The 144,179-nt window shown below is 37.5% G+C and overlaps 4 protein-coding genes across 10 annotated transcripts; all 4 read left to right on the forward strand.

The window, feature by feature from the left end:
* The first annotated feature begins 1,314 nt into the window (after window positions 1-1,314).
* On the forward strand, window positions 1,315-57,593 carry LOC121656750. Of its 4 annotated transcripts, XM_042011849.1 has the most exons (37): window positions 1,315-1,501; window positions 2,746-3,018; window positions 3,204-3,494; window positions 4,110-4,394; window positions 5,312-5,425; window positions 7,569-7,607; window positions 7,701-7,733; window positions 8,222-8,254; window positions 8,622-8,654; window positions 17,342-17,374; window positions 17,836-18,108; window positions 18,608-18,895; window positions 19,540-19,824; window positions 23,664-23,702; window positions 23,789-23,830; window positions 24,255-24,287; window positions 24,638-24,670; window positions 25,456-25,488; window positions 25,849-25,881; window positions 26,343-26,615; window positions 27,109-27,393; window positions 28,042-28,326; window positions 32,182-32,220; window positions 32,307-32,348; window positions 32,773-32,805; window positions 33,180-33,212; window positions 34,000-34,032; window positions 34,408-34,440; window positions 46,670-46,702; window positions 47,172-47,444; window positions 48,061-48,348; window positions 49,241-49,525; window positions 50,262-50,366; window positions 55,367-55,408; window positions 55,863-55,892; window positions 56,523-56,561; window positions 57,172-57,593. In XM_042011849.1, the coding sequence occupies exons 1-37, from the start codon at window positions 1,447-1,449 to the stop codon at window positions 57,213-57,215; spliced, it is 4,443 nt and encodes a 1,480-aa protein (XP_041867783.1). In that variant the 5' UTR covers window positions 1,315-1,446; the 3' UTR covers window positions 57,216-57,593. The 4 variants fall into 4 exon arrangements, with proteins under 4 accessions (XP_041867783.1, XP_041867780.1, XP_041867781.1 ...); XM_042011846.1 differs by lacking the exons at window positions 26,343-26,615; window positions 27,109-27,393; window positions 28,042-28,326; window positions 32,182-32,220; window positions 32,307-32,348 and having other exon boundaries at window positions 1,316-1,501; XM_042011847.1 differs by lacking the exons at window positions 26,343-26,615; window positions 27,109-27,393; window positions 28,042-28,326; ... (1 more) ...; window positions 32,307-32,348; window positions 55,863-55,892 and having other exon boundaries at window positions 1,316-1,501.
* Window positions 57,594-60,363: 2,770 nt separating this feature from the next.
* Window positions 60,364-66,028, forward strand: LOC121656754 (H-2 class I histocompatibility antigen, L-D alpha chain-like). The gene is made up of 7 exons (XM_042011854.1): window positions 60,364-60,762; window positions 61,296-61,565; window positions 61,764-62,045; window positions 62,868-63,152; window positions 64,249-64,371; window positions 65,108-65,146; window positions 65,334-66,028. Exons 1-7 carry the CDS (start codon window positions 60,708-60,710, stop codon window positions 65,393-65,395), a joined length of 1,116 nt encoding a protein of 371 aa, XP_041867788.1. The 5' UTR covers window positions 60,364-60,707; the 3' UTR covers window positions 65,396-66,028.
* Window positions 66,029-66,454: 426 nt separating this feature from the next.
* LOC121656749 (ATPase family AAA domain-containing protein 2-like) lies at window positions 66,455-84,690 on the forward strand. Of its 3 annotated transcripts, none has more exons than XM_042011842.1 (29): window positions 66,455-66,611; window positions 66,692-66,874; window positions 68,697-68,785; window positions 69,101-69,129; window positions 69,804-69,897; window positions 70,291-70,348; window positions 72,666-72,738; window positions 72,825-72,941; window positions 73,187-73,253; window positions 73,829-73,903; window positions 74,544-74,652; window positions 74,853-74,968; window positions 75,204-75,378; window positions 75,844-75,932; window positions 76,437-76,596; window positions 76,811-76,901; window positions 76,985-77,299; window positions 77,440-77,554; window positions 77,714-77,900; window positions 79,011-79,196; window positions 79,406-79,541; window positions 79,649-79,845; window positions 80,747-80,906; window positions 81,276-81,398; window positions 81,548-81,631; window positions 82,863-83,318; window positions 83,868-84,001; window positions 84,186-84,314; window positions 84,624-84,690. In XM_042011842.1, exons 2-29 carry the CDS (start codon window positions 66,710-66,712, stop codon window positions 84,654-84,656), a joined length of 3,762 nt encoding a protein of 1,253 aa, XP_041867776.1. In that variant the 5' UTR covers window positions 66,455-66,611; window positions 66,692-66,709; the 3' UTR covers window positions 84,657-84,690. The 3 variants fall into 3 exon arrangements, with proteins under 3 accessions (XP_041867776.1, XP_041867778.1, XP_041867779.1); XM_042011844.1 differs by having other exon boundaries at window positions 69,804-69,858; XM_042011845.1 differs by lacking the exon at window positions 82,863-83,318.
* Window positions 84,691-86,312: 1,622 nt separating this feature from the next.
* Window positions 86,313-101,002, forward strand: LOC121657144 (zinc fingers and homeoboxes protein 1-like). Of its 2 annotated transcripts, none has more exons than XM_042012531.1 (8): window positions 86,313-86,649; window positions 87,814-88,290; window positions 88,562-89,170; window positions 90,069-90,195; window positions 93,105-94,319; window positions 94,415-94,546; window positions 96,774-97,186; window positions 98,630-101,002. In XM_042012531.1, the coding sequence occupies exons 2-7, from the start codon at window positions 87,926-87,928 to the stop codon at window positions 97,176-97,178; spliced, it is 2,853 nt and encodes a 950-aa protein (XP_041868465.1). In that variant the 5' UTR covers window positions 86,313-86,649; window positions 87,814-87,925; the 3' UTR covers window positions 97,179-97,186; window positions 98,630-101,002. The 2 variants fall into 2 exon arrangements, with proteins under 2 accessions (XP_041868465.1, XP_041868466.1); XM_042012532.1 differs by having other exon boundaries at window positions 86,313-86,626.
* Window positions 101,003-144,179: the final 43,177 nt, after the last annotated feature.

Below are 144,179 nucleotides of genomic sequence, written 5' to 3' on the forward strand. Positions count from 1 at the left end.
GGTCCTGCTTCAGAAGCACAGCTGGATGTGAGTCTTTTGTTTCTCCACCACATCCTGTAGCCATACTACTCATGTCTTTTGTTTACAAGAGAACAGCTAGTGCAGGGCTCTCATTTCCCCCCAAGTTCATCTTTAAAATAACATTGTTCAAAGTTGTGAGCGAATACGACGCTCATCGGTGTGTCTCAGTTTAAAATTGATGTCAAAACTGTTAATATGGCACAATTTCAGTAAACAAAACAAATATTCCAGCTCAACCTACTGCAGCCTAGCCTGAACCTCCTGCTTCAAAACTACCTACGTATAATCTGCATAGCAACCGCAAACTAATTATTTGATTGGCTGCTTGCTGGTCTGTCTTTTTTTTTCTACAGAGCAATTTTTAGACGCGAGAGATCGCCTTGCATGGGAATATGAATATACTAACGGTGTGGTTATTTTTGTTTTTGCCTATAATGTGGGCGAATTTAGATCCGACAAGAGCTTTTAAGTTTGAGTTAGTAGATCAAATGTGCCATGTCAAATCTTGGACAAAAGACACTTCAGACACACTGAAGCAGCGACTGTAAATACTAAAATAGTTTCAAAATTGGCAGCTATTTAATTCTTTAGACTAACCTAAAACACAAAGTGGAGAATATTATTAAAAAATAAATAAAGAAAAAAATTAGAGGACTTCCGCCACTGCTTTCCTCCGATCTGTTCGCAACTTCCGCCCATATTTTAAGTAATTTCATTATATTTAATGTGTTTCTGCTAATGTAACCATTGAGATCATTATTTGCTTTGTTCATTAAGTGATTATTCACCCTTCAGAAAACGGATCAGCTGCCACTAGTTAGTACGTGCAAACAACTGTAGCCATAACCAGAATTAGAAAACTGCTGTGGCGCGTTCAAGATCCTCGTACATTTTAATTTCGTAAGTGGTTAAGTTTCAGGATGATGATGCACCTTATCACAGACCGAAGAGTTAAATCTCATTTTAAGTAACAACACATCAATTTAATGATATTGACAGCAAACAGTCCTGATTTTAGTCTGGTAAAAAAAAAAGGATTGTTTTTAGCATAGAAACGGAATCTTTTTTGTGTGCAATCGCTTAGATCCAGACCCACTTTCGAGGCGTAGTTAATCAGTTCAAAAATCATATTTTAGTCCTTTTAAAAAACCAATCAATCAGTCTACTTTAAGATTGGAATATTTGTAGAATATTTGATCTTTTAGTGGCAGAGGTATAAAAAGGCTTTGTAAGTGGCTGCGAAATAAACCTCTCATGTACGAGCAGCCGTTAATGCATCTACAGATGAAAACAGGAAGCAGAAAGTCTGGTTCCAGTAGATCGACACTAGGGACAAGGAGACATTACGAGGCCCAGCAGTCGGATAACACTCCATTTTAAAAAGGAGAGCGGAGAGCCGAGAGCCAGGCTTCATTGAGGTTCAAAATGTTCTTCGTCGCAGTTTTTGTCCTTTTAGGGACAGTACTGACGGCAAACGGAGGTAAGTTAATGTGTTTTTTACATATGAACGTGGTCAGGGTGAATTCGAAAGTAAAGCAACTACAGTGACGTCATTGACATTTATATAATTAAAAATTTTTGGACTATTTTCTTACTTGTATGATCAGTATGTCCAGTTTAAGTAAGAAGCACAAATTCTTTAATCGTTTAGTACACAAAATCGCGAAATACCTAATGATAATGCGTAATATTTTAAATAGGCAAGCATTAGAGTTGTCTCCTATGCTATTTTTGTTTAGTTGAAATAATTAACTTGAAGAAAATAATATAAAGATGATGATATTAATTATGATTTATATATTTTTTTAGAATGTGATAATAGTATAAATAATATACACTACTGTTCAAAAGTTTGGGGTCACTTTGCCATGGGATTCAATAGGGAAGTGACCCCAAACTTTTGAACGGTAGTGTACTTTTTAAAAAAATATATAATAATAAAATGTTAGTGTGACACATGGCAGTATTAAGTTTTTTTTTTTTTTTTTTTTTTTTTCTTTTTGGTGTCCTAAAAATGTTAAAACGGTTTCCAGTTAATTTAATGGCCAATAAGTTCAGTTGTAAATAACATCAGTATACAGATTAACTGAGGATAAATTAAAATAATACATAGAAAAGTCTGGTAAACAGGCTAATATAGCAGGTATATTATTTCTAAAACTTAGAAAAAACGGAATATATTCCAAATGTTAAGTTAAAATCAGTTATTTAATTACATAAACTATTTAGCAAGTTTTATACTGAGTCTTTGGGTAAAGGTGGAGCTGCCGGTCACATGTAGTCTAACAGCATTGTTAAGATACCTCTGACAAGTTTCCTCGTGAACAAAGTACAACTATGAACCCTGTTGTTTTCCTCATAATTTAGACTGCTTACAGATACGTACACATAGTTTAAATATAAAAAAGAAACAACTTTTTTGTTTTAATCCTTATGTGTTTTTCGGTTCACATGAACAACTGGAAAATGTCCAGTTTTTTGTTTTAACATAGAGAAATTTTAATGAATATAGGATGTATGTGATCATTGGATTTTATAGCAACATACTGGCCCAACTGAGGGGAAAAATATGAATGTACAAGTTTCTCATGAAAGAGGTCAGGTGTGATGGCTTTGAGTTAAGTTATTTTCTCTACAGCATCAAAGATGACTGAACCTTTTCGACTGGCACTTCTCAGTCTTTTCCAATGAATATCCATCTGTGTGTTTTTGTATGTCTTTTAGAAACACACTCCCTGTCATACATCTACACGGCCTTTTCCAAACCTGTGGGACTCTCAGGCATTCATGAGTTCACTGCCATGGGCCTGCTGGACGGCAGGATGATTGATTACTACGACAGTAAGGAAGAGAAAAAAATTCCAAAACAAGTCTGGATGGAAGAGCATCTTGATGCCGAATATTGGACGAAAGGCACGCAGTCCAGACGGAGCAAACAGCAGTGGTTTAAGGTCAACATCGACATCCTGATGAAGCGAATGAGACAGAATGACACTGGTAAGATAAAATGAATATTAATAATAACAATAGTAAGAAGAATAATGTGGGTATATAGATATTTAATTTACCTTTTCGTAGATAAATGCCCATCTGAAAATGATTTCCCTTACTTCAGAAAGAATATATTTCAATTCATTTGCTCAAGTCTTCATCAGGATGTCCAAATCTTATTTTCCCTTTAGATACCCATGTTCTTCAGTGGATGCATGGCTGTGAAGGTGAAGTTAATCCTGACAATACGCTGAAGTTTGTCCGTGGCGTGGACATGTACAATTATGATGGAAATGACTTCTTGTCCTTTGACGATTCAAACCAAGTTTGGGTCGCTCCCGTCGATGCTGCACTTGAGACTAAGAGGAAGTGGGATGACGTTCCGGTCCTTAAAGAATATACCAAAGGCTACCTGGAGAATGAGTGTTTGGAATGGCTGGGAAAGTTTAGGACTTATGGACAAAAGCAGCTAACGAACGCATGTATGTATGATTATATGAGTATTAACACATTCTCAATGTAGAGTTAGTGGTAAATGGAAGACCAGGCACCTTTTTGATCACTCAAGTTTATCACAATAGTGGATGAAAGCCTGATCTTTAACACTAATCTGGACATCACCAGATCCACAAGTAGCCCCATTTTACAACAAATAGTTAAATAAAATTATTTTGAAATCCATTTTTATGCTATATTAAGAATTGAAACAATTTTATATGAATTTTAATGCCTGTACAATCATATTTAGGATCATTCGTTATAAAGAGGATCAGGTTTGGAAATGTATACAGCATTTAAAAACTGTATGAACACAGGAGGCCTTACAGCCTGAAATCTGTAGGAATTTCTTCACACTACAGGACCTGATTAATGAAACACTAAATGTGTTTTATATCACATGTAGCAGATTTAACTTTAGAGAATATTTAGACCTGCAATCTAACAGTATATTTCATAAACCATAACTGTTCTTTATTAAACTTAAAGCTCTGAAAAACAGAAGCCAATTGAAATAATAAACAAAACTCTACTTGTTTACTCAGTAATGTCTAATGAAACTTTTAAATCCTGAAGCATTTTAAATTTTCTCTTCACAGCTGCACCTGATGTTTTCCTGTTTGCAAAGAAAGCCAAAGAGGAAGCGAATATAGTTTTGACGTGCCTGGCCACAGGTTTCTATCCTAAAGACATCGTCCTGCAGATCAGAAGGAATGGTCGTGTCCTCATTAAAGAGGACGGAGTGAAGACCACTGGAGTTCGTCCAAATGAAGACGACACCTTTCAGAGAAAAGACAGTGTGGAGATTCTGAAGTCTGACATGTCTGATTACACCTGTGAAGTCATTCATAAAGCCTCCAATCTGAGTGTTGAGAGGAAGTGGGGTATGACATTTTTATTTTTTTGCCTTTTGTCCCAACTTTATTTTAACCCATAAAGCCCGACCCATGAAAAACTGGTACCAAAAGTCCAATTTGTTTAATATGAGGTCTTTTTTTCGCCCCTTTAACAAAATCTAACAAAAAAATTAACATTTCTTTGGCAGAAATATCTACCATGTATTACCATGTGATAGTTTAAAAATATTAAAATGTGGTTTTCTCCTTCTGGGTATCTATAAGGGGACAGAAGACCAGTATCACATTGTGTTCAACAGGATTTTAAGCAAAGTTTATACCATAAATTGAAGCAAAATGTCTCAGAAACTGTATGTGACAAATATGTCACGTTGGGCTCTTACGGGTTAAATTTGACCACCAGATATCTGCTTTACTAGATGATGGTATGAATTTAGGAAAATTACTTTAACTTGTTGTGGAGGCTTTTCTTTAGATCCAGTTTATGTATTTGTTTTTTAACCTGTTGTTTATGTCATTATTTGGTTTCCTATAAAAAAAATGTTACATTATTGAATCGTTATCAATGACTTGTCCCAGAATAATGAATAAACTTTTAGAAAAAGATTTTAGGATTCATTTCCTCAAAATGTACAAACTCACCCCAAGATGCATTAATGTGATCATTAACTGTATTTGGGCCTTGCAGTGAATGACATGAGAAATTCGTTTAGAATTTAAATTAAATTATCATAAAGAAAATTTAACCGGCTGTATTCTAAAATACAAGCAATAATTTTACTACCAAAAACAACAAGCCGCCACTGATGAAGAGGGAAAAAGGTCATAGGTTTTATTGTATTAAATGAATGTAGTGAGTTCAGTAATGTTCTGGACGGCACACAGATGTTGTTCTGAGAGTAAACTGAACATAAAATTAATGTGAACGTTTTCTGTGTTTTTAGATCACGTTGTTGAAGGCAGTGGTGGAATGGGAGCCATTATTGGTGCTGTAGGTGTAGTTGTGCTGCTTGTGATTGCTGCTGTTGTGGGACTGGTGGTTTTCTTAAAGAAACGAGGTAAGTGTAGCGTTCTGTAAAAATCCAATATAAAAGTTACTGTAAAGCAAAATTCATAGTAATATACTTACAACATGATGACAAAGAAGCTCCTGAGTCCTAAAGTTTTATTAAAGATTATGCGGAAAAAGTCTGTTTTATTTTATCATGGATTTCATGAGGTGCTCAAAGTAAATTATAAATTATAAAACTAATTCATGACATGACCAAGCAGTTTTTTTAATATTTATTGATGAAACTGAAAGTTAACTGAAGTTACGCTCTTGGATCAAAACTGTTGCTCACACAAATTTTACAAGAAATTGCTTTAAATGTCATATTTCGTTTAAATAACTGGAATAAGTACTGACAAAAAATAATGTTTAATTGAAGAGTAAAGATTATTTATTCCATGACTTTGGAAATAATTGGAGTCTAATTTTGCCTCTGGAATATAAAAAAGTTTAAACTTTGGTGTCCTAACGTGACGACAATCGATCTTAAGACCAAATCAAGCTCAGCTATTACACAGATTTAGATCTTACTGGGCCAGTTCAAAAAGTTTTATCCGGATAAAAGCTATCTGGATTTGGGAATCCCGTTTTTCTGGACAGCTCGTAATGCAGCTTACTTTTACCCCGGTTGTTCAAAGGAAAATAGGACTGAATCACCCTGATCCAGAATCCCGTTTTTCAAGATCACAAAATCTGGTAAATCAATGTGCGCTGCCGGCTATGTGAAGAACAACCGGTAGGAGACGGTTTGCATGCCTTAACTACTTGCGAGTGGAACCACAGGGAGCATGTAACATAATACGTGCATGTATTGTCCTGCATAACATTGCGACCAGGCGGAATCTCCCTCTCTGTGTTACTGACGCACCTGAGCCCCGTGTTGAGGTAACGGCCCAAAATCTGTCATTCTGTCAGAATGAGGGACGGACAGGACGTGTAGTGAGGGATGCAGTCGTTAGACATAATTTTTACAGGTTCTTTTCTGATTATTCAGTGATGAATAAGAGCAAAATTAAATATTTCTGTGTGTTATTGAATTTGGTTGGGGGTTTATTTCATGGGAACATGATAATGTTGTGTTTTTATTCTTGCTTTACTATGCTGAAAGGCTTAATAGTAGGCCTAATAGTAGATAAAGTAGGCCTATGCCTACTTTATCTATTCTATCCATGTTAAACAAGTCAGGTGCAGCATTTAAATATTAGCATATGCACTGAGAAAAAGGCAGTTTGTCCAAATCTGAGGTTTTACCCCAGTTTCCTCCTGAAATCCACCTTGTTGGGATAATCCTGTTTTTTTTTTTTTTATCAAAGCTAAAGTGGAGCCAATGAAGGCAAAAATAAAACTATTTACTTCTTTCAATTTAATGAAGTTTGTTATTCAAAGGTTTACATGTGTGCAACACTGACTTAAAGCCGTGTGAGAGCCAGAAATGATAAATCAAATTCAGTCTGTAACACCGCAGGTTGTGTTGGAAACCTTGAGCTCAAAGTGCAGCTTAAAGCCGACTATTCATGAGCACTCGCATGCACACTTGCAAAGATGTGCAAGCAAACTCAAAGTTGAAAGAGAAGTTTCATGATTTGAACAAACCACATTTAAACAGTGCTTTAAATAATGTCTGAAGTATTTAATGAATAATTGTTTAGTTAAAAAGAAAATGGCATAAATTGGTCAGTAGTTTATAGTAATTTCTTCCAGACTAGGACGAATTCTTCTTTTACCTGAGCAGGAGTATAAAACCAAAGCACACTTGTCCAGTTTAGATCTCTAAAAGATCCCCATATTAGAGAAGTTTGAAACATCAAATGTTTAGTTTCTTTCACTAAAAGACTCTAAATATGTTAGTTTAAAAATTAAAGTCCTGACATTGGTCCCACGTTAGTTGTAAATCATGTAGTAATAACATTAATAATAATGATAAATGATGTTTTAAAAAACATTTTCTTGCACATATGTTGTCAGTGGACCCAAAGTCAGCACAAAAAATGTTTTACAAGTGAAATAAATTAGTGTGTGCATGTTGTAAGCCTGATATGGTAAAATCAATTCTCATCAATGTTTAGTATTGACCACCCTTAAATGATATTAATAGATGAACAAGTTGGAGCAGATTGAAACAGTTCCTGTGTGTGTTCTTGTGTGTGCAGGTTCTAGCACTGCCAAAGGGTCCAAACCTGCCAGCAATGGTAAGTGTTTCCCACTTATCAGATGTGTGTAAATGTAAATTATAAAACAGATAGTTTGACATGAGCTGTAATATTTCCTTTGTGTCTGTTCAGGTAATGCTAACGGTGTAGCTCAACCTCTCCTCGGTGAGTTTTCCTTTGTTTAGATTTCAGTCTAATAAAGTTTAATGATGTTAAATAATGTCAGTCCAATGAAGTTAGTTGTTCAGTGGTTTGCATGTGTGCAGCATTGATTTAAAACTTTACTAAGATATTTTTAAGAGCCAGCAATGAAAGCAGCTGTTTTATAAATCAGATTCAGTCTGTAACATTGCAGGTTGTTTTGGAAATTTGTCCTTTTTATGTCGGTCAAAACAAACAACAGCTTCAACTTAAAAGCGGGACATTTAGCATATTAAGGATACTAAATTAAGTGATTTTCCACAGAGTGTGTGTGTGTGTTAATGTTCCACCCTGCTGCTCATGTCTACAGAATATTGTAACTTAAACTGAACAATAAAGTACATTCAGTGTCAGCAGTAATGTTCAGACTATGGTTTTGTAATAAGCTTTTCTGATGTGTCTGAAAACATTATTCATGTTATTGTACGTTCTAACTCACTCTTTATTAACAGCTGGAACTCCTTCACCACCTTCTTCTCTCCTGAGTGAGTACTCGAGTACATTTTTCTATGTATTTTGTAATGTTTGTGGTTTTTGCTTTTCATTTTGCTTTGGTCATTTTCACGCCACTATTTGATAAATATCGCATACAATTTTATTTTATTAAACTTTGAGCTCACAGAGCAGCTTAAAACCAACTAATCATGTGCACACACATACAAAATAAAAGTTCAAAGAAAAGTTTCATGATTTGATCAAACCACATGTATGTAGTGTTTAAAATGTCTGAACAATAAAGTACATTCAGTGTCAGCATTGATGTTCAGACTATGGTTTTGTAATAAGCTTTTCTGATGCTATCTGAAAAATTATTCATGTTATTTTACGTTCTAATTTACTCTTTATTAACAGCTGTAACTCCTTCACCACCTTCTTCTGTCTTGAGTGAGTACTTGAGTACATTTTTCTATGTATTTTGTAATGTTTGTGGTTTTTGGTTTTCATTTTGCTTTGGTCATTTTACGTCAGCATTTGATAAATATCACATGAAATTTTACTATTTAACCTTGAAGTCACAGAGCAGCTTAAAACCAGCTATTCATGTGCACACACATACAAAATAAAAGTTCAAAGAAAAGTTTCATGATTTGATCAAACCACATGTATGTAGTGCTTAAAATGTCTGAACAAATAAAGTACATTCAGTGTCAGCATTGATGTTCAGACTATGGTTTTGTAATCTTTTCTAATGCTATCTGGAAAAATATGTTATTATAAATTCTAATTTACTCTTTATTAACAGCTGGAGCACCTTCATCGTCATCGTCTTCAGTTTCAAGTAAGCACTTTTTTCTATGTATTTTGTAATGTTTGTGGTTTTTGTTTTTCATTTTGATTTGGTCATTTTCATGTCACCATTTGATAAATATCACATAAAATTTTACTATTAAACCATGAGGTCTTACAGACAGAGCAACTTAAAACCAACTATTGACGTGTGCAAACTTTCAAAGATGTGCAAGCACACTGAAAGTTAAAATTTTCATGATTTGACCAAAGCGTTTTTACATAGTGCTTTAAATAATGTCTGAAGAATTTATTCAATAATTGTTCAATAAAACAGAAAATGCCATAAATTATTCAATTGTTTATAGTAGTTTCTTCCAGACCAGAATTAATTCTTCTTTTACCTGAGCCACAGTATAAAACCAAAGGATACTTGTCCAGTTTAGGATCTTCTGCTTCAAATAAAAGATCCTCATATTTGAGAAGTTGAAACATCAAATGCGTTTCTTTCATTAGAAATTATGTTTTTAATGAGCTTCTGATATTGAAGCTCTAAATATGTTAGTTTAAAAATGAAAAAAGTCATGACATTGCTCCCACGTTGGTTGAATATGATATAACGTGGCGCACACACACCTGGTGTAAATTGGGAGTAAGTGTTTCCCACTTATCAGATGTGTGTAAATGTAAATTATAAAACAGACAGTTTGACATGAGCTGTAATATTTCCTTTTTGTCTCTTTAGGCGGTAACTCTACCAATCAGTTTAGGATCTTTAGATTCAAATAAAAGATCCTCATATTTGAGAAGTTTCACTAAAAGAACATAGAAGTGAATTTTTTAGTAAGCTTCTGATACTGCAGCTCTAAATATGTTAGTTTAAAAATAAAAAAAGTCATGAAATTGGTCCCACGTTGGTTGCATATCATGTAGCGATGATGATGATGATAGTAAGATGGTGATTTCAGTTGTTTTAAAATGTTTTCTTTCACAAATGGTGTCAGTAGATCTAAAATCAGCAGAAAAATGTTTTACATGTTTAAAAAAAAAAAGTGTGTGCATGTTGTAAGCCTGATATAGTTAAAACACCTCACCAATGGTTAGTATTTATCACACTTAAATGATATTAATAGATGAACAGGTTGGAGCAGATTGTAACAGTTCCTGTGTGTGTTCTTGTGTGTGCAGGTTCTAGCTCTGCCAACGGGACCCCACCTGCCAGCAATGGTAACAGTTCATTTCCACTGTGTGTGTGTTTGTGTGTTCTTGTGCGTGCTGCGGTTTTGTTCCGACCTCCATGTCGGGTCAGTCCACACCGGAAGTGCGTCAGGTGTGGAGCACCTGCGAGTGCAGTCCGTCTAGCTGGATCCGCAAGATCATTAATACACAGGAGAAGTGGAGAATCTCGTGATTCTCAACTTCCAGGATAAACGTCTCGTTGTCCACAATTTAAAAAAAAACAAAAAAAACTGACAAAACCCTGATGGGTTAATGGCGTAATGTTTACGTGGTTCAGCAGCACAAATCTGCACGGGGGCTTTTATTTTGAAAATTACCAGAAGCTTTTATGCTGGTCCCATGTCTAATTTCCAGACTGCTCCTTTCTGACCTGCTGAGTTCAGACATGTGCTCAATCAAAAATAGACTCAGCGCGTATGTTTAGTGGAGAGCTGCAACAAGGTGCTTCTGAGACGCTTCTGACGCGCTCTGCGGCGCGTCTGGTGTGAACCAAACCATTTACCAAAACAGCTGCGAATAGCTGCAGAGGCTGCAGCGCAGCTATAACGTGGCGCACACACACCTGGTGTAAATTGGGAGTAAGTGTTTCCCACTTATCAGATGTGTGTAAATGTAAATTATAAAACAGACAGTTTGACATGAGCTGTAATATTTCCTTTTTGTCTCTTTAGGCGGTAACTCTACCAATCAGTTTAGGATCTTTAGATTCAAATAAAAGATCCTCATATTTGAGAAGTTTAACTAAAAGAACATAGAAGTGAATTTTTTAGTAAGCATCTGATACTGCAGCTCTAAATATGTTAGTTTAAAAATTAAAAAAGTCATGACATTGTCCCACGTTGGTTGCATATCATGTAGCGATGATGATGATGATGATGATAGTAAGATGGTGATTTCAGTTGTTATAAAAATGTTTTCTTTCACAAATGGTGTCAGTAGATCTAAAATCAGCAGAAAAATGTTTTACATGTTAAAAAAATAAAATAAAGTGTGTGCATGTTGTAAGCCTGATATAGTTAAAACACCTCACCAATGGTTAGTATTTATCACATTTAAATGATATTAATAGATGAACAGGTTGGAGCAGATTGTAACAGTTCCTGTGTGTGTTCTTGTGTGTGCAGGTTCTAGCTCTGCCAACGGGACCCCACCTGCCAGCAATGGTAACAGTTCATTTCCACTGTGTGTGTTTGTGTGTTCTTGTGCGTGCTGCGGTTTTGTTCCGACCTCCATGTCGGGTCAGTCCACACCGGAAGTGTGTCAGGTGTGGAGCACCTGCAAGTCTAGCTGGATCCATCCGTCTAGCTGGATCCGCGAGATCATTAATACACAAGAGAAGTGGAGAATCTTGTGATTCTCCACTTCCAAGATAAACGTCTCGTTGTCCACAATTTAAAAAAAACAAAACAAAAAAAAAAACACTGAGAAACCCTGATGGGTTAATGGTGTAATGTTTACGTGGTTCAGCAGCACAAATCTGCACGGGGGCTTTTATTTTGAAAATTACCAGAAGCTTTTATGCTGGTCCCATGTCTAATTTCCAGACTGCTCCTTTCTGACCTGCTGAGTTCAGACATGTGCTCAATCAAAAATAGACTCAGCGCGTATGTTTAGCGGAGAGCTGCAACAAGGTGCTTCTGACGCGCACTGCAGCGCGTCTGGTGTGAACCAAACCATTGACTAAAACAGCTGCAAATAGCTGCAGAGGCTGCGGCGCAGCTATAACGTGGCTCACACACACCTGGTGTAAATTGGGAGTAAGTGTTTCCCCATGTATCAGATGTGTGTAAATGTAAGTTATTAAACTGTTTGACATGAGCTGTAATATTTCCTTTTTGTCTCTTTAGGTGGTAGCTCCACCAATCCAGGCGCTAATGATGTGGCTTAGTGTTCTTTTTCTGCAGACAGACTCGGATTGTTGAAACACTTTGGTTCCTGGTGTTTTTGTAGTAAATAAAAGAAGCCAGAAACTTTGTGTAATTGTGTTTATACACAACTTTTACATAAACCTTAAACTTCCAAAGGGTCAGATGAGACTATCAGCAAAGACTCTGGTGTCTCTAGTATTGTTTACTTCTTTAACAATATTGTACAAGTTGTTGTTTTAGTAACTGAAAGCCAAAAATAATTTAATAGTAAAATGAGGATATAGAATATGCTTTATATTGTTATTGTAATCTGTTAAAAGCGAAGAACAAGCATGAAAGGGCTTTTTTTTTTTTTTCTCTTTTCAAACATAGGATAAAAAAAATGTTATTTCTTAACAGGCAACTCTGACGGCGGCAGCTAGAATTTCACATCAAATACTTCTAAAGCCCAGCAGGACTAGGAACAACGGACGTCTCTCCAACCAGAAGTCTGAGTTCCCTGGAAATACATTTACTAATCCGGCAAATATATTCATGACAAGGGGGGCAAGGAAAAGGAGGAATCCATTAACTAAAAATTCTAATCAGGTGTGTTTCCTGATTGCTGCCCTACAAGAAATTAAATAAATGTTAATCAGAAAATGTGCTGTTCATCTTACAACAGTTATGTTGCCAGGTCGATTTTAATATTGAGGTGTGTGTTAAAAAAACAAGAATTGTGAAGAACTTAGTCAACAAACTGTTTCACTTTCATACAAAATTGTAATAACAAATCTGATATTACACATTAAAAGGCCTGAAGGTAAAAAAAAAAAAAGTATGTTGGAGGTGAAAAACAGGTGTGCACGAATGAAGCATTTATCTGGAAGACATTGGTTGAAATGGGTTTTTTTTTTTTTTTTAATAAATGTATATTTTCTTCTTTTTAAAGATAAAAAAAGATAAAATTGACTTCATGTCAGAAGCTTAAAAAGCTCTAAAAGTTTTTAGCTTTTAAGATTATTTTACTTCATTGTGCTTTTAAAGCCATTATTCATTATGAAATGTGTAATTGCCACATAGAAAGCTTTTGTTCTAGATATATATTTTATACTTTTATTTGGGGGTTTTAGGTTTTGCTCTTTGGTTGGTGAGTTTTTACTTACTTGCACTCCTGTAATCTTTGAAAAAGAAAATTATTCTGTCAAAGTCTTCATGCCTTGTCAGTGGCGACAGTTCAGGAGAAATGTTGAATATTTGCAGCTTCTTTCTAAAATGTTGTAAATTCTGTATCACTTACATCTGATATGGATGTTTGTATTGTAGCACCTTATCACAGCACATACTTATGCTCTTTTTTGAATGATTTAAAATTGTAAAGTAATTCTACTTTTTAAAAAACTGGGTGATTTTTTTTCTTCAATAAAAAAATGTTTTCATTAAAACTATGGTGAACTTTAAATTGCTTCTCTCGTTTTCTATGTAAAATCATGGTCCAGTGTCCTTGTGTTTAAGTAAGTTTGAAAAAATACAGTTTTATTTAGTTTTTTTTTTCCTGTGAGGAGATACATAACAGTGCTGCAGCATCTTAGTGTGTTAGTGTGTGTTACTGAGCAGGCAGCACAAAGTCACAAACTAATCTGAGTATAGGGGATTTCTGTACTGCAGGAGGTTCCTGTTTTAGAACCACAGTTATTATTATTTTGTAACCCACAGAAAACTAAGCATTCAGCAAATCTAGCATGTTTCAAAAATATTTCACCTTTGTGTAAATGTACCTGTTGTTTTATGTTCACGTAAAACCTTGCAAACATTTTTTGGTTTTTGGATTGTACATTCACTTTACACATGAATCGGGTTTCTTTTGTTTTACATGTCTTCTTTTGTGACATCCCTCTTTTTTTTCCAGACATGACCTGAGAAAATAGAAATTAAATATATTTGCATCAAACTTAAGCTGAAGAGGGCACGTTTGGGAACGTTAGGGAAGTGAAAGCACGTTTGTGTGGATCATGTGACATCCTGGAGGAAGATCTAAATTATTATTTTGTTTTATTTGTTGTTTTGGGCCACACTGACAGACTTTCACACAACACACACATGGAAAAGGAAAAGTAATAATAATAATAAAAGAGGGGGGTGGGATGTTCTGCATTAAAATAATTGTGTTTGTTCAATGTGATAAGTTTTTGTTTAAATGCTTTTTGCCTTTGTATGTTGTCTTTTTACCCTATGGACTCCCAGCTTTTTTGTTTAGCTCGATCAAGTGTGGTCACGGTCTAATAATATTTATTTCAGTGTATTATTCAAGCACATTGTTATTCATAGATTTGTAGAATTTGATGTTCAATATGACTTAAGTTAGTGGGAATGTATTTTCAGTCTCTTCTCATTTTGCTGGTTGTGTTCAGCCCGGTGTTCAGAGATGACATTTCAGGGTCCTGTGTTGTATCTTAAGTTGAAGTTTTTTCATGTACTGGGGATTTTAATGTGTAGTAGCAGGGAAAGCTCAGGAGTTTGTAATGTTTTTCATGAATTCTGTACTAGGCTTTGATTACTGATTCTTAATTATTAACAACACCTGTTAGCCATGAGACCATTTTGAAGACTACCATTTTTGACATGACACTGACAGGTAGGCATAGGTTTTATTGTTGTAGGCTATATCCCTTTTTATATTATTTTTTTTTACTTTGTTTTATTGATGATCTTCTAATCTTTTTGCCTGTTAGCTATATAATCTGTGGTTGGCCAGATGGCAACATGGTAAGCATAATATACAGAGCAACCACTGTTCACCCCTTTAGTTGTAATTGTTGATTTAAATGTTTGTTTTTTTTGTTTTTTTTTTCAGTGGAAATACATAAAATCGATTCTTTGTTGTTTTAAGAGTATTATCCAATCTGTTATAACTTTCTTTTGATTATTATTTAAGAGATTTGTGTCATTTTCCACAATTATTATTAATACTGTCATGAGTTGTAAACATTTTTCTTAGTCATTACTAATGATGTTATTAAGGCCTCTGATGACAATATGTGTTCAGTTTTGTCATAATAAAGCGCTGCAAGATGTGTCGTCCTTGCTGGGCTTTTCCTCCTCCTTGGCGCTGGACGATGCTGGAAGATGCTGGAAGATGGTTAGAACGGCATCAGGTCTCAGCTTTAGTCCACCTCTCCGTGTGCAACTGAACTGGTTTTCATCAAAGTGTTCCTGTAAAGAAGCTAATCGATTTGATACAAAGCACTTGGAACTGTTAACAACTAATTGTTCTATCACCTCTGTAGACATAACGTACCTTACACAGTTTCTTATTGTTGCTTATATGTGTCGCTATATTAGAATCCTTCCTGCCGACCATTACAAGCCATCTCTTCCTCCGTTCTGGGTCCATCGGGAATCCATACAACGGAAAGTGCCTCTCAGACCAGTTGGAGCATCCAAATGCTGGACAGTTCACCATGACTGACTGTTTTCTTGTCTGTAAAATGTTATATATAACCATTACATATAATAGAAAATCACAGAGTGGGTGGCCTGTTAGGTAATTATTCAGAGCCTACTGCCTTTTCTCCATTAAAGTTTTATTTAATCTGTTTAAATATTTATTCAAACTGCCTTGTCCGCTTTTGCTTTCCATTTTCCACCAATAACTGAGTTGCAATCACCTAAATTTGATTCCTAATTAACTTATATGTCACCAGTTCCCTCTGCATCTCTATTCACTCACTATCACTGTTTTATCTTTATTCTTGCATTACTTTTTCACACATACTTGTTCACTTATTTGGTAACACTCATTGATATGAGCTCATTTTACAGTTGTTCTACATTTATGTTCTGTAGCTAATTTAGCCATTACTGTCATTTTAAAAACATTCTTTATTCAGGAGCAGCAGGCAGGAACACTGACATCCATCAGTTTGTCATTTTTCCTTACCCAAGGTTTATTTTATCATTTCATCATGCACATTGAAACTGATTTATTTACTTTTTTGCCTTGCCCTGTTGTCTTATGTCATTAAAAAGTTTGGTTTTTTAAAGGTTTCATTTGTTTTCTTGTGCTGTCGGTGCCAGTCCCACCAGTAGGTCAAGTGGGTTTTTAGTTAAACCAAGTTGTTACTCAGTGAGACGTTTCCTTTTACATTCAAAGCAAGGCAACTTAATTTGTACAGCACAATTCAACAACATGGGGATTCAAAGTGCTTTTCAAAGACATTAAAAACATAAGAATATATAAAGCATAAAAAACAAGACAAAAGGGAAGAACATAAACATGCTGGGACATTACATATGGCTGGCTTTAATAGATTAAAGTAGGCCGTAACAACCTAATCATTTAACCTTAAAGTGAATTGTGAGGACGGTTAGCAGTAAGAAAAATAGAGGCTAATGAGGACCATCACCTCTGATCTTTAATAAGTGCTAGCTCATTGGTTTGTATAAATATTTCCCTCTAAAACTGTATGACACACTTATTTAATCCTTTGCCAAACATGACTTGATCATCACTTAAATCAACATTAACATAATAATGCATTCAGTGACAAACGTGTATGTGCAGCAATAACATGTTTATTTAGTTTTCACCCTCAGTAATCCGAATAATCTGCTGTCTGTTTCGTGGTAGAGTAGCAGCGCGGGGTTTGTTTGGAACTATTGGAGGCTCCATGACCCACGTGACCGCTCTTATCATGAAGTCAACAGATGTCGCAACTCTGCTCTTCATGGAACAGCCAGTCAGGTGGAGCAGCTCGTTACAAGCGACCGTGGAAAGAAGTGCCTGATAAAGCTTGATTTTAAATGAAGAGCTGTGTTTAATATAGGACCGCAATGTTCTTGGTCACTGTTTTTGTCTTTTTAGGGACAAGACTGATGGTAAACAGCGGTAAGTCTCCGTTTACTGACGTTATGGGTCGGATTGAACTTAAAAACGTATCTCCAATTAACATTTCTCTTAAAGATTTCTGTGCTATCACTCTAATGTAATTTTGACTTTTTTTTAAAATTTTTTTTATTGTAAACCACTTTAATTAGAATGGAATAATGCTGATGAGGGATAGTTGTTCTCGAATAATATGATTTTCTGGCTTCCTTGAACCTCTAAAGACACTTTGGGTTTACTGATCACTCTGATTTAGAATATGTATATATATATATATATATATATATATATATACATATATGTAATAAACTTTTCTGATGCTATCTGAAAAATATTCATGTTATTGTAGGTTCTAATTTACTCTTTATTAACAGCTGGAACTCCTTCACCTCCTTCTTCTGTCTCGAGTGAGTACTTGAGTACATTTTTTATGTGTTTTGTAGTGTTTGTGGTTTTTACTTTCTGTGATTTCTGTGCTATCACTCTAATGTAAGTTTGACCTTTTTACTTTTAGCCACTTCAGTTAGAATGTAATAACGCTGATGATGGATGGTTAGGTTGTTCTCGAATATGCATGATTCTAAGGCTTCCTTGCTCCTCCAAAGACATGTTAGTGTTATTGGTCACTCTAAATTCTCTCTAGGAGTGAGTATGAGTGGTTGTTTGTCTGTCTGTGTTGGTCCTGCAATAGTCTGGCGATCTGTTCAGGGTGTACACTAAAGGTGAACACTGATTTAGAACATCTTAAAATATATAAATATAACAGATATCCAGAGACAGTAACCATTTTCTATGTATAAATATACATAAAATATCAGTATTTGTGAAACCAACCAGTTGTCAAGAAAACTGCTTTTTTCATTTTTAGAAACACATTCCCTGATTTACATCTACACGGCCTTCTCCAAACCTGTGGGACTTCCAGGCATCCATGAGTTCACTGCCATGGGCCTGCTGGACGGCAGGATGATTGACTATTATGACAATGATGAAGAGAAGAAAATTCCCAAACAGGACTGGATGAGAGAGCGACTTGATCCTTATTATTGGGAAAAAGGCACGCAGTCCAGACGGAGCAAACAGCAGTGGTTCAAGGTCAACTTCGACATCCTGATGAAAAGAATGAATCAGAATGAGTCGGGTAAAGAATATGAATGACTAATAATCAATAATAATGACTGGTATGGATGATGTTTTTACAATTATTTCTTTTTTTCTTTACCTCAGAAAGAATGTGTATCTGGTCATTATGACTAGTCTTAAAATGAAAGAGTTTATGTTTGACTTTTTATGCTCTATTTTACTTGTAATTTGCCTTGAATACTTATTTATTGCCATTTTATTACAGATTTTTATTAATATTTTCATATTAAACACAACATGTTTTTCTGATCTTGTTTTCTGTTCAGTTCAGTTTATTTGCCATTTGAAGAAAAGAAACCACATTGGAAAACAGTTGCAAAGAACTGAAAGTGCACTGTTAACATTTAACAGACAAAAAAAAAAAAAACGAAACACAAGCCTAAAAATACAACACATGGACACATCCTAAAACGCATAATACTAAGAAACAATCAAAACACTATACAGATAAATAGTTGTAAAAGAAGTAACTAAATCAGTTTTGTTTTTCCCTTCAGACATCCATGTTTTCCAGTGGATGCATGGCTGTGAAGGTGAAGTTCAGTCTGACGGTTCGCTGAAGTTTGTCCGTGGCATTAACAAGTACAATTATGATGGAAATGACTTCTTGTCCTTCGACGATGCAAACCAAGTTTGGGTCGCTCACGTAGATGCAGCAATAGAAACTAAGAGGAAGTGGGATCAAGTTCCGGTCCTTCAAGAATATATCAAAGGCTACCTGGAGTTTGAGTGTATAGAATGGCTGGGAAAGTTCATGGAATATGGAAAAAAGCATTACGAAGCACGTATGTATGATATAAAATGTGTTCTCCCTTATGAGTATTAACACATTCTCAATGTAGAGTTAGTGGTAAATGGAAGACCAGGCACCTTTTTGATCACTCAAATCAACTAAATGTATTACTTACAATACTGGATAAAAACCTGATCATTAACACTAATCCTGACATCACCAGATCCACAAGTAGCCCCATTTTACAACAAACAATTAAATAAAATTGTCTTCAGATCCATTTTTATGCTATATTAAGAATTGAAACAATTTTATATGAATGTTAATGCCTGTACAATCATATTTAGGATCATTCATTATAAAGAGGATCAGGTTTGGAAATGTATACAGCATTTAAAAACTGTATGAACACAGGAGGCCTTACAGCCTGAAATCTGTAGGAATTTCTTCACACTATAGGACCTGATTAATGATACACTAAATGTGTTTTATATCACATGTAGCAGATTTAACTTTAGAGAATATTTAGACCTGCAATCTAACAGTATATTTCACAAACCATAACTGTTCTTTATTAAACTTAAAGCTCTGAAAAACAGAAGCCAATTGAAGTAATAAACAAAACTCTACTTGTTTACTCAGTAATGTGTAATGAAACTTTTAAATCCTGAAGTGTTTTAAATTTTCTCTTCACAGTTCCACCTGATGTTTTCCTGTTTACAAAGGAAGCCAAAGAGGAAGCACATATAGTTTTGGAGTGCATGGCCACAGGTTTCTATCCTAAAGACATCGTCCTGCAGATTAGAAGGAATGGTCGTGTCCTCACTAATGAGGACGAATTGCAGACCACTGGAGTTCGTCCAAATGAAGACCACACCTTTCAGAGAAAAGACAGTGTGGAGGTTCTGAAGTCTGACATGTCTGATTACACCTGTGAAGTCATTCATAAAGCCTCTGGAGTGCGTGTGGAGAGGAAGTGGGGTATGACATTTTGATTTTTTTGCCATTTGAACAAACTTTCTCTTAAATTTGACCACCAGATATTTGCTTTACTAGGTGATAGTGTAAGTTTAGGAAAATTACTTTAACTTGTTGTGGAGGGTCTTCTTTAGATCCAGTTTATGCATTTGTTCTTTTTATGTGTTATTTATGCCATTATTTGGTTTTGTATGACAAAATGTTACACTATTAAATATTTATCAATGGCTTGTCCCAGAATAATTAATAAAAATTTAGAAAAAGTTTTTAGGATTCATTCCCTCCAAATGTACAAACTCACCCCAAGATGCATTAATGTGATCATTAACTGTATTTTGAGCTGGTTTGGGTTGAACTTTAAAGCATTATCAGCTGTAAAGTGAGAAAAATTTGATTTGGTTTAGAAAGTGAAAGAAAGAAACAGAACTTATTTATGGAAAACAGACATTTTTAACTTTAACTTTATACAAATTTGTTTTGGGCCTCGCAGTGAATGACATGAGAAATACGTTCAGAATTTAAATAAAATGATCATAAAGAAACTTTAACCAGCTGGATGCTAAATACAAGCAATAATTTTACATCAAAAAACAACCAGCTGCCACTGATGAAGAGGAAAAAAGGTCATAGGTTTCATTGTATTAAATGAATATAGTGAGTTCAGTAACGTTCTGGACGGCACACAGATGTTGTTCTGAGAGTAAACTGAACTAAATCCAAGATAAAAGTTTCTATAATACAAAATTTAAAGTAATATACTTACAGCATGATGACAAAGAAGCTCCTGAGTGCTTCAGTTTTATTAAAGATTAGGCAAAAATCATCTTTACTCATTGGTAAAAAAATGTATTACTGTGTAGTCTGTATTTAACATGGATTTCATGAGGTGCTCAGAGTTCAGATTAAATTATAAATTAAATTATAAAACTAAATCATGACCAGACATTTTTGTAATAATAATTCATCAAACCAAAACGTTAACTGAGCTCTTGGATCAAAAACTGTTGCTCACACAATTTTACATGACTTTGCTGTACATGTCATATTTGTAAACTGATGGAATAAATACTGACTAAAGAATAGTGTTTATTTGAAGAGTAAAGATTATTTATTCCATTCAAGCAAAGTATATTTTTTTGATTTCCTCTTAAGAATTTGGCCGTAGAGGATCAGGAAACAATATGACTCAGGAAATAATTGGAATCTAATTTTGCCTCTTGAATATAAAAAATTTAAACCTTCGTTTCCTAACATGACGACTATCGATCTTAAGACCAGATCTTTAGCTCATCAAGCTCAGCTACTACACAGATTTACATCTTACTATGATCACAGACACAGTCTGTTTTTTTCAGGAGGTGTTAGCTAAAGTGGAGCCAGTGAAGGCCAAAAAGACAATTTACTTCTTGAGATTTACGTCTTTAAATTTAATGAAGTTTGTTGTTCAAAGGTTTACATGTGTGCAGCACTGATTTAAAGCATTAAACTAAGATGTTTGGTAGCCAGGAATGAATGCAGCTGTTTTTATAAATCACATTCAGTCTGTAACATTGCAGGCTGTTTGGGAAACCTTGAGCTCACAGAGCAGCTTAAACCAACTATTCAACAGTCAGTAGACCCAAAATCAACACCAAAATGTTTTACAAGTAAAAACATTAGTGTGTGCATGTTGCCTGATAAGGCAAAAACACCTCTCATCAATGGTTAGTATTTATCACACTTAAATGATATTAATAAATAAACAAGTTGGATCGGATTGTAACAGTTCATGTGTGTGTGGAAAAATAAACTTCAAATTCACTATGAGCTGTACAAACAAAGCCTGTGTAACTATAACAAGGCCAGAGAGCTGCATTTATCTGAAATGATTAACAGGAATGTCAACAATTCTCGCACTCTGTTCGCTATGATTGAAAAACTTACAAATCCTCCTATACAGATAAGCCCAGAGCTCCTTTCCACTGAGAAATGCAACCAATTTGCCAACTGTTTTAGCCAAAAAATTAAAACAATTAGGCAAAATATTAATTCCACACAGTCACACAAGAAAACTAGTCTGTGTCTAAAACCTGGAAATAATTCTGATGTTATGTTGCAATTTAAAATGGTCGATTTAAAAATCCTACAAGAAACAGTTTGGCATTTGAAATCAACAACATGCACTCTGCACATGATACCATCCGACATTTAAAAAACAGTTTTTACCTCAGTAGAAAGTGATCTCCTACTGATAGTTAACAGCTCACTGGTATCAGGCTTTTTTCCCAAGTCACTAAAGATAGCTGCTATTAAGCCACTCCTAAAGAAAAGGACTCTTGACGCCTCTATAATGAACAACTATAGACCTGTCTCTAACCTCTCTTGTATTTCCAAGATTATTGAGAAAGTTGTATTTCACCAGCTAAATGACTTTTTAAATGAAAGTGGAAATCTTGATAAATTTCAGTCCGGCTTCCGACCTCATCACAGCACTGAAACAGCTCTGGTCAAAGTGTTAAATGACATTAGGTTGAATACTGATTCTGGTCGAGTATCAGTCCTGGTTCTGTTGGATCTCAGTGCTGCGTTTGATACTGTAGATCATAGAATCCTGTTGCACAGGCTGGAAAACTGGGTTGGACTTTCTGGAGCGGTCCTTAACTGGTTCAGGTCCTATTTAGAAGGCCAGAGTTATTTTGTTACGATCGGCAGCTATGAATCTGAGCGAGTGGCCATAACTTGTGGAGTCCCCCTGGGGTCAGTCCTTGGACCTCTTCTGTTAAACTTGTATATGCCCCCTTTGGGTCAAATATTACAGAACTATAGCATTAATTATCAAAGTTATGCAGATGATACCCAACTTTATGTGTCTCTGTCACCAGATGACTGCAGCCCAATAGACTTATTGTGTCAGTGTCTGGAGCAAATAAACACCTGGATGAAGGAGAATTTTCTACAATTAAATGAAGATAAAACTGAGATTATCCTGTTTGGTAGCAAGGAGAAGAGGGTCAGCATTGGCAAACATCTGGAGACTCGGGCTCTTAAAATCACTGACCAAGTTCGTAACCTTGGAGTGTTGATAGACTCAGACCTGACTTTCAGCAGCCACATCAAAACTGTCACTAAGACAGCTTTTTACCAACTCAGAAACATCAACAGAATTAAAAGTTTAGTCTCCCTGAAAGACCAAGAGAAACTCATCCATGCATTCATCTCCAGTAGGCTGGATTACTGTAATGGTCTTTTAACAGGACATCCTAAAAAGAGCATCAAACATCTGCAGCTCATCAAAAATGCTGCTGCTAGAGTTTTAACTAGGACTAAGAGATCTGAACACATCACACCAGTTTTGAAATCTTTACACTGGCTTCCAGTCAGTCACAGAATAGATTTTAAAACCCTTCTGATCGTTTACAAATCCCAGAATGGTTTAGACCATGAATACATCTGTGATATGTTCAGAGAATATAAACCTAGCAGAGCTCTTAGATCCAAAGACTCTGGTCAACTAGTTCAGACCAGAGTCCAGACTAAACATGGAGAAGCAGCATGTAGCTGTTATGCTGCAAACAAGTGGAACAAACTGCCAGTGGAGATTAAGCTTTCACCAAATGTAGACATTTTTAAATCCAGGTTAAAAACATTTCTTTTCTCATGCGCCTATGCATGAAATCTGCATGTTAACTTTTTAACTTATCTTGCTTTTAATCATTTTAATGTAATTTATTATTTTATTGTGATTATGTGTTGATGCCTTTTACTATTTCTAAATATCTGTAATGCCTTTGTTTTATGTAAAGCACTTTGAAATGTCCTGTACATGAAATGTGCTTTACAAATAAACTGCCTTGTGTGTGCAGGTTCTAGCTCTGACAACGGGACCGAACCTGTCAGAAATGGTCAGTGTTTGTCAGATGTGTGTAAATGTCATTTATAAAACAAATACTTTGACATAAGCTGTAATATTTCCTTTGTGTCTGTTCAGGTAATGCTAATGGTGTGGGCCAACCTCTGCTCGATCCAAACAGTGAGTTTTTCTCTGTTCAGATTTCAGTCTAATAAAGTTTGTTGTTCAAAGGTTTACATGTGTGCAGCACTGATTTAAGATGTGTGAGAGCCAGGAATGAATGCAGCTGTTTTTATGAAACAGATTCAGTCTGTAACATTGCAGGTTGTGTTAGAAATTAGACTTTTTTATGTTAATCAAAATTAACAAAAGCTACACTAAAAAACCTAGAAATTTTTTATTTGCAGGATACTAAATTAAGTATTGTCCACAGATTGTGTGTGTGTGTGTGCTTGTTAATGCTCCACCCTGCTGTGCAGTGTCTTTATAAAGTACATTCAGTGTCAGCATTGATGTGCAGACTGTGGTTTTGTAATAAACTTTTCTGATGCTATCTGAAAAATATTCATGTTATTGTAGGTTCTAATTTACTCTTTATTAACAGCTGGAACTCCTTCACCTCCTTCTTCTGTCTCGAGTGAGTACTTGAGTACATTTTTTATGTGTTTTGTAGTGTTGGTGGTTTTTAATTTCTGTGATTTCTGTGCTATCACTCTAATGTAATTTTGACTTTTTTAAAAAATTTTTATTGTAAACCACTTTAATTAGAATGGAATAATGCTGATGAGGGATAGTTGTTGTCGAATAATATGATTTTCTGGCTTCCTTGAACCTCCAAAGACACGTTAGGTTTACTGATCACTCTGATTTAGAATATGTACATATATATATATATATATATATATATACATATATGTAATAAACTTTTCTGATGCTATCTGAAAAATATTCATGTTATTGTAGTTCTAATTTACTCTTTATTAACAGCTGGAACTCCTTCACCTCCTTCTTCTGTCTCGAGTGAGTACATGAGTACATTTTTTATGTGTTTTGTAGTGTTGGTGGTTTTTACTTTCTGTGATTTCTGTGCTATCACTCTAATGTAATTTTGACTTTTTAAAATTTTTTTTATTGTAAACCACTTTAATTAGAATGGAATAATGCTGATGAGGGATAGTTGTTCTCGAATAATATGATTTTCTGTCAGAGTCAGGGCTAGGACCCAAGGAAGAGAGCGCACGAGAAGCTTCAGTGAGTGATTTATTATGAAATGATGATAGGTCGTTGAGTCCGGTGAGGGTCAAGGCGAGGAGCAGGCTGGCAGGCGCGGCGAGTAGCGGGCAGACAGGATCTCGAGGAGGAGGTAAATCTCCAGGACAGGGAGCTTGGAAGAAACGACAACAGATTAGAATGCTGTTTAGACTACTCAGAGTTCAGACATGTGCACGGCTGGTTACCACAAGAAGTAGTACGATCCAGCGAAGACTAGAAAAGATCCTGGAGTCTTTATACCGTTTTCTGATGAGCCTGATGCACCTCAGCTGTGCGGTCCTGATGGGAGAAGCCGCCCTTCTTCCAAATAAGGAAGAAGGCAGAAGCCGCACCGGCAGGTGCAGACCATGACATTTTCTGGCTTCCTTGAACCTCCAAAGACACGTTAGGTTTACTGATCACTCTGATTTAGAATATTTATATATATATATATATATATATATATATATATATATATATATGTAATAAACTTTTCTGATGCTATCTGAAAAATATTCATGTTATTGTAGTTCTAATTTACTCTTTATTAACAGCTGGAACTCCTTCACCTCCTTCTTCTGTCTCGAGTGAGTACTTGAGTACATTTTTTATGTGTTTTGTAGTGTTGGTGGTTTTTACTTTCTGTGATTTCTGTGCTATCACTCTAATGTATTTTGACCTTTTAAAATTTTTTTTATTGTAAACCACTTTAATTAGAATGGAATAATGCTGATGAGGGTTAGTTGTTCTCGAATAATATGATTTTCTGGCTTCCTTGAACCTCCAAAGACACGTTAGGTTTACTGATCACTCTGATTTAGAATATGTATATATATATATATATATATATATATATATATATATATACATAAATGTAATAAACTTTTCTGATGCTATCTGAAAAATATTCATGTTATTGTATGTTCTAATTTACTCTTTATTAACAGCTGGAACTCCTTCACCTCCTTCTTCTGTCTCGAGTGAGTACTTGAGTACATTTTTTATGTGTTTTGTAGTGTTGGTGGTTTTTACTTTCTGTGATTTCTGTGCTATCACTCTAATGTAATTTTGACCTTTTTACTTTTAGCCACTTCAGTTAGAATGTAATAACGCTGATGATGGATGGTTAGGTTGTTCTTGAATATGCATGATTCTCTGGTTTCCTTGCTCCTCCAAAGACATGTTAGTGTTATTGGTCACTCTAAATTCTCTCTAGGAGTGAGTATGAGTGGTTGTTTGTCTGTCTGTGTTGGTCCTGCAATAGTCTGGCGACCTGTTCAGGGTGTACACTAAAGGTGAACACTGATTTAGAACATCTTAAAATATATAAATATAACAGATATCCAGAGACAGTAACCATTTTCTATGTATAAATATACATAAAATATCAGCATTTGTGAAACCAACCAGTTGTCAAGAAAACTGCTTTTTTCATTTTTAGAAACACATTCCCTGATTTACATCTACACGGCCTTCTCCAAACCTGTGGGACTTCCAGGCATCCATGAGTTCACTGCCATGGGCCTGCTGGACGGCAGGATGATTGACTATTATGACAATGATGAAGAGAAGAAAATTCCCAAACAGGACTGGATGAGAGAGCGACTTGATCCTTATTATTGGGAGAAAGGCACGCAGTCCAGACGGAGCAAACAGCAGTGGTTCAAGGTCAACTTCGACATCCTGATGAAAAGAATGAATCAGAATGAGTCGGGTAAAGAATATGAATGACTAATAATCAATAATAATGACTGGTATGGATGATGTTTTTACAATTATTTCTTTTTTCTTTACCTCAGAAAGAATGTGTATCTGGTCATTATGACTAGTCTTAAAATTAAAGAGTTTATGTTTGACTTTTTATGCTCTGTTTTACTTGTAATTTGCCTTGAATACTTATTTATTGCCATTTTATTACAGATTTTATTAATATTTTCATATTAAACAAAACATGTTTTTCTGATCTTGTTTTCTGTTCAGTTCAGTTTATTTGCCATTTGAAGAAAAGAAACCACATTGGAAAACAGTTGCAAAGAACTGAAAGTGCACTGTTAACATTTAACAGACAAAGAAAAAACGAAACAGAAGCCTAAAAATACAACACATGGACACATCCTAAAACGCATAATACTAAGAAACAATCAAAACACTATACAGATAAATAGTTGTAAAAGAAGTAACTAAATCAGTTTTGTTTTTCCCTTCAGACATCCATGTTTTCCAGTGGATGCATGGCTGTGAAGGTGAAGTTCAGTCTGACGGTTCGCTGAAGTTTGTCCGTGGCATTAACAAGTACAATTATGATGGAAATGACTTCTTGTCCTTCGACGATGCAAACCAAGTTTGGGTCGCTCACGTAGATGCAGCAATAGAAACTAAGAGGAAGTGGGATCAAGTTCCGGTCCTTCAAGAATATATCAAAGGCTACCTGGAGTTTGAGTGTATAGAATGGCTGGGAAAGTTCATGGAATATGGAAAAAAAGCATTACGAAGCACGTATGTATGATATAAAATGTGTTCTCCCTCATGAGTATTAACACATTCTCAATGTAGAGTTAGTGGTAAATGGAAGACCAGGCACCTTTTTGATCACTCAAATCAACTAAATGTATTACTTACAATACTGGATAAAAACCTGATCTTTAACACTAATCCTGACATCACCAGATCCACAAGTAGCCCAATTTTACAACAAACAATTAAATAAAATTGTCTTCAGATCCATTTTTATGCTATATTAAGAATTGAAACAATTTTATATGAATGTTAATGCCTGTACAATCATATTTAGGATCATTCATTATAAAGAGGATCAGGTTTGGAAATGTATACAGCATTTAAAAACTGTATGAACACAGGAGGCCTTACAGCCTGAAATCTGTAGGAATTTCTTCACACTATAGGACCTGATTAATGAAACACTAAATGTGTTTTATATCACATGTAGCAGATTTAACTTTAGAGAATATTTAGACCTGCAATCTAACAGTATATTTCACAAACCATAACTGTTCTTTATTAAACTTAAAGCTCTGAAAAACAGAAGCCAATTGAAGTAATAAACAAAACTCTACTTGTTTACTCAGTAATGTGTAATGAAACTTTTAAATCCTGAAGTGTTTTAAATTTTCTCTTCACAGTTCCACCTGATGTTTTCCTGTTTACAAAGGAAGCCAAAGAGGAAGCACATATAGTTTTGGAGTGCATGGCCACAGGTTTCTATCCTAAAGACATCGTCCTGCAGATTAGAAGGAATGGTCGTGTCCTCACTAATGAGGACGAATTGCAGACCACTGGAGTTCGTCCAAATGAAGACCACACCTTTCAGAGAAAAGACAGTGTGGAGGTTCTGAAGTCTGACATGTCTGATTACACCTGTGAAGTCATTCATAAAGCCTCTGGAGTGCGTGTGGAGAGGAAGTGGGGTATGACATTTTTATTTTTTTGCCATTTGAACAAACTTTCTCTTAAATTTGACCACCAGATATTTGCTTTACTAGGTGATAGTATAAGTTTAGGAAAATTACTTTAACTTGTTGTGGAGGCTCTTCTTTAGATCCAGTTTATGCATTTGTTCTTTTTATATGTTATTTATGATATTATTTGGTTTTGTATGACAAAATGTTACACTATTAAATATTTATCAATGACTTGTCCCAGAATAATTAATAAAAATTTAGAAAAAGTTTTTAGGATTCATTCCCTCCAAATGTACAAACTCACCCCAAGATGCATTAATGTGATCATTAACTGTATTTTGAGCTGGTTTGGGTTGAACTTTAAAGCATTATCAGCTGTAAAGTGAGAAAAATTTGATTTGGTTTAGAAAGTGAAAGAAAGAAACAGAACTTATTTATGGAAAACAGACATTTTTAACTTTAACTTTATACAAATTTGTTTTGGGCCTCGCAGTGAATGACATGAGAAATACGTTCAGAATTTAAATAAAATGATCATAAAGAAACTTTAACCAGCTGGATGCTAAATACAAGCAATAATTTTACATCAAAAAACAACCAGCTGCCACTGATGAAGAGGAAAAAAGGTCATAGGTTTCATTGTATTAAATGAATATAGTGAGTTCAGTAACGTTCTGGACGGCACACAGATGTTGTTCTGAGAGTAAACTGAACTAAATCCAAGATAAAAGTTTCTATAATACAAAATTTAAAGTAATATACTTACAGCATGATGACAAAGAAGCTCCTGAGTGCTTCAGTTTTATTAAAGATTAGGCAAAAATCATCTTTACTCATTGGTAAAAAAATGTATTACTGTGTAGTCTGTATTTAACATGGATTTCATGAGGTGCTCAGAGTTCAGATTAAATTATAAATTAAATTATAAAACTAAATCATGACCAGACATTTTTGTAATAATAATTCATCAAACCAAAACGTTAACTGAGCTCTTGGATCAAAACTGTTGCTCACACAATTTTACATGACTTTGCTGTACATGTCATATTTGTAAACTGATGGAATAAATACTGACTAAAGAATAGTGTTTATTTGAAGAGTAAAGATTATTTATTCCATTCAAGCAAAGTATATTTTTTTGATTTCCTCTTAAGAATTTGGCCGTAGAGGATCAGGAAACAATATGACTCAGGAAATAATTGGAATCTAATTTTGCCTCTTGAATATAAAAAATTTAAACCTTCGTTTCCTAACATGACGACTATCGATCTTAAGACCAGATCTTTAGCTCATCAAGCTCAGCTACTACACAGATTTACATCTTACTATGATCACAGACACAGTCTGTTTTTTTCAGGAGGTGTTAGCTAAAGTGGAGCCAGTGAAGGCCAAAATAACAGTTTACTTCTTGAAATTTACATCTTTAAATTTAATGAAGTTTGTTGTTCAAAGGTTTACATGTGTGCAGCACTGATTTAAAGCATTAAACTAAGATGTTTGGTAGCCAGGAATGAATGCAGCTGTTTTTATAAATCACATTCAGTCTGTAACATTGCAGGCTGTTTGGGAAACCTTGAGCTCACAGAGCAGCTTAAACCAACTATTCAACAGTCAGTAGACCCAAAATCAACACCAAAACGTTTTACAAGTAAAAACATTAGTGTGTGCATGTTGCCTGATAAGACAAAAACACCTCTCATCAATGGTTAGTATTTATCACACTTAAATGATATTAATAAATAAACAAGTTGGAACGGATTGTAACAGTTAATGTGTGTGTTCTTGCGTGGAAATGGCGGAAAAATAAACTTCAAATTCACTATGAGCTGTACAAACAAAGCCTGCGTAACTATAACAAGGCCAGAGAGCTGCATTTATCTGAAATGATTAACAGGAATGTCAACAATTCTCGCACTCTGTTCGCTATGATTGAAAAACTTACAAATCCTCCTATACAGATAAGCCCAGAGCTCCTTTCCACTGAGAAATGCAACCAATTTGCCAACTGTTTTAGCCAAAAAATTAAAACAATTAGGCAAAATATTAATTCCACACAGTCACACAAGAAAACTAGTCTGTGTCTAAAACCTGGAAATAATTCTGATGTTATGTTGCAATTTAAAATGGTCGATTTAAAAATCCTACAAGAAACAGTTTGGCATTTGAAATCAACAACATGCACTCTGCACATGATACCATCCGACATTTAAAAAACAGTTTTTACCTCAGTAGAAAGTGATCTCCTACTGATAGTTAACAGCTCACTGGTATCAGGCTTTTTTCCCAAGTCACTAAAGATAGCTGCTATTAAGCCACTCCTAAAGAAAAGGACTCTTGACGCCTCTATAATGAACAACTATAGACCTGTCTCTAACCTCTCTTTTATTTCCAAGATTATTGAGAAAGTTGTATTTCACCAGCTAAATGCCTTTTTAAATGAAAGTGGAAATCTTGATAAATTTCAGTCCGGCTTCCGACCTCATCACAGCACTGAAACAGCTCTGGTCAAAGTGCTAAATGACATTAGGTTGAATACTGATTCTGGTCGAGTATCAGTCCTGGTTCTGTTGGATCTCAGTGCTGCGTTTGATACTGTAGATCACAGAATCCTGTTGCACAGGCTGGAAAACTGGGTTGGACTTTCTGGAGCGGTCCTTAACTGGTTCAGGTCCTATTTAGAAAGCCGGAGTTATTTTGTTACGATCGGCAGCTATGAATCTGAGCGAGTGGCCATAACTTGTGGAGTCCCCCTGGGGTCAGTCCTTGGACCTCTTCTGTTAAACTTGTATATGCCCCCTTTGGGTCAAATATTACAGAACTATAGCATTAATTATCAAAGTTATGCAGATGATACCCAACTTTATGTATCTCTGTCACCAGATGACTGCAGCCCAGTAGACTTATTGTGTCAGTGTCTGGAGCAAATAAACACCTGGATGAAGGAGAATTTTCTACAATTAAATGAAGATAGAACTGAGATTATCCTGTTTGGTAGCAAAGAGAAGAGGGTCAGAATTGGCAAACATCTGGAGACTCGGGCTCTTAAAATCACTGACCAAGTTCGTAACCTTGGAGTGTTGATAGACTCAGACCTGACTTTCAGCAGCCACATCAAAGCTGTCACTAAGACAGTTTTTTACCAACTCAGAAACATCAACAGAATTAAAAGTTTAGTCTCCCTGAAAGACCAAGAGAAACTCATCCATGCATTCATCTCCAGTAGGCTGGATTACTGTAATGGTCTTTTAACAGGACATCCTAAAAAGAGCATTAAACATCTGCAGCTCATCCAAAATGCTGCTGCTAGAGTTTTAACCAGGACTAAGAGATCTGAACACATCACACCAGTTTTGAAATCTTTACACTGGCTTCCAGTCAGTCACAGAATAGATTTTAAAACCCTTCTGATTGTTTACAAATCCCAGAATGGTTTAGACCATGAATACATCTGTGATATGTTCAGAGAATATAAACCTAGCAGAGCTCTTAGATCCAAAGACTCTGGTCAACTAGTTCAGACCAGAGTCCAGACTAAACATGGAGAAGCAGCATTTAGCTGTTATGATGCAAACAAGTGGAACAAACTGCCAGTGGAGATTAAGCTTTCAGCAAATGTAGACATTTTTAAATCCAGGTTAAAAACTTTTCTTTTCTCATGCGCCTATGCATGAAATCTGCATGTTAACTTTTTAACTTATCTTGCTTTTAATCATTTTAATGTAATTTATTATTTTATTGTGATTATGTGTTGATGCCTTTTACTATTTCTAAATATCTGTAATGCCTTTGTTTTATGTAAAGCACTTTGAAATGTCCTGTACATGAAATGTGCTATACAAATAAACTGCCTTGTGTGTGCAGGTTCTAGCTCTGACAACGGGACCGAACCTGTCAGAAATGGTCAGTGTTTGTCAGATGTGTGTAAATGTCATTTATAAAACAAATACTTTGACATAAGCTGTAATATTTCCTTTGTGTCTGTTCAGGTAATGCTAATGGTGTGGGCCAACCTCTGCTCGATCCAAACAGTGAGTTTTTCTCTGTTCAGATTTCAGTCTAATAAAGTTTGTTGTTCAAAGGTTTACATGTGTGCAGCACTGATTTAAGATGTGTGAGAGCCAGGAATGAATGCAGCTGTTTTTATGAAACAGATTCAGTCTGTAACATTGCAGGTTGTGTTAGAAATTAGACTTTTTTATGTTAATCAAAATTAACAAAAGCTACACTAAAAAACCTAGAAATTTTTTATTTGCAGGATACTAAATTAAGTATTGACCACAGATTGTGTGTGTGTGTGTGCTTGTTAATGCTCCACCCCGCTGTGCAGTGTCTTTATAAAGTACATTCAGTGTCAGCATTGATGTGCAGACTGTGGTTTTGTAATAAACTTTTCTGATGCTATCTGAAAAATATTCATGTTATTGTAGGTTCTAATTTACTCTTTATTAACAGCTGGAACTCCTTCACCTCCTTCTTCTGTCTCGAGTGAGTACTTGAGTACATTTTTTATGTGTTTTGTAGTGTTGGTGGTTTTTAATTTCTGTGATTTCTGTGCTATCACTCTAATGTAATTTTGACTTTTTTAAAAATTTTTTATTGTAAACCACTTTAATTAGAATGGAATAATGCTGATGAGGGATAGTTGTTGTCGAATAATATGATTTTCTGGCTTCCTTGAACCTCCAAAGACACGTTAGGTTTACTGATCACTCTGATTTAGAATATGTACATATATATATATATATATATATATATATATATATATATATGTATATATATACATATATGTAATAAACTTTTCTGATGCTATCTGAAAAATATTCATGTTATTGTAGTTCTAATTTACTCTTTATTAACAGCTGGAACTCCTTCACCTCCTTCTTCTGTCTCGAGTGAGTACTTGAGTACATTTTTTATGTGTTTTGTAGTGTTGGTGGTTTTTACTTTCTGTGATTTCTGTGCTATCACTCTAATGTAATTTTGACTTTTAAATTTTTTTTTTATTGTAAACCACTTTAATTAGAATGGAATAATGCTGATGAGGGATAGTTGTTCTCGAATAATATGATTTTCTGTCAGAGTCAGGGCTAGGACCCAAGGAAGAGAGCGCACGAGAAGCTTCAGTGAGTGATTTATTATGAAATGATGATAGGTCGTTGAGTCCGGTGAGGGTCAGGGCGAGGAGCAGGCTGGCAGGCGCGGCGAGTAGCGGGCAGACAGGATCTCGAGGGGGAGGTAAATCTCCAGGACAGGGAGCTTGGAAGAAACGACAACAGATTAGAATGCTGTTTAGACTACTCAGAGTTCAGACATGTGCACGGCTGGTTACCACAAGAAGTAGTACGATCCAGCGAAGACTAGAAAAGATCCTGGAGTCTTTATACCGTTTTCTGATGAGCCTGATGCACCTCAGCTGTGCGGTCCTGATGGGAGAAGCCGCCCTTCTTCCAAATAAGGAAGAAGGCAGAAGCCGCACCGGCAGGTGCAGACCATGACATTTTCTGGCTTCCTTGAACCTCCAAAGACACGTTAGGTTTACTGATCACTCTGATTTAGAATATTTATATATATATATATATATATATATATATATATATATATATATATGTAATAAACTTTTCTGATGCTATCTGAAAAATATTCATGTTATTGTAGTTCTAATTTACTCTTTATTAACAGCTGGAACTCCTTCACCTCCTTCTTCTGTCTCGAGTGAGTACTTGAGTACATTTTTTATGTGTTTTGTAGTGTTGGTGGTTTTTACTTTCTGTGATTTCTGTGCTATCACTCTAATGTAATTTTGACTTTTTTAAATTTTTTTTATTGTAAACCACTTTAATTAGAATGGAATAATGCTGATGAGGGATAGTTGTTCTCGAATAATATGATTTTCTGGCTTCCTTGAACCTCCAAAGACACGTTAGGTTTACTGATCACTCTGATTTAGAATATGTATATATATATATATATATATATATATATATATATATATATATATATATATATACATAAATGTAATAAACTTTTCTGATGCTATCTGAAAAATATTCATGTTATTGTAGGTTCTAATTTACTCTTTATTAACAGCTGGAACTCCTTCACCTCCTTCTTCTGTCTCGAGTGAGTACTTGAGTACATTTTTTATGTGTTTTGTAGTGTTTGTGGTTTTTACTTTCTGTGATTTCTGTGCTATCACTCTAATGTAATTTTGACCTTTTTACTTTTAGCCACTTCAGTTAGAATGTAATAACGCTGATGATGGATGGTTAGGTTGTTCTCGAATATGCATGATTCTCTGGTTTCCTTGCTCCTCCAAAGACATGTTAGTGTTATTGGTCACTCTAAATTCTCTCTAGGAGTGAGTATGAGTGGTTGTTTGTCTGTCTGTGTTGGTCCTGCAATAGTCTGGCGATCTGTTCAGGGTGTACACTAAAGGTGAACACTGATTTAGAACATTTTAAAATATATAAATATAACAGATATCCAGAGACAGTAACCATTTTCTATGTATAAATATACATAAAATATCAGCATTTGTGAAACCAACCAGTTGTCAAGAAAACTGCTTTTTTCATTTTTAGAAACACATTCCCTGATTTACATCTACACGGCCTTCTCCAAACCTGTGGGACTTCCAGGCATCCATGAGTTCACTGCCATGGGCCTGCTGGACGGCAGGATGATTGACTATTATGACAATGATGAAGAGAAGAAAATTCCCAAACAGGACTGGATGAGAGAGCGACTTGTTGCTGAATATTGGGAAAAAGGCACGCAGTCCAGACGGAGCAAACAGCAGTGGTTCAAGGTCAACTTCGACATCCTGATGAAAAGAATGAATCAGAATGAGTCGGGTAAAGAATATGAATGACTAATAATCAATAATAATGACTGGTATGGATGATGTTTTTACAATTATTTCTTTTTTTCTTTACCTCAGAAAGAATGTGTATCTGGTCATTATGACTAGTCTTAAAATTAAAGAGTTTATGTTTGACTTTTTATGCTCTATTTTACTTGTAATTTGCCTTGAATACTTATTTATTGCCATTTTATTACAGATTTTATTAATATTTTCATATTAAACAAAACATGTTTTTCTAATCTTGTTTTCTGTTCAGTTCAGTTTATTTGCCATTTGCAGAAAAGAAACCACATTGGAAAACAGTTGCAAAGAACTGAAAGTGCACTGTTAACATTTAACAGACAAAAAAAAAAAAACGAAACAGAAGCCTAAAAATACAACACATGGACACATCCTAAAACGCATAATACTAAGAAACAATCAAAACACTATACAGATAAATAGTTGTAAAAGAAGTAACTAAATCAGTTTTGTTTTTCCCTTCAGACATCCATGTTTTCCAGTGGATGCATGGCTGTGAAGGTGAAGTTCAGTCTGACGGTTCGCTGAAGTTTGTCCGTGGCATTAACAAGTACAATTATGATGGAAATGACTTCTTGTCCTTCGACGATGCAAACCAAGTTTGGGTCGCTCACGTAGATGCAGCAATAGAAACTAAGAGGAAGTGGGATCAAGTTCCGGTCCTTCAAGAATATATCAAAGGCTACCTGGAGTTTGAGTGTATAGAATGGCTGGGAAAGTTCATGGAATATGGAAAAAAGCATTACGAAGCACGTATGTATGATATAAAATGTGTTCTCCCTTATGAGTATTAACACATCCTCAATGTAGAGCTAGTGGTAAATGGAAGACCAGGCACCTTTTTGATCACTCAAATCAACTAAATGTATTACTTACAATACAGGATAAAAACCTGATCATTAACACTAATCCTGACATCACCAGATCCACAAGTAGCCCCATTTTACAACAAACAATTAAATAAAATTGTCTTCAGATCCATTTTTTTATACTATATTAAGAACTGAAACAATTTTTATATGAATGTTAATGCCTGTACAATCATATTTAGGATAATTCATTATAAAGAGGATCATGTTTGGAAATGTATACAGCATTTAAAAACTGTATGAACACAGGAGGCCTTACAGCCTGAAATCTGTAGGAATTTCTTCACACTATAGGACCTGATTAATGATACACTAAATGTGTTTTATATCACATGTAGCAGATTTAACTTTAGAGAATATTTAGACCTGCAATCTAACAGTATATTTCACAAACCGTAACTGTTCTTTATTAAACTTAAAGCTCTGAAAAACAGAAGCCAATTGAAGTAATAAACAAAACTCTACTTGTTTACTCAGTAATGTCTAATGAAACTTTTAAATCCTGAAGTGTTTTAAATTTTCTCTTCACAGTTCCACCTGATGTTTTCCTGTTTACAAAGGAAGCCAAAGAGGAAGCACATATAGTTTTGGAGTGCATGGCCACAGGTTTCTATCCTAAAGACATCGTCCTGCAGATGAGAAGGAATGGTCGTGTCCTCAATAATGAGGACGAATTGCAGACCACTGGAGTTCGTCCAAATGAAGACCACACCTTTCAGAGAAAAGACAGTGTGGAGGTTCTGAAGTCTGACATGTCTGATTACACCTGTGAAGTCATTCATAAAGCCTCTGGAGTGCATGTGGAGAGGAAGTGGGGTATGACATTTTTATTTTTTTTGCCATTTGAACAAACTTTCTCTTAAATTTGACCACCAGATATCTGCTTTACTAGGTGATAGTATAAGTTTAGGAAAATTACTTTAACTTGTTGTGGAGGGTCTTCTTTAGATCCAGTTTATGCATTTGTTCTTTGTATGTGTTATTTATGATATTATTTGGTTTTGTATGACAAAATGTTACACTATTAAATATTTATCAATGGCTTGTCCCAGAATAATTAATAAAAATTTAGAAAAAGTTTTTAGGATTCATTCCCTCCAAATGTACAAACTCACCCCAAGATGCATTAATGTGATCATTAACTGTATTTTGGGCTGGTTTGGGTTGAACTTTAAAGCATTATCAGCTGTAAAGTGAGAGAAATTTGATTTGGTTTAGAAAGTGAAAGAAACAGAACTTATTTATGGAAAACAGACATTTTTAACTTTAACTTTATACAAATTTGTTTTGGGCCTCGCAGTGAATGACATGAGAAATACGTTCAGAATTTAAATTAAATGATCATAAAGAAACTTTAACCAGCTGGATGCTAAATACAAGCAATAATTTTACATCAAAAAACAGCCAGCCGCCACTGATGAAGAGGAAAAAAGGTCATAGGTTTTATTGTATTAAATGAATATAGTGAGTTCAGTAACGTTCTGGACGGCACACAGATGTTGTTCTGAGAGTAAACTGAACTAAATCCAAGATAAAAGTTTCTATAATACAAAATTTAAAGTAATATACTTACAGCATGATGACAAAGAAGCTCCTGAGTGCTTCAGTTTTATTAAAGATTAGGCAAAAATCATCTTTACTCATTGGTAAAAAAATGTATTACTGTGTAGTCTGTATTTAACATGGATTTCATGAGGTACTCAGAGTTCAGATTAAATTATAAATTTCATGACATGACCGATCAGTTTTGTAATATTTATTCATCAAACTGAAAGTTAAGGGATAATGCCCTACGAGGTGCCCATTATCATAAATTAATGGACAACGTGGAGGCGTGAACCGTCCAACGCAAAGTGGACGCTTCGCATTGGCCATGGAGGATCAAGAAATATGACTCAGGAAATAATTGGAATCTAATTTTGCCTCTTGAATATAAAAAATTTAAACCTTCGTTTCCTAATATGAAGACAATTGATCTTAAGACCAGATATTTAGCTAATCAAGCTCAGCTACTACACAGATTTACATCTTACTATGATCACAGACACAGTCTGTGTTTTCAGGAGGTGTTAGCTAAAGTGGAGCCAGTGAAGGCCAAAATAACAATTTACTTCTTGAAATTTAAGTTTGTTGTTGTCATGGTGCAGGGAAGGAATCGGACCCAGGAAGCAGACAGAACCACCGTACTGCAAATTAACACAGATTTATTGATAGACCAGCTGGCAAGATGGAGGGAACAGAGGAGGGAGTCTTCACTGCGCGATGGGGGTTCTGTCAGAAAAGGAGAGTCAAGGTTAAATGGAGCCCACAATTTCCTAGGAGGGAAGACAGAACTTGAAATGATGATACTACTGAACCAGTCCTACTTAGTCCCCCAGGATCCAAGGCAGGGAGGTGGTCCACCAGCCGCTGGTCAAAAAAACAGTAGATTTTCCTCCAGGAATTGGCTGCAGGCAGAAGCAGGCATAGACTGATGCGATCCGGCAGACAAGGTGGACAAAGGGCAGGCAGAAACAGGCATAGACTGAAGAGATCAGGCAGACAAGGTGGAAGTTTCTCTAGGGGCAGTCTCAGGCCAAGCAGGCAAACTGACAATCTGGTATGGTACTGTTGTAGCCAGCGGCTAGATATACTCTGCCTTCTAATGCCTGATGCGTGTCAGGAGTGTAGTAGGTAATCCAAATGAGCTCGTTCTCCACCTGTTGCTGAAAGCAATTAAGTTGAACTGTCAATTTAGACCCAGTCCTGGCTGTGTCAACCACCCCATGACAGTTGTTCAAAGGTTTGCATGTGTGCAGCACTGATTTAAAGTCTTAAACTAAGACGTTTGGTAGCCAGGAATGAATACAGCTGTTTTTATAAATCAGATTCGGTCTGTAACATTGCAGGCTGTTTGGGAAACCTTGAGCTCACAGAGCAGCTTAAAACCAACTATTCATGTGCACACTCATGCACACTCAAAGTTACAAGAAAAGTTTCATCATTTGATCAAACCACATTTACACAGTGCTTTAAATAATGTCTGAAGTATTTATTGAATAATTGTTCAATCAAAAAGAAAATGCCATAAATTAGTCAGTATAAAAAAAAAAGGATACTCGTCCAGTTAAGGATTTTCAGCTTTAAATAAAAGATCCTCATATTTGGGAAGTTTGAAACATCAGATGTTTTGTTTCTTTAACAAAAATAATATAAAAGTGATTTTTTTTTAAATAAGCATGTGATACTCCAGCTCTAAGTATGTTAGCATGAAAATAAAAGTCCTGACATTGGTCGCAATATTTCTTTAAAATAATGTACAAGTTCCTGGTGTATTTGTAGTAAATAAAGAAGCTAGAAACTGTGTATGTCTGTGTTTTTTCACAGAAGCTAAACTTTAACATAAACCTGAATCTTCCAAAGGACTATCAGCAAAGACTCTGGTGTCTCTATTGTTTACTTCTTTAACAATATTGTACAAGTTGTTGTTTTAGTAACTGAAAGCCAAGAAGAATAAAATCTGGATATAGAATATGCTTTATATTATTATTGTAACATGTTAAAAGCAAAAGGATGCATGAAAAGGCTTCTTTTTAAACATAAGAAATGACATTGTTTATCCCAACAGGCAATGGCTCTGACAACAGCCAGAATCCTACAGTCGGGTAGGACCAGGAATAACTTTGAAGTCTCGCTAACCAGGAGTCTGAGGTCTCTGGAACTACGTTTACTAATCAGGCAAATATATTCATGACAAGGGGGAGGGCTTGGAAATGGAGGAATCCAAAATCTGCATGCAAACAGATTGATTTTAAGGGACTATATAATGTGGCGTACTGATCAGCAGTGAACTGTGGTTCTAAAAATGTCCTTTCATGCTGTTTTAAACTGAGCCTCAAATTCAGAGAAATTATTTCTAAAGAGATCACAAATCAGGTGTTTTTCCTGATTGCTGGCCTACAAGAAATTAAATAAATTTTAATCAGAAAATGTGCTGTTCATCTTAAACAATTATGTTGCCAGGTCTTCATTTTGAAATTGATGTTTGTGTTAAAAAAAAGCTAGAATTGTGAAGAAGTTGGTCAACAAACTGTCTGATTTTCATACAAAATTGTAATAACAAATCCTACATTACACATTAAAAGGTCTAAAGAAAAAAACTATGTTGAAGCTGAAAAACTGGTTTTTGCTCAGCAGTCGTTCATGTTCAGGCTGTTTCCAGTTCAGCTCGATGGTTTTTACAGCTATAAAGAAGAAGAAAGTTTAAGATTAATTGTGGTACATGAATTCAGAAAATGGAAGACATCAGTTAAAATGTTTTTGTTTTTTTTTTGTTTTTTTTATTGTTTTTTTTTTAAGAAAAAGTCAATAAACTGAGATTTTCTTCTTTTTAAAGATTAAGATTAATTTACTTCACTGTGCTTTTACAACCATTATTCATTATGAATTGTGTAATTAACACATAGAAAGCTTCTGATCTACATATATATATATATATATATATATATATATATATATATATATATATATGTATATATATATATATACTTTTATTTTTGGGTTTTAGGTTTTTCTGTTGCTCTTTGGTTGATGAGTTTTTACTTAAAAGTGATGATTGTCGAAGTCTTCATGTCTTGTCAGGAGAAATGTTGAATATTTGCAGCTTCTTTCTAAAATGTTGTAAATTCTGTGTCACTTACATCTGATATGGATGTTTGTATTGTAGCACCTTATAACAGCACATACTTGTTCTCTTCTTTGACTTAAAATTGTAAAGTAATTCTACTTTTTAAAGAACTGAGTGATTTTATTTTTTCAATAAAAAAAAAATGTTTTAATTAAAACTATGGTGAACTTTTAATTGCTTCTCTCATTTTCTACATAAAATCATGGTCCAGTGTCCTCATGTTTAAGTAAGTTTGAAGAAATACAGTTTTATTTTGTTTTTTCCTGTGAGGAGATACATAACAGCGCTGCAGCATCTTAGTGTGTTAGTGTGTGTTACTGAGCAGGAAGCACAAAGTCCAGTGCTGCAACTAATCTGAGTATAGGGGATTTCTGTACTGCAAGAGGATCCTGTTTTAGATCCACAGTTATTATTATTTTGTAACCCACAGAAAACTAAGCATTCAGCAAATGTAGCATGTTCCAAAAATATTTCACTTTCTCTTTGTGTATATGTACCTATTGTTTTATGTTCTTGTAGAATTTTGCAAACATTTTTTGGTTTTTGGATTGTACATTCACCTGTACATGTGGATCATGTTTCTTTTGCTTTACATGTCTTCTTTTGTGACGTCCCTTCTTTTTCTGTATTTTGTTTTTCTGCACACCCTCAGAAAAATAAACTATATTTGCATCAAGCTCAAGATTGCATAAATGTATGTAATGATTTAAAAAAAAAACTCCATGCATAAAATATATAAATAGTGTAAAAAGTATTGTCAAACATACTATATCAGGGCTACTCAATTCGGTCCTACGAGGGCCGCAATCCAGCAGGTTTTCCATGTATTCCTGTACCAACACACCTGAGTCAAATTAATGAGTCATTGTGTAGAACCTGTGTAATGTGTGATTTTAGAGGTTCGTGGTGGTCAGCGGATGAAACACACAAAGTCAGAGTGCTAGAATAAGTGTGTCAGGTTTATTCCCCGCAGCTCATGACACTCATCATTACATCTCAATGGGTTCAGCCTTATAAGCATAGCATAGCTTGCCCTACCTTTGACACGGACTGGAGAGCCAACAATCCCAGTAGAGTGGCTTAGAAAACCCCGGCTGGGCGTTCGTATACGTAACCCGCAGCAGACTCTACCGAGATGTGGGATTTCCCCGTCTTTATACTTATTTAGAAAAACACAACATCGCATGAGAGAGAGGATGGCCGGTCCTTTCCCACAGGCGAGGATGAGTCCTGAGATCCTGTCTTGTAAACATCTTTACAAGACACCCTTTTCTCACCCTTCCAAAGATAGGCAGTTACACAGGCACCAAAACAAGCAGAATAATATAACAAAAACAGTATACAGGTGGTCACTTGGGACAAAACAAGCAGTTATATAACACCAATAGTATACAGATGGTCATTTTAGGACACAAATTAGATATTCCCATATCAACCTGATTGGCTGTTAGAGTCACCTAATTTGACTCAGGTGTGTTGGTGCAGGGATACATGGAAAACCTGCTGGATTGCGGCCCTCGTAGGACCGAACTGAGTAGCCCTGTACTATATTCATATTACTTTCTCTGTAACAGTGATACATGGTGATAAAATGTCAATATTTTTACCAAAGAAATGCATGCAAAGTAAATTTATGCACTAGTTTTTTTATTGTTGTTGTTTTTACATGTAAAACAGATTTGATGTGTTTGTGGATCACTTCCCGTCAGAAGATTGCAGGCCATGTGACTTCCCTCCTTTATTTTTGTATAATTTTGTTTAACTGGAACTGAACATATCAGCAGGGGAAATTCACAACTTACCATGGTTTGCGTATCCATCAGGAGGATTGAATGTGGTAGACAGAAGCAGTCCCAACCTAGGACAGCAGAAATTGTTAAAAAATAATAAACAAGAAAAAAAGAAGCCATCACAGTCAGGTTGTGCACCACAGTGCTCATGCACTATTGTGGCCAGCAGGGGAAAGGAAAGCTTCTGCAGCCCACCTTACAGGAACATCCGGACATCTACACAGTAGGAAACACATAATGCAACAAAGGCGCCGCCTATAGGAAAAGATCCAGAAATGTCACCAGGAAATCCAGGATGAAGTCTTTAGAGGCCAGCAACAGGGTAGCATGGACAAGTTTTGTACTGAAAAGAGTTCTTTAGAAGGTCTACACTGTCTGGGGTTCTTAAAACTCTAGACATCCTTTTTTTCCCTGTTGATCAGATTGTGGAAAGGTCCCACCATCGACGTGACAACTGCAAAGATGGAAAATCTTGTGGCATTTATCTTTGTCATTGTGGATGCGATTGATGCTATGGAGATACCCATTTTTCTTCAGGATGATGTAATTATGCAACTAATTACTTCAGTAATGGTTCAATGTTGCTGCTTAACTGTGGGTATAAGTAGTCTAACCTTTTTAGTTACTAATCAATGTGGGCAAATAAGAATAATAATAATAACAAAAAAACTTTAGTCCCTCAGTGGAAAATTGCTTTGTTGCAATAGTACAAGCGTAGTAATCAGAAGCACACAGGTGATATTGTAGTGTGGGTGGTGATTGAATGCAACCAGTGGTGATGAGAGGGGATAAATCGAAGTGAGGGAAGAAGGAGGTGGCTGGAAGCGAATGGACCAGAGAAGTGTGCTGATTGGAAACTGGAGCTGGAGAAGTAGTAGTGGCTCTTCTTGGGGTGGGAGTGAATCCCCTGATTTGCAGTTTACTGCTGGCAGAAAGCCTTGTGTGCTGTGCCTCTTTGAGGATGTGTGACCTGCTGTCTTTTGTGTGCAGACTTGGTGTATGGGATGGCGAAGCAGCTGCCCAGCCCGCTGAAGTGTCCCTGCTGATCCGCTGGCCCGGACGGCTTACATTAGAAATTGACTTATTAATTCTAAATAAACTTTTGTATTCGGTTACTTTAAACGGCTTGTAGTGGGTACTCTTTGGCCTCTGAAACCAGACCAGACCGGATAAACAAAGGTGGTGGCAGCGGAAACATCTAATATCAGAGACAATTATTACAATATCAAACAAGAACACGCACTCACAACAAAGTCACACACACACACACACACACACACACAATAATATAGTATAATCTGAGTTTTTCCTTGTCCTTGTCGCTCCGGTGTGGATCTTATAAACAGACTGTTCAGAGTATTGAGTGCAGCATTGTTGCTGCTAATTAGATGGACTTATTAGAAGCGTCTTTCTTGATAGAATGTTATTTGCCTGGCAAAATCAGTAATCTGGAAAATTTTCACTCTCAAATAAACATAACTTTAATGTTTTGCCTTGTCAACATTTATATGGTCATGTGGTAGTTTACAGTGGTCACATTTTTCGATGCAGTCCATTCGCAGTCTGAAGTCGGCACAAATGTCTACCCGCATAGAGAAGGAGCGAGCAGGAGGTACGACGCAGGAAGCCAAGAGAACAGCCGCCAGGTGAAGCAGGTCTTCACAAGCAACTGTGGAAATGCCGGTTAAAACTTGGTTTAAAACGAAGAGTTGTGTGTGATGTAGGATCGCAATGTTCTTGCCCATACTTTCTGTCCTTTTAGGGAGAGGGCTGATGGTAAACAGCGGTAAGTCTCCGTTTATTGACATTATGGGTCGGGTTGAAATCGAAACTAAAAACGTTTTGCTCTGCTATTGCAACGTCGTTAAAATTTAAATTTCACTTAAAGATTTCTGTGCTATCACTCTAACGTAATTTTTACTTAAATTAAAATACTTTATTCGAAATAGAATGGAATAAAGCTTCTGATAGATGGTTAGTGGTTGTTCCCGAGTATGCATGGGTTCTATGGCCTCCTTGCACCTCCAAAGACATACGTTAGGTTTATTGGTCACTCTAAATTCTCCCTAGGCGTGAGTATAAGTGGTTAATTGTCTGTCTGTGTTGGTCCTGCAATAGTCTAGTGAGCACTTTGATTAGAACAAACACATATATAAAGCAACAGTAACCATTTTCTGTGTATACCATAGACTGTATATAAAAGATTGACGGAGCCTCCGTGACGTCACCCTGAGGTTTCTGAAGAGCAAAAGTGAAGCTCGTTGGCAAAAAGAAAAAAAAAAAAAGTGAAGCTCGTTGGTTGGCGTTCTCACCGCCGCCATCTTGGTAGCGTCACGCGTGTCGTTAGTTCCGGAAAATCCAAAAGTGGGCAAAGAGGGCGAGCTGGGAGGGGGACTGTGAGGGTGGATGATTGACAACCATCAAACTCCGAGCTGCCTGTACCTAAGAGCTAACCAAGCTAACCCCGAGCAGCCTTAGGTAGGCAGGCTAAAGCTAAGGCACGCCAGATAATGGATCAATGCAGAGCTAGTGAACACATTCCAATACACTGTGTGGTACTTGTCCTCAACGTTGGTTTAGATACTCTTTTAAACAAACCCAGAGAGCAAAATTGTTTTAGCAACCACAAAATATCAGGCAGCGTGCGAGGTGCAGGAGCTGCTGAGAGAAGCAGCAGATTTGATTGGGGAAGCTATAAACAGAATTCCTACTTGGTGCTCCAGAATTGCAGTCAGTATGTCAAACTCCAGATGCCCCGGTCCCTGTGTGTGTTCTGTTTGTTGTGCCCTGGTACCAGATAATTGGAGTACTTCTTCTAAACTTGCAGTCGCTCTATGGTTAATATTTTGGTTGAAAAGTGCCAAAATAAGTCCAACAACTTCAATAAATCCAAATGGAAAATTTTTGTGAACTTTTTAGGAAGATGGTGAGAGACATTTTAGAGCAGGGGTGCCAAAGTCCGGTCCTCGAGATCTACCATCCTGCAACTTTTAGATGCCACCCTTCTCCAACAGACCGGAATCAAATGTCATCTGCATGTTATTTAGCGCTGCAGTGGCCTGGTAACGAGCCAGTCATTCGATTCAGGTGTGTTGGAGAAGGGTGGCATCTAAAAGTTGCAGGATGGTAGATCTCGAGGACCGGACTTTGGCACCCCTGCCCTAAAATGTCTCTCACCATCTTCCTAAAAAGTTCACAAAAATTTTGCATTTCTTTCCAGCCTCTCAATTTAGGACCAAAGCAATGGATCATACTGGACTAGCATTAGCCCCGCCCACTGACTTAGACGACTAAGTTGACAGATTAAATAAATTCATGACGCACTGCAACACAGGACCATGAAATAATTAAACAGGGAAATAATTATATATATTTTTACATACATTAATTGGTATTTTAATGAATTAGTGAAAAATTTGATAACACATTAATGTATTTAATTATCATTTTACTTAACTCCATCCATCCATCCATCCATCCATGTTCTGCCACTTATCCAGAGTCGGGTTGCGGGGTCAGCTACCTAAATAAAGAAACCCAGACTTCCCTCTCCCCGGCCACATTCACCAGCTCATCCAGGGGGATCCCGAGGCGTTCCCAGGCCAGCCGTGAGATGTAGTCTGTCCAGCGTGTCCAGGGTCTTCCCCAGGGCCTCCTTCCGGTGGGACGTGCCTGAAACACCTCACCAGGGAGGCGTCCTAACCAGATACGCAAGCCACCTCATCTGGCTCCTCTTGATGTGGAGGAGCAGCGGCTCTACTCTGAGCCCCTCCCGGATCACCAAGCTTTTCACCATATCTCTAAGAGAGAGCCCGGCCGCCCTGCGGAGAAAACTCATTTCAGCTGCTTGTATTTGCGAACTTTTTCTTTCGGTCACTACCCACAGCTTGTGACCGTAGGTGAGGGTAGGAACATAGATGGACCGTTAAATTGAAAGCTTTGCTTTTTGGCTCATCACTGCAGACGCCGCACCGATTTAATTATTTCATTGTGGCACGTTTACTGTCTTGTATTGTCTTTAAAAAGTACATTCAGTGTCAGCATTAATGTGCTGACTATGGTTTTGTAATAAACTTTTCTGATGCTATCTGAAAAATATTCATGTAATTGTAGGTTCTAATTTACTCTTTATTAACAGCTGGAACTCCTTCACCTCCTTCTTCTGTCTCGAGTGAGTACTTGAGTACATTTTTTATGTGTTTTGTAGTGTTGGTGGTTTTTTCTGTGATTTCTGTGCTATCACTCTAATGTAATTTTGATCTTTTTACTTTTAGCCACTTCAGTTAGAATGTAATAACGCTGATGATGGATGGTTAGGTTGTTCTCGAATATGCATGATTCTCTGGTTTCCTTGCTCCTCCAAAGACATGTTAGTGTTATTGGTCACTCTAAATTCTCTCTAGGAGTGAGTATGAGTGGTTGTTTGTCTGTCTGTGTTGGTCCTGCAATAGTCTGGCGACCTGTTCAGGGTGTACACTACAGGTGAACACTGATTTAGAACATTTTAAAATATATAAATATAACAGATATCCAGAGACAGTAACCATTTTCTATGTATAAATATACATAAAATATCAGTATTTGTGAAACCAACCAGTTGTCAAGAAAACCGCTTTTGTATTTTATTTTATTTTTTTTAGAAACATGCTCCCTGATTCACATCTACACAGCCTTCTCCAAACCTGTGAAACTTCGAGGCATCCTTGAGGTCACTGCCATGGGCCTGCTGGACGGCAGGGTGATTGATTACTATGACAGTGAGATAAAGAAGAAAATTCCCAGACAAGAATGGATGAAAGAGCGACTTGATGCTAAATTTTGGGAAAAAGGCACACATTACAGACAACAAAAGCAGCAGGAGCTCAAGGATATAATCAAGTTGCAGATGAAGAGAAGGAATCAGAATGACTCGGGTAAGGAATATGAATAACTAATAATCATTAATAATGACTGGTATGAATGATTTTTACAATTCTTTTTTTCTTTACCTCATAAAAAATGTACATGTCGTCATTAAGACTAGTATTAAAACTTCCCTCTTTGAAAGAGTTTATATTTGACTTTTTATGCTCGATTTTACTTGTAATTTCCTTAAATAGTTAATTTTTGGTCATTTCATTACAGATTTTAATAATATTTTAATTAACCACAACTTGTTTTTATGATCTTGTTTTTTGGTTAGGTAACTGGAGAGGGTGGGAGGGTATTTGGCAGTAAGGGAGTGGTAGAGGGAGTTGACCCCTGGTCTTCCTTTGACTTTTGCAGGGGCCTGGGTGTATTTGTATGATTATTGTTCACTATTCACGCCTGATATTTTGCACCCACGTTTACTAACCTGCGTGCTGATAAAGTCACTGTGTTGTCTTGTGGGCTTAATCACCAATAACTACAGTTATGTTGATTCTTTGTGTTGCTGATGTTTGGCACAACACAGCGGCCAGACCACAAATCTGCTGTCATGATAAGGGACAAAACGCGTTAAAAAAAAGTAAATGTTGTTTGATGATCACATTTTGGTTTTCCCTTCAGATATCCATGTTCTTCAGTGGTTTCATGGCTGTGAAGGTGAAGTTCAGTCTAACGGCTCAGTGAGGTTTCTCCGTGACATGGACAAGTACTATTATGATGGAAGTGACTTCATTCCAATTGATGATACAAATCGAGTTTGGGTCGCTCACGGAGATGCAGCAATAGAAACTAAGAGGAAGTGGAATACAGTTACAGTCCTTAAAGAAAATACCAAAGGCAACCTGGAGTTTGAGTGTATAGAATGGCTGGGAAAGTTCATGGAATATGGAAAAAAGCATTACGAAGCACGTATGTATGATATAAAATGTGTTCTCCCTTATGAGTATTAACACATTCTCAATGTAGAGTTAGTGGTAAATGGAAGACCAGGCACCTTTTTGATCACTCAAATCAACTAAATTTATTACTTACAATACTGGATAAAAACCTGATCTTTAACACTTATCCTGACATCACCAGATCCACAAGTAGCCCAATTTTACAACAAACAATTAAATAAAATTGTCTTCAAATCAATTTTTTATCCAAAGTAAGAATTGAAACAAATGTTATATGAATGTTAATGGTAAATGGTCTGTACTTATATTGCGCTTTTATCCAAAGCGCTTTACATATACGTCATATTCACCCATTTATACACACATTTACGGCTCAACCACGACCCATCAGGAGCAAGTAGGGGTTCGGTGTCTTCCTTAGGGACAACTCGACATGAGCTCTCCGGGCCGGGATCGGACCGGCAACCCTTGGGTTACAGGAAGACCACGTTACCCACTGAGCCACGCCGCCCCATATGTTGTTGAATGTTAATGCCTGTACAATCATATTTGGGATCATTCGTTATAAAGAGGATCAGGTTTGGAAATGTATACAGCATTTAAAAACTGTATGAACACAGGAGGCCTTACAGCCTGAAATCTGTAGGAATTTCTTCACACTATAGGACCTGATTAATGATACACTAAATGTGTTTTATATCACATGTAGCAGATTTAACTTTAGAGAATATTTAGACCTGCAATCTAACAGTATATTTCATGAACCATAACTTTCCTTTATTAAACTTACAGCTCTGAAAAACAGAAGCCAATTGAAGTAATAAACAAAACTCTACTTGTTTACTCAGTAATGTCTAATGAAACTTTTAAATCCTGAAGCATTTTAAATTTTCTCTTCACAGTTCCACCTGATGTTTTCCTGTTTACAAAGGAAGCCAAAGAGGAAGCACATATAGTTTTGAAGTGTCTGGCCACAGGTTTCTATCCTAAAGACATCGTCCTGCAGATCAGAAGGAATGGTCGTATCCTCACTAATGAGGACGATTTGCAGACCACTGGAGTTCGTCCAAATGAAGACGACACCTTTCAGAGAAAAGACAGTGTGGAGGTTCTGAAGTCTGACATGTCTGATTACACCTGTGAAGTCATTCATAAAGCCTCTGGAGTGCGTGTGGAGAGGAAGTGGGGTATGACATTTTTATTTTTTTGCCATTTGAACAAACTTTCTCTTAAATTAAACCAGATATTTGCTTTACTAGTTTGATTATGAGTTAAAATTATGAGGAAAATTACTTTAACTTGTTGTGGAGGCTCTTCTTTGGATCCAGTTTATGTATTTGTTCTTTTAACGTGTTATTTATGCCATTATTTGTAAAAAAAAAAAAAAAAAAAAAAAAAAGTTACATTATTAAATTGCTTTTAAAGACTTGTCCCAGAATAATTAATAAAAATTTAGAAAAAGTTTTTAGGATTCATTCCTTCAAAATGTACAAATTCACCCCAAGATGCATTAATGTGATCATTAACTGTATTTTGAGCTGGTTTGGGTTGAACTTTAAAACATTATCAGCTGTAAAGTGAGAGAAATTTGATTTAATTTAGAAAGTGAAACAAAGAAACAGAAAACAGACATTTTTAACTTTTACTTGATACAAATTTGGTTTTGGGCCTTGCAGTGAATGACATGAGAAATTTGTTTAGAATTTAAATTAAATTATTATAAAGAAACTTTAACCAGCTGGATGCTACAAGCAATAATTTTACTACCAAAAACAACCAGCCGCTACTGATGAAGAGGAAAAAAGGTCATAGGTTTTACTGTATTAAATGAATATAGTGACTTCAGTAATGTTCTGGATGGCACACAGATGTTCTGAGAGTAAACTGAACATAAAACTAATGTGAATGTTTTCTGTGTTTTAGATCCTAAAGATGATGACAATGGAGCCATTATTGGTGCTATAGTAGGTGTAGTTGTGCTGCTTGTGATTGCTGTTGTGGGAGTGGTGCTTTACTTAAGGAAACGAGGTAAGTGTAGCGTTCTGTAAAAATCCAAAATAAAACTTACTGTAATACAAAATTTAAAGTAATATACTTACAACACGATGACAAAAAAGCTCCTGAGTCCTTCGGTTTTATTAAAGATTATGCTGAAAAAGTCTGTGTTATTTTATCATGGATTTCATGAGGTGCTCAAAGTTCAGATTAAATTATAAAACTAATTCATGACATGACCGAGCAGTTTTTTAATATTTATTCATCAAACTAAAAGTTAACTCAGGTTGCACTCTTAGATCAAAACTGTTCCTCATACAAATTTTACATGACATTACTGTACATGTCATATTTTTTAAACTACTGGAATAAGTACTGACAAAAGAATAATGTTTAATTGAAGAGTAAAGATTGTATATTCCATTCAGGCAAAGTATAATTTTCTGATTTCCTTTTAATAATTTGGCCGTAGAGGATCAGGAAACAATATGACTTAGGAAATAATTGGAGTGAAATTTTGCCTCCTGAGTATAAAAAAATTAAACCTTAGTTTCCTAACATGAAGATGCTGGGATCACTGACACAATCTGTATTTACAGGAGTTGTTAGCTTAAGTGGAGCCAGTGAAGGCCAAAATAAAAATTTACTTCTTGAAATTTAATGAAGTTTGTTGTTCAAAGGTTTACATTTGTGCAGCACTGATTTAAAGCCTTTAACTAAGACTTTTAGTAGTCAGGAATGAATGCAGCTGTTTTTATAAATTCATAAAAATATACTCCCAGTCAAAAGTTGGTAGACACCTAGTGCATCTGAACATACATATATTTTCTGGTAGAGTATATTTCTTAAAATAAACATTTGATCTTGTGTTGCATAAAATTTCCTCATCTTTTAATTGTTCCAAAAGCTGTAAAAACCAAAACAATAAATATTACAAAAAATATTCATACGTAAGGAGGTACTACATACCTACTACAATATAACACTAAGATTCAATTTTTACAACTTGGTCAGACACTTTGTGCAATGAAATATGTGGCCGTTCCATGTCCGCACTTTGACTATGTGCCAAATACTTCACATTGTGTTATAGAGCTGAGACAGAGATAAACAGTAGTAATCAAGTTTCAATATTATCTCCACCTCCTAAAGTATTGGGAACAGTGATGTCTTTTTTTTTTTTTTTTTTTTAAATGTCAACTTTGCAACTTTTATTTCCAGGTATTTACATCTAGATCTGATAGACAGCTCAGGAGGTAGAATTATTTGAAAGTGAGCACCAAAATTTTAGATTAACATGTGACTGACAGGTGTGGTTGTTGTTGCCTAGGTGTGTCTTAATTAGGCAGCAATCTCCGAAATGTGAAGCATAAGCGAAGTGCAAAAAATTCCAGTTCACCCCTCATCCACCAGGGGCTGGCTCCAAAGCAGAGTCAATCCCCATAGACTCCCATGGTAAAAAGACTAACTTCACAGCAGATATAAACATGTTTAAAGCCTGGTACAAAAATTTATTTTAGGATTAATAACTCAAGTTTACCTTCATGACAACTGTGAGGGGGGTGATATTTTTTTCGTCACTCATCCATTTGCATGTTATTTATTCTTGAAATTAGGCATAATTAGGGGTGTGTCCTTATGATTGACAGGTAGCCAATTTCCACGGGAAGAAGGGAGAGTGCCGCACAACTGCGGTTTTCAGCCGGCTAACAGTGCACCTTAGCTTTAGCCTGCTTACCTCCATTAGCTAGTTAGCTGCCGTTAGCTCGGTTAGCTCTCAGCTACAGGTAGCTCGGAGTTTGATAGGTGTCAGTCATTCACCCCCACCGTGAATGAAGACACGCGTGACGCTGCCAAGATTGCGACGGTGGGAACCGTCCAATCAGCTATAGTTCAGCTCTTCAAAAGCCTACGGGTGACGTCATGGAGGCTCCGTCCATCTTTTATATACAGTCTATGGTCTTAATATATTGATTATCCAAACCATAAATAGCTCTAAATGTTTACTCTCAAGTTGGGTTTTAGCCATGCACAATGGATTTACAGTTAGTGGCGTAACCATCATGAAAACAAGAGAGCTGTCTGTGGGTAAAAAAGATGCAATTGTGAAGCTGAGATGAGATGGAAAATCAATTAGAGCCATTGCACCAACACTGGCCATAGCCAGCACAACAATCTGGAATGTCCTGAAGAAAAGAGAAGCCACTGGTTTTCTAAACTGGTTAAAAAGGCCAGTTCAGTTTAATCTGGTTTAAGTTTTTCCTTTTCAATATTTCTGCTCACCTAAAAATTCTACCTCCTGAGTTTTCTGGATCCAAATAGAAATACCTGGAAATAAAAGTTGACATGTGGACATATTGTCTCATATTCATCTTTTGATGTCAAACCAAAATGTTTTTATTTTACAACTAAATAAAAAAAACTGTCCTCATTGTTCCAATTCTTTTGGAGGGGAGTATACTCGTGTACATTATAAACAAACCCAAACTTTTGATTGGTACTATGTCTCAATGTTTAGCTTAAGTGATTAATCCAAAATTGTTTAGCTGATATTCTATCATTAGTTTGTCCACATCGTCATCCAGGTAGATGATGAGACCCTTGAACAGGCACTCTCTTCTTAGATGCACATTAAGGCTATAAAGGAGAAAGAAAATACAAATGCATTATATTAATTAAATAGCAAATGAATTGTAATGATAAATGGTCTGTACATATAGCGCTTTTATCCAAAGCGTTGTACGTGTACATCACATTCACACACTGATGGCGGAAGCTGCCATGCAAGGCACTAACCACGACCCATCAGGAACAATTAGGGGTTCAGTATCTTGCTCAGGGACACCTCGACATGAGCTCAACCGGGGCGGGAATCGACTAGCAACCCTTGGGCTACAGGACAACCACTCTACCCACTAAGCCATGCCGCCCCCCTGTACTTACATAGTGCTTTTCCAGGCAGCTTGACCACTCAAAGCACCTTACACTACCTGTCACATTTACACACACGCACTCATACAGAAGTCGGTGAAAGCCTGGAATTGATCCACCAACCTTCTGGTTGGAAGGCATCTGGGTCTTCTTCCTGAGCTACAGCTGCCAAATTAATATAAATCTTTTAACTTACTAATACAAAATAGCACAATACAACAACTGGCATTAGGAATGATGCTAACTAATTGACTACTGCTGTGATCTAATCAGTTCTAAGGTTTGACTACTTGTTAGCTCGGCTCAAAACCCATCTCTTCTCTCTGCCTTTTAAAACTCAGCACACACACACAAGAGTCTACTGCATGCAAGACAGATCATACCATATTTACGTAGCTCTACAAACTCCACAAAATCCCACTTCAGACAAAAAAAATATATCCATTTAGACAAAAATATTTAGACTTCATTATACAATGTCTGACATCACCCTTTCCAATAAAAAATTAATGTAAACATGACTGTTTTTCATCTATATTTTGAATTTATGTGAAATCAAGCACATTGACATGAGCACAAGCATACCTGATCAGCACTTTCAACGTATTCCTGGACTTCTCTATGAAAACGCCTCCCTTTTTCTAAAGTACCAGTCAGCTTGGTGTGATGCTTGTCCAAGGACGCCAGGAATCGTGGCTGAAGTGGGACAGCTGCAATGCGTACTGTAAATCTTTGGGAAAGAAAGAAAAAATGAAAGAAAAACTAAGTTTATTGCAATGCATTTTTAGAAATTGAAATGGGTAATGTGGGACATCTAAGACTATTAACATGAACTTTACTTTGCACTTGTAATGGCGGAAGCGTTGAAGGCAAGTTAGGTTTAAGCTAACAGAGCACGGTGCTCTAGCTCTCTTAATTATGTTTTAGCATGATTTAAACTTCGCTAAATAGATGAGTATAAGTCAGGGGTAGCCAACGTCGGTCCTCGAAGGCACCAATCCGGCAGGTTTTCCAGATTTCCCTGCTCCAGCACACCTGACTCAAATTAAATGGATCCAACAGCCTATAAGGATCTCCACAATGACTTGTTAGTTTAAGTCAGGTGTGTTGGAGCACGGAAATCTGGAAAACCTGCCGGATTGGTGCCCTCGAGGACCAACGTTGGCTACCCCTGGTATAAGTAATATCAAATATCAAAGAGTATCGTTTGCAAGCTTAAAAATCTGCTAATTTTGAAGATAACCTTGTTAAGTTAGCCAGAGCCACATGCTGCCGTGATCCAGGCAAGTCTGTAAAATAGTTTTTCGACCCATTAGCATCCATAGATGCCAACATAAGTGCCAACCTGTGGCATAAAATGACTAAATATGACATCCTTGTGTAAAATCGTGTTTCAATGCAACCGTCAGACTTCTGCGCAGTTATGCTGCTGAAGCGAAGTAATGGAGAAAAGCACGGAGAAATCTGCGTGACGTCACATGGTCACGTGATATGAACTTCTTTGCCTTGAATATTTAATTCAATACTAATTGTTTCTATTTACTTTTTTCAATGGGAAGTGATTTTTAATCTTAGGTACAGTTTAATAAACAGTTTCAAACCAAAAATTCTGTGTTTCTGTAACACCACTGCCGAAGGGACCACACCTGTCTGCAATAGTTAGTGTTTCCCACTTCTCAGATTTGTTTAAATGTAAATTATAAACCATTCAAAGGGCTGCGCGGTGGTGTGGTGGTTAGCACCGCAGCCTCACAGCAAGAAGGTCGCCGGTTCGAATCTCAGCGGGGGGGTTCGAACCTTGAGGGTGGTGGCCTTTCTGTGTGGAGTTTGCATGTTCTCCCCGTGTATGTGTGGGTTCTCTCCGGCTTCCTCCCACCGTCCAAAGACATGATAGGTTAATTGGTTATTCTAAATTCTCCCTAGGAGAGAGTGTGTGTGTGTGAATGGTTGTGTACCCTGCCTCTCACCTGTTAAAATGCTGGGATAGGCTCCAGCTCACCCGCGACCCGTAATGGAATAAGTGGTCAAGATAATGGATGGATGGTAAATTATAAAACAGATAGTTTGACATGAGCTGTAATATTTCCTTTGTGTCTGTTTAGGTAATGCTAACGGTGTGGGTCAACCTCTCATCAATCCAAACGGTGAGTTTTCTATTGTTTAGATTTCAGTCTAATGAAATTTGTTGTTCAATGTTTGCATGTGTGCAGCATTGATTTAAAGCCTTTAACTAAGATGTTTTTAAGAGCCAGGAATGAATGCAGCTGTTTTATAAATCAGATTCAAAGTCTGTAACAGTGCACGTTGTGTTAGAAATTAGTCTTTTTTATGTTAATCAAAATTCAAAACGCTACACTATGAAGCTTGGAAATTTTGTATATTCAGGATACTAAAATAAGTAATTGTCCATAGATTATGTGTGTGTGTGTTAATGCTCCACGCTGCTGTTCAAGTCTACAGATTATTGTAACCTAAACTGAACAAATAAAGTACATTTAGTGTCAGCATTGATATTCATCTATGGTTTATATGCCTTTTGGATGCTATCTGAAAAATTATTCATGTTATTGCAAGTTCTAATTTACTTTTTATTAACAGCTGGAATCCCCTTATTTGCCTTCTGTCCCAGTTAAGTACTTTTTTTTTCTATGTGTTTTGTAATGTTTGTGGTTTTTGCTTTTCATTTAACTTTGTTCATTTACCACATGCAAACCATATTTACATAGTACTTTAAATATTGTTTAAAGATTTATTGAATAATTGTTCTATCAAAAAGAAAATACTATAAATTAGTCAGTTGTTTAGAGTAATTTCTTCCAGACCAGGCTGAATTCTTCTTTTACCTGGACAAGAGTATAAAACCAAAGGATACTTGTCCAGTTTAGGATCTTCTGATACTGCAGCTCTAAATATGTTGAAATTGACTGAAAAAAGTGTCTGAAAATGAAAATCCTGACATGGATCCCACGTTGGTTGCATATCATGTAGCAATAATACTAATAATAATAATAATAATAATAATAATAATGGTAAGATGGTGATATCTGTAGTTTTTAAAACGTTTTCTTGCACATATGTTGTCAGTGGACCCAAAATCAGCACAAAAATGTTTTAAAATTTGTGTGGATGTTGTAAGCCTGATATGGTAAAAACACCTCTCACCAATGGTTAGTATTGGCCACATTTAAATGATATTAACAGATAAACAAGTTGGAGCAGATTTTTTAACAGTTCCTGTGTGTGTTCTTGTGTGTGCAGGTTCTAGCTCTGGCAACGGGACCGAACCTGCCAGCAGTGGTAAGTGTTTCCCACTTATCAGATGTGTGTAAATCTAAATCATTAAACAGTTTGACGTGAGCTGTAATGTTTCCTTTGTCTGGGAGCTCCACAAATACAGGTGCTAATAGTGCATGTCAACCTCTCTGACTTTTCCTCTGTTAAGATGTCAGCAATGCTGCATTAAGCTACATCATTTGGTTCAGTTTTATGTTTAGCAGTGATGCATACCTCTGAAGTCACATTGTTTCATTCTACTAAGTATTGTTCTTGCTCTGCAGACAGATTCCGTTTGTTGAAACACTTTGGTTCCTGGTGTATTTGTAGTAAATAAAGAAGCTGTAAAACTTGTATATTTGTGTTTATATACACAAGCTTACCTTAATATAAACCTGAATACTCCAAAGGGTCAGATGAGACTATCAGCAAAGACTCTGATCTCTCTAGTATTGTTCTTTAGAAATATTGTACAAGTTGTTAACTACGAGTTGAAAGCCAAGAAGAATTAAATAATAAAATCTGGATATAGAATATGCTTTATATTATTATTGTAACATGCTGAAAGCCAAGAAGATGCATGAAAAGGCTTTTTTTTTCAAAACATAAGAAATAACATTGTTTATCCCAACAGGCAATGGCCCTGACAAAATGGACGAAATAGAAATGAAGAAATAAAACAACAAAACGACTGTATAATGTGGCACTAGCTCCCTCTATGCACGATGGAACTGAGTCAGAGCTGTGAGCCGTTCATTTGTGAGCCATTCTTTTTATATACAAATTTTCTACATTGCCTTCATTACATTTGTGACATCATAGAAGTCTGATGTCCAACACGCTCCATTCATGTGAAGCATCTATGGGCGGAGAGTATTGTTCGGAAACAAATATTGTGAGTTCTATCCAAAACATTTACTAGAATTTGCACTGAATGCTCAGGTTTATCCTTTTTTAAAATCTCGTATAGTATATTTTATTTAGGTCCATATTTTGATTGTTTGTCATAGAATGTTTGGTGTGCAGAATGTTACAATAAACAGTGGTTGTGTACTACTAGCCTGCAAATGGACTTATCCTTCTTTTGCTTACACATGGTCTTGCCACATTGATATTACACATTAAAAGGCCTAGAAGCAAAAACAAAGCTGAAAAACTGGTTTTTGCTCATTAGTTGTTCCTGGTCAGGTTGTTTCCAGTTCAGCAAAAAAGTTTTTGCAACTATAAAGAGGAGGAAAGTTTAAGATGAATTATGGTGCATCATTCCATAAAATATGAGACATTTATCTGGAAGGCGTCAGTTTAAAAAAACAACAAAAAAGAAAAAGTCAATAAATTTGAAATTTTTCTTCTTACTAAAAATAAAAAATGTTTAAAATCACTTCTTGCCAGAAGCTTAAATTTTTTGTAAAAAAATTAGCTTTAAAGATTATTTTACTTTATTCTACTTTTGTAGCCATTATTCATTATGAATTGCCACATGAAAAGCTTTTGTTCTGGATATATATTTTATACTTTTATTTCTGGGATTAGTTTTTTTCTGTTGCTCTTTGGTTGAGTTTTTCCTTTAAAATGATGATTGTGTTTTAACAGTAAGACTTGCACTCCTGTAATCTTTGAAAAAGAAAATTACTCTGTTTTGAAGTTTTCGTGCCTTGTCAGTAGAGAGAGTCAAGGAGAAATATTGAAATATAATAACTGAAATAATAATATAATAAAGGAACTAATTATAGGTGTGATTATAATATGTATAGCATAAGTAAAATTTCTTCCACACTTTCTATCAGGAGATTGCAGGCCATGTGACTTCCCTCCTTCATGCTTGCATAATTTTGTCATACTGGAGCTGAACATATCAGCAGGGGAAATTCACAACATGGTTTGCGTATCCAAACAGAAGTAGTTACAAGCTAGTACAGCAGAAATTGTTTAAAAAAATGTTAAACTAATTAGGATCTGGGACACCATAAGAGATCAGAAAAGCACCAACTCAAAATCCTTTGGAACAACAGGCTATGTCCCCTGCCCACCTGAGCCATCCACACTGTCAGACATCACTCCTCAAGGTGAGCTGAAGTGACACAAGTGGTCAAACAAGCAAGAGCAGCATCTGTACTGAACAGAGTTCTTTATAAGGTCTATAAGAACTGTCCGGGGTTCCTAAAACTCGTGTGGAATCTTTGTGGGGTTGAACATAATGGAGAAGAGCAACCACCACATCAGAGAAACTATGTGAATGACTGTAGACATCCTTTGTTTTAACCTGTTGATCAGATTGTGGAAAGGTTCAAACCACCCCTCTTGATCAGGTTGAAAATAAATTTTATATTGGATAAGATGAAGTGTTTAAACGTGACGCCTTTCATGTTGATTGAATGTTGAATCAGGTCAAAAGTGCTCCATGCCACCCCAATGGAATGTCTTCTAGATTTGCAACTGAATGAGCAGCAGCTGAACAGGGAGAGGGAGAGACAGCCTGGGATTCAAACACAGGCCAGCAGCATCAAGAAGCAGCCACAAAACATGAAGATTTTTTTACCAATAGAATCTAAACTGACCAAAAAACGACAATGAAAAAAAAATCACACTGCGTCAAACTTTCAATATCATGCTAATAAATGGTACTGGATTTGACAAGCAGGGGTGAATATGAATACATCAGCTGGAACTGGTCATATTAGAACTGGGCAGTAGCACGTGTCTGCATGCACTCATATTAGGTCCATTCGAATAGACTACTGTCTGAATTCATGGTCCGACAAGAACTTTGTGAGTTGTCAAGGGTGAACTATAAAACCAGCGTATCCAAGTCAGACAAGTTCGTCGATGTAACAACTGCAAGGATGGAAAATCTTGTGGCATTTGTCTTTGTCATTGTGGATGCGATCAATGTCGAGGAGATACCCAGTTCTCTTCAGGATGATGTCATTGTTCAGCAAGAGTATAATTACTTCAATAATGGTTCAATGTTGCTGCTTAACTGTGTGTTTAAGTAGTCTAACCTTTGTAGCTACTGAACAATGTGTGCAAATAAGAATAAAAAAAAACTTTATTAGCCCTTCAAAGGAGAAATTGCTTTGTTGCAACATAAAGATCAGGTGCAGTAATCAGAAGCACACATGGTGATATCAAACAAGTACACACACACACACACACACACACAATAATATTTACAGTCTATGGTCTGACAGAGTGAGTATGTACAGTATATAAATATGTACATAAACATGCAAACACAGTTCACGTGTGTTCATTGTAAAGTCTGACAGCAGCAGGAAGGAAAGACCTGTGGCAGCTTTTCTCTCCTTTGCACAGCAAAGATGAATGATAATAAAAGATAGACTAGTCTAAATCTCTGTTGTGAAGTGAGCAGGTCAGTGCCCAGACCCTAACCCAATAGAGCTGCTATGACCTGAAAACGTCCTACACTAAACAAATATGATCGAGCTAAAACAATTCTGTCCGGAAGAATGGGCTAAAAGTTACTGAACGTTGTGCAGATCTCATCAAGTGTTGCTCCAGGGTGCATGTCATAAATAGACTGTTTAGAGCATTGAGACAGCATTGTTGTTGCTGATAATTATATGAACTTGTGCTATACCATTAGAAGCGTCTTGCCTGACCGAGTGTTATTTGCCTGGTGCAACATAAAATGCAGCAACCTAGCAAATTTTCAACTTCAAATATACAAAACTTCAATGTTTTAACATGTCAGCTATTTTATAGTCATGTGATACAACTGTCACATTTTGCAGTGCAGTCCAGTCGCAGTCTGTAGTCGGACAAAATTTCTAACCGGCATGCAATACTCCGGAACCGCAATCCTTTGCTGCAGACGGCTCCCATAATATTTTTAGCACTTGGTCGCCTGTTGCTTCTTTGACGCGGGGGAGGGGGTAAAGGCAAGAGCCGCTCCTTACCTCAGATTGAAGATTGTTTAAGAGCTCATGAAAAGTTCTTTTTTCGCTATTTTTAAGTTTCTACGGGGATATATACTTGCTAAATCGTCAAAGTCGTTAAGTTGGCAACACTGAAACCAAATAGCAGACGCTGCTGCACAGACCGGAATGGAGCTTCAAGATGACCAGAGTTAAAACAAAAACAAAACAAAACAAACAAACAAAAAAAAAAAAGACCTCAGAATGAAGAGCAAAGTTTGATTAATTTCTGATGGTCTTCCTCGCAGTTTTAATCCTTTTAGGGACAGGACTGACGGTAAACAGCGGTAAGTTGCCTCTTAATAATGCTGGGTTTGAAATCGAAAGTGAAAGCTTTTGCAGAACTTTGTTGACAACATTGAAATTCCTTCATATTTTTGTGCTGTTTACTGACTCGTTTATCACTATGTCCAGTTATACTAATAAACACGCAAAGGTTTACAACATGAAATCTGAATCCTATATGTAAATAACAATGAACCTCACTGTTTTCTTCCTGCGTGTCCATGATATTTTCCACAAACGTGTTTGTTGTTAACAACTACATAAACAACTGAGGGTTGTTTTGATCATTATTTAATTTAATTGTGATACCATTCAGATATTTTTAACATAAAAAAAATAAATATGCGGTCTTTTGTTTAAACTCAGAAATATGTTTTTTTTGTTTAGGATTCATTTAATAATTGCATTTTATGTAAATTTGAATGATCTGACAAAAAAAGTGTCTTGAAACTGAACTCATTATGTTTATGAAAATACTGAAGAAAGTAGTATTTGTGAAACCAACCATTTAAGAAACTTCCTTTGTGGATTTTAGAGAAGCACTCTCTGACTTACATCTACACGGCCTTTTCCAAGCCTGTGAAACTTCGGGGTATCCATGAGTTCACAGCCGCCGGCCTGCTGGATGGCAGGATGATTTACTACTATGACAGTGAAGGACAGAAAACACTTCCTAAACAGGACTGGGTGAAAGAGGGACTTAACCCAGAATACTGGAAAACATGCACACAATCCAGAAACTATCAGCAGTGGTTAAAGAACAACATGCACATCTTAATGAACCGAACAACACAAAATGACCCAGGTAAGCTAAAAAAAATATATAGTGGACTAATATCCACAGGCAATTAATTAATTAAACTTTTGATAAATAAATGCCACATTTAACAATATTTTTCATACTCTAGGTAGAATATATCTCTGCTTACATTTTGAATTGCAGTTCACTTGAAAAAAATATTATTTCAGTTGATTGATGATCAAATCTGATTTTTCCCTTCAGATATCCATGTTCTTCAGTGGATGCGTGGCTGTGAAGGTGAAGTTCAGTCAGACGACTCGCTGAAGTTTGTCCGTGGAATGGACATGTACAATTATAATGGAAATGACCTCTTGTCCTTTAACATTGTAAACCAAGTTTGGGTTGCTGACACAGATATAGCTGACAAAATGAAGGAAAGCTTGGATGTAGACAAGGAAATCACATTGAGCTACCTGAAGAAGGAGTGTATTGAATCCCTGAGCAAGTTCATGGTATATAGAAAAAAGCAGCTATTTGGAGCACGTAAGTGTAATATGAAATGTGTTTTCTCTTTCATCCTATGTATTAAGACATTCTGAATGCATACAACTTTTGTTTGTTTTGTCACATGTAGCAGATAGACTTCTTCGGGAATATTCAGACCTACAGTGTTGATTTCATAAGCCATAACTATTTTTCCAGGAGGAAATCCAAATCATTAATTAAATTCTACTCATTAGTTCATCAGTAATGTCTAATATAACATTCAAACCCCATAACACATAGAGTGTCATGTTGGCGGAGGTGAGGACCCAAATGCAGGCAGATGAGACAGGAGGCAGATCAGTGCAGGTAAAAGGGTTTATTTTCCAAAACCACACATGAAAAGAAAGGGAAACCATAAGGATCTGACAACAACAACTGAAAACCATGGCTTATTTATACAGAGTGGGAATAATCAGGAGCCGGTGAAGTGACTGGGTGATCAGACCAGGTGAACTAATGAGACAGGAACAGAACACATGAGGAAAACTAAACATAACAAACACCAAAAACCTAAACCATGATCTTAACAGGAACTAAACATGACAAAAACCAGAACTGTAAACCAAAATCATGACAAAACTAAAACATGATGCAAACCATGATCATGATAGAACTTGAACAGAACCCAAACCCAAACACATCCACTGATCATGACACAGAACTGGTGATCAAATTGCTGTTACAGTACTGTGGAAAACCGGCCTTGAAATATTAAGATTATTACAGAGTAATGCCAGTGGAACAAATTCTTGATGGCATTAAACTTTAAAATGTTGAATAGCTATTTTGCCAACATTACTATATAATTTCTCTTCACAGCTAAACCTGATGTTTTCATGTTTGCAAAGAAGGCCAAGGAGGAGGAAAATATAGTTTTGACATGCCTGGCCACAGGTTTCTATCCTAAAGACATCGTCCTGCAGATCAGAAGGAATGGCCGTGTCCTTAGTAAGGAGGACGGATTGCAGACCACTGGAGTTCGTCCAAATGAAGACGACACCTTTCAGAGAAAAGATGAGGTGGAGATTCTGAAGGCTGACATGTCTGATTACACCTGTGAAGTCATTCATAAAGCCTCCAATCTGAGTGTTGAGAGGAAATGGGGTAAGATATATTTATTGTTTTTGGTGCCTTTTGAGGCAGTACTTATCTCAAACGGTATCAAACAAAGCTGGTGTAGGGGTCGGGTAGTCAGATCTGCTCAGGGCCCTTCGTCTGCCTGTGATGTCACACTATATGATTGGCTGGACATTGGCACGATGACATAGAAGATTGTGGTTGGTCAAATTACAGAAGTAGTGTTCGCAGGATTGTAGTTATTCCTTTGGAAGGAAACATAGACAACTTTTACAAAGAAATCACTAACAATTGAAAGGGACTTATCACGGCCTGACCATCACTTCTACAAGTCCCAAGAGCAGAAAGGTCACCATTATTCACAACCTAACCAGGTATTATACATACACTCTAAATGAATATTGTTTTTTCCTCCTGCACTAGTTGAGCAGTTGTAGTACAACTACTAAGGTAAGCTCCACTTGGTGGTGTTTCAAGTGCAAGTTTGCGATGTATTGATGTAACAGTTGTGACGTAAATTAACCCATGAAAGTACACTAAATATAGATTCATAAAGGTAGGATGACCAGACAGTGTAAATTAACCCATACAAATGTGCTATGTCATACAGTAGCCTATATTTGTGCAGGTAGGATGCTTTGACAATGTAAATTAATCAAAGTTTCTGTTCTCAGGCTTTTCTAATAATGAAAAACTCCAAATACTTTAAATATAGGCCAACAATTTCTATGAAAATACATAAATGAAATGAAAGCCCTTTTCACAAGGTACAACTGACAAAAGCCTCACAACACGGAGGAACAGACACAGACTTTGAGGGTAGCATGGATTTAAAGGCGTGTCTTCATTGCACATTTACATGACATTTTCGTGTGCATGCGCAGAAGTCATAGGTAGCATGTTTCGATGAGTCGGATGAAATGTTAGACACTGGTCAGGCAGAACAGTTGACAACATCGATCCCTGATATATGCTGTTCCTTGTCATTATAGTGATAAAAATAAATAAACTAATACAGTGACTTGAATAAGTACATTTTTATAACATTCTCAAAGCCACACAGATGTAGTTTCCAGAATGAACTGAACATAAAACTATGTGGAATTTTTTGTCTGTGTTATAGATCACAGGCTTCCTGATGATGGTAAAATGAATGCTATTATCATCACTCTTGGTGCACTGCTTCTGTCTGCTGGCATTGTTGCAGTAGTGGTGTTTATCCTGTGCAGAAAACAAAAGCCCCAAGGTGAGTGCAGTTTTTAGTTTAAAATTTGATGTCAAAATCCATATATATATATATATATATATATATATAATTTTCTTTTCTACAAGAGAATACACAACGCTTTGACAAGGCAAACTCTGTGTTCATTAATATTTCAAAAAGAGGAGTCAAAATATTGTACTTGCATATTTAAGTCCAAGATGGAGGTAATTGTAATACAAAATTCAAAAAAGTGTAGTTGCATCATGATTACACAGAAGCTTCAGTTTTACTGAAGATGAGGTGGATCATTTCTTTTGATCAGAGCAAAATTCCTGTATTACTTTTTTATGGATTTCCTGATTTTCTTAAAGTTCACATTGAATAGTAAAACCGTAAATCATTATAAGTCTGAGAAGTTTTGTAACCTTTTAATAATCAAACCAAACGTTAACTGAGGTGATGCTCTTGAATCTAAATTGAGTTACTGTGGTTGTAATTTCTTGTTAATACAAGCACTTCTGCTTTGACAGTTTTTTTTTGTCTTAATGTGTTTCAAATGTGTGTGTGTTGATGTCATCAATAACGTGTACCATTGATATCATCATCAGTCAATATGTGACCATGATTATCACACAGATTTTTATTATTAGACCTTGAGATCATGGAAAGATCAGTTTTAAAACCAACTATCTGGCACTGTACACAACCACATGCAGAATGTATGTTTGTTTATACCAACAAGCTAGTCCACAATCTAAATTTGAATCTTTCACAGGCTCAAATTCACCTCCCACCCAAGTGTCTGCTTCCTGTGGTAAGTATCGTATTAAAAAGTATTGTACAAACCTAAAGAAAATTGACAAAATGTTGGAAAACTTCATATTTTTTTTTATAGTCTAGGCAAATCAGAATTTTAAACAAACATGATGAAAAGCCAGAGCTGGAAAATCTTTACTTTTATTGTTTTTGTACATATGCAGTAACACTACTTTTCCCTGCAGGAAACGACCCGAAACAGAGGTGGAATTTTTCCATGTGCAGCAAGGACAGTGGACTATATTAAACAAGGAAATATATTCATGAAAAAACTATAAAACCTACAAACATTAAACAACTAAATGTGTATGTTTTTTTTTTCCTGAAGAGAGGACATTATCTCTACTCATCTTACTTTACTAAAAGTCATATTGGTTCGATAGAATATTTTTCCCATGGTAAATGGGGAAAATATACCATGTGATACCATGTGATGTCAAACTAGTTACAGTAAGTCAAGATATTTAAGTAACTGAATTATAAACTAATATAACTGCAGTGATAAACTTAAATGTTTGAGTCATATTATGCCTTTTATTGTCAGTAACATCACTGTCGTTGTTCTCTGTTTTCCTTTTTAAAAAATCTTTAATTTACGTCCAAAGATATTTGGATACACCCTCATCATAGGTTAGACTTAAGAAGTGTTTAGTCTAAGTTCTGTCCTATAATTCCTTGTGGCCATACACTGATTTGTGTGAATAAATTTAAAGTCAGCAGGATGACTGTGATCAGCCTGTGACAACATATTTCACCATTGGGCCTTTTCTTTTTCTTTCCTGTTACTGAGCCCTGTGTAATTAAGTGATAGGTAACAATATATATAAACATACTAATGTATCATAAAATCTGTGTGAAGCGGGATAAAATGGAATCACATGTGTGCTTGTGTGTATATAATGTGTGTGTGTATACATACTAATTCAATAAGGTCACTAGGAGGAAAGCATGTTAAGAAAAATCCTTTTGTTTAGTTCCTGTGTTTTTACTCACATACAACTTTTAAAACGCTGCAAACTGTAATAAGAAACATAGTTTCTTATGAAAATGTTTCCATAACAGAACAAATCGACAAGTTCTTCTGCCTTATCAGCAAGCAAAACTCTGACCGCACAGTGGGCGCTCAGGTGTCTTTACACCTTTAAAACCTTTGACACTTGTCACAGCAAAACCTTAAAAAAGTAGACTATCCATCAATCCATCCATCTATTACCGGCATACCTAACCGTCACTGCGTTATGGGTATGAGCCATGAGCATGAAGCTTTCTTGTTCAAGTAATACGTATTTTACGCCATGACGTCACTAGGCGGCGGCAGAGCTCCGTGTTTTGAATCTGCAGAGCTGTTTGCCTGCACTCCGTCGCCTTATCAAGCTGTGTCTGGGTGTGTTTGAGTTTCAGCTCTTCTTCGAAAGGCGGTGCAGAGGATTCTTCTCAGCAAAAACAACTGTAAACACTTGAAGGTGATTATGTTGGCGTGTGTTCCTTTTCTCTTTCTTTGTTAAATAAGGTGTAAGCTAACATTAACCGTCTCCGGTGTTAGCTTCTGCGTGTTGTTGCCATGGTGACGCGTCGCGGCCGAGGTATGAGGAATGTGGATCACCGCCGCCGGCGGCCACAGGGGAGACGTAGGACGGCTAAAGGCTCCAAGACCCTGTCGCGAGTTCCTCAAAAGAACCGGAGGAGGTGCACGGTGACTCGACTGAAGGGCTATAGACTGTCTAGCGTGAGTGTGGAACATCGTTCACTTTCATAAACAAGCTTCGCTGCATCATTTAACTTTTAATTTTACAGTTAGTACGAATAAAGTTATTGAAGCCAACGGACACTTATAAAAAATAGACAAAATTGCACGGGAAATATACATTTCTCTTAAACATGGCGGAGTATGCTTAATTCGATTAATTAGGGTAGCTACATTAAAAACCACCAAAAAATGCAAACAGCTTATTTTCATCGGGTAAATTATGTACCTAGTTTATCTATTTCAGCGTAGCCCATATTTTACATCATTTATTGATAAATACGATCAGATCATAGTAACCCGTTTTATTTACTTATTTATTTATTACTTCTGTCATTAGAAGTGGGATTGGTTTGAAGTACTTTAACTTATGTCCAGCTCTTGGTATAGTCTAATAGATTCTAATAGAACAACGTACAACCTTTGTCAAGGTTTTATAGATATGAACATTTTAAATGCAAGTGTTTATTTGTGTTTTAAGTATTTTCATTACAATATTTGTTTCATAGTGATGAAATGAGTATGTTATTCATCCCTGAACTAAAATTGTAATTTTGGAATGAATTTAAGAATGCTTAGTGAAAATACTTTGATCAAATTAACTTACAACTGTTGGGACACTTTTGTTAGTAGGTCCTTCATAGAAGATTAAATGGCTGCTTGCCTATTATTTGTTTAATGTTTAATTTTATTTATGTTTTTGATCTATTTAGATTTTGTTCACTTCTTACACACACACACACACACATATATATGTGTATATATATATATATATATATATATATATATATATATATATATATATATATATATATATATTTCCTATATGATTTGACATATACTGACATCTAGTAAAACAAAGCACAGCCTCTGTCAAATCTATGGTTTTACAGATCAGGACATAATTAAGAAAAATCCTTAGGTTTATACAACAGCAGCTGAACAATAACAACCTTTTGTACAGTTTTTTTTGTAAAATGCATTAGCAGTGTGTTTAAAAAAAAACAACTAAATAACCTCACATCTTTAATTGAAATAAGCAGAGTAAGTAATAACTAAGTCAAATGCACTTTATTGTGGTCTGTACTTGTACTTTAATTGATCATCAGCTGGTGTGATCACGTCTGTGTGTGTGTCTAGTTGTCAAAGTATTCTAAAGTCAAATTCGAGGTCATCTGTCCGACAGCTAAAGCTTGGCTGAAATTAGGTACTGCTACAGGACAGTGATCCCAAGCGCTGCAGTAAATCTACAGCAAAATGACTGAAAAAGAAAAGAATCAAGGTGTTGCATTGGTCCAATCAAAGTCCAGACCTCAGCGTGGTTGAGATGTTGTGGAAAGACTTTATCTAACTTTATAGTTCAAATTTCCACAATAACCCCCAAAAGCTGATGTCAAACAGAAAGTAAACACCTAAAGCTGGAATTTGTCATGGTAAATATAAATTATGATTTGTTGTGCTTTTATGTAATGAATAGATGAAAAATGTGGGGTTTTAACTGTCTTTCCATTTTGGCCTGGTCATAAAACACTGACAATCCAGGCTGTGTAAAGGATGTTTTATTTATTTAGGTCCGTTTTAGAAAATGTTCTGGGGCTTGTTTTCACATTTCACAGTTACTTTGTAGTCTAGTTTTCAGGGAAGAATGATTAATGAAATGATTGTACTTTACTGCTTGTTAGCACAATATAGAAAAATGAATGAATGTTGTCATTGTTGACTGTGTGGATGGTAACAGTGGCTGACAGAATAAGTATGACAAATTGTGTTATTTACAAAGGACTGACATCTGAAGTACTTTCAGGGATTTCTTACCGAGGATGAAGAACTAGATTACTCTGATTCAGAAACACACGAGGTTCAGCGAGTGAAACCAGCGAGGACTCTCATCAGGTTAGAAATATAATCAGAAATGATAAATCGCTTTGGCAAGGTCACAGGATCTGTTTAAAAATCTGCTGTGTTGTTTTTCTTTGAGAGATTTTAGTGCTTCTTTTCATCCAGGAAATGAGGCAGTTTTTAAATTAAGTTTCGTATGATTTTAAATTTACATTTTAGAGTATTTGTTTTTATTCAGGATACCATCCTCTGCGTGACAAATACACACAAAGATATATATTTACCCAAAACATTAGAAACCTGAGACAAATCATTGAGTAGCAGTTGCTTTCAGTTTTCTCACACAGAGGTTTGTCTTCTTGTTGATAGGAGATCTTCAAGGCTGCTGAGTCCTGCAGGTAAGGACAGTAACACAAATGGTAATCATTAAAAACTAGACAAATTGAGAGTTTTCACATACTAAGATTTGGGGACTTTTTCCTTTAATACAGATGGGAACTGAAGAGACCAATATCTGTACATCTGCCGTTTTCAGAAAGATGTTTCTCTTGTCTGATTTAAGTTTTCATCTGGCAAACTTTATTTATTTATTTATTTTATTTTATTTTTAACTTACTTACTTACTTACTTACACTTTGTTAAGGCCAGGACTGAAGGGAGGCTGTTACAGACTCTAGTTATTCTTTGTGTATATATATTTTTACTGGCATGTGTTTTAACTTGTATTTGAAGATGCAGAGATAAACTACTCTGACAGTAGTTTTCATAAGTGTTTCTAAACTCAGTGACATCCACTTCATAATTTTATATTTCTAACAGTTCTGCCTGAGGGTCTAAAGATCATGTCTAATCTGTAAAGATTTTAATTTTTTTCTATGTTTTATGATATTATACATTGTAGAAGAAAAAATCCAGTTTTACATTGGTGCACTTTAGTTCCAGACTTCTGAAGTACTTGTCTCTCACAGATTGGTGAACCTACGTTCATCCTTAATTCTAAAAGACTGATAGTATCTGTAAGAACTTCCACTAAGTGTTTTTTTTCTTTTGCAATTAATGCGGATCACTGTAGGAGGCAGGAGGAGTGGCTTGAGGAGAAGCACCAGATCAACCAAACCAACCAGCAGGTATCAGGCCTCCAACATATTCAATGGGATCAACAGCAAGTAAGACAGCAATGTGCTTTTTCATGATGTCGTTGTTGGGGCTGAAACTATCGGCCATTTTAGGCTGTTTCTTTTACTCCTTTATGGTCATAATAACCAGGGTTTCTACTTTAGGCCTGTTTCAGCCATGTTACAAAACAGTTAATTCCATCTAAAACGTAAAACATTTAGTTTTCTTTTGGTAAAGGTTTGCTGTTTTCATTCTTCTTGTGCTAGTTATACTTATTTAAATGTGATTTTACGTTTAAATAAAACACAGTATATACATTTAAACATTCAGGCACTTAATAAATATCTTAGGCATTATTATCCTGCAGTGTTTTGTAAAATATTGAGTAAATTTATTATTAATGATGACATTTTCATCTATACTTTTATGTCCACTACAACCAGGTTTGGCCCAAAGAAGTTGGACAACATGAAGATTAAGATTAATAACAACAAAGAAGGAGTGAGTAAAACAGTTTGAGGTATTAACAATGATTTGCAAATAAAGAGAAAGAGGGTTTCATTTCATTTGCATTTGTAGTAGAAGCTTTTACCTGAGAGTCTTTCCCAGCCCAGCAGGTTTGAATGGCTGCAGGTCAGTTTGTGTGCCTACATCCAGACACCTGAGTCCACCATGAGTGTTATTCTCTGTCTGTTTAGAAGCTTAGTTTTGCAAATTGTAGCTCTAAGACATTTATTTTCTTTCTGTGTGGCTCTGAGTTAAATCGTTTAGCTATATTAATAACAATAAAATGAAATGAAGTAATTAGATTGATTGGAAACTGATCCCACAGAGGTTGTGTGTTTTAGAAGTAAAGGTAAGGACTTGTCCACCATTCTGCTACCAAAAAAAATATATAAATAAAAATAATAATAATAATTGGTGAAAATTCCTGTATGTGCAGCCTCCACCCATTTTCAGGGAAGTACTTGTTTGTTTCAGCAAGTCCACACTAAACCACATTCTGCCTGTAGAACACCAGTTTGGGTCTGTAGTGGTGGAATCTGGATGACTCTGACCTGTTTGAAAACCTTTAACTAATAAAGATATTAAAGTCAGCAAAATCAGGCAAAGAAGGCCCCAAACTGTTAAGCAGCTGAAGTCATCTATGAGTAGAATAATTCCTTCCAAACTTAAGTAGTTGGTCTTCTCAGAGTTTTGTGATGCAACGCTGTAAGAAGACATGATGCAAGTCTCTGTCCCAGTGTGTCCTTAAATGTTTCCTGGGTTCAAAATAATGTTAGCATACTGTGTACATGTTTAAAATATAATGCTGCCACTTTTGGGTCATTTTACAAAAGAAAGTGGAAGTTGTTGGTTTAAATAAGTTTCTCTTTATGATCTCTGCCACACAGATGAAGCTACATTTACTTCATTTTATTATCCATCTGTGTGTTTCTGCTGTGTCTGAATGCAGCTCAGTTTAAGGCAGAACTGTTGACGCTCCTGCTGTTTTTTTAACCACACGTTCAGACTTTGTTTACATTCTGCAGGAGCTTTAAAAGTACATCTCAAACTTTGTACAAACACACTCAGTCATGGTGGGCACTGCCTCTCTTATCAGCTCGCTGCGAGGGTGGTGCACCCTGCTTCCCTTCTGCTCTCAGCTTTTGGTGGGAGGCCTGCACCTCTATCAGCTGCCAGCATATTGGGGGGCAGCTGAAGCCCCAAGGAGCACCAGCCCCTGTTTTCGTGTTCATGCGTTTATTTCACATGAAGTTTAGAAGAGAAAGTTTAGATATTTTGATCAATGGGCTTGTTTGCTCTTATAAATTTACCATACAGTTTCCCATAGTTGGACTAATTTTGCTTTGCAGCTTTATAGCAACAGTGTGTTACAGTCAGTGTCTGATTTAACTGACTGAAATGGTCACAGTGATGTAATGTTGTAATCAGAGATAACACCTTAACCTTCAAGAAAGGAGGGCAGTTTTACATCCTATTAGAAGACATGTGGCTGAGACGGCACGTGTTTAAAGTTGCCATGCTGCACTAATCAGTAGGATTCTAACACTTTTTTTTATCTTATTATTTAAAATTAAATAAATGTGGCTCTTCTGATTAAAATATGTCTAATATGTCTGACACTATTTTATGTTTATGATTATGAAAGCAATAAAAACGTTGGTATAAAAAAACATACTCTTAAAAAAAGTAACTGAAATCAGTCTTTTTCTTTTACAATTTTCTGTAAAATGTAAAAAAAAAAAACAAAACAAACAAACAAAAGCAAACTATGTGTTGTTTTCTTTCTGTTTTGCTTGAGACAAAGTCTTCACGTCTAAAAAACAACTTTTAAATGTCAACTAATCTTAGCTTAGAAATGAGTGATGTTAGAAAGGGTTCATTTCCTATAAATTTATAATTAATTAAGTAATCCTGACAGCTCTTTCACTAAGGCTCTAAAGAGTGAAATCTCAGTCCGATTTTTTTTTTCTTTTTGCTTCGCTTTGGTTGTGTGTCCACAAGTGGAGAACAAATAGTCTGCTTTTTGTCTGATGGCTGGTTTCATAAACAATCCATGAAGACTCATTTTATTTTATTTGTTCTTGCTTGTTAGCAACAGGCAATGTTGAAAATATGCAGATTGCTTCAGTAACATCTGCTGCTTTTCCTGTTTAAAATGATTGACCTCAGCTTCAGTAACGTAAACTGGAGGATTTTAGGGGATTAAATTCCTCATCCCGAACATCCTAGCACAAGGTCTGTCCTTTTTAACCAACATTAGTTATATATGACAAAGCTTCTCATGCTGTGTTCATGTCTGATGAATTTTCAGAAGATCTACTCTAAAGCTCAGAGAAGACCTGTTCCACCACAGAGAGAGCTCATCAACAGTGAGGACGACAACGGTTTGTTGAAATCATGACTCTGATAAGCACGATCAAAAACAAGAAGATGTTTATTTTCTTCTTCTGTGGTGTGTTTCCATGTGCAGTTGATGAGGACAGTGGGCATGGAGCGACTGCAGACGAAGACAGTAATTGCAGTATGAACCAGAACTTTGATGCTAAACTAAGCCGGGCTTCTTCACACTATCAGGGGCCCAGCAGTGGTGAGTACCAGTGCTGTTAGTTTATTCTCTGCACCACAATGACCCCATCTAAATCATAGCATGATGTATCAGTATCATTACAGTTCTGACAGTGTGTTTGTGGCATTTCATCTTGGGGACAGTTAGCCATTGATTAACAGAAATCTCCAGAATAAGACTAGAAGTAATAGTGTTTAACACATTAGAGGTCCAGAACATTTTAAACTTCCAGTTTTGATGATTTTATTTTCTCTGATGTTGTTTAGAGTTTCTGAAAGGAGCCTTTCGGATCAGCGCTTCGGGACCAAACATGACCCGCAGAAAAGCCTTCAGGTCAGACTCTGGACACAACTAAAAGAAACATCACAAACGAGACATTATGAGGTGTTTGATGCAGCTGTTAAATCAGCCCTGCATTTCATTAAAAAATAAATTTCATAGCAAATTAGCCCCTTTTAAGATAGCTAAAAAGCTTTACTACACGCAGTCCCAGTCAAAAGTTTGGCCATAGTTCCACCATCAGATTTACCAGGGAAGTGTCTCCAAACTTTTAACTGGTAGTGGATTTAATCTAATGACAGTTTGGTCTTTTGGGTGGCTGGTGATTAAAGACCAAAAGTGCATTTTTTTTATTTATTTAGGTTACATTTATTACATAATTATTAACACAAACCACCAATTAAGAACTGTAGAAATGAGAAGTGTTCATCCACTTATGTGAGAGATTCACATAAGTTTGCTGATCAAAAAAAGTTGTGTTTTGACAAAAACCCAACTTTCTAAAGTAGGAGACAAACTCATTTAATCAACAATCATACTACCATCATTTCAGGATACAAACATAATCCCCCTTTTCTTTTGTCTGAAACCCTCACTTTTCTAATTTTTTGGTTTATTTTTCCCACCAGATCCAATCAGAGTGCGTGGTCCAATCAATCCGATGATGATGACTCTGATGATGAAGAGGAGCAGGCCTCCAGCAGGTCAGTAGACAGATAATAAACGTCTTCACTCAGAGCTGTAACAGCCTCCCCCGAACCTGATCAGACTGGTGTGCAACTAGCCCTCGCTTTAGGTTTTCACACTGAAGTGTTTCAGATCAGCTCAGTGGTTACGTGTTTCTACCTGTGAGACTAACTGAACTATTGAGGAGAATATCATTTCAGAAAATGTTCTTTTTAGATCGTTAAAACAGTTTCTAAACAGCATGTAAAAGCTTCAACATTATGAAGAGCAGCTTGCTTTCAAGTTATAACTAATAATTGCTTATCCAAGTAAAAAGACCAAAAATACTTTGCTTTTGTTTGGCATTAAGAGCTAACAAACTTCTAAATCAACAGCCTAGAGAAGTGTAAACCAGTACTCTGTAGAGAAATGGTGGCGCATGTCTTAAACTCTTATTTAAAAGTTTAAACTGTCCCAAAACCAAGAAAAGTGTTGACATCACAGTGTTAAGTCCATCAACTAAGATAAACACTGATGTGATTTTATAAGCTCACAGGAACACTACTATAGTTTGAATGGCTGTTTTAAAATGCACATTGATACAAATTATTAGTAAACTTTGTGTTGAGTTTAAAACTCCTAATACCACTGATGTCACCTGTTTTTGTTTTCGTACAGTTCTCGCTCTCTTGGTCTGAATGCTGATGAGCTTCTTGGTACCCGAAGAGAAAAAATGGCTGCAGGATCACGTCTGGCAGATATTGATCCCATGGCCATCGATCAGTCAGTGAGTTTCAACAAATCCTGAAGTCAGTCAGTGAGCTGCCTGTTTGCCTCCTGCAGCCTCTTCCTTGCAGTTTGAAGAGATTTATAAAAATGGCTCCATCATCTCTAATTTCCTGGCCCATTTCCCTCAAATATTCTTCAGCTCTTTGCTGGCTCTTACATCGCTTTTACTTTGTTTCTTTTCTGCCCGTTACTTTTTAGGTGGGCTTTGACAGTATCGGAGGTTTATCAGGTCACATCTCAGCTCTGAAGGAGATGGTTGTCTTTCCTCTTCTCTACCCAGAGGTCTTTGACAACTTCAAGATCCAGCCACCCAGGTGACACGGGTTGCAGACTCACAAATTTATAACAGTCTTTGCTGCTTGTGAAAAAAGGAAATACTGGATAAAGTTAAACTGTTTGCAAATCTGCACCGAGCTGTGAAAAAAAATCACTTCTTTACATTCTCATAAACCTGAAACAGAAAAACAAGAGTACAGAACAGACAGAATGTAACCCCGGCAGCAACTGAATTCATGAAAAATACTAAAGATATTCCGTTTGTCTTTCCAGAGGTTGTTTGTTTTATGGTCCTCCTGGGACCGGGAAAACACTGGTTGCCCGGGCGTTGGCCAACGAGTGTAGCCATGGTAACAGAAAGGTGGCCTTCTTCATGAGGAAAGGAGCTGACTGCCTCAGCAAGTGGGTGGGCGAGTCAGAGAGGCAACTGCGGCTGCTGTTCGAACAGGTAACTTCAAACTGATGATACAGTGCTGCCCCCTGCTGGCCAACTGCAGAACAGACCCTGTAAATGGTTCAGTAACTTCTTGATTTTGGTTCCAGTACCTCGGATTTATTTTTTAAATACTTTTAACTACTTTCAGAAGGTAACACTCTTTAGATGGCTTAAATCAAGAAGCAACTGAAACTAAAGTAAATTAATCTTTTTATTTTTCCTTTTTTTTGTCAAGTTTTATATAGCTTTCATTATGTGTTTTTAATCAGGTTTAACAGCATCATTCTTCAGCATGATCCTAATTTCAAATAATCTAATATATAACTGGGGAAATGAATGTTTTTGCTTTTCCTGAAGGGTATCTGATGGTACTGAAAAGCTTAAAAATGTTCAAGCATTCAGTTTCTATCAAAGCACATTAGAACAAAAGTCATATACATCACTTCTAATTTTTTTCCCCATTTATTTTTTCAACAGGCTTATTTGAAGCGTCCATCTATCATCTTCTTTGACGAGATTGATGGCTTGGCCCCAGTACGATCCAGCAGACAGGATCAGATCCACAGGTCTTTGCACAACTGTTCCTGAGCAATACTGTTCTATCTTTCTGTGGGGATTTTTGTTCATTCAAATCATAGTGTATTTTAATGCTAAAACAAAGGTGATTGTCTTTGATTGAGTGTCTTAAATACCCAACAGGATTCTTTAGTTAGAGCTGAATCTCAGGTTGTTAGTACCTGAGAGAGATTGGATTCACATGGCTGTGACCCAACTCACTGTCATGGGAGCTGTTGGGTCATGTGATTCACAGAGTGAATGTATGTTAAGTTGTCTCAGAGGGATTTGTAGGACATCATTGGAAGTGGCTGCCGAGTGGTTTTAAAGATCTACTTTTTTTAATGGTGGTTGTTCCATTTTAGCATAAATGACTTTATTAGCTCCCTTCAAACCAATAGTTTCTTAAGGAAAATCAAGAAAGTCAGATTGCTGCTTCTCTATTTAGCTTACTGCAACCTCTGTCCTCTCTTGTGAGTACTGATAGTCGATGACCTTCCTTTCAATCTTTGCAGCTCCATTGTGTCAACACTTCTGGCTCTGATGGACGGGCTGGACAGTCGTGGGGAAGTTGTGGTGATTGGTGCGACAAACAGGCTGGACTCCATCGATCCAGCACTGCGCCGTCCCGGACGCTTTGACAGGGAGTTCCTCTTCGGCCTGCCAGACAGGGAGGTGATGCTTTACTTTTCATTGTTTCCACATTTATCTTTTACAAAATGCATTTCTGTTTCAGAGAGTAAAACATACTTAGGCTTTGTTTCCCCTTTCCTATAAACCCACTTGTATTCTTTATCGTCACAGTAAATTTACAGTTTTTTATCATGTTCAAGTACAAATCATTTTATTCACAACTGTGTTTAAATCCATCTGTGTCTTTGTATTTCAGTCTCGTAGAGAGATTCTAAAAATCCACACCCGGCAGTGGAAACCTGCTCCGTCTGAAGATTTTCTAGACGAACTGGCTGAGAAATGTGTTGGTAAGGTGAATTTCCCTTAAGTATTTCATTGCATTTTTTATGTTTTTGCTTGATCAGCTCACAGGATTTCCCTCCATGCTCAGGTTACTGTGGTGCCGACATCAGGGCGGTGTGCACCGAGGCGGCGCTGTGCGCTCTTCGTCGTCGCTACCCACAGATATACGGCACCTCACAGAAGCTCCTGTTGGACGTCTCCTCCATCTCTGTCAGCAGTTGCGACTTTGTGGCAGCTATGAGGAAGATGTCGCCAGCCTCGCACCGCTCCGCCGCAACTCCTGCCAAACCCCTGTCATCCGTGGTTCACCCACTGCTGGGGACCGCCCTGCAGCACATCCTGGAGGTTCTGCAGAGGGTGTTCCCACATGCCGAGCAGGGAATGAAGAGGAAGAGGGAGCCGGGTGAGTCAGACCTGTGGCTTGGAGGCTCAACAGATAGGCTAACAAATTATAACTGCTTTACAAACATTACTTTTTTTATTTCTTTGTTTATTTATTGATTGCTTGTTAATTTGATTGGGATTTTCTTTGTTGCACATCAGATCTTACCTCTGGTGTCCTCGATGATGGTCTGATGAGTGGAGGAGGTGAAAACATAACCTCCAGCATCTCTGCACCCTCCATCTCCCAGAGCAACAAATTTCTGCACTTTGCCAGGTGAGTACTAAGTAAAAGAATATATAGACAAGCATGGTGCCATATGAAGCGAACTGGCAGGCTTTATTTAAAAGCACTGATATATGCTTTGTGAACTGTCAGCACTCACAAGAACGTTTTATAACTTTTATTAACTTCTTGCTGTGGTGCTTTCTACAGGAGTGCAGTCAAACACCCGACGTCTCACCGCCCACGGATGCTCTTGGTAGGCCGCCCTGAGTCTGGTCAGACCTCCCACCTGGCTCCAGCAGTTCTGCATGCTCTGGAGTGTTTCACTGTCCACAGCCTGGACTCTGCCGTGTTGTTTGGAGTCAGCAGCACCTCCCCAGAAGAAGCTTGTGCACAGGTGAGCGCTCACAAAACACCAAAGGAGTTTTAATCTTACTTCATTCAGGAATTGTTGAAGAGTGATGCAGCACAGACTGTTAGGTGCCACCAAAGTCCCTGTTTTACTTCACTCTGTGTTTGTCATTTTGATCAGGCACACACCTCTTTGAAATAAGTCCTGTCCTCCATGACCTGTGTGTGGTCCTGGTTTTGTATAAGGACTCTGTCTCAAAATAAGCTTTTAGGATATAAAAATAACTTCTAATTATCATGTATTTTATTTACTTTAGAAAATATATTAAGTTATTTTGGTGTCAAGTAAATTAACGCGTTAACTTCAGAAACGTGTAAATGTATCATTTAGACAAGTTATTTTTTTTTAATACATCAGATTTATCAGATCAGATCAGTCCATTACTATAACTGTTTCCTATGTATAAAATACCTGGTCATTAAAATTTCCACATTATACTTCCTTTTAGCCCAGGATGGTTTTGTACATTGCTCTGTTTTTTTCTGACATTCAACATTTAGAACAGACATGAGTAAGAGAAACAAATATTTGTGAATAAGAAGCTGTAAACTCTAATAATAAATTAAACCATTCATCAGTTTGTAAAACTCATGAATCAGATCCAGCAAATAATTTCTGCACCAGGGTTTTAACAGGAGGCTTAACAAGCTGTAGTGAGTTAAAGGTTTAATCAGGAGGTTTTCAATACAATCATCAGACCAAAAAGAGAGAAAATATGTTTGCTTAGGCTTTTCTGATCTCTTTCATTTTTCTTAAAATTTCTTTGTGAATTTAAGTTTAGTTTAACACTTACTGCATAGATTAAACATTTTAAAACATAATTTAAAAGGTTTAAAGCTTGACTATTTTTCTTATAAACATTTGGATAAAATTTACAGTTCTGAACTCAGGGACTCTTTAATGCCATCAAGTGGTGACAACTGGGAACTGCAGCATCATAGAAGACATTAAAATAACCGTTTTTCTTTTCATTTGCAAAACTAATAATAATAATAATTTGCCATGTTTAAAAGATGAACACCAACAGAATATAGAATAAACAGTTTTATTGGGCAGGAATTCATTTTATAGGAAATCCGCCTCTCTCTTGATCAGGTGTTCTGCGAGGCAAAGCGGACATCTCCCAGCATCCTCTACATCCCCCACTTGCAGCAGTGGTGGGAGACAGCAGGGTCGGCACTCAGGGCCTCTTTCCTCAGCTTGCTGGGCAGCATTCCCTCCTTCTCCCCCATCCTCCTCCTCGCCACCTGTAGCTTCCCCCATAGGGAGCTGGACCCAGAGGTGAGGACTGAGTTTAGGTTCAGAGGAATAGTCCAAGAAGAATAGAGAGTGGATTTGAAACCTTTTCCTCCCACATTCACTGTAGACCTTAGCTGTTTTTCTCCACATATAGACAGACTGTTGAAGAGGTTTTTACTTTTTTGATAACACCAAACTAAAAGATAAAGCTTTAATCAAATACTTTGATGTTTATCTTGTTTTATCCACAGATTAAAAGTCTATTTCGGGAGGAGTATGGGGAGGTTTACACCCTAAGTGTTCCCACCCGGCAGGAAAGAACCAACTTCTTTCAGGATCTCATTCTGAACCAGGCAGTTGAGGCTCCACCGTCCAACAACAAAGCACGTATGTGACTGAGTTAGACAGATGCGTCTTTATTTTGCTCAGAAAAGAAAAATACTGATTTGAAGTGTTTAAGTTGTTATATTTTAACGTTAATCTTCCTCCCCCAGAGACTGAGGCCACAGAGATCCTCCCTCTGGCTCCACCGCCTCCCCCTCGTCAGCTATCACAGGAGGAGCTCCTTCGTCTGGAGGAGCAGGAGGAGGACGTATTAAGAGAGCTCCGCCTGTTCCTCCGTAACGTCACAGAGCGTCTGATGCTGGACCGCCGCTTCAAGGTCTTCACCAAACCTGTTGACATAGAGAAGGTGAGTGGATTTTATTTAATGTTCTGAAACCATCAGTATGAAAGCAGAAATTCAGAGTGAAAGATAAAGAATTCAAGGCAGCATGGATGCGACTATGGCATTTATTTCATTGCTATCTTCAGTCACTTATGTCATGCACAAACATCTCTGCACTACACCTGTCAGACTGAGGTGTGACAAGCTTATCTGCTGACAATATGAGGGAAGGTTCTTATTGTGGTACTCACCTGAAGGCTCAGGGTTCTGAGCCGGTCTTGGTAAGCAAATACTTTTGATTTTGCCTTTCTCCATATTTGTTTTTCAGCACAACTTCTCCTACATGATCTGATAATTATTTTTTCACTGTAACGTACCACATTAACATGCTGGACTCAAATTCACAGAAATCATCAATATGAAGTGTTAAAAATTAAGAACAGCAGATTCTGACACTTTTTAAATCAAACAAAAAAATCACAAACATGTTAAATGAAGTGTAACACCTTGTCATTCCATCCCACTTTGATACTTGCATACAATAAAGATTTTTGGGCGATAACATTTAAACCATCATATCTCTGTTTTTACACGGTCTATTGTCATCATAAACAAGGAAAGAGTTTAAATATCTTTACTTTAAAATGAAGCTGACTGCAGAGCTTTTTTTTTAATAACAGTGCTTTGAAAAGTGAAAGTGATCTGATCACGATGGTGTGACCTCTACTGTTAAACAACTAGTAGACAGACATACAGATAATGCGTTGCAAAAGGGTAATGCTGGTTTATCATAAATTTCAGGTAAAACGAGAACAGGCTGTAAAGAGATAGTTGGCATGGAAACAAGAAAAGGAAAAAAAAACAGCACTTTCTCCTAATGTTTTTGGTGAAACGCCAAGCATGTCCTGTCCTTCATCTCCTCCAGGTCACAGACTACTTCATGGTGATCAAGAAGCCCATGGACCTCTCCACACTGCTGACCAACATCGACGAGCACCAGTACATCACTGTCAGTGAGTTCATGTCAGACGCTGACCTCATTTGGCAGAACGCTCTCGAGTACAACCCAGACAGCAACCCAACAGGTGAGACCACTGTAACAACTCTGCATAGAATGGCTAAATATTACCATGCTAACCACTTTCATTCCTCTTCCACCGGAAAAAAAGAGGCCACATAAATAACATACAACATAATGCAGACAGGCTCAGAAGACTGAGCATAGAAAATCAGTTTTTTTGTTCATATTGTAGACATTGCATCTTATTTACTGCAAAGCTTGTAGACTTTATTTGGTTTTGACTCAAATATAATTTTCCATCTGTGAGTTTGATGAGGTGGGTTTAGCAAGTCAGACAGAAACAGATTCACCTGATCAAGAGATAAAAACTGATAAAACATGGTAAACTAGCCTCACATCTAACTGTATGTGAAACCGTGTGTGTGTGTGTCAGACCGCCACATCCGTCATCGTGCATATGCCCTGAATGACATGATTCGAGCCATCATCAAAGATGAACTGGATGAAGACTTTGAGAGAGTCTGCGAGGAGATCAGAGAGTCTCGTCTCAACAGAGGTGAAACCTTCTTCTTCTCTCTCTGCTTCTAGCTGTGGTTCATTGAGCTGCGCCAAGAACTTTTAAGATCTGCTACCATTAAAACTCAGAACGCTGGTCTGAAAATTTCTGTAAAAAACTAACAGTAAACCTAATCTTTGTGGTGGCAGAGTTTTGTGGGGCCAGGGCACATCAACTGGACATCAACCATGTCTGCAGATCAGCATTCTCCAGGAAGGGTCTTGGACATCAAGGTAAGTGGGAAGAAAAACCTAATCTGTGCTTTTATTCTTTAAAAGTGACCCAAACTTGTAGGTATTAATATATTCAAATGACCCTCTGATAATAAAAGATGTTGTTAAACTCATGATACATTCATTATGTATTTCTAATGTTAAAATATTAATAAGTCCCAGGTGTCTATCTCTCTTCATCATGATATATCCTGCTGAGTTTTGATGTATCATATATTAACGACAGCTCTCTGCAGCTAGAAAGTTTAACAAGCACAGCAGCTCTGTCATGTGGTGCACCTCTAACGTGTTGGTCAACTTTAAAATTAATTTTAATCAACCAGATATTTTTTTAAATAAATTAGTTTGTATACATAATGTTCTCACTTCCTACTGTTCATGAGGACAGAAATATCATCTTTCAGGGGTCCGGCATAATCGGATCAGACGACATTTTCGCTTCGCCTTGTATTTTATTGTCAATAAAATAGGTTAAAAGTAAAAAATATATCACATCTTAGAATTTTAATTGTGCTATAAAACAAACAAACAAGCATGGCTGTGGTAAACTTTTTATGTAGTGTACAAAGACAAAACCAAACGTATTCAAACAACCAAAACAGTCTCAGACCGCTCAGGATTATAGGGACTTTGAGGGGTTTCCCTTGGGTTTGACAAATGTCAATCCTGGTTATAAACTGGTTTTACAATAATATCTGCCACCACTCAACAATAAACAATATTTTCATTTGGATCTTACATACCGCTGTTTGACATGTACCTGATGGAAAAGTGTAGATCTCTTCTACTGTATTTTAATGTCAGTATTTTTTAAATATCATAACTGTATAACCAACTTGTATTAATTTATTAAAGCGATCAATGCTTATAAGATCCCATTTATTGTTTAGCTAGTTTCCTTCTAAGATGATGTATAAAAACACGGGCATAATGTGTTTTTGTGGTGAAACAAAAAGGTTAAGTTCATTTCTTGCTGCATTTATTCAGCAAGGGACATTCAGATGAAGCTGCAGAGTTTTTATTTAAACATTCTACTTACAAGAGCAGGAGAGGAAGCGGCAGGAAGAGGAGACAAGTTAAGAGGCAGAGGAAATGGAAATGTCAAGAGCAGATGAAGTGGAGGTTAATGGAGGTTCAGAGACACTCAGCCCCATGTTTCTTCTCTGTATAATGAATCTTCCTCTTCTCTCTCTACCCTCATCCTCAACCTCCATCTGACTTCTCTTTCCAGTCTGTAAGAAAAAGCGTTACAAAAGGCCCCGAAAAACCAAGTGGAGCACTGGGGTCATTCCGAAACCTAAGAAAAAGAAGCCTCTTGTCCAGACTTCCACTTCCTGTTCCTCTATGTCCAGTGAAGCCAGTTCTGATTCAAGTACAGATGAAAATGGAGCTGTTGAAACCAGTGGGGAGAATAGTTCTGCTGAATCAAGCTTATCCAGCTGGTCAGACAGCAGCGATGAGGAGGGGGGCCACCTGACAGATACCATGACCAGGTACCATCTCAGCTTAAATGCTGTCACAGGAGCCAGAAACGTCCTAATGAACGGGTACCACCACAAACCGCTTGACATTAAGCTGGCTGGCAGAGTCCCCAAACGGAGGCCAAATGTCGGGCATCAAACCAAAACCTCAAACACTGCCCCAGCCCCAAAGAAGACTTTGAAGGGCAGCCGTTTTAACAAATTAGGTCTGTATTTCTAAAAAAAGGATTTGGAGCAACTGCATCAGTGGTAGCATCTTACCCTACTAACTGGTCTTCAGCAGACTGCAGCTGAGCTTCAGAGCAGAAAAGAAGTGTTTAAACAGGTAGTGAAGTCAGTGCCGCTGCTTCTGCTGAGCAAGCTTTAACAGGCTAACGCTTTCTGCTCAGAGACAGAACTCTGGGCATCGAGCCAAGCTGACACAAGGCTGCGCTGACAACAAAAGCTCTCTGATATCACAACACAGAAATGTATACTTAATCATTTACTTTTCAAATAAGAGGATGCTGACATAACAGGAGGTCTTTTTGTACTTTTTGTGGAGTTCCTGATTTCCTTCTACAAGTTGAAATAATTTAAACGGAATAATCTTTTTAATTGATGACAACATTCATTATTTATATTAATTAAACAGCTTTGTGTGTGTATGCTGTGTGAACCCTGCAGAGCCCCTAATAAACCTGGCTCTCTAAATTTAAGTCCTAAATAAAGTAAACAACTCTGCTCCTCCCTGCTCTCCATGTCTTTCTTCTCAGAGGGAAACAGAAATCAGGAGACGAGAGCCAACAAGAATGCCTTACAGCAAAGGCAGCAGTTCAACGGAGACAGATCTGTGGAGGTTCCCACTGATAGAACACCATCGCTGGTAGTTGACCATAACAAACTGAAGGTGGGACACTCAGGTTGTATTTAAAGACATTTTAGGACATAAAAGGTGTAATTTTTTTACTATGAATAATAACTCAACAATAATATTCTATATTTTAACCTATGTCTTTATTTAATTGGTGGCTTGACGGGAGTTATACAATGGTTTCAATATAGTTTCCAATTGTTATACTTGGTTTTTTCAGGATTTGCTGAACAGAGCTGTGGCGAAAACAGAGGGTGCTGAGGTGGAGCCTCTGGAGAAGCTTTATGCTCTGCTGGCTCAAAGCATCTACAGACACAGAAACAACTACAACAAGATAGAGCTCATTAAGGTACAACAACTACACAGAGCTTATCTTTTATATATGATCCTTTTGTATGTGGTATCACATTTACCATAGGGCATAGATCAGCTCTGTGCTGGCTTCATTCATCCTGCCTCATAAAAATGCTAACTAGCTGATGCTAAATTGTCTGAAACAGGTCAATTAGGAGACTAATGATTTAATATTTTAAAAAACTGTTTTAAAAACCCTGTAAGAACATGTTCAGAAATTGCTAATATGAATTACCATCCAGTAAAAGGGGTTACTAAAAGCATTGAATCATCTGTTCATTTATTTTTTGTGTTTGTTTTTTAGGAAATGAAGACGGAGATCGACAGCTTCTCCTGAGCTATTTTAATAAAACCTCAAATTTAAACGTAAAGATGTTTAATGCTCTTGTTTTTGCATTAAGGTACGTTCATAAAGCACACAGAAACTCCATAATACCTCAGTATTTATTATGTCAGAAGCTATTTATTACAGAGTATTTATTCGTGTTATTTATTTTGTTTAGGACAGCTATTTATGACCATGTAATGTTAATGTAATCATGATATGAGCTTTAATAAAAGTCTTATGATGGGTTAATAAAAATCATTGACTGTGTTTTTTGTGCACAGAGTGGCATATGATCCCAAGGGCTACAGTTAAACTTCCACACATTCACACTTGTGTTAGCAATAGATTTGAGTTTTTGGCATGGCAAAGAAAGTTTTTGCTCATCTTTGCTATGATAAGGCTCATTTTACCGATTTGAACTTAACATAAATATTCTTACAGTGTGTAAACTACAGAGCTAAGGGGTAGGGCCAAGGGGTGAAATGGGATTCAGCCTTTATATAACTTTATATAAAAATGCACTTAGAATACATTTTTGTTCAAAAGTTTTTTTCTATGTCTTAAATGTTTGAGGTCTTCCTCCACCACTGTTAAGAGGTTAATGGTGCTCATGAGTCTGGTTCAGCCTATCACTGTCAGGTCTTGCATAAGCATAACTCCATCAACACAGTTTAGTGGCCTATTTTTGCGATGATAGTACACAGCTGAAGAGCTGCACGCTCTTGTCTGCCTGACGTAAGAACGCACGTGAACCTTCAGCCCTGACGCTTATGTAGGGGAAAAAAATAAAAATAAATGTGACAAATTAACGTCCTCCCGTCAACGGACGTTCAAACAGTTGCCTTCAAAATAAATGCTCATCAGATACCACTGAGAGACTTTTAATGCATTCACTTGGGGAGAAAGTGCATTAATATTTTTTTCTAATTTTACAAACAAACAAAAAATATGTGTACTAATGAGATTTTTAAAAAATCTGAGTTTTTGAAGCACAATGTGCTCTGACTGCATTATTAATATGATGTCTAATTGATTGAGTTTGATTCAGTTTTTCTTCGTCTTGGCTTTTTTGGCATTGACAGACAGGAGTGTTCTCTAGTGTAAAAAAATAAAAAAATAAAAATAAAAACAAATATGTAGATATCATTAGTTTGTCAACTTTGCTCAAAGCACCTGAGGACTGTGTGGTTGCTCAGACCTGAAACTTCAGCCTCCGGTAATGCAACATGGGGTCTTTGCAGTGTTGCAGGGATCACAAGGTTTCTGGAAAAAAAAAGACTTAAATTTTAGAAAAAAATTATTCTTAAAGAAAAAACAGTAAAAATTATACAATTACTGCAGAAAAATCAAGAAGACAAAGTGTTTTTTGTAACGTTATATTGTTAATTGAGAAAAATGGCTTTTTCACAGCTCTTTAAGCTAAATTAACTTAATTACAGAGATGTTAACTGTTGTTCTTTATTAGTTATATGTAGTTATATGAATGATTATCATTGTACGTCTACTGTTTAACTAGACTAAGTGTAATTTAATAACTTGTAATGTGATTACTTCATTAATCGCCTCGGGTAAATTAATTTAAACAAAATTATATAGACAAATAAAATTATTTGGAACTTTTATTTTGGAAAGCTCAAAGCGGATATACTTCTCCGCTGCTGCTAGCTTCCAGTGGCGGCACAAAAATGGCCATCGTTGCAATCGGTGAACTATCGGTGCCTTTTTTATGAAACTGACATTAAAAAAAAAAGCAAAGTAGCAGATTAAACAATGCGAGTCGAAGCGGGGCAAACAGAAACTGGAGCTAATGGGCGGTGAGCGCATGACCGGCGATTAGAGTAGCTCTATCTCCGGTTGAGGCAGATGGGATCCTCGGTGATATTGGGTAAAAAGGCGGAAGACTGCGTATCAACAGACCGACCCAGAGATGCTACACGGCTACAGCCGTTAGCCAGCGTACCGTTTGTTCCAACATGCAGGTAAACTGGAGCCAGTTGAGCAGGTAAACACGCCGAGCTGGAAACAGAGAGTTGGAAATGTCCGTACACGCTTCGTACCCACTGCTACTCGTGCAGACTTGGTTCCTTGTCACTGTTGAGCTAGCTAACATTAGCTAAAGGGATGTTCCTTCTAGGTATTTCTCAGACAGCAAGCTAGCTGCAGAGACACGGAACATTTAGGCTGAGTGTATTTATTAATATACCCTGTTTGTTTTTGCCTGTCACATCACAAGATGTGCTCGTTGATTAATGTAGGAGCAACGTGAGAAGTTGAACGCAAACGTCCTGAATTCAGGATCCTTTTAGCACCAGAAAGAAATTAAACACATTTTCTCCAGCCAAATGTCTCTGTGGCTGATATGTTTTCAGTTGTCTGGTCCAGTTGTTTCCCAGTTCAGAAGTTGTGACTCCTCTGAAAGTGACCAGATAAATCTGAGGGGGGTAGAGATGATTCACAGTAGAATTGAAAAAGTAGAAGAAGAAAGAGAGAGAGAGAGAGGGAAAAAAAAAACAAAACTTTTTTTCTAACCAAGAGAATTTTATTATGTCTACCGTTATTAAGATAATAGATATTAAGATGGACTACACCATGCGAAATGTTTGGTGAAAGTTTATTTTTATATAAATTGCTACAATTCACGGAAGCTTCTTAAACTGGTCATTGACAAATATAATGAGACTAATTGATTTGACTTAAAAATTCTTAATGTTAATATTTCTAATTTCTAGTCTGTGTTTTTATGTTTATTTTACTGTACAGCAATAGAATCAGCCTTTTTTTTAAGTGCTTTATAAAGATGTTTTGCTAGGGTACAAATAAAATTAGTGAATTTGTTTTAGTAATACTTTAATTTTGTCCAGTGTCTTTTACTCTTGTGATTCAGTCACTACATGGTGTAAAGTCACCTTTTGGACCCAAGTTAGGCCAATAATATATTTGTTTTTAACTATAGTCACAGGTGTTTATCATGGCTGCCTTACGTATTTTTATTTTTCTGAAGCAAATTTCTACATGTCCTTAGAATTGACAGAGATATGGAAAAAATGATGTAAACGTTTGAAGACACACTTGTGTGATGTATGATTTTACCATTTTAAAAGTATAGAAACTTCAGAACAAGATGTTTAAGCTAACACTAATCAGATGTTACTTTCTTCTTCTTCAGGATTTAAGGATAACGGATGAATATTTTTGACCAACAGCATCTTTCTTTATGGAACCACAACAGAACAGCTTGAACTAATTTAAGTACTTTGCTAAGTTTACTAAATCTCAGGATGGCGAGCAGGAGGAAATCCACCATCCCCTGCATGGTTCCTCCCCAAGAAACCATAGACTCAGATGAGGAGATGGAGGACGTCATGGGCGCAGCGGATCCTGAGGATAGCAACGGAGTGGCGACTGGATCCTGTGACATTTTTGCTCCTCTGGAAGAGCAAGGAGAGGACACTGACATCAGACAGGACGTGGTGTCAGAACAATACTTGGACTCGAACGCAGCAGAGGGAGGTTATGAATGTAAATACTGCAGCTTCCAGACATCGGATCTCAACTTGTTCACCATGCATGTGGACACGGAGCATCCTGACGTCGTCATTAATGCCTCCTATGTTTGCATGGAGTGTGGCTACTACACAAAAAGGTACAGTATTCATGTACATGTTCAGATCTCAGATATTTGCTTTAGCATCCTGATTGTAATACTTAAAAAATTCCAATTTTGTTCAAATTTGCCATGTCATAGCATACTTCTGAATACTCATGAATTGAATGAATATTTTATCTCCCACATTCATGTTGATAAGATGGACTAAAATCTGAACCTAATGTTGTTTGAAGTGGAGTTCTTACACTACTGTGGATACTTGACATTATTATTTTATAATACTTTGTTATTTACTCATAATTTTCAGTTATGACTCACTTCTGGCCCACAACTCTCGGTCACATCCGGGTGAGGACAACTTCACACGTACAATGGTGAAACGAAACAATGAGACCATCTTCCAGCAGACAGTCAATGACCTCACTTTCGATGGCAGCTTTGTCAAAGTGGAGGATGATGAGGTGGAGGAGTCGTCCCGCAAAGCCATCCCCCTAAGCAAGACCCCCATCATGAGGATTAAAAGCCGACCAGAACCGAAGAAATTTGCGCACAAAATGACTGTCGACGATGTCATCAAAGTTGAAAGTGACGACGATGACAACAGTGAGCCGCCTACGCTGTCACCTGCCCCGATGATCCCCGCTGCAGCCCCTTGCCTCATCCCCGTATCCACGCCTGTTCAGGTCCAGGCGGTCCCGCAAAGCATCATGGTGAATAGCCCCAACATGCTACAGATCAAAGGCGGCTCGGGTGGCAGCGGAGCCGTCCTGCCCCCAGGGACTCTGGCTCAGGTTCTGTCAGCTCTGCAGACCCAGCAGAGCAGCACTCAGACACAGCTCCTGATCCCCATCAGTAGCATCCCCACTTATAACACAGCCATGGACAACAATGTCCTACTGGCTAGTGCCTACAACAGGTAACCACACCTAGTTTTTTTTTTTTAATTCTTCTGCCTGATTTCAGGATTCCTGCACAGTTTAGGATGTTAAAGCTGTTTCTGTAAGTTTGGGTTTCCAATGATTTATTTGTAACTGTAACATAGGGCTGGACGATAAATCGATTTAATTGATTGATTTGAATTTGTGTCCATTTATGACTATTTATTTTTATGAAAATGTGGATATTTTTGCCTGTCTCCCAGAGAGAGACACAAACACTTAAAGCAAAAGTAAAGAACAGGTAGCGGAGGAGCTCATTCCTAAACAGGGAGAGTATTATCAGTTATTAAGAGCTGGTCCGGTGTGGGTATATATATATATATATATATATATATATATATATATATATATATATATACGGTTGTATATATGATATAAGGGAGGCACATTTGCATGTAATAGCTTTAATTTTAATGTTTTTTATTAAGTTTAATATGTTTTTATTGTTTTTGTTCTGACCCATATGATGCTGACCCCTTTGAGAATCTGTTAGATGTTCTAACAAATAAATGAATCCTTTGAAATTGCATAAGCCTATCTCAACAATAGTGATTGAGTACTATAATTAAAGCAAGTGGTGGTCAAATAAAGCAGTACTTTATGGCTTTTAGGTCAGTGTATGCATAACTAAAAAACGCCATACATGTTGTGGTGTTAGTGTCTTGTTTTATTATCGCGTTTTGGATTTGGAACATCTCAACCAAACTGCCATTATTTTTATTTCTCCTTGTAAGAAACAACAAAAACTTTAGGACAGCATCACTGCTGTAATTTCCACACCAGATCAGATGTAATTGCTCTGCTGTTTTTTTTTGTATTTAACCCCCAAGTCAGTGAAATTCTGTCAAAAAGCATCTCATTTGTTTATTACCACAGGTTTCCATATCCTTCTGTGTCAGAGATCATGGGCTTGTCATCACAGACAAAGTTCAGCGAGGAGCAGATTAAGGTCTGGTTTTCTGCACAGAGGCTCAAACATGGAGTCAGCTGGACACCTGAAGAGGTTGGTGTTGTACAAAGGGCTTTCTCACCAAAACCGCTTTCTTTTTACTATGTAGACTCTGAAACTATCCACATTTTTGGAGAAGATGTAAAAAAAATCAGACCAAATGGCATGTAATCAGCTTTAAGGCGGATTTATACTTGCGCAGCGTCTGCGTGCGGTCAGTTAACGGCATAGCTGACGCTGGTAGGTGTTCTCTTACACTTGAGCGTAGGGGGTACGCGTCATTTTTGTGTGGCGTTGCAGTTTCTCTTCCTAATCTGAAGGTGGCAGCAGGGGTGGTAAACTCACCAGTTCTTTTAAACTTCAGTTTCAGTAGGTATTTTCTGTTTTAAAGCAACAAAGGCGCCCAGAATGGTTCAGTGTCTTTATTAGCTTGTGGATAAAAACGAAGAAATAAATTGACCAGCCTGTCATCAACTTAATCCATTGGGTGTTGTTTTTAAAAATGGCGGTTACTACACAAATTCAGCGAGAAAATCTAGAAATCCGGGAACTCTTAATCTCAAAGTGACCAATTATAAGGGAGTACTTGCATGTAACTGTCTGGAAGAGGTGCGCGTCAGGCCTCCGTGGAGCTACACAGCGCCAATGGCGGTGACGCAGATGCTGCATGATTATAAATGGAAAAGTTTGGAAACCCCTGATTTTAAACAGCCTTGATAGATCCCAGATGATTCCAAAGAGAAGTTTCAAATTTAACAGATGATTTTTTTTGTCGTTTACATTTCAGAAGTGGCTGACTTTATACATACATAGTCTCACATTTTGCACATGGATATTATAAATTACTTTAGTCACATTTTGTGCTCTAAAGGTATCTAGTAGTTGAAAGAATCACACTGCACCTTGAGGGGAAGATATATACACAAATAACAAACTGGTTTAACAATGCATAAATGATGTCAGTTGAGGACGCAGCAATAAAACCTAAACGTTCCACTGTTACTTTAGGGGAATAAAAGCCTCACAACACAAGTACAGCTTTTTCTTACACACACACACATGCCCTGAACACGGACTTTATATCCTTCCTTGCTCACCAGTCAGCTCACTCTCTGATTGGCTACGTTCGTACCACGTCACAATCCACACAGTCACAACTCAGGAACTGTCGGCTTTCCATACAAGAAGACTTTTTGTCCTAAATACTGAACATGTTCAATACTTCTGATTGTTGGCGCGACCCGTTTTGGAATTGATTGTCGGGACGAATTTGCTCTTAACACACCTCAGACCAAATGATAATTTAATAGGAAAATCTTATACGACTTAATTACTTAAACACCCGATTAATGCTTAAGATAATCGGGCGTTTGCTGTTGTTGGTCGGGAAGGGGTGATATCTGGAAAAAAACAGCCCGATAATCTCTATGTGTGTACCCAGCTTAAGGTGCTAGAGACGCTAGACTGTTAGCGAAAGCAGTGCTGTGGGTTTGTTTTTGAGAGAGTTGTTAATTCGTCTGAGACCAAACACGTGCTGATTCTATAAAAAAGTTACACAAATATATTATTTTCTCTACATTCTGGTTTGCTTTGCTTTTTTTTTATGACCAACTTGTAAGTTAATTTAGTAATCAATGAATTTCGTTATCTTAAAAATGTGAAATAACACAAACCTTTTCAAATCTCTGATCTAATGAATGTGTTTGTTATAGCTTCTGTCTTGGTGAACAGTCCAGTACCAACAAGATTCAGTATTTTGCCTGAAATCTTATGAGTAAGAAACCTTAAAAAGGCTTAAAGTTAGTTCATTTATTACGAATGTAGTTCCTTATGATCCTCTGCCAGGACGTGCTGAAAATTTAAATGTCAAAATGAATTATTTTCTATCACACTTTCATGATCTTTGGAAGTGTGACTGTGAAGCACAAACTGTGTTTAAAAAAAAACAACTTTTTGTTTAATCATTTGGCATCCGATATGAAGTGCATTCTGCAAGACGTTTGACCGTCTATCCAAACAGATAAGATCTACAACAGAGTCTTGCACAGCAAACCTTTTAATTTGACCAAAGTGGAGTCTTTGGGTTTTATCGTCGATCTAAAAACGAGCAGTGTTTTATTAACTCCAGCACTTTGGAACGAGCATCCTGATCTGGGCAGACTCAGTCGTTTGTCAAATCACTTTATAAAACTCATTTTTGTAGCCCTGCTGTACTGCAGTCATCCCTTTATTGAGTATGTGACCTTGTTAAAATGGCGCCTCAGTTCATTTACTTCTCTTCCAAGTTTTTGGAACTTCAGGTGGTAGTGTGACGTTATAGGTTTTGCAGTTTTGAGTCCTAATCTATTTTTTTGTTCACTGTGGGGCTCGACCAGTTCTCATTTCGAAGTGGTGTCTCTATTCTTGACTTGAGATATTAAGCACTGTTTACAGCATGTGTAACAGCATTGCTCCTTAAAATGTGTTACTTTATTTAAAAATGTATGTACACAGCATATTCAGAAATCTGAAAACATTAAAGAAAATGTGCTGTGACATTATTATTATACCTTCACTTCATCTTGGCCTGTTTTTTCTTAATTGAACAGAGGCCAGAAACACATCCCCTGCTCTCCTAATAAAACTATTTCAGTCAGTTTGTACAATCCAAAGTACTTCTACAGTGCAAAACCACCGTGTGCTTATCAATTTGTACACACAGGATGAAAAATGTTATAGAAAATGAGCTTATCTTGTGCTATGGGCTCATCTGCATATGTGAAGAAAATATTGCGCCACACTGTGGCTTTTATTTGTAGTAGAAAATGGCAATGAAGGCATTTTAATAAGTCTGGAATATTGTGAATTTATTGATTGTACAATTACAGTTGCAATTGAATAATATATGTAGATTTACGTCTTGTTTTTATATGATAGAAATCAGTGAATCCATGCTTTAATGTCTCTGCTGCTCCCTTCTGCAGGTGGAAGAGGCGAGGAGGAAGAAGTTTAATGGCACAGTGCAGACCGTCCCTCAGACCATCACCGTCATCCCTGCCAACATAGCCGCAGCCGCCAATGGCTTGCAGTCCATTTTTCAGACATGTCAGATTGTTGGACAGCCTGGTCTTGTCCTCACCCAGGTGGCTGGTAATGGCAGCACCATGCCCGTAGCCTCTCCAATCACCCTGACGGTTGCAGGGGTCCCCGGCAACCAGCCCAAAGCTGCAGAACCTTCAGCGTCTGAGTCGAACACTGAGATGGCGGCTTCATCAACCAGCACGCCGCTCAGTTTGGACTCAACAGGAACAAAACCGAAGAAGTCCAAAGAGCAGCTGGCAGAGCTGAAGGCGAGCTACAGCAGGAGGCAGTTTGCCACAGAGGCGGAGATCTCGCGGCTGATGCAGGTCACAAAACTCTCCAAACGAGCGATAAAGAAGTGGTTCAGCGACACTCGCTACAACCAGAGGAACTCAAAGGATCATCACAGCCTGCTTCTAAGTGAAACTCCATCCAGCAGAACAATTGTTTCAGGAGCAGGCCGAGGAGGAAGGAACAGCATTTCCAGCCTTAACGAAACAATCAACAACGACACCCCCGCCACCATTGTTATCGACTCCAGCGACGATGCCAGTGACTCCTCTCCAAATTCTGGTAACACTCCAGGCTTGTCCGGGTCCTTTAGTGACCCACGTGTCAAATTTCGCCACGCCTTCCCCGACTTCACGCCACAGAAGTTCAAGGAAAAGACTACAGAGCAGCTGTTTATTTTGGAGGCCAGCTTCCAGAAATCCGACAGGCCCTCAGATGAGGAGCTGAGCCGGCTTCGCGCAGAGACGAAGCTGACGAGGCGCGAGGTGGACGCTTGGTTCACTGAGAGGCGGAAAATACCTTTGAAAGACAGTGATACCGAGGGGGAAGTGGAGAAGGTGAAAGCAACTTCTACACCTCCGTCCTCAGCTCAAGAGCGACAGACCACTCCACCTGCTGGCAGGAAGTTGTTGAAGAAGACACCAGAGCAACTCCACATTTTGAAGAAAGCCTTCGTCCGCACGCAGTGGCCGACGCCGGAGGAGTATGATCAGATGGCTGAGGAGAGCGGCCTTCCGAGGACATACATCGTTAACTGGTTTGGAGACACGCGCTATGCCTGCAAAAACAGCAACCTGAAATGGTACTACCTCTACCAGAGTGGAAAGGTGCTCATGCTTTCTTCATCATAACCACCTGCAATATTTGTACTTTTTAAAAGCGCATTAACTTGCAGTTGCTTAAAATATCTGGTGGTTTTAAGGTGGATGAGGCGCTGAATGGTGGAGCAAAGAGCCAAAAGAAGTCCAGGAAGAGGTTCCGTGGTTGGTCCAGGAGAACACGGCGGCCGTATCCTTGCAAACGCTCATCACACGGGGGTATCGGCATCATCAAGGTTTGTGGGTTTATTTAAAATGGGTCTATTATGCTCATTTCAGGCTAGTTTATTTTAATATGTGAGTCTTCAAGGGCAGGAATTAATCAAGCACTTTTCACAAACCCCTTTATTTTATATTGATCCTCTCGGTAAGCCCTCAGATCCACCACTGCCAGAAACAAGCTGAATAAGATTTTTCAACCCTGACTGGTCAGCTGCCAAGAGTAATTGTCGGGAGCGCGCACATCAACTGTTTTCGCTATAGAAACGCAGACAGAACTCGCAAACAAACCTAGGTAATATAAATACTAAGACAGCCATATATGTTCAAGCACGAATCGGACCTAGAAAACGAGAGTAAATAACTCAGCAACCTGCAGCAGAGAATGCAGCAGGTTGTATCTGTTTGGTAAATACTCTGCTTACCAGCTATATAATGCCATAGTTTCAATAAAGGCCATTACAGTCATTTCCATATACAGTGTTGATCGCTCGTGTTACCTGCTGGTAGCAATCAGGTAAAGTGTTGGTTAATTCCTTTAGATTGACCATAGCTCACACACTAACCATCAAAACAACTATCTTAACTTATTCGGTTTTACTTACAGCTTGTGGCTTAGGATCCTTGATTGTAGGAACAGACCCTCCTTTCAACTAAAGCTTGGTCATAAATTCCTCGTTGTACAGCGTCCAGTCTTTGGTGAAGGGTCACAGATACAAATGTTGATGCAACTCAAAGACAAACTCCATCCATTGCTGTCTAATCCTTGTTTACTTCGGGAATTTGAACAAATGTTTCTTTGACACTGAAAAGGTTGCAGTGTCCACCACGGTGTCTTCTGCCTTACACTGACCAGTGAAGGTGGGTGTGTCTGTCTTCCCATGAACATGCCCCCACCCCTTGTTTTCAGCACCTTGGAAACTGAATGTAGAGACACTGGGAAACTCAAACATGCATTTATGTGATAAAAATGGCGCCACTCACTTCTCTGAGGATTATTCAAACATAACACTGTAGAGAGCTCAGAAAAGTTGAAATAGCATGATAGGGCCCCCTTAACTGTAAATACTGGTTAAGATCTTGTAGCGTGATTAGGAATGGACTCACCACTTATTTATTATTGCAAGGGAATGTTTGTGTCTTTATGTACAATGACCCTGTAATATAATTTTTAACGACAAACTTTGTCCATGGTAGGGCGGGGTTGTGCACACGGTGGTGTCTGTTTCTTTAAATACCACATTTTGTATACATTTTTATACTTTCTAGCCACCATAATTAGCTATTTGTTGAAATGATCTGTTCAACCTCGCATTAGCAGAAGTGAGAAAGTGACAACTCTGCTTCATTGTTGTCCACATTAACCATGGCCCCCTTTAAATGTCTGACCAATCACACAATTTTTCTTAGAGCCCCATGAGAAGAAAGTTCTGCTCAGCTGATGCTTCGAGAACAAGCTGCAAGAACTCCAGAAAGAGGGCCATGGGAGCAAAATGATGTCTTTTTGTTCTCGCTTCTCCTAGAATACGTAACAGGCTTTACAATATGAACTAAAGGCTTTATCTCTTGTTTTTAATTCATGATTTTCATTTTTTCAAAGACTGACAAAAATGTGTTGACAGTTTTCAAACAAAATAAAAACTTTAAAAATGAGTGAAGAAAAAGAAACTAAAAAAAACTCTAGAACAAAGAAAAAAATGCATGCATAAATAATAGTAAATAAATTAAATATATAAATGAAATAAAAAGTAATCAAATTTTAAAAGGACCGGAAGTGATTTTTTTACAAATTTGCAAGTGAAGGTGTCAGAGGGTTAAAACTCCAGAAGCCGAGTTGTGGATGAGCTGCAGCTCTTTTAGGGACGTTGTGTTCGAGGATCTGGACTCTTTGTGTTTAAACTGATCTAGAAGTTCAGAGTTCTAGTAAATAAATTATCTTTTGACATTTTGATGACATACTTTTAAGTTGAACTTGGAGTTAAGTCGAACAGAATGTATAGATTTCTTTTAAATGTACATTTTTGTGTTTTACATGTAGACATGGAACTATACTTTGGGTGATTGTTTTAGTAAATAAAGTTTGCTTTTTTTTCTCTCACCTTGGTGATCAGTGCTTTAGAAACTGCTGAGCTGTGATACGCAATCCTGCTCGCTGAAAGTTGGAGATTTAAAAGAACAGATTTGTACCAATCAAGACGTTAACACTTCATATTATATACTGAAGTTTTCGTTTCCGTCCTCCAGGTTAAGTCGGGTAAGTCGTTTCTGAAGGACTACTACCTCAAACACAGAGCGCTAAGCGAGAAAGACCTGGATGATCTGGTGGCAAAGTCCAGCATGAGCTACGAGCAGGTGAGAGACTGGTTTTCTGAGACTGCCAGGAGAGTGGAGGAGGGCAAGGAGCCCTTCAGCGAGGAGGAGGCCGAGGGTGAAGAAGACGAAGAGGAGGAGGAAGAGGAGGCAGCAGCAGAATGTGCGGATAGTGAGGGAGAGATGGAGGTTCAAGAACCAGGAGAGGAGGCATCCGATGATGACTGTGTCAAGGATGATGAAAACAAGGAGGGCCCCGAAGAGGAGGACGATGACGCAATCCAAAAGGAATCGGAGGATGTGAGCCAATCAGAGCCTCAGGCAGAGGAGCAGACATGAGCGGACAGGTGAGTGTGTTTCCAAAGCCAAATTCAGACATTTCACACACATCATGAATGGCTTTTGTTTTGTCGTTTAAAGATTGGTCCCTTTTCCAATTATGTTTATCAAAACTCTATTTACACACATACTGGTGTTGTAAAAGGTATCTTTACTGTCTGTAAGTCTGTTTTCAGCAGCAGCTTTGTAGTTTCAGCAGAATTACTCACTGGTGGTGACAGCTGCAGAAAAAAGATGTCACAAAGCTAAACTGTTTCCCTCTGTAAGAGCACATTCAACCCAGTCTTTAAGATTCAAATCCCAGTCTGTTTGCTCAGAAAGTCTGCTTTGTGTGGGGAATCGGGAATGCGCAAACAAACTCTGATTCGGATCAAAGAAGTGGACTCGGTCCACCTACAAATGTGAATCTAGGTCTGTTTCAAGTGGACCAAATGCAGGAAGTGGACTACAAAGCAAAATGCATTGTGGGTTCAGTGCATGGCATCTTGGGTAAACACAACCAAAACATAAGCTCTTGTGGGGTGATAGGCTGCTCTGGACAAGAGGAATGCCACTTGGTTGGATATGGAAGAAGTCGTATCGAGTCGAGCACACTATCCTGGTGTAAATGCATCCTAAAAGACAGTTATGAGAAAGGGTAATAGAAGTGAATGACTGATAGAACCATCTTAACTTTGATTATGGTTCCTGTATGGATTTGTGGTTTGGCTGCCCTGTAAAATCGTCTCTGCAAGCAGAGTTTAACTCTTTGGGAGAAGTTGGCATTGTTAAAGTAAACATCAGCTACAGGTGATGAGTTCACCTGTAATTTAGAGCTACTCTCAGTGTGATCTGCAGCTTCTCGAAGCTTCTGTGAGGATGTTGACTAACTCATTAAAAGTGGATTTGGTCATCAAAAAATAATGCTGGTACTATGCACGGCATTCATGTAAACAGCAATGTTTACATGTGTGCACTTTAAACGATATGTTTGACTCAGTTTCTCTAATTAACAGTGTAGCCTTTTTTTTTTAATATGAGTTCCACATTATTGGTGATGGGGTGAAAAAAGTCTGTGAATCTGCCACCGCTTCTGTTAATTTACACAAACAGAGCGGAGGCAACTCCACACGAATTATTATATTATTAGACAACAATCCAGCATCATCGAAAGACAAAAATTACAACTTGAGTTCACCCACAATGCTAATAAGCCAAGATTTTTACTTACTGATCCACAATTAAAGTTCCAAGTTCTGCATCAGATTTTAGTTCTTGACTCCCCACAAAGGTGCCTCCAGAAAAGGAAAAACCAACGTACACTTTTGTATCTTCGTTGCTGAATGCCGTTTCTCGGTGTTAGGGAGTGGTGGTGAAGGTAATGTTGGCTAACCAGCAGCTTCCACCATTGTAAGAATTGTTTTCTCTTAACGGGTTAATTACAAAACTTCCCTTCTCTTTTAACTCCACAGACGAAACATCGCTTCCCCACTGTGGCGACGACACGGAGAATGATGGATGTCAGTGCTTCTCAGCTGGCAGGTGAAGACCCGAAGATGGCAGCAGGAAGCTCAGACAGGTCCTGTGATATTAAATGACGAGTTTGTGCCTTCAAAATAAACCCTGGGTCACGATTCAGCTGAGAATCACTGAGATGTAGGAGCTGAGTTGAAAGACAACATGTTTGTTTTTAGTTTGTTCTGGCTCTTGAACTGTGGGGACCAAATGAAGCTGCAGGACGAAGACTTTTACCAAACACGATGAGCGGAAGTTCCCCCGCTGCTCCTGTACAAATGACAGGTTTTTATTTCTGTGAGAATGGCTGGGCCTTTTAGTTTGGCCTTTTATGTACTTTTTCTTACAAAAAAAAAAAAAATTATGTTTGTATAAAGGAAAAAAAAAATCCAAATAATTTCTAAGGAGGTGAGACTTTGCATGACTTTTTCTGTTTTTTCCAGAATCATGGAGGATTCATGAGACATTTTTCTTAAGGGAATCTCCTCCACTCGAAACATTTCGTTGTTCTAAAGGAAAAGGTTTTTAAAGCCTCAGTTTTCTCAAACTCAAACTAGTGCCATTCTGTTCATAAGTTTGTTTAAAAAAGACAAAAAAAGAAAAAAAAGCAGTGCAGGAATGAATGCCAACGTCAGTGTTTTAACTTTTATATTTTTTTCCAAGTGATTAGTTACAGTTCTGACAACATTTACTGTAATGGAAGCTGAATCCATTCTACTGTTCTGATGCTATCATGAAAACATGAAAATGGTGATAACTTCCATATTTGCAGGTGTTTGGGTCCATTCAGTTTCAATGAGATTTAGTCTGTGAACCAAAACTAATGGATGGGATTAAAAGAGGAGATGTATTGTGAGCCCCACAGAGCAAAATCATAAAAGGGAAAATCTAATTTAAAATACAACAAAAAATTAAATGAAATGAAACTTATGTTTATGTCGTTATAGATCCCCAAAATGAGTTGAAAAATAATACTTTTTAATATTTCACCTTAATACTCGGGATTAGACCCCAAAACATTTTTGAGCTTAACTAAAATTACAAAAAAAAAGTAAATAAATGGTCAATTGGATAAGCAAAAGAAATGTACCCAATTAGCTCACTCATAAGTTTTTGAACTGCAGTTTCATGCTAATTATCTGTTTATCTGAGCTGACTTTCATTATTCTTCTGTTCTATTTGTTCTGCTGTTTTTGACGTGTACAGTTGCCATCATAGTTATCTGTAAAATGATTTCCTCTCCCTAATCATCAGGTTGTGTCAATAATACCGCTAAGAGCAACACAGTTCAGCAACGCCTAGGTTTTTTTTTTAAAGAAATTATTCATTTTATTTAGTGACTGAGAGAAAATCACAATAAATCTACTGTATTCTGTAAACAAACTCACTTCATGGTCAATAAATGACTCACTGCATCACGTAAAGGTTCATCCAATCAACAGCTAGCACAGCTAAACTTCAGACACCTGTAATTTAACTTTTTTCTGGTACTGTAAACTTGAAATTACGTATAACATGACGGTTGTTAATACTTTCTCTGTATTTAACGAGTTTCCTAGAAACTGACCTGAAAATATAGGACCATCTGTCACTAACGTTCAACAGTGCAACAAAGAAATCAGTCAGGAATATTTCTATTATAATGACTTCAACAGAAACTCAAATCAGTGGTCATATTGATTAAACAAACATCGTTTGAAATCAGAAAAAGTACAATCAGCCGAAAATGTAGCCAGTTGGTTGTAGGATAAAAACATGTTTTATTAAACCAACCAAAATATGAAATACAAACCAGATGTTAAAAATTTCATATAAATGTTATAAAATGAAAAAATAAGAGTTATGCTTTCAGCCACAAACATTAAAGCTCTGCTCAGGTTTTTCTCAGTGGGTTTTAAGGTGATTAGATATCCAGTTTGCTCCCAGAACGCTGCCTCTTCGGGCTCAAAGTCCTTATAAACGATACTGTAAGTTTCATTTATGGAGTTGATTGAATTAAAAAGTTATTCAAATTTCAAACAGTTCGTGTCCATGTGTAGAAAAGATATTCAACAACACAGACGTGTCTGCTCTCCTTCAGGAAACAAGCAACTTTACCTCAGTCAGTTAAGCTACAAACTCGGTAAGATTGTGACATTTACACTTAGTCAGTTTTTACTAGAGAATTCAATACTGTATGCATGAAACGATGAGTACACAATATAACTTTGTCTTTTAGATGGCGTTTTTATTTGTCCTCGCCACCAAAGGAAATGGATAACTTTAGCGAACGAAGATAAAAAAAAAAAAATAAGAGACATAGTTATTAGGGAATTTCTTTACTCAAATACGGGTGAAATAGAAAATATCATTCAGGTTGTCCACAAGAATTACAGACCATATTTTAGGGACAAGAAACCACAAGCACTTGGCTCAGTTTTTAACTTTTTACCTTTTTCATATCTGCGGTAAAAATAAAGAAATAAGCTTTTACTTTGCTTTTCTCTGCTCTCTTCCTGTGTTTACTGAAACAAGTGGGACTCTGTTCTTTGTGTGCACATCCTCACAATAAGTGGGTGAAAGCAGTGGACTGTCAAATCGTCTCTTTGATTTTGGTTTGTAATGATTTCATTGACACGGGGTCCTAATGCGAGCTCTGTAATCTTGCAAAGTTAAGCCTTTCTGCCGTTCTTCAAGTTGCTTTATTAGCCAAAAGTTTTTAGTAGTTAATTTATTTATTATATCATGTATATCTTTTATTGTCTGCAAGCGAAAAAATAAAAAGTGAAAAAACAATTGTGATTTTTTTTCCCCCACCAGCCTCAATTCAGTCTCTTTCTTTAGACAAGGAATAAACTGTAAAAAAAAACACAATGAAAACAATGACGGATACATTTACTGTCAATAGTTAGTGTTTATTTGTATACTGTTACATGAAATACTGCTAACTAACTTCATAGCTATGCTGATATATGCACAATGCTATCAGGCTGCTTTTAATCATATTAATGATTTGGTTTTTTAGTACAGTATGATGACAGAGTCTAGGATAATGATCATTCTCATTTATGTCAGTTTTACTTGGATATAGTCAAACGTTTGGACTGAGTACTGTGGTTACTGTAAAAAGGATGTTTAGTAACCTGGATAAGTTGCACATGTCAGTAACCTGGGGGTCATGTACACAAAAAGATTATCCAAGTCTTATTTTTAGGTTTCCTTCAAAAGAAAATATCTCTCATATGACCAACCTAAGCCCTTAAAATTAACATAAAATAATTACTTAACCCAATTAGACCTGATGCAACCTGTAAAAGGTTTGAAAAATACCTTTTTCCTAATCAAAATATTGATTCTCTAAAGTTTAAAGCTGGTTATTTACCTTAAAAGCAGAAGATTTAACATTTAAACTGGTTTATATTTTCATCATCGGTGGTAAAATACAAAGTTAGAGTTACAGGAAACTCAAGTTTTTAAACATTTCAGGGTCCAAGTGAAGGACAGTAGTGAAGAAAAATGTGAAAGGTTTTCCAAGTTGTGCAGGACAATAACACTTCCAACAATAATTCTTATAATAAATGATAAGTACCAAGGTATTTTTCCTTCTGCAAGGACATCTTATAAAGTAATTCTGAGCACCCTTGAGCTTAGAAGAAATGTAGGTGTCGCACTTAAACTAATGGATCAAGGTTTCAGTCGGACTTCTTCAGCATTTCTAAGTTTCTCAAAACCAAATTAAGAATAAAGGATAGAACAACCACAATACTAATATTAATGTTTCTTTTAATTTTCTTTACCTCGTAGTCCAATTCAAAAATCCCAAGTCGCTGGGAAGCCTAACCCAGCAATTAGCAGGTGAGAAGCAGGTGCACCTGGACAGGTCACCAGTCCACCACAGAGCCAACACACACAATTAACCACCCATATTCACTCCTAGAGAAGCTGGCGTACCTAGAGAAGACCCACACATACACGGAGCGTGCTCCACACAGAAAGGCGACTGTTCTGTCACTATTCACCCCAACCCAGGCTCGAGCCAGCGACTTTCTATTCTATTCTATTCTACTGTCATTTAGCAGACGCTTTTATCCAAAGCGACTTACATCTGAGAGTAAGAACAACACAAGCAAGACTTTGCTGTAAGGCCGCGGTGCTAACCACCACACCACCGTGCAGCCCTAATATTTCAATATTAATGTAAATACAGATAACTCACTGTACTATACCATGATGTACCTACCTATACAGGATATCACACATGACGCTCTAAAAAATTCAAATCACACCATTTTACACATTTTACTATATTATGATCCGAAGTTAAGATGTGGCATGCCATACAGTGCAGTTAATAATGCAAGTCTGTGCTGTGGCATTTATTTAGTTGCTTCATTAATAAATAAATTGGATAATTACAGTCATTGACTAGAAGCAGTTTGTTGCAAATCAATTGAATCTGTGGAAATAAGGTCCAGTGATGTAGTATAACTACAATATTTAAGTAAAACTTAAAATTACCTGAACGATTATGAACAGCACAGCCTGAGGTGGCGAAAAACGATTCACATGACATGTTTTTTTTTTACTACATGCAGATTTAAAGCTCTGTCCAGATCTAAAATCATAAGAAACACACTCGCTTTGACATAGAACATAGATCTGCTTTATTCCATCAGACAGCTGAGAGTCAGAGAGGCAGTATCATGAGTTCAGAGACGAAAATAAGGATCATTTAACATTATTAAATTACAGTAAATCAAAAACATAAAATACATTAAAAGGGAAAATGACATTTTTTTTTACACAAATTTCCCCAAACTATGCCTCAAGTTTTCTCCAAAGTCTCATCTTTGTTGGATAAATCGGGAGTTTTAAAATGTGTCAATTCTGATTGGAAAACAAAAAAAATAATAACAAAAAAAAAAAAAAAAAAAGCCCTCAGATGACACATTTAGATTTTTTTTACTTTTTAACTCAACTCAAGCAAAGAATTTGTATAACTCCACCTCCGCTCTGCTCCACATTCATCCAGGTTATAGTTTTAAAACAAATTCAAACTCCATATTTGTTCTTACATTCATTAAAAACGTCTTTTTACTTCAGCTCTTTTTTCCCTTGTAACAGCAGCTGTTTTATCCTTCAGCCTAGCTTCCCTGCCCTATTTTGACCTACCTGAATCATTCAAGGTATTCAATTCCATTGCCAAGTGCCATCTGGTGAAGTGCCATAGAAACCAGCAGCACTATAGAAACCAGTCTAACCAGTCCGGGGCTTCTCTGCCACCAATGCACTTTCACTGCATCATCCCCTCCACCTTTAGCTCTAGATTTAGATTTTATTTTTGTTCACATCACCCTTGTTTTGGGTGAGTTTGTGCATAAGATTCGGCAGAAGCATTTCTGGGAGCCATGTTGGGGTGTTTTGGCACATCTGTGTGGTGGAACAAGGTTTTTATTGTGTTTATTTTCCAGCAGATGGCAGTGTGAGCTCAAACATCCACGTCCACTAACTCTACTGTAAATCATGTAATCTGGCCGGGGTTAGGTAATAAACCATTTGTTCACAGATCTGGGAATTATCCAGCCTTCCTGGAATTTGAGTGGCTAGAAACCCAGTGGCTTTTTTCCCGCCTCAGTTTTTTTTTTTTTTTTTTTTTTTTAGCTTTTTAGGGTTTTTGTTTTGGTCCGATTAAATCACATATTAGAAGAAAAGGCTGATTCGTGCCCTTCCTCATTATACTGAGCTCTGCCGCATTTTGTGCCATCGGGTCGCCCTCAGAAACACCGGTTACACGCTTCAAATAGTCTGGTATGGGCCTCTATGAGAACACAAGCAGATCCAACAGCCTGCATGAAATAAAACTTCTCTTTTTTTAAATTTTTTTAAAAGAAAAAACGACGGGGCAAAATGAGAGGCGGCGACTGAAGAGTTAACCTGCACAAGACCTGTCTGAACCAGGGGTGGGACCTGCTCCCCTTCTAATCAGAGCAGAGAGAAAGGGATGAAGTAGGAGGGGGAGGGTTAAAGAGGGAGGAGGGATGAGGAGGAGGAAAATTAGAGTCGACACGAGTGGTGAGATGGGCCGAACAGAGGCTGTTTGAGGGCAGCCGAGAACCCTTTCACTACTGACCTACTTCCACTAGAACACACACACACGTGATTCAATCTATAGAGCCGGCCGATGAGCACTAAATCTCGTGTTTAATTCACTCCAAAAACACACATTCTCCATCTTGGGAGCACACGCTGAGAACAAATGGTTCAGTTTTTAACCTTTGTAGGTTCTGTATCGTATAATATAAAGCAGGGATGTAAAGCTCCGGTTCTCAAGGCCCTCTCCAGCAGGTTTTAGTCGTTTCCCTGCTCCAACACCAGATTCAAATTAAATATTTCCAACAGCTTTTAGTCAAGTTCCACACACTCACCCGTTCATTTAAGTTAGATGTGTTGAAGCAGGGAAACATCTACAACCTGCTGGACAGCGGTCCTTGAGGACCAGAGTTTGACATCCATGATATCAAACATCCATAAATGTTTCATACTGAGAGGCACTCAAAGCTTTTTTGGATCAGCAGTCCTCTGACAAACTTCTTTTTCAGCTGAACTGACTGTTAGCATCTGTTATTTACACTCTGCTCATGTAGGAACAGACAGCTGTCACTGGATTACTTCAACACCACCGCAAACAGAAAACTGTGATGATTCTTCTGCACTTGAAAAGATGTTCGTTTTAAGAGGATCTCAGAATGTTTCTACACAAACAACATAAAAAGGATGGTATCCAATAAAAGTGTAAGTCAAAAAAAGTCAAGATTTCTTGTGCAAATTGGAGCAATTGAGCAATAAAAAGGGGTTTTTACAGGACGGAGATATTTTCCGTGAGTGTCACGTCACATACTGAGTAAACACAGAATCACTTCTCAGATTTATTGTCACAATCATTTCTCAACTTTGCTCCCATTTTCTCTTAAAGCTAAGTGCAGTGTGGCAATGCTTCAAGAAGCTGCATCTTTCACTGGTGATGGGATCTGTCTTCAAAGGCATCTAACAATCAGGTGAATGGACCAGGCCCAATCTGTAGCAGTTCTTGTTGTGTTGCATGGGACACACACCTGTTGGGGGAGGCTGCTACATTGCATTTTAATGAGATAATAATAAGCATTAATTAGTAGAGGTTAATAGAGATGGAAATCTTGAAATAAGGATTTTGAGAACATATAAAGTATTAAGTGTGGTTTCAGATAATCCCTGATTAAAAGGTAAAACAAAGCCTCGCTAAGAGTGAAGACACAACTTTGTCAAGTGTTTTGGTTTCAGTATGACTGAAAATGAAGCCCCCATGAACAGTGAACCAGCCCTCCAGCTGATCCGGCATTAACAACTTGGGTCTGTGCTATGTTGGATCAGAGGAAACTCTACTGTAACTACCCATGACATTGTACAGCAACTACAGATGCACTAGAAATAACCACAAATCACATACTAAATACGTGTTTTGGAGGCTGTAGATTCATGGAGTAGCTTTAAGCGTTCAATGAAAGCAAATCTATTTGCGTTGATTTAGGATTTAAACTTTTCTAAGTTAGCCAAAGTCCAGCATGAGTGTCTGTCCAGATGGGCAAGGACATCACCTGCTTTGCCTTTACTCACACCCAAAGAAGTATCTATTTCCTTTCCCAAATTAAGATCTGATGCAACATAGTTTCTGTGTTTAAAATCACACATTTGGGTCTTAAAATAGTTAAATATTACACTAATGCAATGATTGGAACTGGAAATGTACAGCAAAGTCACAAAAAAAGGACTGAAATTTAATCATAATGTCCACTCAATCCACACTAGTGGGCAGTGGCCCATTTACAGTAAATGAAATCAAACTCTTTGATTCTGGTCAAGAAAAGAGCAAAATCAGTTTTTCTTTGCCTTCATAGTCATACTTTGCTCTTTCTCCAAAGCAAAAATAGTCTACAGCAGGGGTGTCCTGCTCTGGTCCTTGAGGGTCAAAATCCTGCATGTTTTCAAAGTTTTCTGCCCCAACATACTTGACTCAAATTACTGAGTCATTTTGCTGAACTTCATAGGCTGTTGGATCCATATAATTTGAGTTAAGTGTGTCGAAGTAGGGAAACATCAAAAGCCTGCAGGACAGCGGCTCTCAAGGACAGACTATGGACAACCCTGATCTAGTGTTCCTCAAGCCGCCTTTCTTGAGTGTAAAACCTAAAACCAACCTTTAGTGGCCAGTAAAGAAAGCTGATTGATCAGAAACAACTGTGTCTCGTCAGAAAATCAAAGCAGATAGCAAATCTTATGAGAATCTAGCTGTCTCCTGATCACAATCTGAAGATTTTCCAATAATTGTGATTTTTTTTGGAGTTAAAAGATGTACAAAATTATCTTTAAATAAAACCAAAATACACTTTCTGGTAGACTAAGTGAAAGTATAAGAAATAATTTACTATCTAACTTTTTTTTTTAACAGCAACGAAACAGAATTAAAGCCGCAAGCGGCATCCATCGGGTCCGAGCTGCCTGGACCCCGCCACCCGATGTCGCCATGACAACAGGTGGTGTAACACGTTGAGGACCCAACAAGTATGAATCCTGTCAAGTTTGGTGCAGTTCCCATTTATTCCTGTGGAGATATAAGCAAGCCGTGTTTCATGGCGAGAAGGCGTTTTCCGTCGGTAGCCACAGTAACACGCTTTTTCCTATTAGAGAGATTTGAGGAGCGTTTGGTCCCCAACTTGTCAGGAAGGTCCCCACCAAGTTTGGAGTCAGTCGGACGATCCCCCCCAGACTAGTTCGTTGAAATACGATGTGTGTAAAGTGCAAAAAATGGAAAAAAAATGGCTGAACACGCCAAGATGGCGGGCACGCCGTTGCCATGGCAACAGGTGTTTGATTGACTTTTTTGCTCGACTCGGGGTGTTACATGTGTGTGCCGAGTTTCGTGTTCCTACGTCGAAGTAGACTTTCGGGACCCCATTCATTTGGGGATTTTTTTGGTCTCTAGGTGGCGCTGTTGAGCCACTTTTGCATTGAAGTGTATGCGGACCTTAGAATATCGAAATTTTCGCCGAGTCTGATGTGTGTGCAAAGTTTCACAACTTTTCATGGGTGTTTAGGGGGTCAAATTTTGCCTCAAAGTTCTTAGAAGAATAATAAACATTTGGAAAACAATAGGGTCCTTCCATACTTCGTATGGCTCGGACCCTAATAAAATATCAAAGTTGTGTAATTGTGTTGAATTTATGGGACTGAACCTCAGGATTCCTTACTGAACCATTTCATGAGAGGATTTTTAAGAGTGCAGGCATCCCGGACACGCTCTTCTTTTTTTATCCCTACTTTTTTTCAGTCGATTACGCAGCAAAGGGAGAGCGAGCATAGTGAGACACAGAGTAAGAGAGCAGAGGTGCGGGAGGAGGGAGGCCGAGGCTGTCTGGTGCCCGTGTGGGTCATACAGAGGACATCTTTCTTCGCTTCACCTCATCCCCTTCCTCATTCACTCTCTACCATTCTTCTCATCTTCCATCTATACCCTCCCTCTTCTTTCTCTTTCTCTGCCTATATCTATTCCCATTCTCTAACACCCCCCTCCTCATGCGTTTGCAGCGTTTGTCGGCTCAGTGCGTCGCCCTACATATCTAAATGTCTGGGTGACTGGCCGCATGCAAACCTACTGCAGCACCAACACACAGCTCTCAGTTCTGGATCTGGAAGCTTAGTCATCCACTCATTCATTAATCAACTCTTTCATTTATTATGAAAATGAGAAGACGAATTCAAACTATGCATCTGCTGCAGCCAAACATCTGTATATGAATATTATAGTAATATTTTAAAAGATTAATGCCCCATTGAATAATGAGACTGCATAATGAATGAATGCAGATCTATACAATCTGAGCACAAACCACAGACATGTTGCTCTTACAATACAGTTAAGACAGCCTGTAGGTTGACAGATTTACTTTACATACAGCAAACGGAAGGAAAAATAACATAAAACAATTAGGTTCTTGACAGAAAACTAACATTTAATGTAAAATTACATCTTAAATGTGAACTTTTTTGCCTCTTGCTTGCTTTCTTTACTTTAAGAAGGTAAATGAAAAACCATGAGATCTCGATTGTGATAGGCATACCAAAATTTACTATTTTATGCCGTCTTATCAACTGAAGGATTTATTTAATAGTTGCTTCAGGTCCCAAAAAGATGATGAAATCTGGCCCTAGAGGCTTATGAGAGTCAGAAATTTATGACATCAAACCCTGCACTGACTGTTAGTTACAGTTCTGTAAAGGCTAGAAGACTATAAGTCTCAAAGACTCATACTTTAGTGCACTTCAATGCACTATGCATACACAAAGCTGAGGTTCCTGGAAGTGTTATTTTGTATGTGTAATTTCTAGATATTTGTGTGTGCATTTGAACAAAGATTTGCAAGCACTACGGTTTACAAACCATGTGTTACACATACAAGTACCCAGAATTACACAGAAATTAGTTTACACAGCTTACATATCATGTATTACACACACAATGATAGTGAGTCAGTTTTCTCTCCATATGTTTCCACCAATGGGTCCAGGTCCAACCTGTCCTACTTCTATTGGGATCCCAATCTTACCAATCTGACCCAAAAGCATAAAGTTTGATACACTGAAATTGACTGGTCCAAAACATCATCAGTCCCTGAGCACCTCAGCAATAAGAGCAAAGCGGGAACAGCATCATGTTTAAATATACCCTTAATTTTTTGTTGTTTACACCCTCTTGCTGAAAGGAAATAACAATCTCAATATTGCTGGATGTCCACTTTTCTCCTCTTATTTTTGTGTTGCGTTCTTCTTCATTACAATTTAAAGAAGGCATTGTGCTGCTATGACATCATGCTATTACGTAGCTGACACATTGGTCACTGTCTGGCTGTCTGGTGTCCAGCAATGATTAAATGTGCAGAACTTCATAGGGTGTTGTATGCATTTAATTTGAGTCAGGTGTTGAAGCAGGGAAACATTGAAAACCAACGGGACAGCGGCCCTCAAGGACTGACTTTGGATACCCCTGGGATAAGGGTACTATTGGCAGTGGAAACACAACAGTGATCAGGCTTTACAGAACCAAACCACCCCACACAAAGCCAGACCCTCTGGTGGAAATGGGGCTTATATTACACTAATGTGCAGTTGATGATGCAGCAGTGTATCATTAAGAAGGTTAAATTAACTGTGTAGAAATGACTGCCACTGCTACATCAAGGGTTTTTTTCCTGATCATTTTTGCATTAGACTTTCCTCCCAAAAGCTATGTAACGTGTTGTTTGTGAACGAGCCAGCTCTAAGAACTGATTCTTTTTAGTGAATGGGAAGAACCGACTCCCTTCCAAAAGCCAAATCTTCAAAGGGATGGGATGAGACTTTATTTTGATTAGGAACATACGACCAATCACATGTGAGGAAAGACTAAGATCATACCATTATGTGAAAAAAGGAAGGGGGCAGACTCTTAAGGCCCATTTATTCTTGCTTATGTACATTACGTACATCCACATTGCTGGAAGTAAATCAGAATCGTTTCCAGTGAGGGCTGGACTCCACCGAGGCTGCCCTTTGTCACCGATTCTGTTCATAACTTTTATGGACAGAATTTCTAGGTGCAGCCGAGGCGTTGAGGGGATCTAGTTTGGTGGCCTCACAACTGGGTCTCTGCTATTTGCGGATGACGGAGTTTTGTTGGCATCATCGGGCCGTGATCTTCAGCTCTTGCTGGAGCGATTCATAACCGAGTGTGAAGTGGCTAGGATGAGAATCAGCACCTCCAAATCCAAGACCATGTTGTTAAGTTCTATACAATGACCAATTAAATTAACAGTAGCCATCAAGGACTAGCGTTTAAGATCCCTTCTGTTTGAGGAACATGTTTAAAGACAAAGGAGTGAACAGTAGCTTCTATGAATGAGCTGTTTGCTCCATTCCCTTGCCTCAATATTAGATTAGAAGATTAGAGCAATTAGATTTAAAGAGAAATGGAAAGGGTTTTTCTTCTGTCTTCTGTATGTATAAAATAATTGTGATCACTTCTGTTATATTTCCTGTTTGGGACTGCAACCCTCATATGAAGGCTATCTTTATTGTATTTTTGTATTGCGAAATCTCACCTTTTTATTTATTTATTTTTTTTATTTATGTTTTTTTTTCTTTTTTGCCTGTCAACCTGTCACAGCAATTGGCAGCTGTCCAAAAAAAAAAAAAAAAATTATGTTACACTGGCAGACAGCTGGTTTACACTCATCACACCTCTAATAACTATTCAGTTAGAAAAAAAAGAGGGAGGCACAAACTAGACGGCATTTCTTTTCACAGTGCAACTGTACAGTTCTTTTGCTGTCAGAGCTCTCCAGCTCTCCTCCTCCACCTCTGCTGATAATCCCTCCAACATTAGAATAAATAATTCACCGCTGTCACCTCACAGACAGGTCACCATAGCGTTTTGTTTTTTCTCCGCTCTGCATTTAAAAAGTTTAAATGTTTGATTTATGTGCAGACTCAGGCACCTGACGTTTTGCACTTTTTTCCCCTACAAATTAAAAAAGCACATCAAAACAACAACAAATTCACATAAAAGGACAAAGAACACAAACTTAACCAAACACTATATAAAGAAACAAAAAAAGAATGCAGGGGCGTTGGGATTAACAGAGACAGAAGATCATCCACTCAGTCACTCCAGATCCAAGAGTTTTCTTGCCTGATTTTCATATTGCAAACAAATGTTTGAGACTGCAGCCAAATGGCACAATTATCAGGAAAATCATAGTTCAAACAGTGGTTACAACTGCCATGTGAACACTTTTGAGACTGGATTTGGAAGGCTCTTGGACATGCCCAGTCTCTGGCCAAATAAGGGCACATTCACACTGGCGCTGTTGATCCACTTTAAATGAACCCTGGTCTGATCCACTGATAATGTGAAAGTAAATGAACCATCTAGTTGATCAAAGAGAGGAAGTGATAAAAGACTTGAGGTAGTGCCAGCTCATTGCTTCTCCTGCTGCTCATACTCAAAAGATTCTGGTAAAAACCTCATTAGGTTTGAACAGCGAAGTCAAAACAGAAACCCAAAAACTCAGTAAATTTACTTTTGCTCCATCGTTCACTTGCAGTGAGAAAGTCATTTTAATCAATTGGCCAATCAATGAGCTGTATTTTCTTTTTCTTTCTTCTTGGTCAGTGGTTGTTTCAGGGAATATTGCCCCCAGCAAACACCTACCTGAGGTGCTAACCATGGTTGAGGTGGTTTAATCAGCTTAAACAAAATGTTGTGTGAAAGCAAATCAAACTAAACCAAGGTGCAAAAATTTGCAGAAATCTTCATCCATTCAAACCAACACCCCCTGACTATCCTGGAGTGAATGCATCCTAAATAACTACCATGTGAGATATCCTTAAACAGAAGGGAGAAAAAGGTGAGCGAGGAGCTGCAGCTAATCAAAAGAAGCATCACGGTGGCAAACCAGGAAAAGGAAAATAAACATACACAACGCTGATGGACAGTATTTTACAGAAATTATGATTTGTTTACGAAACAAAGGTAAAAAAAATAAAATATTGAGCACAACATGGTTACACATTGGCAAGAGCACCCATACATTTCATGTTTTCAGTTGGATATCTATATATTGGATATTGGTATCTGTATTCATTTTTCCAATTTCATAGTACTGTGAGAAATAAAACAAATCTTGCAACTATTGTCTCTATAAGTAAATGCTATATTTTAGCTAGCACCTGGTAGTAATGTGTTACTGCCTCACAAAGCTGTTTGCCAACCAACAGAAGAATGCTACACTGTCGCTAGGTTCTGGTACAAAGAGAGCAGCATTGCAGGATTTGATGCTAGAGGAGCACAAATATAAGAAATGTTAATTGCCATGTTTAAAAGGCCAACCAATTCAGATTTCTTTCTAAAAATGTTATGAAAAAGAGTAACTCACACAACACCAACACATCCAGTTGCCACCACATTAATGGAAAGCAGTTTATGTGTAAGAGGACTAGTTCAACACAACTGTGGGAGAGATGTTTGTCTGTGTGACAGCTGGAACTGCTTTGCAGAGCTGAGTCAGGGGTTAAAAGTAGAAAAGGGCCATCTACGCTCAGTGTTTAAATTGTAATTAAAAAAAAAAAAAAAGGTTGCTGCACAAAAGGTTTAATGTGATTTCTGATTTGAAGAAATGTTTTATGCAAAAAAGGAGATAAATACCCTTGGATCCTAAAAGCAGAACAGTTCACATCCTGCTGCAGTGAAATATAGGAGCTCCAGCGGATGAAATGACAGCCTGTGTTCTGTGATAATCTCTTTAACATGAGAACATTTGCTGTGTCAATCCAGACATCCCGCAGCCCCCACTAACCCCTCCCTGAATGAACTAATGACCGCCTGTCTTAGATGCCTCAGCTCTGACGGATTGCTTGGCTGGATTGCTGTGTCCTCAGAAGACCCCTGACAGGCAGTGTTAACACTTTTGGCCTTCCCTCTAGAACTACAGCACACACAATAAAAATTTTTAACCTAAAAGGGGTAATTGTTTCCGCTGTGACAGTAAAAGCAGCTGCAAGTACATCTCCACTTTTATCCTTTTTTTTAAGAAAAAAGCTGGAGTACTATAAAATGTGGTTCAAAAGCATCTGTTACTGTCCATGAAGCATTAAAGAACGCTGCATATTCTACTTGCACATCTGTAAAGGCACCATTAATGCTGAACAATTACAGGCTTTGGAGGAACATAAGCTGCCATCCAGATTATAAGTGAAGAATTTCTTAGATTCAACCCATTTAATGTTGAGCAAAGTAGAAATTTTACAGAACAGGTTTACAGAAAATCATACATTTACTTAAAGTTAAGCAACTTCAGAGATTTGTGTGGAAAAAAGTTAGTTGTGGTAAACTGTTACTGCCTTAAACATGTTACACAGTGGAGATTGTTTTACTGAATTTTTTATTTAGATATTTTGCTCAGTATTTTTAGGACATGTCTAAAACTACAAATGCACAATACAGCGGGATTGAGTATATAAGACAAGCAAGACATTCACACCCCTAACAGTCAAACTTTATAAATCAGCCCACTACAATGCATCAGCCTCTAATGAGCTACTAGCTAGCTAACCATTCTACCGTTATGATAAAAATTCATCTCGGCTGGATGCCAAAGTTGGTAAAACTTGGACTGCCTACTTAAATAACAGAAGAATAATGAGAACAAGGAAAACTGGATGCTGAAATGTGTCACCACTGCAGACCTGGCAACACACCAGCAAAGCAAGCAGCTCATTATTGGGGTTTAAAGTAAACATAATGCCTTAGAAAACCAAAGTTTCAGGAGTAACTACAATCAGTGGGCACACTGTGGATCAACTTAATGTAGGACTGCAGAGATGAAGATCTCAGGTTCAGCAACCCTGGCTTCATTATCAGAATGGTTCTTATATGATCTTGCTGTAAAGAGCTGGGATTAATAAATAGACCCACAGACTTGCAGGACATACCTGCCATGGAAATGTATGTCTCACAGCAGTGCTGCTAACTTAGGTTGCATTCACATTTAATAGCCTGCTAGGTTTGATACAACTGGGAATTGGGGTTGTAACATTGTTCTGGTCCTAGTTTGCTTTCATACTACACTTAGTCCAGGGGCAGGCAAGTTCGGTCCAGGTTGGAGAGATGATGATATGTGAATTCTGATTTATGATCTAAAACATGTTGGAGATGATTTAGAACAGGTGTGCCCAAAGTCGGCTCTCGAAGGCCGCTGTCCTGCAGATTTTCCAATGTTTCCTGTTTCAACACACCTGACTCAATAAAATAGATCCAACAGCAATTAAGTTTTGCACAAGGACTCATCAATTTGAGTCAGGTGGTTTTGGAGGAGGGACACATCAAAAACTTGCAGCATTGTGGCCCTTGGCACCCCTGATTTAGAACAACATATAGAAGAACATTACATGCTGCATTTACTGACCCTTGGACATCTGACGTTTACCCAAGAGGTCAGTTAACACTGAATATTTGTAAGCATTGGCTCATTCTGTTGATACAATAAAGTAAAATTGGGCAAATTTCATGCATACACACACACACACACACACACACACACATACATATAAAATATTCACACCGAAAAATGTACATGTACATGATTATGTTCAGTTTGATCAAAGCAAAATATTTTAAATAAAGTGGTAACCGGAGCATGTTAACTGTGGTATTGCATCAACTCTTCTTTTAATAATGTTCTTAAATATTTCAGTACCTGAGACAAACCCTGTAGTTTTGAAGTGAAATGTTTTCCCCATTTTTACAATTAGATTTTAGTAGCTCAGTGTTGTGGGTTTTGTTTCATCTTTTATCCAGTTATCAAGGTATTCTCTGATAAATCCCTCATCTGGATGATGTTTGATGCTTTAACGCCTGTATATATCATTCAGCATTGTATAGTTAGTAGGCCATGTGCACAGATTCTAGACTATACCATTCCAGATGCTTCTTTTTTTTTCTTTTACTGTTCCTCATCTCTGAAACCTGCAGAATGTTGTCCAAGATTTTTTTTAAATCTAATCTTAAATTCTGATTGGTCAGACCACAGGACAGTATTTAGAGCTGTGTTCAGCGAAAAGGGTTTTCAGCAGTGATCCAGAGCACATGTCGTCATTTTACCACACAATCATGTCTGTTCAGGCACTGAAGATCAACACTTAATATTTAATCTCTCACTTGTGTATATTAATTTAAATGTACACTCAAAATCTCAGATTTGTAGATGATAAAATCTTCAAATAAATGTTTTATTGTTATTGTAATTTCTGAATTGCTTCAGTATTTGCCCACACTCTTTTACAGAGGTCCACAGCTTTACTCAAAACAGTAATTATTCATTAAAAACCACCAGTGGTTTTTATTAAAAAAAATAATAATAATAAAAAAAATAAAATAAATAAAAAACAAACTTTCTGTTTTGAATTCAGTTTGCAAAATCAAATTCAAAATAAATAATTTTTCAAATAATAAAATGTATAATTTTGATATGCTTTACCATTTTCATTTTCCACTGTCAGATATTGAGTTCCTTAATGATTTGCAAATCATTACATGCTGTTTTTATTTGTTTTGCAAAGAATTTCCACTTAAACTTTAAATTATTATTAATAGTTTGTGTCATGCACACTGAAATGTGGTGGGAAAACATATTTACACTCTAACTAAATTACAAACAAAAAATGCTTCAGTAATGTGGCCCAATAATTGTTTCACCTAAATTTAATTTACAAATAGTATCTGACTAAAGGAAATGTGAACAATAACAAACATGAACTTATGACAGGAACAGAACCTACTCTAAACTAATACTAACTCAATACTTTGTTTTAGTTTTTCCTTTGTTTTTGTTCACACCTTTACAGTTTGAACAACCCAACAGTGATGAACTACACATGTTCCCAATGACGCTGAAAATGAAAATAGTCTGAACAGCGGTAAACCAAATCCAACCCAAAAACTATTATGTCTTGTAGTTTCTGACAAGCACCTGAAGGCTGCTTGCTCAGCTGGCTTTCCAACTATGAAAAATGAAAAGCAATGTATTAAACTGGCCTAAGTTGTTAAATCACACACTGCAGACAGCAACAGCTGCTGGCCAGTCAATAATAACACTGAGCACTCACTGTGTTTTTTTCTGAGTTTCTAAGTTTGTAATGACTTTAGACACCAAAATATTTGCTCTTAAAAAACCCAGAAAGCTGTGATATTTCCATAATATACTGCCCATCCAAAAATAAAGTCACACACAAATATCTGGTTGGAAAGCATTTAGCTTTGTTTGCAGCACACAGTTGCTGTGGCATCATTTTGATAAGCAATGCCACAACATTTATTTTCATCCAGAGTTGCATTTATTTTTCGCCAAAATCTTGGAGTCAGAACACTTCACTGGTACATCCCAAAGATTCTCAGTGGAGTTCAGATCTGGACAACCACTCTTTCACAAATTCAATGTATTCATTTAGTCAGCTGACCTCATTCTTTGGTGACATAATGTTGCTGAACCTAGACCTGATCAACCTCAGCAACCCCAAATCATAGACTGGCTTGTACAGTAGGCATTTTGCATTATGACTACATCACTTCTTCCTCTTCTCTTCCTACCCTGATGCTCCCATCACTCTGGAACTGAGTAAATCTGGATTCATCAGATCACATGACCTTCTTCCATTGCTCCAGAGTTCACTCTTTATGCTCACTAGAAAATTAAAGGCTTTTAAAAATAATTATCCTCACTAATTAGTGGTTTTCTTATGGCTACACAGCTGTTCAGACCCAAACCCTTGAGTTAACCTAGTCTAACTTTCACTGTTTAACACAGCCCTGAGTTCTACTGTTGTTTTTTTAAAATCTGACTTCACCAAACATTGAAGTGATTATCAATTACCATCATTTAAGATTTTTTCTGACTACATTTATTCCTCAAAGATGATGGGTCAGTATCCTTCCTTTATGTTATGTATTGGACAGTTCTTTACCCAATTTTAGTAGATTCCGCAACCTCATTAGTAGTGTTGTGCCAAAATGTTGATATTACGAAAAATCGTGAGATTTTGTCTTAAAGGTATGTTATCAATATACTGCCACCAAATACTGATATTTGAACAATCACCTTTCTAAACAGATTCTCTCACAAAAACCTACTGCAATTTTTCAAGCCTCAACATGATGGAGTTTAGTGCGAATTAGAGTAAGTGTTATCAACTGCAGTAAGAGGTGCTGCCGGAAATCAAAAGAAGAGGAAGATGAAAAAGAGAAGAAAATGGGGCAAGGTGGAGCATTATCAAACAGCAGAGAAAAACATGTGAAAAATGCACCATTGAATTTTAAAGTCTGGACCCACTTCAGCTTTTATGATACTGACAACAGAACAACGCATGATAAAGAGCTCGCAATCTGCAAAAACTGTTTTGTGAAGGTAAAATACACAGGCAATACTACGAACATGCATAGTCACCCGGTCCATCATTATCCTGATCTTGGTGAGGAGGAGAGGATGGTTAACAACACTAATGCTAATGCGTCTGTCAGCCAGCCTACAATCAATACCATATTTAAAGCAAAGCTTCCTTCTAGATCACCTAGGGCAGAAAGTACTACCAAGTCCATTGCTTGCTTTATAGGTAAAGACCTTAGGCCATAAAGTGTAGTCAAAAATGAAGGTTTCAGCCGAATGCTACAAACACTGGAACCAAGATATGACATACCCAATCAAAATACTTCACTGAGAGAGCTATACCTGTATCATAAGCAGAGATGAAAGCAAACGTGGAAGATGCCCTTCCATCTGCTGAGAGAGTTACACTTACATGTGATGGGTGAATTTCCAGAGCCACAGAGTTCTTTTTGACAACCACTGCTCATTTTATTGACGAGTGGAAACTGCAACCCTATGTTCCCTAGACTCAGGTGATGTCTGAGTCTCACACTGGTGCAAACATTGCAGATGTCATATAGAAGGCTACGATGGAGTTGAAGCTTACCGGGAAAGATCCAGTGGTTGTTATTGACTACACATCCAATATGACTGTTGCTGTTGAGCTGACTGGATACCAATACATTTGGTGTTTTTCACATGTACTGCCACACAGCATGCCCTAAAAGTGACAGCTGTTGCTCGACTTGTTGTGAGGGTCCGCTGGATTTCCACGTTCTTCCACAGAAGCATTGCAGCCGCCGATGCACTAAAGAGAAACCAAAGGATGCTTGGACTGCCACAACGGAAGCTCATCACAGATGTTGCCGTGTGGTGGAACCGTGCCTATGGGATGCTGGTCTTGCATTAAGACAAGTTGAATTTTGATAGGTTACAAATATAAACTGTATAATGTGTAATAATTATGAACATTTGAGTTCCATTCTATCCCATGTTCACCTTACATCTGACTCTGAATGAGACTGACATCTCAAATGCTGAACAAATTGTGCATGCCCTCATGTCAATGCTGGTGGCAACAAATATAATATGTGAGACGAGCCCAACAATTTCCATCATTGTTCCCCAGCTTTTGAGTGACACAACCAGCACCATAGAAGATTTACCTCATGTCAGAGAGATCAAGACCACCATCCACCTACATCTGTCAAAGCAACATGACTCTTTGGAGGAGAAAAACACCTTGCACATCTATCAGCCTCGGCCCCCAGATTTAAGTCTCTGCAGTTCCTGTTGCTACAAGACATTCAGAAGGATATGTATTCCAAACTCATGAAATGGTTGCTGCTCTGAAAGTATTATTAAGAGGATTTTAAAAGTAATAGGTCATCTTCTCTCTTAGTTTCTTCGTTTGTGCCTTTAAGTAATTACTGCTAGATGGCACATAGGCATTATCTAATCCATACATACAGAATGACTCTCAAGTGAGCCCTCCTTCTACTGATGACAAGGAGGGATGCATTGAGCAGCAGACTCCAGACACCAACAAGACACACAACAAAGTAGAAGAAGTCTGCAGTTGCCCATCTCCTTGGGCATACGTTCAAGACCTCCCACCATCGACTGTCGGCTACTTTTATTTCAGAGATCAAGCAATACCTAGATGCCCCACCTCCACCACAGACTGATTATCCATTGCACTGGTGGAAATGTCATGTTCAAGCCTACCCACTCCTTGCCAAGCTGGCCCAATGACATCTGTGAATCCCAGGGAACTGTGTACTTGCAGAGCATGTCTTTTCTACTGCTGGTTACATAATCAGCTCTCAGAGAAGCTGTCTCACCTCTGAGCATGCTGACCCGTTGCTCTTCCTGAAGAAGAACATGTAGTTTTGAAATATGTGTGCAGTACATGTTTAGGTTAAAATGAACAGAAGTCAAGCACTATGCACAAGATAAATGTTCTCAGGTTTTGAATTTTACAAAGGACAAATTATCAATATCTGACCCATGTGGAAGCAGATTAGGTATAGAATGCTATTAAACATGAAGGATTTTCTCTTCTATTGAAAAAAAACAAAACAAAACTTTAGCCAGCACTTAAAATCGGATCAAGCAGATATCAGCTTTTGCATGACAGATTTAATAGAAAAGGAACATTACATTTATGAATAAGAAAGTCAATCTCATCATTACAACCAATATAATTAAATGACAGAATATCTGAGGCTGAAATCAGTTAATCAAAAAACCCAAAACAGCGATATTATGAGAAACACATTCAGCACCATGGATACAAACCAAATGCTCAGCACAGCAGAGGTATTTTTATCATGCTGAAGCCACTCAACAAACTTCTACATCCTATTTAAAGAGAAACCATGGAGGAATGATCAATTACTACCCTGCATAAGTTTATGTAAATTCATTTTAAAGAAAGGCTTCTAGAGCTCAACCAACCTGACCCTGTATAATGTTGTGCAACTTACTTCAACTCTGTAAAACATTAAGGAAACATCTACAGCAGACATAAACCCAACATACTAAACATGTAATTGCAACTTACTACATTTAGTAAGGATGAATCAGACTGAGTTTAAGCCAGCTGCAGATGATGCTCCAGAGCAGGGATCACCAACTCCGGTCCTCGAGGGCCAGTGTTCTGCAGGCATTGGATGTTTCCCCTGCAGCAACACACCTGATTCAAATTGCTGGGTCATTAACATACTTGTGCAGAACTTGACAACAAGCTGTTGGAGATCCATTTTATTTCATCAGGTGTGTTGCAGTAGGGAAACATTTAATACCTGCAGGACACTGGCCATCGAGGACCGGCATTGATGATCCCTGCATCAGAAGAAGAGGAGAAGGAGAGACAGATGCACCTGTGTTTGCTATAGTTGATATCTTTGCTAGGTCTCATCACTGGAATCATCCAAATTGCTGGAAGTGGTTTATTCTTGCAGCATGACACCCGACACGTGTTCCTTTCTTCATGTTATCACTGGACCATGATGTCCATTGCCCAAAGGTATTGGTCTACTACTACTTCACTGAAGCTAACCAATAATTTTGTGCTCATACCGCAATAACCTAAAGAACTCATTGTGTTCTTTGAGTTATCACAGGATTTGGTGCTTACTGTATACACACAGATTAAATATACAAACACATACACAACTTGCAAGTATCTTAAGAGATATGTTTTCTCAGTGCCGGAAAAGCACATATAGGAACTGACTGATTAGGTCCACAGCACTGAAACTGCTCTTATCAACCTCTTGAATGGCATGCATGTAAACACAGACAGTGGTAGAAGTTCAGTTTTGGTTCTGTTAAATATCAACTCTCCTTTTGACACTGCTGACTCTAACATCATATTAGGCTGACTGGAAAATTGGGTGGGAATCTTTTATCTAGTCCTGAATTGGTTGGAATCCCACTTAAGGGGCAGGGGCAATGTTGTATCAGTTGGTATAGATCTACTCAAAGATGACATATAGAGTTCCCCAGGGCTCTGTTTTAGGTCTCTTATTGTTCAGCATCTACATACTCCCACAAGCAAAAACAAAATATTTTTAGAGTTATGCTGATGACACTCAGGTCTATATTACTGTCTCACCAAGGGACTCTGATCCCATAGAAAGCTTAAGAGTATGCCTCAATCAAATCAAAATATGGATGTTCCTGAATAATCTCAACCAAAGAAAGATAAATCTGAATGGTATATATAGCGCTTTACTGTACCTGGAATGATACCCAAAGCGCTTTACATTATACATCACATTCACCCATTCACACACTGATGGCGGAAGCTGCCATGCAAGGCGCTCAACCACGACCCATCAGGAGCAATTAGGGGTTCGGTGTCTCGCCCAAGGACACCTCGACATGAACTCGACTTGGCCGAGGATCGAACCGGCAACCCTTGGGTTACAAGACGACCGCTCTACCTTGCTGAGCCATGCCGCCCCTGAAGTTATTGTGTTTTGAACTAAAGGTGAACATTCAAAGTGTTCAACTTCAATTAGTGACATTAAAAACCTCAAATTAGGATAGGAACACTGGCATCACATTGGACTCAATGACTATGATTTCATTAGGCATATAAAAGCAATGACCAAACCAGAATTTTACCAGTTGGAGTATTTACTGCATATAGATTAAAGCAGGTATGTCAAACTTCAGTCCTCAAGTGTTGCTGTCCTGCAGGTTTTAATTGTTTCTCTGCTCAAGGACCGGAGTTTGACATCCATGGATTAAGAGGACTAATGGGTCAGCATTTGTTTTCAGTAGGCTTAAAAACTGTAGCTGAGTTTTTACAAGTCCCTTAAAAATGTCATTATAAAATTAAGCTATATCAATAAATTTGTCTTGTTTATGTATAACCTTTATCAACCCGAGACCAAGGTTTAACAGACAATAAACAACCAGCTGACTGAGTTTACATATTCAATAACACAAATACAAGGTGGGTGGCTGTCATAAATACAGTTTAAAAAACCTGCATGTACATAACATTATAAACTCCTTCTATTCATAATATTCAAGATATCAGTTAACAAAATCCACAGCATGTTGAAACAATCCAAATCAAAATTTTTCACCAAAAATTTGCTAATAATAAAATTTATTTACGAGGTGTCATAATGTTCACCCCTAACATGTAATGTGTCAATTTAGGTCTATTTCATCATATAAAAAGAAAAAATAATAACATCATTCTGACACCATAAGTAGTCACTCAGTTTGTAAAAGATAAATCCAATAAGCCTGTTAAAATAAATAAATACATAATTTAAAAAGGTTTATTTTTCTTATGTGGCTTTCAATGGCCTTTTCAGGAACCCAATTTCTTAAATCCTGATCTTTCCTGTTGGAAAATAACACTACTTGTACTGAAGACTAAAAGACATCCTAGATTTGCTAGAGCTATTTCATGAGAGCAAGTGTTGCATTAAAAAGAAACTGCTTTAGGAAAACTTTCAGCTGCAATGAGAACAAAGGCAGAGTTCAGCCAAAGGTGAAACTGAGGATGCATATATGACAGTGTCTGCTTCTAACCCGTACATGACTGCAGAACTTGACTATTTATAACTTGTAACACAGTAGAAAGCCCAGAAGGCATACGTGTATTGATATATATGTGTGTGTGTGAGTGAGTGTGTGTGCCTGTTCACACATCTGTAATATTAATGTTATGGGGACATAGATCAGTTTACACAGTCATAATGTGGGGGCAAGCCTCCATTATGAAAACAAAAGGCAAAACCCCATAAAGTCAGTCATCAATATTAATGTTTGAAGATAAGGTTAAGTTAACAGGAAATGAATGAAAGTCTATGCAATAAAGTTGGAAACACAACTCTGTTTGTGTGCTTGTTTGTGTGTGATGTGATGGAAACCCGACCCATGTGACGTGTCTTCCCAGGATGCAATAAGCAACCAGATGAATGTACACACTGGATCATACACTCCATCGCTCTCACGTTTGAGCGAACAGACACACCCCAGGCTGGCACGTGTGCTCTTGCAAAGGCTATATGACCTTCTTTAAAAGAAAAAGCAACACAATATTGACGCTTTACCCAGTGCGTCATCAGATCAGATGACACTCATATACCATCACTCCTATTTGTTTACAGACTCACAAAAGCTACCAGTCACCAACTTGACCTTTTGGGTCAGTGCATCAGGAAACCTAAACACATGAACACCAGTACGTATGCAAGAATGGAGCCAAAAAGAATCACATGAGCAAACAACCACATTCTGATCCACTGCTGAGGAAAAAGCGTCTCTGAACATGGCTGAGCAGGCGGTGGACAGTCCTCAGGTGACTCCACATATGCTGCCTGTGTGCGGCAGCTTTAAATAGAAACGCTTTTATCTCACTGACCGACTGAGAGCAACCAGTCAGACAAACATGCTGACACTTTTCACTGGCTAGCTGGTTGATTCAGTGACCCTGTGAACATAGCGTGTCCTCTGCTGGGCAGCTTGCAAAGCTGAAAAATCTTGAAATGACCTAGAAATTTATTTGGGTGGTTTAACTGGAAAAAAGAAAAAAGAAAAATCTGAGGTTCAAATAATAGACTTTTTAGGACCAAATTAAGTTTAAATGTTATTTAAAATGTACAAACATCTTGAGTGTTTATTAGCATCAGATTTGGAATTTTTTTTGCTAATTTCTGGATCCAGGCCAGGTCATACAGAACATGATGAGGAACCAAACAGAAAAACTGGAAGAACCTAAAATTGGTCTTTTGGTAAATCTGTCTGCATACTTAACATTGTCCATTTTTGTGGATGTCAATACTTTATACACACTAGACCTTTTACTACTACATAAGATTCATTAAAGTTTTTTATTCCTTTTTATCCTTGCTGTTCATGAAGTTATGAATTAGAGTTCATTAGACAGTTAATATAGAAATAAACAGTTTAACAATTTAGAAAAGCTTGAGATGAAGCTGCTTATTGCCATGGTAATTTTTTAAACTGAAAGTTACACAGTAGATAACACTTTAAATCTCATATAAACTCATGTCTCTTATGGTTTGTGCTATACTTTAAGGGGGCATTCACACTGTCACTGTTTGGTCCTCTTTAACTGAACCCTGGTCTGCTTCCGAAGTTAGTTTGGTTTGTTTGGAGCAGTATGAATACTCATTCAAACACTGGTGCGGATCAAAGAAGCAAACGCTGGTCAGCTTGAAAACCTGTGGTCTCAGTTCACTTGTAAGTGAACCATGTTACAGTTTGCAGTGTGAAAGCAAGCTGACCAGCCAGTGAGAGGAAGTGACGTGGCTTAACGTGTCAGATAGCTCACTGCCTCTCCTGCTGCTCATTCTAGTTCATGTGGAGAAAACCACATTAGGTTTGAACACCAATTAAAAACAGAAACCCTAAAACTGCAGAAATGTGGTGCTGTTCTATGATTTACTTGGGGTGAATGAGCCTCTTCTCAGTCCTGGCCAATCAATGAACTAGATTTACTTCTTCTTTCTTGTTGGTCAATGGTCACTTTGGGGAATATTGCCCCTAGTGAGCAAATGTAAATTGCAGTCTGAAAGCAAATCAAAGAAGACCCAATCAAACCAAGTCCCGCAGCTCGGCCTCTCTGGTACAGTTCACAAGTGGTTCACCTCATACCTCACAGACAGGACATTTATGGTAAGCATGGACACCTACTCCTCTAGGGTCTGGGAGATCACATGTGGTGTGCCCCAGGGTTCGGTTTTGGGCCCAGTGCTTTTTAATCTATACATGCTCCCTCTTGGCGGGGTCATCAGGAGACATGGGGTCAACTTTCATAGCTATGCTGATGACACCCAGCTGTACATCTCCGTGTCTCCTGATGACTCAAGGCCAATGGATGCTCTTTTTAACTGTATTTTGGACATCAAATCCTGGATGGCAGAAAACTTTCTCCAGCTTAACCAGGCCAAAACTGAGTTTTTAGTCATCGGTCCTGAGGCCCAGAGAGAGAAACTTTTACCTAAACTACAATCAATGTCTTTTAATCCATCTTCACAAGTAAAAAACTTGGGCGTGATTTTTGACTCTGAGCTGACTTTTATTCCCCATATTAAGAATATTACCAAAATAGGTTTTTATCATTTAAAAAACATTGCCAGAGTGCGCCCAATTCTCTCCCGGGCTAACACAGAGATGCTTATGCATGCTTTTATCACAAGTCGTATTGACTACTGTAATGCCCTGCTTTCTGGTCTTCCCCAAAAAAACCATCTCAGGTTTACAACTTCTTCAGAATTCAGCAGCACGTGTCCTGACAAAGACCAGAAGGCGGGCCCATATTACACCCATTTTACGATCACTGCATTGGCTCCCTGTGTGCTTCAGGATCGATTTTAAGGTCATTTTATTAGTTTTTAAATGTCTTAATGGTCTTGGACCTTCTTATCTCTCAGATTTGCTTTTACTCTATGAACCCTCGCGATCCCTGCGGTCCTCCGGCAGTAGACTTTTAGTCATTCCTAGGGTCAGGACACACACCCACGGGGAGGCGTCGTTCCAGTGGCGCGGCCCTCACCTGTGGAACAGTCTGCCGGAGGACCTCAGGGTTGCAGAGAACATTCAGGTTTTTAAGACTCGGTTGAAGACCCATCTATTCAGTTTAGCTTTTAGTTGATATTCAGTTATTTAAGTCTTAATTAGTTTCGTAATATTTGGTTTTATTACTTCTGACGTTTTATACACTGAGTGCTCTTTTACTGCCTTTTATTGTTTCTGGATTCTTCCAGTGTTTCCTCTATGGGGGTCCGTCTGTACTGGGGGTGGTGTCCGGCTGTGGCTGATCGATGCGGTGGGACGTACGTCTTGGCGGTGGGGGCTGGTGTTTCAGCCAGGTCTCCCCGGGCCGCCGTGCTCCTGTGTCCCTGCAGTTGCAGAAACTTAGCAGAATACTGTCCCACCCTTGGTGCAGATGGATCTCCTTTTGATGAGGTTTCCTCATTTGTCCATCTGCACCTGGCATCATGTACTTTGAATTTGAAGGAGTGTTTGTGCGTGTATGGGGGGTGGGGGGTGAGGGTGATTGGACGGGAATGTTTTTAAATGTAAGGCGCTTTGAGCCACAATCTTGTACGAAAGGCGCTTTATAAATAAAGTTTTGATTGATTGATTGAGATTACCCTTGTGTGAATACACACTGAAATGTAAGTCCACAAATCCAGTGGTAAAGAATCTAGCAAGAGGGGCTGGGGATTCAATGGTACCAAACACTTGACCTCCATGGACATTTTTATAGCTAAATTAGGTCAGTTCCTATTACAAATCTATTTTAGTTTATTTATTTAGTTTAAAATGGATTTTGGAGCCTCAGATCACGCACCTACAGCAACTTCATAGAATCATCTGAAGAAAGAACATTTGCAGCATATGATACTGCATGCCACATTCTCAGAACATTCAGAAACAAACATGATATATACATGATACTATATATATGAGGACGGACAGATGGACAGATTTAATGTGATAACAATGTGTAGTGGGCAGTGAAATAAATATTGGTTTCCATTTGTTGTGACAGCTGACTGTAATAAGGGATGAGATTAAATAGATCCTGGAACTTAGCCTGGTCTGGGTCAGGCTAGCTGCACAGAATAAATCTCCATGGGAACTTATGTCATAACATATCACACTTTCCACTATCCATTCCAATATATTCCACTATATTTTGTGCAACCCGATCACGCATGACTTGATCAAGTATGACCATATCCTGGCTGAATCCCCTATCATGGTTTTGTGCAACAGGCCCCTGATCTCTGGCTCAGTCTACCCTCCATCTTGAGTCTTTCAGTTCAGTTTCATCACTAGTTTTCTGGTACAGATTTGTAAATGCTGCTAATGTAGAAGGAGGCAAAATGACATACTGGCTGCTATGATTCAAGATTCCTTAAGAAAAAAAAAAAGAAAAAAAGCTATGCCTTTTTGTGAGAAATGAAAGTATCATAAAACTAATTATAAAGTAAATTGTGACCGACTGTTCATCTCAACAACACAGTGGTTTGTTGCTTGCCTCTTAACAGCAGAAACTAAAGTCTCTTGGTATTCTTTGGAACCATAAAGTAATCCAGCATGTAACTGTGATGAAAAGCACATGGTTTTCTATGTAAATGCTGGTTTATTATTGAGCATTTCAAGCTGAAAGTGATTACACTTCTGGGTCTGTTTTCGATAAATTCAGTAACCGTGTACAAGCGTACAACAATCACACTGACACCCTGGTCCACAGCACAAAATCTGGGACAAAAACTACTAAGGAAAGGCTGAAAGCTCCCAATATGGAGTCTAAAGTGGTTACCCAACCTTCAAACTCCCAAGACACCAATGTGATGGTGACAGCAAGATCTAAACATACACCAATTTTATTAATAATTTCCTGGTACCAGATACTTCGGGACATCCTCGGAGGGGGGGGGATAAAACCACTAAAATTCAGGCAAAAAAATAAAAGATAGAAATAATATTAATCCAAGCATTTAAGAAAACTATGCAATTTACTCTTATTACACACAAAACTATATAAAACCTAATTTCTACCAAATTTCTATACACATGGAAAAATTTGAGTTTTCAAGTGTTTTCAGTGCTGATTTGGTGCTGAAGACAAATTAAAAGTTCTGTTTCAAATGTCAAGATTCTTGCTCCAGCACTGAAAAACTGGTGTTACAGCAATGCCAACTTTATCCCGGTCCAGAACAAAGAGCTGCCTAAGGCTTCTAGAGTAGTGCATATCTGTAAATCTGTGTGGAGGATAAACTCTGTCTGCAGGGACTGAGAACACTGCAAAGTGTACTTCTTTGGTACTATAACCAGTGGGTGGGGGTGTGGTCATCGTGGCAACCAGCTGTGACCACAATGTTTAAAAATCCAAAGCCAGAGTAGTGTCTACTCATTAAAATTGAGAGTAAATAAGAAAAAAACTAAGCTACAATATGGATGAGAGGTCAAAGCAGCAGTGTAAACAAATAAGCCTGTTTTTCCTCTGGTTTTTCTCATTGGTTAATGTTTTAATACCACCCGCTGCTTTTGTGAATGCTGCCCCCTGCACATGAAGCAGCATTCACGATTGCTGTTTCCAGCTGAATTAAAAACATACAGGAATTTTTATATAACAACACAAAACATAAATTATTTTACACTTATCATTTTTTTTTACATGTGTATAAATGTGTGTATGTATGTATATATATTTTAATTGGTATAGGTATTTAGAACAAAGGTTCATGTAAAAAAGGGGCCATTCATATAAGATAAAATCTTCTTTCTGCTCCTTTTCATTCTTGTTTTTATTTCTTATTATCATCTGTTTTGTTTAAATGTATAAATAAATAATATAATATAATATAATATAACAAATGCCTTTGAAACATTGATTTAAGAACTATAGTATAATATATTATATTAAAGTTTGTTCAATATGCAGCTTCTAATATATTATTATTATAATTATTATTATTGTTGTTGTTGTTATTGTTATTATTATTATAAAACACAATTTTGAAATTGTATATTTTATATGTTAAATATTATTATATATTATATTCTAAAGGATTTCTTAAAATTTTAATTGCCTTTTGGTCACTTTAGTTAAATATTTAAAGCAGATCAGATCCTATAATTTTATACAGTTAAAATTCCCATCACTATTACTATAAATATAAAGAAAGCAGCACTGATTTAATCTATGCTTGGAAGTGAACAGAAGCTGCATCCTGCCTCCTCTCAGGAGAAACACTGACATGTATGAAAAGGAAAAAGTAGGATAGGGACGCTGAATTAAACAGCGCAAGTCTCAGTTGACAGTAAGCTGTGATTTGTGCTGTATTCAGCTCAGTTTTCAGTCACACATCACCTAAAGTGCATTACTTCTCAAAAGTTTACGTGTTTTGTGTAGCTTTGCTGTCTGGGGAAAATGGTGATTGTGACAGTTCTGTTTCAAATTGAAAGTGTTACTGATCTAAACATGTTAAAATGTTATACATTAACACCTTTAAAAAAATGTAAATCTGTTATTTTACAGCAAAAACACAGAAGTCTGACACTGTGAGAGTGTTTGAGTGAGCCAAAAGCTTCATATTTCAGTCTGTTTCTACAGCTGTACATTCTGGTTCTGTTTTCGTTCTCCCTCTGACAAACCTGTGGCCAAACGCATGGAGATGGACGTTTTATCCTGGCCTTGGGCTATTTTCCAAGATTTGGATTAAGCCCCCTGGTTCCTGCAAAGGAAATTCTCATGCAACATTACGTATTTACCTTTCAGACATGATGATAGAAACCTCTCAAGAAAGAAAATAAGTTGTAACCACTTCTGTATGGAGCAGCTCCGTTGTCCCGTTAATGTATGTTTTTGCAGCCATGTTGTCTGTAGTTTTTGGATGGCAGACATTGGTTGGTCTGGCGGTTGTTCCTCTACCTTGATCCAAATATAACTTCACAATTCAAAGGTGGTTTACCACAGTGTTATGAACGGGGATCTTGTTCAGACTTTCATGTCCTCTCTCAGGGTGAATTGGAATCACTTAGTTGATTTGCTTGTTTCTTCTGGAAACTTTAACATTTTCATTTGCCAAACACTTTGATTTATGGCCACATGATGGCAAAAATAACTGCATTTCCTTTATGTTTTCAATTCATTCACAAATGTTTAAATGCTGATATAAGTATCATCTATGTCTCCTGTGTCTTCATTAAGTGCAGACCAATGCAGGCTCAACTTGCTTACTTCGACATCTTACTTTAAAACCCTGCACAAGAATGCATTATAAAGATGTTTTACCACTTTAGTCAGTGGCACCGGTCACCAACAGGTGATACCAGGCAAATGCTTGGGGATCCAAGCCAGAAGGGGGCCCCCAAGGACTGACCAACTTTGAATCACTACAGAGCAGAGACAATGTAGAGAGTTTACAATGACATGGTCAGCCGGCACTGAACTCCCTAAAGGGGCCCCACCTTTCCCCACTTCTTACTGGGAGTAGTGGTGTGTTTTGTGTAAATAAACGTAGAGCGGGTTTGTCAAAATGAAGAGAGGTTTTCTGTTTGGCTCTGAGAAAAAAAAAGAAGAAAGGAAAAACCAAAAAAGAGCTCAAGACAGTTGCAAATTTAGCTCAGAGCAACTCAGTCTGTCCTGCTCCTGTTGAGTACCTTATCCAATTAAAGGTGTGTCCAGTTGAATGTAACTGTGAAGCTAAGGATGCTAAGTTATAGAATTTATTTGCAAGAAATGTGGACAATGTGCTACTAAGTGGAAGTTAAATTGTATTGCCCCATTTAATTAAATACAAACTGTAAATAATTGGGATAACTAGAAGAATAGCAAAAGCCTTAAAAGCTAAAACCCTTAAAACTGCAAGCCATTTTGCTATTTTTTGTTTTCGTTTTTATTTCAATGTAAAAATGCACGTGGAACCTGAACATTTATAATGACAACATCAACATACATCAACATACAGACATATTTTTTTTCAGGCCACCCTCAGTTTCCAGAATATGAGGCTAAAATTATATAAAATGAATGTATCAATAGATATAGCAACATAAAGGCTAACAAATATATATATATTACTTTATAGAAATAACACACAGATCAATGGTGACCAACTTTTTTTCCCATTTGCATATCATTCTCTCAAGTCATCGCTTTCAAGAGAAAATATATTGGCAATGAAACAAACACAACAGAAACTATTTACACATTTTCTTCCAGGCATTTTTTAGCTGTTTACAGTTATTTGTGCTACTATTTATCTACTATTCTCCAGAAACCAAGTCCAAGTCAACTTGTTTGATGGTGCCATTGTGCGTCAAAAACATCATCTTTGCTTTATTCCAGCAAATTTAGGAGCTGTTGATCTTTGGCTGCTCCTGGTTGGACATAAAGCTATCTAACTGGTCAAAGGTTTGACAGGAAGGAGCTTCATCATACTTACCAGGTGTTGTAGGTCTTCTCAAAATAGAGGTCTCTTAGCAACATTGTAATGACAGAGACCACTTAAAAAAACAAACAAACAAACAAACAAAACTTTAGTAAATAATCTCACTATCATGGATCACCCATTATGCATTTACCAATAGAGTCTCTGAAAAAACATTACATTTTGTGGGATTGTGAATCTCTTGGACACGCTATAAATGCCTGGAGACCTTTGTAGATCCCCTATAACAGTGGTTCCCAATCTGAGGTCCAGGATCCCCAAGGGGGTCCCGCAAAGAGCACAGGGAGTCCCTGAGGCTTTGAACATTAAGAGCCAATGTAATTTATGTTCACAAATTTTCCCTATTTTAAGGGAAAAAATTAAGGTTATAGGCTATTGTTCATTTAACTTGGGCTTTACGGAAGGAAAGGACTCAGCCAGAATACATTATTTATGGTGAGAATCTCACTTTTGACCGCATAAAACCAAGCATGGTTTCAGCATGCGGTCGGGCAGGCATGGCTTTTTAGTATACGCTTGAAGGGGGTACACAAGGAAAATAGGTTGGGAAACTTCCCTATAGGATAAGATATGTGATTGATCACAATTTACCTCATGGTTACAAACTACCGCTCCTAAGAAACTATTGACAGTATAAGCATTGGCGCTCGGGGGCACTAGTGATCCAGCAGAGTTTTAAGGGTAAATGCTATGACAACAAAGCCTTTAGAGATGATATTATCAACATATTATTGTTACAATACACAATATTATAATATAAGGGTGATGAACCCTGTTTGGGGGGTCACCTGAGAAATTTTATAAGCTCCAAGAGACTCCAGAATTGCCTCTGAGTTTGGAGACACATTTTAATGCACATCCTACCTCTTTATCACTTTTTGTACTTTTCTTTTCTCCTTCAGACCTGACTGCTCCTTGTTTATTCCAAATCTATACATCACTATCCATCTACCTTTCACTCTTTTGATCCTGTCTCTCCCCTCTTTGTTCCCATTTTTACTTTTCCTCTCCATCTCCTTCTCGTTTTTATTCCACACTTTTCCGGCCTGTGGCACATCTCTCTTTCTCTCCCTCCTCCCTCTTTCTGCTTCTCCATCTCTATGAAAGGAGGTCCGTTACACAATGGCATCGAGCCTATTGAGGTCCTGGGTGCACAAAGACTGTATTCAAATCTCTGTGCTATTTTTCAGGAACCAGGCTCGGCACAGAATCGTACTTACCATCTGCTGTGTGTGTGAGACTGTAATTGTGTGTGCTTACAGTGCGCTGCCAGCATGTGTGTGTGCTTATAGTGTGTATCATATGACCTCACTCACCTGAATACAAATACAGCTCAAATCAGCAGCGAACCAAAATCCACCGGGGTCGAAACTTTTGAAAAACATTGTGATGGGAGAATTGTTTGACGTTCACAAAAGGTACACAGCTGTGAAACTGGGATGCAGTGCACCTTTAAATCACAGACATGCATTCAACACACAAAAACACACACTCAAACTCACGCATACACACACGTTTAAACTTTGTACATGCATCTGTGAGTGTGATGTCTAACCTTGATATCTGACAAATCTTGTTTCTAACATCAGACCTCAATGAGTAAAATGTTTCCTCAAACTGCGAGACCTCAGAAATGGAGTAAACCCTCTTCTCAATCAAACACACACATACACACTCATGCACGCACACACAGAGACATGTGGGTCTATTTGGGTCAGAGCTGAAATGAAAGCGTTGTCGCAGGAACAGACAGTACACCAACACAGACTCTCTCTCATCGCTGCACTCAATGTGTGTATGCATATATATTTATTTATATACGTGCATGTGTGTGTCTATACGTGTATCTGAGTGTGTATGTATTGAGTGTGTTCATGCTCCTGTCAGCTTCACTTGTCTTGTTGGGCCACGTTTGGACAAGTGCGTCAGCTCTTCCCTCCTTTCTTGCTGTCATGTTTATTCTCGGCTGTATACCTTTATGTTTCTGTGTCGTATTAACCTATATTAACACCGCGAGGCGGCGTACAGAAACCACCTGACTCCTCCACATCAAAGCCCCCCGCAGCTGTTTGAGTCTGTCACATCTAACTAGACTAATGTGTTTTCCTTTACATTCCCTACGCGCCGCCGGGTCACCAGAGCAAGATGCAAACTCCCCAGTGTAATGTCTGAGAGTTTGAGAAGTGATTCCCTCAGCACCGCCTGCATTAAGAATCAGATCTGTGTGCAGATGCGTGGCGCTGCAGTGATGTTATATAATGTTCTTAGCATTTTGTTTTAACCTTGGTTGGGCAGCAGATGGGCGCGGTTCATAGCTCCAAGACAAAGACACTCATCTTATGCTTAAGAAGGCAAATTGTCAGTTTTTAAACCCACTCATTGACCATCTCAGCACTAGTGCTTAACTTTTACTGGCACTTGATCATTTCATACACTGTAAATATAACACATTCATTTATTTGTAGTTAGCTTACATCATATTGGTGTGACTTTCACAGTATTTTTTTAACCTTAAGGAAATTCAGACCCTTTTTATGTGCAGAGTGATATCTTGAATATTTGAATGTAAGAGGAAACATCAGCATACATGACACATTTTTAGAAAGTTAGCCAAATAAATCCCTTTTATTTATTAAATCTGGAACAGCAGTACAAAATTTCGCAACTGCAATCTTCCACTACAAAATAGCCTAAAACTGCAGCAGAATTTCAGAGTTCTTATATTAGTGAATCTCAAAGATTCTAGCTCTCTACTGTACAAAAACTGCACATGCACCATATGACAGAGGAAGCAGGAGATGATTAAACTACTACTATTTGCATGCCAACCATCATATTTCCATGGCTGGCATGCAGCCATGATTAAAATAGTATACAATCAAGTTTTTATGTATATTCACTCCTGGTGAAGTGGGGGTGCCTGAGATGGCTGTTGAGTAGTCTGTGCCTTGGGCCAGTTCTGTTGCCAACTGAAACATGTTTGGAATAAAGTGAAAAATATGCTACATCACCCTCCTTGAGCTGTCACCTTACCGCAGTAGAAGAGTTTGCACGTCCCGATAATCCTAGGAGCTATGTTGTTGGGCACTTTATGCCCCTAGTATAGTCCCCCATGGCAAACAGGAATCTCTCTGATGCCCCCCTTCTGGAGCCAGGCCTGGATCTGGGGCATGGAGGTCGCCTGGTGGGCGAGCTTTTGCCCATGGGGCTCGGTCAACCCGAATGGGTGAAATGGGCCACTCCATCTGTGGGAGGGGCCATAGGGATCAGGTGCAGTACAAGTTGGGTGGTGGCTAAGGCAGAGACCCTGGCGGTCTGATCCTCAGCTGTAGAAGCTAGCTGTGTGGATGCTGAATCTCATCTCTCTGGAATGGAAGCAGCCTGAGCTGATGGGTGAGGCTGAGCTTTTCGGCTAGATATTGTTGGACTCTCCTCGATATACAGCTCGGAACGAAGAAGCAATACCCTATCCACATTCTGTACAGTGTGGATAGGTTGCTGCTAACCTTGACTTGCGATGTTGTGGGTTCGTGGAAGGAATACTTGAAAGACCTCCTAAATTCCACCATCACATTTTCCTATAACAAAGCAGAATTTGGGGACCCAAGGGGAAGGCTCTACTGTCTTTGGGTCTGAAGTTGCTGGGGTGGTTGAAAAGCTCCTTGGTCGTCGGGCCCTGGGGGTGGATGAGATCGACCCGGAGTTCCTTAAGGCTCTGGATAATGTGAGGCTGTCTTGGTTGACACACCTCTGTAGCATTGCATGGACACTGGAGACTGTGCCTCTAGACTGGCAGACTGGGGTGTGGCCCCCCTCTTCAAGAAAGGGAATGGAGGGTGTGTTCCAACTACTGGGGGATCACACTCCTCAGCCTCCCAAGGTAGTCTATTCAAAGATCGTGGAAAGGAGGGTCTGTCAAAAATGAATCTCAGATTGAGGAGCAGTGTGGTTTTCATCCATGTGGAGCAGCTCTACACCCTCTGCAGGGTCTTGAAGGTGGCATAGGAGCTCGCCCAACCAGTCTACATGTGCTTTGTGGACCTGGAGAAGGCATTTGACTATGTCCCTCAGGGACTCTTGTAGAGCTGTGCATCTTCACTGGTCTCACAATTGGATTTGATTTGATTTGATTTGATTTGATTTGATTTGATTTGATTTGATTTGATTTGATTCAGTGATGCATCATGATGTATCGCTATGTGTTGCATCTTCAGTTTTTTTATATCTGCACATTACTACTTTCTTCATCAATGAATACAAGGAGTCAAATAATTATGAACCCTCTGTTTATTAATAATTATTTCAGATGTCAATGATAAACATATAAACAATGATGCTATATTCAACTTCATAATTGAATTTTTTTTTCCATTGCCAGAAAATCAAGAAATATTACTATAATGTGACACTGTTATCAAAATTTCTTGCAGTAAAGCAATGTGTTTTGTCCTTTGAGTCTTTCCGTAGTCAGTTAAGTCAGAATATGCAAGTGAAGAAGATGTTACTCATGTTCACCTTTCTGGCCAGAAAACATTTGCCTATAAGTATTCTAATCAATTTTTTAATTGAACATAGAGAATATTGTTGAGGTAAACATTTGTTGATGGACAAAGTTGTTTAAATCCCTTTAGTTCATCCGTGCATGCTAACCACTAGCTTGCTTATTGGTTTTTATTAATTTCCGCGTGTTATCTTACATGATTTTCCCAAGACAATAAAAGTATTTCCAGTGAGATACTGAAATATTTTCTGTATGTTTGCTTAGTTTTAGTTTTCCTAAATGAAGGTTTCAAAAAGGATTAAGCCTCAGACTTGCCGAGCTATTGCAGCAGTGTAGATCATGCCACACACACAAGCAGCAGCAGTATATATACATTAAATTATTAAAATCGATTATGTTCTGTTGCTACATCGATGCAGAACTGTCCATGTCCACATCACGATGCATCATTGAAAAGATTAAATTCAATTACCCTAGACTCTTGTGGGTGGTGCTCTGGAAATATGGCATACCAGACCCCCTTGTATGAGCTGCCCTGTCACTGCATTACCGGTGCCAGAGCTTGGTCTAAATTGCTAGCAATAAGTCGAATTAGCTTCCAGTGAGGTTTGGACTCTACCAAGACTGCCCTTTGTCTCTAATTCTCTTCATAACTTTTATGGACAGAATTTCTAGGCACAACTGAGGTGTTGAGGGGACCTGGTTTGGTAGCCTTGGGACTAGGTCTCTGCTTTTTGCAGATGATGTGGTTCTGTTTGCTTCATTAGGCTGCAATCTCCACATCTCACTGGAGCGATTCAAAGCTGAGTACGAAGAGGTTGGAATGACAATCAACAAATCCAAAACCATGGTCCACAGCTGGAAATAAAGCAGCCTGATATAGGGAGAAAAGCTTGGTTATTTGGAAGGGACTCAGAGTAGAGCCACTGCTCCTCCACATCAAGAGGAGCCAGCGGAGGTGGCTTGGCATCTGGTCAGGATGTCTCCTGGACACCTCTTTTGTAAGGTGTTTCGGGCACATCCATCTGGGAGAAGACCACCAGGAAGACCTAGGATGCGATGGAGGGACTACATCTTCTGGCTAGCCTGGGAATGTGACAAGCTGAAAAATGTCCTCTTACTACAGAGATAAGACATGTTTGTGAGACATAAAAATGACTAATGCATAACTTATGATAAAACTGAGTTTAAAATGTGTGAAACATGAAGTTACAGGAAACTATAGCTGTTAAAACAAGACTAAAACCAGTAAAATCTATTTCCTTAAGATGATTTCAATGTCATGGTGTTCAAGCAATTTCTTTATGCAATTTCAGACAGCTAATAGAGTGTTCAGGTCATATTTTCAGTGCTCTGGCACTGATCCGCTACTCTGGAATCGATTGTTCATCCTATCATGCTCATAGAGGATTCGACAGGATTTCCTCATTCCAGTAAATCCTTCAGGGGGAACCATCATCTAGTCTTAATAGATAATAGATAATAATTTCTTTCTTTCTTTATCACATATTGTTGCTGTCGGGCAAAAACCTCCTATCTCCAAAGTTCATGATTTTATTTTTTTTTTCATAAATCAGTACTATTGGTCACCCTTTATGTCTGTCTGTAGTTTTACAAATATTTAACCAAAGATATATGATGTAAAACACAATACCAAGTTTGATGACATTATGTCCAATCATACATAAACCATACAGTTTTATTCGTTTTTTGAAAAATAACCGTTTTGGACATAGGAGGTTTGCGCCCGACAGCAGTGATATGTAACATCTATGTAACACTGAACATAACTGTAACACTTGTTAGCCTGTTTTTTCATGCTGCTAGTGTGTTTGAGTGTTGGAATTGCATCATATTATACTCTGAGAAAGTGAAAATTTTCATCTCTGGTTAATAGGTGTGTTAGCATATGCCTTGTGAGTTAGATGTGCTAGTACGAGTAAACAGCAGCCGCGCAATGGTGAAGCATTTGTGTAAAATGTAACGTGTATTTGATACATACTTATGCACTGTTTAAATAATTATTTCATGTTTTACAAATATTTTATTAGTGAATGAGTGTGTTGTGTTAGCCACAAATTAAATATGAACTGTTTCAGAGAAACCATATGTATGTACCTGTAGTATGTATCCTACAATTTTGAACCAGGCGGGTTCAAGTTGTTTGTTAATTGTGTATTCCAGTAAATTCCCTCATGAGGAAACATTGTCTAGTCACTCTTATGATCATTTCTTCTATTACCTCTATAGAGGTACCACCTCTATTCAGGGGCGCAACAGGAATGCCTCGGGATCCCCCTAGATGAACCAAAAGAACTGGCTGAGTAGAGGAAGTCTGGACTTACCTGCTTAGGCAGCTACTCCCTGACCTGACCCCAGATAGTGTCAAGGAAATTTATGGATGGATACTACATTGTGTTTTGCAAATTAAACTCTCAAAGATTTAATGCTTTGAATGAAATGTTTGCAAAAAGGCATTTTGAGCCCATACATCCAGTCTTTGGACATAAAAGGAAAAAGGAGTCATCCCGTAGAAGGTCTGGACCCTGCTGAGCCATGGTCTCAACACTGAGTTTGTCTGAGGCCTCATGAAGATAGAAAAAACTAACACACACTAAACTCACAGGAGCTGCAACAAATATTGTAAGATGACAAGCAACCTTCCTGCACCTGTACCAGGAGGACTGCAGAAAAAAATAGACCCCCTTCTGTAAAAAATAGGCTAGTACTGACTTTTGATGAGATTTAGAAGTGTTGTATGTTGGTAAAACTCCATGTCAAGAACAGAAGAGCTGGAAGATGTTCACTCAAATGCAATATAGAGACCATGTATTATCATTTGATGGCAGATCATTTTTCCTCTTTGCATAACAATCTGCTAGTTTTATTTGCTGGCTATGCTGGAAGCCCTTTAACATTGATTATTGGAAAAACACAGGACAATATTTTCCTTCAAAGGTGCAGCATGTAACAAAATCACATATCAATAACAGAAAAATTCAATATTTTAATGTTTCTTTTTTTTCCTAACCATGTTACTTAAATAGCTTATGTTTTCATTCTTGTAAAATTAACCATTTATTTGTACTTGCTGTTGGTCAATATACATGGCAGCAGAAATATTTGTTCCATCACTTTTACTATGTTATCTTTGAATGGACAAACAACTCTATGTGTAAAATGAAAACCTTCTATGCTTTAAAAAAGCAGTACCAGCTCCGTTTGATAACACCATAACAAGCACATCGTAATATCTATTGTCATAATTTTAGACACTGATGGCCACCGTTCATACACAACAGTGCTTGACATTTGAAGTAATTTCTATGCCCATCTTGACCACTAGATATCACCAGGTGTGTCCAGGGTGTACCCTTCCTCTTGCCTGAAAGCAGAAGAAATCTAGGCCCCTGTGACCCTCTTTTGGAAAGTGGGTAAAGACAATGAATGGATGTATTTCTAGACAGATTCACATGGAAAATTTACACTACTCTTCCAAGGAAACATGTCCTCTTATGACATTCTCAATACATATTTCTACTAAATTCTCTATCAATCTAACACTCATCTTGGCAGGACTCCTCAATATGTCAGTTTTTCTGAAACTCAATTAGGGTTAAAACATGAATCTGTTTCCTAATCTGAAAACACCATGGCTACAGTTACATACAAAAAGAAATGGGTCAAAGATTAAAAAAGGCATTTTTCTAGTTTAAATAGCCAATTTCTTAAAGTCAAGTACACATTGCAGACATGATGAAAAGATGTTGACTTTTTGTTAAAATGAACTGCAGCTTCTTGTATTAAAGTCTGAACCTTCTAGCATTGACATTTTGTACTGAACTCGACCCAACTAATGCTCATAAAATTTCTTACCTGTCACAAAATAGATGCCAATTTGAAATCCTGGTAGTTTGAAAGAAAGTAAGTAGAAATGTGGCAAATTCAGGCGTCAAACAGTTCTGCAATAAAACTGATAAAATCACCTCAATGCATGTTCCATGCAGGATTATATTTTCCAGCTCTTTTTAGCATCCCGTCTTGAACGCTGAGACACATTTGTTTGTTTTTTTTGTTCTTTCCAGCAAGGTTAATTGTATTATCTTGTCTCCATTTGTTTGTATCAGTTTATGTTTTCTTTTGTTTTTTGTTTTCTTTTTGTCTTTTTGTTGAGTTGGTTTACTTAATGTGAAAAATAAATCAAAAAGGAGATATGATGTCTTTAAACAGAGTATATAAGGATGTTTCTTTTTGCTTTGCTATATCAGCAAATTCCCATCATTACTTGTATAGTTCACTTATGAAATCAGCTTAGAGATGGTTTTGAAATCCAATTGCTTATTGGCAATTTATCAAATTTTACTTTTTGGAAAATGAAAATTTTGAGTTGCCATAATTGTAATGAAGGGCGACAACAGTCACAGATGTGTGTGCTAATGCTCTAAGGTCATTTATTGTATTCTGTGAACTCTTTACCAAAACAAGCAAGGAAATACATATAAATGAATCAATTAGCCTTTTAAATGAATTAATTAATGAATAAAAAACAAGTCATATGCAACAAGGATTTAGAAAATATTGATCTATTACCCCTGCCACTGGCCACTTAACATAAGTTAAGAGAGAAAAAGTTGTATGAGCTGTGTAAAAAATAAACAGATGTTTTTATACAATAAATGAAATAAATCCTAAAAATAATAACTTGGTCTAACAAAAGTACAGAACATTCCTTGAACAGTGAATATTAAACTGATGTCTTATCTTTTAAAGACAAACAAAAACAGGGCAGTTGGAAAAAAAAATCTTTACATGAATAAATAATGAAAATAACTTAGTTTCCGCTATATGCTCGAAACTACCAAATTCATTGTTCCTGTTCTATTTTATTTTTTAAGATCTTAATGCAGTGTTAGATCACAGCATTAAGATCTTTCGCTCTAAATCCCAAAAATAAAAAAATGTTTTAAAAAAAGGAAAGCACATGACAAAAACAGCATTCTAATGATTTTACAGGACATAAGTTCTGCCATTGATCACCAACAAAGACAGACTGATATGACTTCAGGTGCTTTTAAGAAACATAAAACAAACCATAGAGGATGCGTTCAAAGAGTATTTGATCAGTGCAGAAGACATTTAACCAAATCCCCAAATATAGAGAAGTCACAGCTGCAGTACGGGACAGATAATCCAGTAAAACCTCTAAAATCAGCAAGTTCAGCAGGCGGCAGAGTAAAAATGTGTATGTGTGAGCGCCTGTACTCGCGTGTTTTCTTTTTTTGGTGTTTCTGACACCTTCTGCAGTGCCACAGCCTGTCAGATGTCTCATTTTCAGATACTCTGACAGATTGGGATGTTAAAACTGTGATTTCAGCCTGGTTACATCAACCCCCACCATACTCTCTTCCTTCCCCTCCTCCTCTTCCACCCCCATCCACGCTCAGTCGCCTGACAAATAAGCCAAAGCCATTTAAGATGTTGTCAAAGGGAATTACAGCATGTCCTAGATGCGCTCAGGATATCTCCTCCCCCCCCTCCGGCTCACCTGGGGAGGAGCAGTGGGAGCTTCAGGAGGAGGTCAGATGATGTTTCTCAGTTCGGTTTACTGTACTTTCAGATCAATTTGTCTCAGGAATGGAGCTGACAAAAATGTGTCTATCTATTCCTGGAAACTTGATGGAGAATGTGTGATGATGTTTTAAATGAGTTTGACAGAGCAGATTCCAGGTCAGGCTAAATCTGGCCTTCTCATACACCCTGTATGTCACAATTTGTTGTCAGATTGATTCAGGTGACTGTTTTTCCACAATTTGACAAGAATACAATGATATGGTTTCATTAGTCATTGGTTGTAATATATTTTGATAGGTTGAAATGTTATTTATTTGGAATAAAAAAGAAGAAAACAATCAGATTTAAGCTTCAGCTTCCACAGACTGAAAATAAATCAAACAGCGGAGCCTTCCACCTTTAGAGAACTGAATCTTTAATATAAATTAGGCCATTTTTTTCTTGTTTTTATTTAATAAACTTAGCACAAAAAGTAAGAAAATTGGTGCCATTATTTTAACAATTCTTGCTCTTCTTGGGAATAAAGCTTCTAGAGTTGGAAAGCCTGTTTTTTTACCCTTTTAAACAGTCCCACATTTTTAAACAAAATACACAAGCAGCAGATGAGTGTGTGGGTTGTGCCCATAAAAAAAAAAAAAAAAACAAAAAAAAAACTTGGCAAATCTTTTCTGCCAAAGCCAAACAAATTATTCCACTACTGACTTTTGTTTTGAGTTTCTGGTAAACCTACGTGTTGGCAATCAGTTGCCTGATTGATGCATGATGTTATGTTCAGTGATGAGTCCAGATTCTGCAAACAGCAATTGATTTATAGGGTCAAAGTGTAGAGAAGACAGAAAATAAGATGGTGAATGCTGCACCGACAGAGTAATAGCTTTTGGTGGTGGCAGTGTCATGGTGTGGGTTAGCATCTCGCAGAAACAAGGCTTATCATCATTGGAGGCCCTGTTTGGAAAATTAATAAATTGTTAAACTGCCAATATGTCTTCTTCCTTCAGACTTCTATTATCCAAACAAATAAACAACACTGAGGAAGAGTCTGGAGAACCAGAAAGAAAGGATTTGACAAGTTTTTCATAGGCATAACCCACATATTCATCTCTGCTGCTCATCCCACAAACACATTTTCCTTACAAATGTGATATCATTTAAAGGTGTAATAAATAGGCTTTCAAATGGTATGAAATCTGTTACCAAAAAGCATCATTACAACAGAGGAATAATCAATCAAATAAAAACTTTCTTACTTTTCAAGCTAAATTAATTTAGTATTTAATCCCACAAAATAAAAATATGTTTTGCCTCATCAATTTAACACTTTAGTTGATTATTTTTAAAGTATGCTAAATCCGCAATAAAAAGCTCCTGTTTGCAGTGGAATCATTCACATCCAGGTAATGTAGCAGTAGTTTTTTCTGACATTTAAAAAAATTACACGAAATTGACTGACAAAGATTGTATTGCATTTTCAAATATATGGAAGTTTATTCATGGTGGAAAAAAGTAGTGACTGTCTCTTTAGAAAAGGTGTACTGCTTTAAATTTAGAATAAGCGTGTCATGTTAGTGTGTTGCCTTTTTATAAAATTCCTCTCATGAGTTGAGAAGCACAACTTTTAACACAAAGAGGAGGGTTTTAAGTACTTTAAAATATTACTTGGGTGATTTTCCCAATATTTTACTCATCTTTGACAGAACCTCTTCAAAGACTTTGGGTCAAATGCAGAAAACTTAAGTTTCATACGTAAGTAGAAAGGCAGAGATGTGTATACACATAGAATAGATTTTTATGTATGTGTGTTTCTCTTTTGAAGTTGTATAAACAGACAAGAAGTTGACATGCTTGTCTGTCTTGACAAATGATTTATAATTTGGAAACAACCTCAATTTTCTGTCCCAAATGAATATACAAATAAAGAAAAACAGAAAGATACACATTAAGTGAATATAAAGCAAAAGTGTGGGGTCTCATGGAAGAAAGTGTCTGATGGGGAAAGGCCTAAAACACCCGAGGACCCCAGGATGCATCACTGATGATGTGTTCAGGTGCACCAAATGGTGTTTGTGGAACCACAATGAGTTCTGGTGGCCACAGTGTTGCAGAGCTCGAACATACAGAACAAATGGAGAAATCCTAAAATTAAGCCAGTTTAGTCTCATACAGGAATGGAAATATGCATGCTTTTATGCAAGGTTATTCTGAAATACAGATATTTTTTTTTCTCCTTCATGTACTCTGTTTGTGTGCATGTAGATGAGGAAAATCTGATGGAAGAACAAGAAAAGCTTGACAGGGCACACCAAAAATACAAATAATGTATAAAAGCTCATCTTAGGTGAAACCTTAAACTATAATACCAGCTCACATCCCACCCCCTGTCGTTTTTTTCTCTTTATTTTTGGCCAAGCAGAGAAGATGAGGAAGATAAGAAGGAATAGTGAAGCTCCTTAGGATGGATAAATGGTTATGCGCCACATCAGCGGCAGCTTTTCAAGAACACTGGTTTGATTTCTGTTGAGGGGACAAAATATTATAACTGCGACTTATATAGCAGTGCAAATAAAAACACACAAAGGAAAATCATTAAACATAGGCTACTATGAGCTGTGAAATTCAGCTACACTATGAAAGGAATTAAAATAGAAGTCAAGCTGATGTTTTCGCTGTATCAAAAGTTAATTGATATTCTTTCTGAACGACTGGCTGTTTGATTGTGATTTTAAAGAGACATATATTCTCATTCACCTGCTTTCACTTTCACAGAAGATGACAGCTGATGAAAGTGCTGGAAACTCACACAATACCCAGTAGACGCTGAAAGATTCAAACTGAAACTAGCCCACACTGATGAATCACAAAGACATCTTCACTAACAACATGCTCCACGATCAATATGTAGCAGTCTTGATCGCTGCTTTGATTGGTGTTGGCATGCTCAGACAACACCTAATCAATAGTGAATCAGAGTTGAATAAATTAGCTGCTGAGGGACTTTCACAAA

This window comes from Melanotaenia boesemani, chromosome 17 (genome assembly GCF_017639745.1).
Source record: "Melanotaenia boesemani isolate fMelBoe1 chromosome 17, fMelBoe1.pri, whole genome shotgun sequence".
Lineage (NCBI taxonomy): Eukaryota > Metazoa > Chordata > Actinopteri > Atheriniformes > Melanotaeniidae > Melanotaenia > Melanotaenia boesemani.

Coding starts and splice junctions, on each gene's coding strand:
- LOC121656750 (XM_042011849.1), top strand. CDS start 1,447: ATGTTCTTCGTCGCAGTTTTTGTCCTTTTAGGGACAGTACTGACGGCA. Junction 23,703..23,788: donor GACCGAACCTGTCAGAAATG/GTCAGTGTTTGT, acceptor GTGTCTGTTCAG/GTAATGCTAATGGTGTGGGC. Junction 56,562..57,171: donor GACCGAACCTGCCAGCAGTG/GTAAGTGTTTCC, acceptor TTATCCCAACAG/GCAATGGCCCTGACAAAATG.
- LOC121656754 (XM_042011854.1), top strand. CDS start 60,708: ATGGTCTTCCTCGCAGTTTTAATCCTTTTAGGGACAGGACTGACGGTA. Junction 61,566..61,763: donor AACAACACAAAATGACCCAG/GTAAGCTAAAAA, acceptor TTTTCCCTTCAG/ATATCCATGTTCTTCAGTGG. Junction 62,046..62,867: donor AAAGCAGCTATTTGGAGCAC/GTAAGTGTAATA, acceptor TTCTCTTCACAG/CTAAACCTGATGTTTTCATG.
- LOC121656749 (XM_042011842.1), top strand. CDS start 66,710: ATGGTGACGCGTCGCGGCCGAGGTATGAGGAATGTGGATCACCGCCGC. Junction 72,942..73,186: donor CTATCAGGGGCCCAGCAGTG/GTGAGTACCAGT, acceptor GATGTTGTTTAG/AGTTTCTGAAAGGAGCCTTT. Junction 80,907..81,275: donor CCCAGACAGCAACCCAACAG/GTGAGACCACTG, acceptor TGTGTGTGTCAG/ACCGCCACATCCGTCATCGT.
- LOC121657144 (XM_042012531.1), top strand. CDS start 87,926: ATGGCGAGCAGGAGGAAATCCACCATCCCCTGCATGGTTCCTCCCCAA. Junction 89,171..90,068: donor CTGGCTAGTGCCTACAACAG/GTAACCACACCT, acceptor TTATTACCACAG/GTTTCCATATCCTTCTGTGT. Junction 94,547..96,773: donor GGGGTATCGGCATCATCAAG/GTTTGTGGGTTT, acceptor TCCGTCCTCCAG/GTTAAGTCGGGTAAGTCGTT.